Here is a 141783-nt window from a genome sequence, read left to right as displayed (position 1 = left end):
TTCCTGTTGCTTTACCTTGCTATTACTTAAGGAGGTAGCAAGTAGCCTCACAACGGTGAATCTCGCAAATTCCCTTGCAAGTCAAGAAGCCCATAAACATCATTAACCATCATTTCCCAGCCCACTTCGGTTACATGTGAAGCGTTCTTTACTGTGTAATGAGCCAAGAATCTGAAAAGATTGCCACTTCAAAGACCTTCTTGAAAGCTGTCGCCCATGCGGCCTGCTGACATGTCAAGCTGGGATTAAACGTCCCCCCCATAATCATCTCTTTGTTTTCAAATGAGCCCATTGTTTATCTGCACCTTGGGTGACAGTCATCAAGGGCGCACGGTGCTGTGGAGACTTGAGAAGTGATACAGATACTTTGTTGATGTTCGTTTGTCCTAGCACTTTTTTTGGATTAGTACTGTTGCAAGGATTTCCTGCCTAGAAAAGGCAATTTAGAAGATTTAGTAGAAGAGCATTTGGATGTGCAAATTATTTTGGCCTTAATGTGGCAGATGAGTTTCTGAACAAACCTATCAGTTTATTCTTTTACAGAGAATGAGGGGGGGGGGGGGTTCTCAATTGTTTTTTTTCTTCTTTAACAAACCATTATAGGCCCGATTTAGAGCACACAGAGTGACTAAGTCTCATTCATTTCTCGACCCAATTGTTATGCTGGGAGATGCTCCCTCTGTCTTGTCTTAGAAAAACAGGCCTTTGTCCAAGACCAGCCGTGTGTCATCAGCTCCGAGCCCCCAGTGAGCAGGGACATTGGGCCCCCGGCAGCAGGGGGACACCACTCAGGGCCTTTAAGAACTACAGTAAATCTTCAAACAACTCATCCAAACAATGGTTGGAGGGAGAAAAGACACAAGACGCAGATGAATAAGCAACATTACCAGGCACTGACCTTCAGAGCCCCAGACCCAGGTGCACATTTCACACAAAATGACTGCTGATTGGGGCCGACAAGCCTGGAGTGGAGAGGCGAGCCCTCACGAGGTTACCCAACATGCATTTCTTGGGGACCAGGGCAAGTAGGGGAGGAGCGGCAGGATGACACAGATGGAAGTAGGGGTGAGAGGTAAAAGATCAACATAATAGATGTTGGGATAGATGGGAGTTAGAAAAAATGGCCGTAATGAGCCACAAGAGAAACATGGAAGTGAACAAGACAATACATCTCTTGTAGGATCTGTATGACAGATGTTTAAAAGGTCAAATTGTTTTTCAGATTAAATTCTTGTTGCAATCCAATTTAGAGAACAATTGTAGAAATGTAAGGGTGGCAAAAAGGCGCCATGCCATTGTCATGATAGCTCAATGAAAGTAGAAGTATCTAAATTACATTACTGTCGCTATTTCTAAAGACGCAAGATATCTTTGCAGTTTTATTATGAACCAATGCAGCACAGACTAAAATAAACTGAGGCTGTGTGTTTCGTGTGAGACGTGGCGGTAACATCTTAACGAGATATTTTCCTGACAATGTATTCTTTCATGAGAGAAAAAGTAGGAGGCATTTAATAAAAAGGGTTTTTTTTCCATCCAGTGTGTCAAATGTCTATTCCACCTTTAGATCAATGACACATGATCATCTCACTCTTGGAAAAAGGCCACCATCCAGCTGTGTTTAACTACTGAAAGGGGATGACCTCTTGACCCCATAACGCCCTTTGTGACCACTGTACTAATTGTTTGCCTGACAACATACCCTGCATGATGACATCCAGTGGTTCAGAACAAAACCATAGATTCATGCTTTTTGAATACCAAACGCAGCACACAACTTTAATTCAATACGAGTAATCTCCAATTAGCCTGACTACAACTGAGAATAAGAGAAACCGACAGAATGAAGGTGCAGTGACGGATTAAGTTTGGATCATGAATATGAGCTTTGCTATGTTAATATCATCACTTACACTAAAATAGTCAGTAGATTTATCAAGCATCAATGCTAAACATTCACGAGATTTCTCAAATGTGAACAACTGCATCTTTTTTTCATTTTGCTGCACTTACCAGATGGATAGAAATGGTTAAAGATTAATTAATAATGTAAATAATTAACTCGAGCTCTTCTGACAAATTAGCAACCTTATGAGCCTTTTAATTAAGTAAAACAAAGATGAATTAATAGATTAACTCTGCCTTGGGGTATGCATAGCTGACCGGTCTCTGTATCGATTGTTTTTGAGGCATATGAGTAAAGCTCAATGAACATGTGAACTGCTAATACCTGAGCCGCTAAGCTTAAAGCTATTAAAGTCATTTTTCCCTCAGGAGTGAGGCACTGAACTGAATTAGTGCCCCCTTCAAGTACAAACGCCTTAAAGCAGAAGCCTGAATGTGACTTTTTTTATGCTCTGCAGACCCTCACTCACTTTGTGGAGGATAAATGAGTTGACAACCTGCCTGTTTCTGCATTTATTGTCACAACATTAGCAGAGTCCCCAGACTTTCTACAGCTGGAAGGGACCAAATTGTAAGGCATCACTCACCATAACACATATGCTATGATCACAGAGAACTTACTTAAAATTCAATCCACTTTGGCATCATTATCATGTATCAACATAATGAATGACTCCTTCAGAGTATGGTAATTATAATTTGATAAATCATCAGCAGAAAATTAACTAGATGTCAAAACATTCATTGGAAAGGGTGATGAATCGAAGATGATTGTGGTGATGAATTGTGTTAATCTGCGTGGTATGTATCCAGTGAAATGGCTAAACAGCTCAAGATGGATGAGGCATAGAAGCTGCAAGGTCAGACCATAAAGCTGCAGGATGGAGGAGAATAAAGTAAAAGATCAGCTTCTGGAGAACCTGCACATGTTTTACTCAGGCCATTTCCTTAAGTGTTTGCTTCATAAATCGGGTATACATCTATACATATATATAGAAAACATTGCCTTGATCATCCCCACCTTGCTCTACACAGAGAGTGGTTATTTCTTTGTAAAATTCTGCTTTCATCAATGCACTTTTCTCTGTGGCTGGGGGAGATATTAAAGCCACAAGCAGGAAAAAGAAGGGCGTTTCTGACACTTGCTCCCTCATTTATCAGAAGCCTTCATAGGAGCAGTCAGTGACAATGAAAAGATTTCACAATAGTGCTCGGCAGAGACTCATTCCACCGGTCATCAATCATGGTCAGCCCAGCGGCTGTTCCACTGACCTGATCGGTAATGCCTGACTGCGTGCTGGAGACTTCTTAAAGCCCCCACCTTCATTAGGCCTAGTTAGAATGAGGGTGTCATAGGGCTAAAAACCTGTCACTGGGCGGGACCTACATGTCATGCAACCCCAGTTCATGTCAACCAATTCATTGTTTTAAAAAGCCCAGAAGAGAGTGAAATATTCCATGCATATATCAAGACATTCTTTGACAGGCAATAATAATTTCATATTTGTTATGGCTAAAAGATTTATCGTCCATGTATTCTTGAGGAAAAAAAATAAAGGCTACAACAAACGGCTGGAAAATACACACCATTAACTATCCAATACACAAACGGCACATAAAACCACACCAACTGAAAAAACAGCAGTAAATATTTCATTATGCTCCCAACAGAGATAATTTGTGTTTCATTTCAAAGCTATGATTTTGCTGGGAGAAGGAAGGGGGAGTAGGAGGGTGGGGGTGAATATGCCTAAATCAGTCTCTCTCTGGCTCAGAGGACCTTCGCAGCAGTTTCCCACCTCCCACCGAGGGGCGGTAGGTAGAGGTTGAGCCAGGTCGGAGAGCTGCTGAGAGTTCGGCTCCCACTCCGTGGCTCTGCCAGCCCCAAGTTCACGCAGCACTCTGGTGAGCGTTAGTTAACACACAGGAAGGCCGCGGGGAGGGGGGGGTGTTCGGGAGTGCTCCCTGACCCAACACTGGCTATAATAGAGAGATTATTCCCTGACCCCCACAGCTGAATTTTCTGGCACATCTCCCTTATCTGCACCACTTCCATCTATCACGGCTGTCCGCTGTGACCCGCCTCGTTTGTAAGTCACTCAAGGAAAACTGTGTTCATCGTGCCAACATTTGGGTCAATTTTCAAGTTTCAACAAAGATCTTCTTTGTCTTATTTTTAGAGACAATGTAAAACCGACATTTATTTTTGCAACAACAGAAAGTATGAAGCACTTTGGGCAAAAGCACAACTTCACATCAACTTTGGCTTTTTCTTTTTTTACTCAAACTAATCCTGCTAAATGTTTTTTTTTAAATGAACTCTCAGGCCAGCTGAAGACGGGGGAATGAGAGGATTTTGGAATTGCTGTCAATTAGAAAGTAAGAAAAGCCAAAAAGCCAAAAATAAAAAAATAAAAACAGTGTTTTATCAACTGACTGCTGCACTTTGGAGGTTACAGTTGGCAACAAGTTGAAGATCAACTAAGAAATAATAAGAGAAAAATAACCTTTAACTTAGCGGTTGGGGGGGGGTGTATCATGCGCTGATCTGCCCTGTTCATAGCCTCAGGCGGAGCCGTTTGTGGATGCTGCTCGGCGGAGGTGTTGAGGCTGTGTGAAACCTGCCGATTGGCCGCAGCGTTCTTGCCTGATCCTTAATGATATTCAACATGACACGCAGGCAGATAGTGTGCATGACATACATTTTTACTAATACCCTGCATTTACGGACAACAATGTGATTATCCGGGGGTCGTCGTCTTTAAAGATTCTATCAACCACAAATTATGGGTCAGTTGTGCTACAACCAATCTGTTTTATTTATTAATTTCTTATGTCATGCATTTATCTCTCCATAGTTGTTTGAAAGCAGGGAATACATTGGGGGGTGGGAAGAGGCAACATGTATTACTTTTCTAATGTGCATATTTCATTATTGACTTTTAAAGACGAGGGCTCAAATCAGTAAAGGGCAGATCAAAAGCTAAACAGCACTAACGTTTCAGTGGTGTAATGAACGAATGTTGCAATACTCTGTTGATGCGATTGTGGTTTTAGGTCGATACGGTTAAATCATCTCGTTGCAAACAATGTCAACACTGAAATGATGTGGGAAAATAAGTTCTGGACGAAACAAATATTTCCTAAACCCTTTGGGGCTAGTAATGCTCATATCCTATTATTCTGCTAACTATCAGCAATTATCTCCCTGTCGAAGCTCCAGGTGACAAATTCTCCCCATATCCCGCTTGGCAGTATCATCAACCGGACATGAGCTTCATGTGATGGAAACTAAATCACTGGCTCTGCTCACAGTCCTGACAGACAAATGGGGTGCCTTGGAAAAGCTAGGCCCATCACTCTGGGCTGGGGAAGAAAAAAAGTATCCCTCCCAGCTGACCTTTTTTTTTTTTATTCGTTGAGAGAGGAGATTAAATACCACAGATTCTGTATGTATGGTCTGTTTCCAAAGTATGAGAATTATTAATGGCTTTTGCAGAGGGCCCGTTTAATCTTCTGCCAAGTTGCAGTCATCGTTTTTACCTTGGGCTGGTTTTTTCTTACAGATGGTCCCAGAAAAACAGGAACTGCGCTTTATCCTCACAGCAAAGGCAAAGGAAGTGTGTGGGCAGCGGCTCGGCGGTAATAATATGACAGAGTAATCATCCCTCTTGAGGCGATGGATAGCATTATGCCGCTAACAGTATTGAGAATATCTACAACTCTGTGCGAACCTTCCATAGACTCGCTAAAGACGGCAAGCACGTCTGAACAAATGAGCTGCTGGGGACGCTTAATTGTTTTGCACCCGCACCAGGGCTTTTCTCTTCGCTGCATGGCCATCTTCAGCAGCTGGGGATTAATATGTCGTGTTGTTATTAGCAGCGTGCTAGTCTTGACCAGAGATGCGATAAAGCACACCTCCGCTGAAGTGCGCATACCTACAGCCGCATGCCACTTTTCACACAGAGGCCACAAATCAAGTCCCACAGCCAGAATGACGACTCAATCACATGAGCATGACACAAGTAGTAAATTATTCCTCTGTCTTTTTGACCTCGTGGCCCATTGAACCTTGGCTGAACAAGAGAGCTGCTCGGATGAGTTCAAAAGATACAAGAATAGTGCATTTGCATTACTGTATTTGCATCTCACTGAAAAGAGCTCTGTTGGTTTAGTCAGCAACTCTACCCCCTTAGTTTACTCCTTCATTCTGCTTTCAAAGCCGATAACCAAGGACGTTAGCTTTGCCAGGAACATAATTCAGAGGTGACTCAATGCCAGTTAGATGATACGTCATTTGTTGAGAATTACCAAGAAACCTGCGTCTCCGTTTTTGTACATAAAACAACAGCTACTCTTAAAGGATAAAACACTAGCTAACTTTGAATTGGTTAGATGAATGACAATGCATTTATTCTATATATTAACTAGAAAAAAAACAGTTTGCATTAAAGATAGTGGCAGTGTGAGTAGAAAAGACAAATACTGAAGATTTGGGGCGTTTGGAGTTTCCAGAAATGAAAAGTGGGCTACCGAGGTCTGAAGAGCTCACTTTTACAACTCCACCTGACCACTCCTTCCATCCCCTCCAGTCACAATCAACCACACTTGAGGCAATTCAACAGAATTTCAAACAATTCCCTCTGGAGCCGCTAGAGACTCGACGTAAGCAGTAGAACTCGTCCAGATCATTAAACCGACTTTGATGTTTAAAGGTGACGGAGGGTCCGTGTGAGCTCTGGAGAGCGTAGGGACCGGTGACAACGATATCTGCACTGACCTGCAGCTGACCTGGGCTCTGGATGGATTTGCAGGACTGTCACATGGTCTGGACAAAGAACAACACATCTTGGGCTAGAGCCGAGTTAGATCCCTGAAAAAAATAGAAGAAAGAAAAAAGTTATTTCTGGTGTATCCGTGAAAAAGCATTTAGATATTGCCCACTTTCTGAGCACATCTGTGGCAATACTGAGGCTTTGTGCGAGTGTGTGAAAAAAGAATCAAGCTAAGTGCTATCAATTAACTGACCAACCAAATGACTGGGTCTGTGCTCTGGATCAAGTTGATAGAGAAAATGAATACATTGCTTTGTATTGTCCGATCAGGACAAGACTCGAATTTTTCTTGGAGGAATGACTAGGTAAATCCCACATCTGCACTGACCCTTCATGAAATGCTACATATGTCTCAGCCTTCAGATTTCCTTTGAAAGGGGATTGAGTTATTGATACAGAAAATCCATCCACCAGCTCTTCTGCGAGGGATCAAAGCCACCAGAAAGTGCACGTTACAAAATGGTCTCTTTGCCCTTGGCATTCAGTGGGCTCCGGTAAAGAATCTATACTCAGAGACATTCGGGTCTCTGTAGGATCCAAAATTTAATTAATACCTTCTTCTGCTCCTCCTATTTTTAACAATACATCACCTGGTAGCGTCCACACACACACACACACACACAGAACTTTTGTAGCCTTTTCTCTCTGACCTTGGCATTTCTTCTCAGACGCCAATTATTGATAATCTTCTGGCTGTGGTGCCTCTCCCCATTTGTCATGATTATTGCTGAATTTTAAGCTGTCATCCATGAGCATGGATCAATGGTTGTCGACTTCCCCTTTGTCATATTGGCAGCACAAACAGCCCTTCCTCTCTAAATGAGGCTGCTCTTGCCTCTCTATCTATTAGCTGTCCGTCTTACCCGGCACTTGATCCTTTGTTAGGTCAGTCTATACATCATCCCTCCAATCAAAGCGTGACACTTTTATATCATGCACGGGCAGTGACAAAGCAGAGGAATGAGCTGTGTATAGCCAGTGTTTTTCTTTATCTATATTCACTAATAGTGCATATATTTAAGCATAGAGAAGTAATGCTTGCCTCCCAAGGTCAGTGCAGGACTCCTTAAAGATAATAGGCTTCTCTGAAATACAAGAGAGCCAGAATTCACTTTGGATTGCATTTATAATAGGACGCAGTTGACAATCCAATTGCTCAAGTGTCAAATATTCCATGTAATAAGGCCAGATGTGTCAAACTGATTAATGAATTGTCACAGCAAAAAGGAACCAGTTGTAACTTGTAGCAGCCACTAGCGGCTGACGCTCCGTCTCCTTCGACTGCACGATTTGTACCTGTAGCCAGGCCAGTGGCACGCCGGCTTCACCCAGCTCTACCCCGTCTGCACCTATCCCACCATATTCCTTCTTCCTCCCTCGACTGGCTGAACAGGTCTGACAGGCGGATTCCTTTTCATTTCAATGTATTAAAGGCACTTTCCTGCTTTGACAGCGTGCTCTGTTCTGCCACCTTCTAGCTGGGGCTTCACACTACTCTGGGCAGCCACTACGTCTTGACAGACCACTGTCACTTCCCATCATCCTCTCTGTAGATCCTGCTCTCCCGCCTCCGAGCACGCAGACCCACTTTCCCACCAGTGCAATTATTTTTTTTGACAAGCCATCCATCAGCTTTAACTTTAAAGCACTTTCCACTGATACCCATTGTTACAGATCTGTGCCTTTTTTATGCGGGCGGCAGGAGAGAATATGATGCCAAACATTCAGCCTACCCGACCATGTAAATCTACCTTGTTCTGTACTTTATTCCCAATTTTCTGGTCCATTTTTTCCTAATTATGCATATTTGTTGTGCATAATATGCCCCTGTCAAATCCAATTAACATGTCCTAGTTAGCACTGTGAGAAAAGGTTAGAATTTGGCTTTTTTTTTTGAGAAGCAGGGGCTAAAGTCAGACCTAACTGAGCAACTCTCACGGATGTCACACTGGGATAGACTGTGTGCTATAGTCCATGAACTGTGACATAGAGCTAATTACGGTTAAACACAAAAGATTAGGTGATTTCAGAGAATCCCCATCTAGACCACAAACTTATTCTTTGTACCGTCAGATGGACACAGTAGAACGCCTTGTAGCTTGGGGCAGAGTCACCGTCATTAACTGACATCAACACTAACACCCGACCAAGTTTATCCATCCTGGGCCGGCCTATATAATTAGAATGACAGCTTAGAAGATGTGGTCTGATGCAGAATCTGTCTTGTGCCGCGAGGAGCCCTAATTACTATCTCAGTCTAAGAGTTAATGATGAGAGGTGGGAGCAGCATCTGGGGGACTTAAGGGGACGCTCTGCCTGTGACATTTACCACGTCCTAACAACTGGGCCACCTATGGCCCTCAGTGGTCCGTCCGGCTGACACAATGTTTGATTCCAGTCCAGGTTGTTGTCCCCTGCTTGTACTTTGATTGTTGACCACTTAGGCCAGTATTCTTACTGAAGGATTTATGCAAATAGTGCGAGTAGAATTATATCTAAACATGGCATTTATGACATGGGATATAAACATTTTTTTTTAATTCAGATCTTATGTGATCTGAAACGGTTTGGTTACAAACTCGTACATCTGCAGGATTTGAGGTAAACGGAAACAGATGATCATTTTTAGCTTTAGTGAGACTATCAAGGATGTGTACATAACATGGTGATCAGCTACTTGGATCTGAATCAGCGAAAAAACAAACTGTTTACCTGAACCCGTGTAATGTGTGAACATGTGGCTCTGAATGACCCAGATGGTCCGATCACACCTACAGCCTGTTTACTCATCTCCATCAGGAGATTTCTGATGGGGCTTCAACAAGTAAGCAGGTGTTGATAAGATTTAACGCCAAAATCATCATTCAGTCCTTGATTTGCTGTTTATTGGTTATTATGAGCATTAAGACCAGTGTGTAATCTCGCTGTGCAGGAGCCGACATGTTGGGTCTGAGCGTCTGTATAATCAGCCAGGGAGCTAATAACACGCAGGTTGTCACAGCTGTTAAAGCCGGAGAGACACGGTGCCCTAAGTGACAATATGTCAGTGATTGTCTAGCAGATGAAACCGGAGGTATTAATAAATCCCAGCGACCCCTACCTGAAGCCAAAACAGATGCAACACCTGGACATGTAAATTCTTGAGTAATAGATGCCATAAATTTGGATCAGCAGACCTCCAATTTAATAACAGAGCAGACAGCTGCAAGTGGGAGCGACCATTTTGGTTTAATGTGAAAGACAGTTTTGGAATATCAAGTGTTTTCTACACCCATCAATCAGCTGGAGAGTGTACAGTGCCGGGCAAGCAACTCCAATCCCGCACACAGTCATTTCTTTGATTATACACGGTATGGATTAAAGTGCAGTCTTGTAGTTAGGTATGTAAGGTGAGTAGTGCGTGTTTGTCAGTAATAGTAGCTGGCTGGCAGCAGGGGGTTAACCTCCTGGCTGCTGTCAGTGTATTAATCACCACTGATGTGTGTTGTAAAAGGATTGCTGCAGGAAATAAAGACACCATGGTGTCAGCTGCAGTGCCCTGATGTGACTCCATCAGACAAGAGGATGCTTATTGACAGGCTGAGAATAGGCGACGGACAGAGAGAGAGAGTGAGGGAGAGAGGGAGGGCAAGAGGGAGCAATCAGTCCTCGAGTCAGTCACCTTGGCACTGACGCAATGTCATGAAAGTCCACACCATTATTTCTCCGGCCACACATGAGCATTATTTAAACTCAAACGTCTACCAGGGGGTGAATGTCAGTAGAAGGGCACCCTACATCTGCACAAACACACGCGCATGTTCCGTTTGTAGACTTACTGCACCTCCGTCCACATTAGGAACACAATCACCTCCTTAACAGGAAATTGATAAATCAACCCTTTGCAGTCATTTCTCATGTTATAATGCAAAATATTCACTAGTCTCAAATGCGAGCTGTAGCTTGTAATACTAAATCAATTAGTTAACAATCGTATTAAGTTAAATTACAGAAAATGAAGAAAAAAAGCATTTTTATTGATAGTCTACTGATAATATGCTTGTCCTGATATTTACTGCTATTATGGCATATTTGATAGTGAACTAATTATATTTGGTTGACCGATTACCTCAACGACATCACCCTCAAGCTGTGGGAAAAATGTAATCTAATACTATTTTGCTGATATTTCACAAACAAAACTATGCCAAAATAAATTAAACACGGCTCTTGAAGCCCCATTTTATCTATTTTTGTACAACTAACCCGTGTTTTGTGTTTTAAATTCCTTTTATTCATGGGTATGCTGAAAGGGTCACAACATAGAAGAAAGTTATCCAAATGACCTATAAGAAGCCACTATTAGGGACTTTTACTTTTCAAAAACAGTGTTTAGGAAACAAAGTCCATGTTAGAAAACATTTTTTCCAGACTTAGGCTAAATGGCTAAGAAAAAAAGAAAAGAAAATAATTGCACACACTTTCAGCCGACATGGGCACAAAGCCATAAACAGGCATGACCGCTGGCATTTAAGGCGGCACACGCAATTTAACTTAACTGCATATTCCCGTTAAATACTCTGGGCAATTTTACATTTCATGCTAGACGATGCCCACTGCTCAAACAAATACAAATTAAGTTCCTGGGCCAGATTCACATTCGTTTTAATAGTTGGTTGTACTTAAATGAGCAATCGCTCATGACTGTCTGAATATTAATTACATGCTCCTCAGAGGCATGATCGCTATTACATGCCTCAAAAGTTGAAGTAATTTATTCCATTTGATGTTATTTGGTCACCACAAAAAGCTGTTGCAGGGAAATATTATACAATAGGGGGGCATTTAAAGGATGTTTTCTAACAGCAGTTAAACAGAGCTGGCATGTGATTTTAAAGAACAGAATGGACAGGGAAGTTATTAAAATGAATGCTTAATTTATAAATGAAGCTGGCTTTTGTCCATATTTCATACTGCTGCAACTATTAATGACTTAATTAAAAATCATAATCATTTCTTTTAAGGATCAATGTATTCAAATTAAGCTTAAATTAGTCAATCACTTCAGTGATGATTGAAAGTGATAGATTAAAGATAGCTTTGATAAATAAGTATCTCCAAGTATAAAGTACTGTATATCTAGTATATTAAGTGTGTATGTATTGATATAATTAATGAACATTTAGATATTGTATGATGGTTTTCCCATCTCACTTACCACTAGATTATTTTTGACAAATTTGGTTTATATTCACAATTTTTCATACTGTAATTCACGCATGGAGAAAAAGAGGGGAGAGCTGGTTCTCTATACAGTTATCTTTGAGAGGCCGAGGCTCGGACTCCTTCGACCCCCCCCCCCTCCTTGGTAGACTACCTTTCCAAGCTGCCTCCAAAAGGAGGGTTATTTAAGAAACAATTAGGAGCATACACAAAGCAATTTGCAGGCAGTCCAACTCCTCAGACTCAGCCAGTGAAGGGCCTTTCAGCGCTGATTTATCACGCTGTCGCCTTCACAAGGCAACATAATTAATAGGAGCATGGACTTCTAATTCCACCCGCTTCCACGGCCAGTGGATTCCATTTGATTTATGATGGCCGAGGACTTTGCATTTTATCAGTTCATTCGCTCGTTATTTATGCTGATGACCAATTTCAATGGGTCGCCGTCATCTAACTCGCTACTAATCAAAGAGAATTAAGGTTCACTGCATTATTTAGAAGCCGCTAATTTATCTCTGGAACGAGGGGGAGAAACGTTGGCTGTAAAGTTCAACTTGCAGAAACCACACAGCTCTTCTTTCAGCAGCCACCTAAAAGTAAGCGTCTCTGCAATTTCTCTACTCAGAATGTGGGCGTCGTCTCGCTGAAATTAAGAAATTATGACTAAATTCAGTTGAATCCCTCATTTAAATGGATCGCAGACTACATACCAGCTGTTGGTATTTGAAACTGTCTTGTCTCTGGTGTGAGGTCATTTAGCGTTGATTATTTAGAGTGCCTACGGTGGTAGGTCAGGATCAGGAATCAAAGATAACTTCTGTTTTCCCCCCCAGAAGAGCCTCAAACACAAATCACTGAGATCAATCAAGCCAGGAAATTCACGTTTCAAAGCGGGTGTATCTCGAGAGGCCATTTCACCTCCCATAACAATTGATGTTCCATGGAGTCTCGTGCAAAGCAGCAACAAAGGGAAACTCCCACGGATCCCTCACAACAGCTGGAAAACTGAAGCACGACTGGATTAGAACGAGCTTCTTGCGTATCGAGACTGAACAATAAGAGGGAATTATTGCCCTGCTGGAATAATGGGTCATGAATGGCCCACAGATTAATACAATACATTATAAGGAACAGAGATAAATTGGGGTCACATCTGCAGCTCTCTTTCTTAGAAGAATTATACCTGTTCCAAGTGTTATGAACCTGCAAATGCTATTCTCAAGGTTAAATTGTGTATTACTTTAAAACAAATTGACATGGAGAAAACGGTTGGCAGTGGGACATTTTTTTAACGTCCTCGCAGGCATTGCTACAAAAGGGTAGGATTAAGATGCAATAAACCTTACAGAGTCAAAGAAAAATAGCCCTTGTAAGCAAAGTGGTAAAGAAATGAGTTGCTTCACAGCACATGCAGTAAGGCTAAGGCTTTACATAAGTCATTTTAATGAAACCGCAAACTTTCCAGACAGGAATATTAGAGTAAAAAAAAACATCAGATTAATATTTGACCTTCCTACAATAGCTGCAGCACAAAGCTGAATTGAATGCTCTGTAGTTATTACTTTTTACACTGCATGCTTTGCAGAGGGACAATATCTACTGTCACTTTCATTATGTTCAATTATTCAGCACCATGACTGATAAGGTGTTTTGTGACTAAGTGAATCACGCTGTTCAGAAGTGACACGCGCAATTGTTGGAGATGCTCAGACACTCTTATCGACCAAGCTACAACCTCCCTGCTCACAAGGTGTATCATTTATCCGGTTGGGGGTGGGGGGGGGGGGGTAATAAGATGCAGGATTTACACAGGCCTGTCAATAGGCATGTCGATAGAAGGACACTTAGCATCTATCATCCGGAGAATCAATGTCATTTTTCAGCGATGAGTCCCGGGAAATGATAGCTTTCAAATAAACGGTGGAAAGAGAAACACGACCCTCCTCTGGGACAGACGGATGACGAGGTGCTCCGTTTCCCTCGTAGTTTCGCTCCTCACAGCTCTCAGACCAGCTTTCCAGTTCAATGCAAAAGGTCAGAGGAAATGACACGGGATGATCTCAAAAACAAAACAAAGAGTCTCTGGTGGATCTGCAGAACAAGACGCGCAACTAACTTGTGAGGAGAGATGGATGTTTCTATCAATATTTGTGATTTAACGAATAGAAGTGGGAATTAAAAAGCAAGGAGGCACCTAGCTACACACATCACGTCAAGAGATGCATTCGACCTCCTGTTCCTTCAAAATACAATATGAGTAAGCTCTGCCCAGCAAAACAGCTTGGGGAAAATCATTCTTTCGGCAATACCTGTTATTACTTTGTGATGAAAGAATATAAGCAGCTGGCTAGGACTGAGGGTTGGGGAGCTCCAATCTAGCTTCAGATGTCTTTGCCTACACATTTTTCGTTACTGAGTTTTTTGTGGCAGCAAGTTTTAGGAGGTGGAACAAGTTATTTTAGTATTAAATGTTAACGATAAGCAGTATCAGATCCCCACAGGGTGATTGGCAACCTGCTAAATCAAGAGACGAGCTACAGGACATTAATGACACGATGACACAACTGATTTTTATCTTTTGTACCATCAGTCTAGACATGGTTTAAACCCATCCTCCTCTTAGTGACAGTTGGGAATGCTGTGGCAGCTCATTAATCACCAGGACAGCCTGGAGGAGCTATACTTAATCCCATGATGGTATTCTCGCCATCCTCCACCGCTACTGATGCTCATAAAAGAGAGGGAGAGAGCAAAAAAGAAAATGATTTACACAAATCAATCACAGCAGAGTCTGCGCTCGTCGCCTGTAACACCGGCAGCCTGTCTTTACAGCTCCATTTTAAAGGGCGCCGTGCTGACAGCTCCACTTGATTAAGGGCTGTGGCTCCCTAACCTTTCATCTTAAGAAAGATTGTCACTGACTTGACACTAACTTTATTTTTCCCTCAGCTTTTTCAGGTCGGTTCCAGGCGAAGGTATTGGCATTTGACTGCTACTGTGAGCAGATGTAATGGCGCCGGCAGGAGGGACAGCCTCAACAAGTGAGCGCTTTACGAGACCGGTCCTCCACTCGGTTTCTCCCCCTTCTCCGCAATTATCATCAAAGAACATCTGTTTGTTGTTCCTCAGGCGCCCCTCCCCTCACAAGTGTGCTGGCCTCACCTTGACCCCGTAGTTTCAATTGTAGTGGATGTTATGACTAAAAATAAACAGCGCAAAAAGAGCGAGTGAGGCCACCCTTTGTGTGAGGAGGGCGTTCTGCCTCGCCGCCACCGAGAGGAAGGATATCACCGACCAACACGGCCACTTCCTCCCCCCTGCTCACGGCTCCTGACAGGTACGCGGACAGATTTGAAGTGGAGTCGGCGGACGCACTTTGTTTCCCCCGGCTTTCAAGTTGGTCCCACCGTCCTTTCGATGCCGTCAGTCAGAATGACCTGTCGGAGAGAGGTTCAATGGTTCTTGGCGAGCGAACCTGACGCGCAGCGGCGTTGTGGTCTGTCCGGCTTCTGTTCCTCGACTGCGAATCTATGACAAAGGCCGTAGGTGTCACCCATGTAATGACCGAAGATGCCAACTCGACGGCAAAATGCATCGTTGCAGGTAAATCCATTGCTGTAAAAAAGGTCCTTATTTTTTTCAATATGTTCACAGTATTAAGAGATTCCTTGCACTGCTATGCAACAACTGAACACTTCTAGATTAGTCATAACTCACTCCCGTTCACATCGACCACTCAGGTCAATTAGCAGAAATATGTGAAAGATGGCGCCTCTTTGCGACGGGGACCATCCAAAGTGCAGTGTCAATCGACTGAATGCGACATACAGATCGCGCAGAAACAAAGTGCAAGAAACGCCTCATCCTAAATCATTAGTTCGAGTATAGAGTATTTGGTATGTAGTATGTGTATGCTTTTGGTCTGAGGTGCTTGGTCCTGTTATGCGATTGTTACCTAAAAAGGAACATCTGCAGTGGTTTTGTTCTTTCCCCCTCTGTGCATTCTCTTCTGCCAAATAGCTCCACCTGGTAGTGCACAACAATAAAGCTTTTTTATGGAGTAGTTTCATTCTTGTAGTTTCACCAAGGCATGCGTGTCTGAATGCCTATTTTGCAAGCGTAAAAGCACGTACAGGCCAGTTGAATTTTAAAATGTAATTCATAAGGACTTTTCGTAATGTCTGATGACACTGGCATGTGTCCCGAGGGAGGGCCCCAGCTGTGATGCCCAGAAGTCATCCACGACCTGTAAGGCAGACGTGACGACGGGAAATGCATCAAACCACGCGGAGCGCCTCGGTGATTATCTGTCCCAACAGTTCTACAGTTACATCCCATCAAATGGGCAATAACAGCGCTACTTCCGCGATCACACTCCGTTTACGTGTATACGTCCCAGATTTACGCCCACGCGCCTTTTGAGTGGAGCCACAGTGACAGCTTTACAGATGACTGCAATTAAATAACGCGTAAGGCTATTGTGCTTTGTGCCGTTTGTTCGGAAACAGGACAGTCTCCAAACCATCTGTGTTTACAGAACTGTGATGGGTTGCTAATGTGTGAAAACAAATACAGATATCCTGAACACTAGAAATGCTTGCGTTATGGCTCTTTGTTTGGATATTCATTGGAGAAATTGGATTATTCCACCGACACACCGTGGGGCGGATGCATGTCCGAGGCAGCACAAAAACACAGAGTTAGTCATGCAGTTTTATCTGTCAATCATGGAGCTAGGAACGGAGAGCTACAGTCGGTCATCGTGTGTATTATTGGCTGCTTCACTCTCAAAAAGTTGGCTTTGAGGGGTCCCAATACCACTAAAATCCACATCCTGATTAATGAGATTAATATCCAATATGAGATTCAACTGCTTGCTACAGTGTACAAAAAAAACAAGATGGGGGAAAGTTGAGGGAGGGAGGCGCTCATATAGAAGATGGTCGGCCTGCTAGTATGTGGTCTGTGATGTCCCATAAATCTTCCTCTATCTTCTCTGTGGTGATGGCAGAAAGGGATGAGCCACTCACCAACCCCCTCCCCCCCACCCTCTCCATCTCATTCACATGTCTATCTGCCTGTTATCCATGCCCTTGAGCAAAGATTACTGATGCCCTGCCTTTGATATATGACACATCATGTGCCACGACGTTTCATCCAATGAATTAACTCTGAGAAGAAAAACAACCCTGCTGCCCTCAGTCCACCGAATTGCTCACAATTCCCTTTTTTCCCCCAGTTTGCCCTTGTTGATATTGTGGCTGTGAGTATTATGGCTCGCCTGGTTCACCGATGAAGTGTTATCTGACCTGTGCAGGACATTGCGTCGCGTTATCTGGTGTGTGTCACCTCACATGTCACCACACAAGAAATGTTTAATTTGACTGCAGACCGTGGGTGGTTTTACAATCCAGCAGATGTCACAATCTGTTACTTCAAAATGAATCGCAAAGCAATTTCCTCTATTCACATCCAATCCCCCTCTGAGGTGGATATTTTTAAATTTGTATTCTTTTAATATAAATCTGATTCTAAAAAATGAGCCTATCAATTGTCTATTGTTATTTGCTAAAGCATATCAACTACGAAGCACTGTACTAATGACCGAATGCATCATGGTCTCCAACACACCATTCAACACTGCTAAATTCTTACTTTTATTATAGATGTAAAAACTAAAGAGGGTGCTCAATTTTAATAATAATTATTATTATAAAACAACAAAGGCCTCAATATTCGGACAGCGATGCTACAGGAATGCACACATCGTCTGGCTATAAACTAGAACTGAGTGGTCGGGTCTCTCTTCGTTCATAATGGCGGCCCATTACCAAGAGTTGAGAGTGATGAACCAATCATACTCTGCCCTCTACCAATAACCTGACACATATACTATGAGATGTTCTGTGTGACGGCGGACAATTGCCATTGAAATCTGTCTGCTGTTTAATCTCATAAACAAGAATACGTGGATGCCCGGGTGGAGAAAATCATTATTTTTATTATAGCAGACAGATTCATGCATAAACACTGTTGTGCATCCATAATATTTGAGAAAAACAAACTAATGACTTAACCAGAAACCACTTTACTTAATTAGACTGTAAAGACATTTTTGGCTTCACTTAACATAACTTTTAATTTTTGTTTGTGTGTATTCGGTCCATCATTTATTTCCAGGCTTATTTCTCCACTTGCAGACATTTCAACTTTTGACAAACCTTGACTCCAACAACTAACTTTTAATACTAATCAGTTTTGCCGGAAGCAAATATAACCTAGATCATACCAACTGAAAAACAAAAATGAAAAATGCATTGTGTCAAACATTTAATCATATTTTAGTTGCTAAATGTGGATATAAGCGGACAACAAAGTAGATGAGTTGTCCGAGAACATTTACCAGGATATTTGAGTGACACATCACCCCCAATGTCACTCAAATCACATTATATATTCTACAAGTGAGGCAAGTACACAGGGGAAATTTTCAAATGTACCTATTGAAATTAAGTTCAGGAAGATTAGATTATTAAACTTAACACAAAATGACTTTTTATTACAATTATACAGAAAAGTATGAGAATCTGTTAAAATATATAAAATAAGGTCAGAGCAGAAGAAGCTGTATGACAACAGCTCGTGGCAATCGCAGGAAATGACACGAGCTAGGGAGCTTCATCATAAACACGGCCAGAAAGCTGGTTTAGAAAATATGTGGCAAACCCAACAGCACACGCACTGCAGCAGTCAAGTGCCTCTTCGCAAACACAAATCTCTCATCAGAACGCTTTGTATCCCACAGAGTTATTCTTTTTACAGTCGAGTCACCTGCCTTGTACCCTTCAGCCGGTTTCCTCAGACGCTGTCACACACGCCAGCTATAATATATGGCTGCACCAATGAGAACAGCTGTAGCCAATCTCCATCCACTCTCTCCTGGAGCCAGCACTGCCTGTCCAGCATAGAATAATACGTCAGGATTAATTGATTCCCTGTCAGTCTCGCGAAAAATAAAATAAATTCCCATGTAGTCGGTTTCCTGCAGCATTATAATTTTGTACATGGAAAGTAATTTAAGTTTTTTAATTATGCATGAGAATGAAAAAACATGACAAAGTGTGCTGTCGCCTTGCCCCAAGGCCACAGCTCTGGCCTTTGTATGTGCTGAGACAACAATAGCAGTAAGTCAAGCACATAAATAATATATTTATGTATTAAGACAGCAGCTACACACCTCTAAAACCTAGTACAAGATTCTAAGCGTCAAGGTCGAGGGCTGATCATTTGTCTTAAAGTAATAAAATTCATTTCAAGCATGCACTCCGATGCCAAAACCTCAAGAGCAGGAAAATCACGACGGCTACGATTCCCAGTCTGTGAACAGGAAAACGGATAGCGTGCAAAAGAAACTCTGAAAGACTGGAAGTAATATTGTGTTCCCTGTGAGCATAGCTGCATTAGGGAGCAAAGATATATTTCAAAATCCGTCTATGGCAAAAGCCCTGCCCCTCGTGAAACAAAGACGTGAAAAGTGAAAAGTTCCACATTATAAGCTCTTCGCTCCTCGGTGTTTGTGCTCCACTCCTCTCATTGTTCGCTGGATTAATGAGCAGCGGAGAGAATGAGCAAGCATTTCCCGGTCAAGCTAAACGAGAGCTCAGAGATAGAGAGCAGCAAACAGGGTCATCAGCGGGCCAGAGTCTTAAATCAGACCAGAGGCCGGCCCTGGTGTCAGCTCAGGACCAGAGGGGGGAGGAAACGCCTCACAACAATGAGGAGGGGCCGGAGCGGGGGCCGGAGAGGGGGGGCCTTATTTGTTGTGGATTTTTCCCCGCTGGGCTCCAAAAAGCAGCTGGACAGAAAGAAGCAACCGTAGGGAAAAAGCCTGAGCACTTGCCTCTGGGTTCATGGGGGAACTGGGAGTTACTCACCAACTCATACGAATGGCATGAGTTTAACGAGGCAACGCATTGGAAATGATTACAGGCTTTGTTCATTGAAGAAAAGCTGTGCAGGGGTGATTTATTTGATAGCTCTTGTTTCCTCACCCCCAGATCCGCCTCAGATCTGCCAACTGTCCCACTCTGAAAACTGTCCCGTGGTTAAAATTACGACGCGCTAAATTGCATCATGAAAGATTGAACTGTTCCGACATTAGGAGGCATTCACGGGATAATTTCGGTGGTATTTCATCACAGATAAATGCGGCGTATCTCTCGCCTTTCGGTCCTCAAACCATCCTTTCTGTGCTTAGACACACTTCGCCATCTCTTCTCCATGGTTATCGCTCGGATTTGATCTGTTTGTTAACCGGCGACAATTTGCATGCAGTGAAAAATGCGAGCATGTATCCCGAGTGCGCCTTCCACAGGATGAGGAGGATACGGTTGCACAAACAATCCGATATCCAAGGTTAAGAACACAAAGATAAATCGCTCGAGTGTCATGTTCAATTTTCAGGACGGCGTTACCCGATAATATCCATAACAGGATTTAAATTGTTATCAGGACACCGAACAATCCACTTTGCGTCCGTCCGGCGCCGTGCCTCAAGTGATTCATAGGGAGGAAACAACTATCACATTTTCCAGTGTCCCACTGCGCCAAAAGAAAACACCGGCGCACTTCATGTGCTTGGATGATTGGTTGAATAAATTGCTTCCATCCTGGCTGATGTTGACACTCATGTGGACGAGCGCCATCAGTTTTAATTGTCTTTCTTCCTTCACTCGGGCTGAATTTGCAGCTCCTTCCTGCCTCTTAAAAAAACGGGGGGCCAAAATAAATTAGGTTTAGTTGATGATCTGGCCGTGAAAGCTGTAATGTGATATTTCAAATATCAAATATGTGTTGTAGATATTTCAAGTGTGGGAGTTCATTAGGTATGTCGGCAGTTACTTCATTTAGCTGACGAAATAGATGAAGGCAGTGTACAAAAAGTATTGAGGTTTGCACATAACTCTTAAAGAAAAACAAACATTCATAGTACTGCATATGAGTTCATATAAAAATATAGCTTATTCAGCCAATTTCATATCGCACCAAATACATTTATACAAGATTCTTTTACTTTACATGCCTTATATCAATACTAGATGTACCTTATGTCTGTAAACTACTAGTAGTGATACATTCATATTTAGGAAACAAACTGATCTTTGCAGCTGAGCAAATATATTTCCGAAAATGTAAAACTTTGCTGATATGTGACATGTTTGTCACTATTGGGATGAAAAAACTACTCTGTGCAACATGAATTAATCTTAAAAACATGCTTATATGCACTACTAATACTTATATATAGTAAAACTTGCTGATAAAAATTAGCAGAATTATAGGGTACAGGGTTGATAGTAAGTTTTACATTTAAACAGTGAAGACGCAGAAACAGACAGTATGTTATTAAAATATTGTTTCAATGAATTGATTTGAATATGAAAATCCACAACTTGTTTGTCAGACATTTTTCTTTTCTTCCTTTAAAGAGCTATACGTTTGTATTAATACAGCCTGCTAATGTTTGTTGACATTAGAATAACATACGTATTTGGCACAAATGCATGTATGAATGCACTGTATTGATTAAGTCAGAGTGATACCTTCCTTTGTCCCCTGACTTAGTGATATATACAATCCATCCAACTTTTTCAGAAAACCTGAAAACCATCAAAGTGCAGAGCGGCACAATGCCAGGGCATTAATCACGAAAGGCGGCACTTGATTTCACACGACCACAGGATTGTTGCAACAGCTGCTAAGCATTCTGGTAAAGCAAATTATCTATGGCCGTGTAGCAGTAACGATGAGAGAGAGTCATTACCATATCGACAGGCTCCGAGATGGATTATCCTCATTGATTACTTCGAAGGAGGAAGAGAAATGTGCTTGATGTTCCCAGTCGGCAGCCGCCTTAGTGGGAACAATCAGATATATTTATAACCCTCTTTGACCTTTTTTGCCCCCCCCCCCGACAAACTGATAACGCGTTTGAGGTTATTTCAGCTTTTTCTGAAAGCGAAAGTGGCCAGATTAAAAGAGAGCAAATGGGGCGTCCTCATGTGTAAGATTTCAGTCAATCACAAGATGCCGTGTTGCACCTCCCTCCACTTGCACGTACATCACACGTTTTTTTTTTTCTTCGCTTCCGCCACTTGGGCCTCGCATCCTGCTCCGTCGCCAAGGTCAGCTGAATGAAATGATCGCGCTGCAGCACAAGATTTACGAGAGATTCACTCCCGTTTTCTCCCTGTTTACAAAACACGTCGACTCCCACAGAGGAGACGCCTCCGTCCCCGGTGGTTTACAAAGCAGGGGCCCATCTATTTGGTGTCACAGGAGCAAACGCCCAGCAGCTTGTCTCCTGTGACAGGTGCTAATTGAGAACCAAAGGCAGGCTTCATCCGGTCTAAACCTCAAGGCCCCTCTTTGGCCTTCTGTTACCGCACTGGCATAGATAACCTTGGGCACTGACGCAAAGACAAGAATCACCGAAATGATAGAATGCCATCTCTGGTCCACACACACACACACACACACACACACACACACACACGTCTATTACCCCAACTTACAAGCTGTAAACTCCTTACAGACTGTAAAGGACCCACTTCATCGTGCGCACCCAATGGATATTGGCATTGGGAGTGCCGCAGAATTTGCTGGACATCCTCGTTTAACTAAGGAGATTCAAAAAAACGACTCGGCACAACCAATAATGCACAACAGTTGTTTGAAGAAGAGGTCTAGTGAGACAAAAGTAATTTAACGGTACAGTAATAGAGTTTCTTCTTTTGGTCTCATAATCAAAATATTTTTATGAAACAGGTGGAACATGTGGGATGAAACTAGTTTTATCACCCAATGAAAACATCTTCAGTGGTCAGCTTAAATGGAAGTGAAGATCAAGGGGGTGACTGGCCTTCACGAGTCCTTGGCGGCCTTAATGAAGGGCTAGCGGATGGGTGAGAGTGCGTCGCCCGCCTCCCCCCCTCCTTGTCAATGACAGGGTGCTGCCCTGCCCCGTGCTCAGAGAGGACCGGGGCTTTAAATTGCTTCCATCGTTGAGACTCTGATTAATGAGAAGGGTTCTAATCGGAGTTCCTGGGGCCAACGGCATTAGTCTTAATCTTCTCGGCCCCATCCAGCAGCAACACTGACATTTAATGTAGTGCTAGTGCAACATAATGAGAATTCATTCCCCAACAAGGAAGCAAACTCCTCAAGCTCCCACAAAGGTCCTGGATTTGGGAAGGTTATTGGCCCCGAGATTCAGGGGTTATTAGTTCTCTTCAAGCCATGAGGTACCTAAAATATATTGTGTTTTACTGTCTACTTTCCGGCAGGGTGAATTAAACCGTGGTTGAGCACACAGACGATTTAAAGCTCCTTTACACAGCTTACATGCAGCGTGGAGTTAGCGCTGAAGCAAAAAATTGATTGACAGAAAATAAATTGGGAACAATTGTGATCATATGAATGCCGAACATGGTTCTGAACTTCAGATGTGGGGGATTTTTTAAATAGACTGCGAAAAACAAGACATTAAACCCATATGCTATTAATTAAAAAAAACATTTGATTAAAAGGAGAAAAAAAATCAACTGATGGTGGTGAGGTTATGGAAGTCGCTGCCCTGTAGTCTGGTTGTATGTTCAGGTAAGAGTGTTTGTGTGTGTGTATGTGTGTAAGCAGCTTCACGTGAGAGCTTGTATCTGCACTTAATGAATCTGACTATATTGAGAAAACAATGGTGAAAAATCAGGCAACCTCTTTCAACTGAATGAAAAGCCATTCTTGCAGGTCAGCCACACTGGTGCACAGTCCTCCTGTGCTCAGTTAGCAGTAAGTAAATTGCTCTGGGATTTGTATTGCCGGAATGCTTTAGCAGGTAATTCCTCTCTGTCTTTCATTTTGTTTGTCTGTGTTAAGTTCCCACTCTGGCCCCATCCATTCTCACATCCAGTTCCCGGCTTTGTCCATCCATCAATGGGCGCACTTTGTCAGTGCTGACTTCATCCTGGCGGCTGCAATCACATCCGAGCAGGGCCCGACTGCCACTGGGGAGCTTTTTCACCTCCCATCTGCATCTCCCCAATCTGCTGACGGGGCCCCTGACGTGCAGCGTTTTCTATTGCACAGGCAAGCAAAAAAAAAAAAACCTAATGCTGCACCTCATTTCTCCAGACCACTCCTGGCCTCGCATGGCAAAGAGCGAGAAAGGGGAGTGGGAGTGTGGGGAGGGGGGGAGGGGGGGGTTGAGAAAGGCGGGGAGGTAAAGAGGGGGGAACGTTTCATGAGGAATCGGGTCAGGTTACAGCTCAATTGGCCTTTTCTCAAACACATCAATAGACATCACAGGTAGAAGATGTATCCCTAATTAAGGCTTGATAAGCAGCCGGTCAACCGTACTTTAAAGTTAGCAGAACGAAAAGATGAAAATGTCATATTAGAGAGCATATATCATGAACAAATTAGCCAAATTGACAGACAAATGCACCACAGCAGATTAGGGCTAACCTAATCCATGATCTACAGCTATTTTAAAGAAACATGGAAGACACCAACAATGATCCTCACAGGAGAAATTCTCAGAACTCCATGATTCAGACTCGTTTACATCAGGCAGCACTAATTAGACTGTGTTGGAGTGTTATTAATAGGCTGGACTTTCCAGAATGATCTTGTTATAAATGGGCCCTGTCAAGACTTTCCTCAGCCTCCAAATGAGTATTCTCACTTCACTGCCCCCATCCCAGGAATCGGCACCAGCGCTGAATAACAAATGATTGCCATTAACTGTATTGTTAGAAATGATGCCCGAGAACAAACAAAAGTACATAAATAACAATTTGCTGAGGAAAAATGAGCCTTTAAAAAAGACCGATACCAAGCTGAGTTGCGGTAAATTACATCCGAGGGCCTGAAGAGAAAGGGCAGCGGCTTGTATTTTGTGAGAAAAAAAAAAAAGAAAAAGAAGAATGATTGATTCAAAGTCAGATCTAGGGAATGAAAACAGCTACCTGGTGCTTCCCATGCTGGGGTGTAATGTTATTCACAGATTACAGTTTACTCCACAACACACACACAGACACACACACACACACACTCAGCTGAGTGGGCTTAAACAACCTGCTCAAGTCGTTTAGCCGGACACAAAGGCAATTCCTCATATTAATTAAGCGCTGTCACCAACGCGCTCGCTCCCCCTCGCCAAGCACATGTCCGCAGCTCTGATATGTGGGCTAAGTGTTTTCCCTGATGCCTCAGTCCACTCGCAGCCTGCTTTTCACATAAAGCCTCTAGTGGGAGCCGCTGTTTACGGAGTCAGTTCCACTTACGCAAATCCCCCCCCGCCCCCCCCGCCGTGTAAACAATATCCATGGCGACTAAACGGAATCCGGCGCCGTGTGTGTACGCCATGAAAAATGTTTATCCAATTAAGTGACATTTCAATAACATAATCCCAAAAACCATGAAGGCATTTTAACGAGATAACATGACCTACAGAGAGGCAAGAGTCACCCATCCTGTGAGATGCGGCTCAATAAAATTAAAACAGCTGTGAATCGCACAGCGCTCCCAGCGGCTGGTGTTGGTGAACACCCCGTTTCTGGAACTATGAAATATGATAATACAAAAAAGGCTTGAAAGAAAATAAGCCATTTTATCAAGAAAATGTCTGGCACCAAACAAACATGAGGAAAAAGCAGCTTTCGTTCCCTTGGAAAAGCCATAGTTTTACAATGTAAAGTCCAAGCTGGTGCATCAAATTAATGGGGCACATAAAACCAAGGCCCTGTGTTACGTGCAGAAAACAAATACGGAGAAGAAGGTATCAAAATAATGAAAGATTGTTTATGTATCGTGGCATGAAATAAGAGGGTGCGGGAGAGGCGGCAGCGGGGAGAGCTGATGGTGACGGATGGACAGAACTGACAGTGCGGTATTCATCCGGCACGCTAGAGCGCACGTCCTGCTAGTGGCGGTCGACAGAGCAATAAATCACAGGCCCTCCATCCTGTATCTACAGCTTATTACATCCACCATGACAAATAAATAATAATCCCTGTCAGCACAGTCCTTTGCTCAAGGATTGAGTCTGAAAGCGTTTGCTCATCACTCCTGTTCCTGAATGAAAACACCTGAGCGGGGGGGATTGAAAGCCATGGTTTACTGGCCCCCTGAAACTCTGAAAGACTGGAGAAAAAAAGCACACAGCTGCCATGGGGGTGAAAAATATGAGGGGGCACTGCGGTGTACAATAGAAACACAAGATGTTCTGCTGCTCAACAATCATCTTGGTTACAAGCATTGTAATATTATCTGATGTATTTATAACGGCTCCATCGGGATTTTCCAGCGGTGGAAAAAAGTATCTTGATTCAAGTTAAAGTAGTAATACCACAATGTAGAAATACGCAATCAAACAAAAGAAATCTGTAATCAATAATCAAAAACATTTTATCAAAGGTAATGGGATCATCTTGTGGAATTAACTTTTTCAGAGAAGCATTAATTGTTGGGCCAAGAGAAGCAGAATAGAATAGATAATAATGAGTAGAATACTCATTACATCTTATAAAATAATCATGTATTTGAAAAGAATTGCAGAATACAAATTGGTTGTAGGAACTAGGCCACTTAAAACTCATTAAAATCACAACGTACAGCGTCTGTTGGTTCTAAGTATTTATTAGGGTTTACATTCCAATTTCAAAAGCTACGATATATTTTTGACACAGTACCTTTATATTTAACTATAATTTTTCAGCCAAACAGTATAATTTCCCCGCTTCCGGCTGTTAACTAAGTGACACCCCACAGTAAACTATTACTTGGCCATTTCACTTAATAATTCCACTGTGGTGGAGTATAAAATTGCATAAATTGCAAATCCCTGCAATCATGCCCCCTACAATAATCAAATAAATGGTGTCTGGATGGATCAAATGTAAACAAAGTAGAAGTACCACAAAACCATCTGCACGTACATGGAATTCAATGATAAATGACTGCATAGAGGTGTATGACAACAAACGGGGCAGAGGACATCAAAGCAGGAACGCATGTGATGTTCAAGCTAAATAAAATCTAATTTTCTATTTGGATAGATCGAGCAGTTATCTAATTGTTTGATCAATGGATGTGCAGAGCCGCTGGCCGTTTTGTTTGGATCAATACAAATTGATTTACATGTGTCTGCAGAGAAACACATCCTCCTCGCCGCTCGTCTCCGCACCTCCCTTCACATTATTTAGAGGACGTGTGGCGTAAATCTAATTTCGGGCCTTTGTCCCTCATGCCCTCGTGTTTCTGTAAATTGTACGAGAGCATTTAATCTTCCTTAGATGAGGAACCGTTTACTTTGCGCTGTCCTTCAGTAAAAATTAAAAGCTCCCATAAAAACGGGAGGCAGTGGAACTCCCTCGATTAAATCAAAGAGTGGCGTTTCTTCAAAAGAAGAGCCGGGGCGCTTCATAGGCCTGTTGTATTATGACATTTGTAGATGACTCGAAGTGCTTAAAAAGAATATAAAAGGGAGATAACGAGATGAGAGGCTTCCATTATAAAGATTAGCAAAGTGTAAATGGAGCTCTGTCTGCCCTGCATGATAGGTGTAAAATTGTAAACATGCTCAAGGATGCGAGAGTATGTCCTGCTGCTCCTTTAGGGAATATGTAAACATTAATCATAGAATCACTCGGTCATGGTTAATCATGAGCATTTGATCACACTGATCTGTGTGTGAGAATAAGGAGCTCATAAAGCACTTGAGACAAACACTGCACTCAGAGAATCCAACTGCATTTACACCAGGGTGCGTAATTATGTGATGGTTGATGTTATTGACGCGAGTCTGCCATAGTGCCGCCCCAAGGATTATCTCCTTTCCCTTTCCCTTTGTGAGGGATAGTCCACAGCATCCTACGCTTAAAGAGATAAGGACATATTGAAGCACATTTCCTTAGAGAATTCGACCAGCTCCCAGAATAACTTTCATGCCATTTTACCCATTGAGGAATCTTACCAGACAACAATCCATTTATTTGCTCATCATTATTAAGCGTAGCATGCTGCCTGTTGGGTGAAAGACGTGACATTTCCACGGTGCTTCTTGACAAATAAACTCATTATATGCCGTACTTTTTTTTAACGCTCTCCATTATCTAAATATGTGCTGAAACTATTAGTCAATTAGTCAACATGAAAGGTTTAATGAAATTTTTTTTTTTTAATGAAAGTACTCTCTCTACCTAGGCAGCAGTTTGAGATAAATGCTAACATTAGCATGCTAAGACACTGATGAGGCACTTTATGGTATATTACATTACTTTACAAAGAACCACTTGGCTTCAAATGAAACTTGCTTTTCTGTGATTTTCATTACAAATGTAACATTAAAATGGTAATTCTTGACATTGGAAATACCTATTTGTTTATTCATTCTCAACTTTTTGTTTGTATTCAACAGCAATTTCGAGACGTGACCGCGGGTTCTCGGAACTTGCGATAGTGGGTATACCGTAAAAAATAAATGAATCTAAAAATAATCTAATCTTAGAAAGATTAGATGGATACGAAATGAAGGATAAGAAAGTGTGGTTGACAAAATCCCCCTGTCATGTTTTGGATTGTTTTGTGTTCTGCTTGAGTTAAAACAATAAATCACCTTGCGAATGACAGCAACCAATTAACATCTTTTTGGGAAACACTAAATCTTTGCAAACCAAATACAGCTCCTAAACTCATGGGAAAGGCAGAAATTCCACACGTTAAGAGTTTGTACAGTGAGCCACGTGTCAGGCCTTTAGCTTGTGCTCAGCACCTACGAGTCAGCTGCTTTTCAATCTGTTTTTCATGCTGCACATGAATAAATGATCTCAGATGGTACACTTTGATTTGAGACATTTTAGGAGTTCTGGAGTCACATTGCAAACAACACTGGGAATCATGCAAGCACCTGGGTGGGAGAAGCTCAAAAATAAGTGGTTTTCAACTACTTGCCCAGTTACATCAAGGAGGTCGTGGGTTCACGCCCCACTCCTCAACTCTTCAGGCTGGGTTTTGAACTTCTGACCCAGAGTGAGGGGAGGGAGGCCCTCCTTGCACAGTAGCTGCATTTACAAATGCATTCTGACTCCATGCCAGCAAAGCATAATCGAGAGGAGGCTGATAACATCTCGCTTTAGAAGGAGCCGCTCAGCCAGCCCTTTGTATTTATGGGCAAGTCTCATGGTTACCCCCGACCATAAATCATGTTAATTGGTTTACTGATAAAATGTCTGTCAGGCCCCATTCACATAGTGCTGTGGCACTGCCAGTTACTGTTTAATCTTGGTCCTGCAATAGTTCATCTGTTTAACTAACTGGAGGTGAGAGGGAGTGGAAAAGGGAGTTATTCTCTATCACAGCACTGCACAGTGTGATGCTAATTCCACTGCTCGGTTGACCTGAATGATAAATGACATGACTTTCGCTGAAAAACAAAAATCAACAACCAGGTTTGATTCCCCTTTGCAGGTCATAAGATGTAATTCATCCAATTAAAATCAATTTCTTGAAACAAAAACGATCTTCTAATTGCAATTCATCATGCACGTCTCATCAGCACGCCGAGTGGTTGCTCTGATTTGTGTCGAAAGAGGGCAATTTCTCATTGTGCAGGCTAGTGGTGACAATTAAAACTAGTCTGAAAAGATGCCCGGGTGAGTAAATTGTATCGACTTACTGGCAAAGTATTAAACTCTTCCTCGTCAACAGATAGACCAGACCACACAGATTCCCCTTTACCTGCCAGATTAACATTAGCAGCAAAGAAACCAGAAACTGTATTTGAAGAAATAACCAATTGTCTGCAAAAAATCAATGCACATTAATTCACAAAAATCAAGACGCATACACAAGCAAAAGCGTACAAAGACTGTTTATCTTGAATAAAAATAATCTGTTGTTACAGTGGAGAACAATTTATTTTCGCCTGTGAAAGTTGTCTTAACTGCAAATAAGCAAACTACCTGATCGGAAAGTTCATAGAGGAAGATAATTATATATAAGTAACTCTCCCAGACCAAGAGCTGAAGGAATGCAATTGCAATCTACTCTTGTTTGGCTGGCGTTGATCTTTGCATGATTAATGGTTTGAAAGGATCCAGAAAAAAGGTCAAATGCGTAGTTGGGGATGGAGCAGCTAGGCCGGGTAATTAAGACAAACATGATTAATAACCCCAAGCTGCCACTGTGGTCTGTAAACAAGATGCAGCCAGATGGGATGCATATTGTGAATATTATACATTAGATTTCCAAAACATAAGGTCACACTGCTATTCAACACACTTTTAAATAAGCCCAATACTCTTGTTAAAAAAAACAGTATGTAATAGCTTGGAATGTATGGTGAGAAACTTTATACCTCGTTAACGCTCCATCCAGAAATAGCAGTAAATCAATGACTAAAGTAATGGAATTGAACAGTCATTGGACTTAATTGCTCCTAGGCGTCATTGTCTCCAGAATATGAGCCGTAGGTAACAAAAGTACAGTACAATAGCTCCATCACAGAAACTCTCAGGACAAGCTGTGATTACGGCACTGACTGAGCGGGGCAAAGTCTCCCACTCTTACTCAATCCATTATCCTGCCCACTCTCCTCCCGCTCCACCCACCAGTGTGACTGACAGTACAGAGGGATCAGGTCCAGCTTCCAGGGAAGGCAGGGAGACAGGTGTCAAAATGGTCCAGCAAGCAAATCTAACCCTGGCTAATCAGCCCTGTTGTTCCTCTACAATCCATGTCTAGTCCGCAGCTCTCATTCCGTATGAAAAACAATTACGCCGGTTTGAAGTCGAACACGCACTAACTCACCTGTCTCTTCCGATAAGTGTAAAGATGGAGCAGAGGGAACGAAAAAGAGGGAATGGATGGAGAGAGTTTCCCAGGCGTCACAGAACAAAAAAGGGGAACCAAGATATGCTGGATACCTCGTTTACACTTCAACGAATGACAACATAAAAAATGTTTAATTGCAGTTATGAAAAACAATGTGTGGATTACAGCAAATGTCTGAGCTCATTAGCTAAAAAGAGGCATGTTTTTAGTCCCATTTGTTCTCCAGTTAGTTACTAAAGAGTTAGTAAATTATCATTAACAATTGAACTTTCGTGAATAAATGAAATCAGATACATGAATAATTTGCCAGTAAGCTGTTGAAACAGCAGTTAAAAATGACTTGATATTTGAGAATTGTCCACCCTTTCAACTAAAATTAGCTTAGTCTGACTACAGTCTCGCTAATCATCATATCAATGCATATTGGGTCAACTGTCCTTCACAATGTGTATTTCAATACAGACCGATCCCAATTAAAAAGATCCATCAGGTGCATTATTATCCATAATTAAACTTAAACATATTAGACTGCAGTCTTGGCAGACGCTCACTCAGAGAACATTACACCTTTATAAAATCCAAAATTAAATTGCAAGGTTAATTAACTTTTGATATTTGAGTGCTGGTCCGTTTACTTGAAAAGGCAAATTGTTTCAAACTGGGAGGATATGTGAGCTTCAGAGAAACTGGGATGGACAAGGAGCCACACACTTGAAATAATAGCTGACAAAGATCCTCAGCTCTCGTGTCAGTGTAATGCTCAGTGGCACCGAAAGCAGCGCCACTACCGGAGCCTCTGGTTTAATTCGTGGTGATGGGCCGGGGACTCTCTGTGGGCCGAGGAGGCCCCACTGATGCGGGTCTGCAGTCGGCCCTAATGCTCCTGCTTGATTTGGGGGGGGGGGGGGGGGGGGGGGAAGCGACCGGGCACTTGCTGAAGTAAGACCACAGTGACAGTCAGCAGCTGTGAGAACTTTCATTCTCTCCCAACGGGGGAGTCGGCACAAAGTAAAGAACGAGTTGAGCGGTTTGACAGAGGAGTGTCGCGGCCTCGCGATTAAATGACAACTATGTGCAAACCTCTGCGAGGGGCTGCGGGGGGCGGGGGGGGGGGCGCTGTGGGGATGTAATTTAAAGGACTCTTTGATCCACCATGCGCGCGTTCAGTTGGTGTCCTTTAAAAGTTCATCAGTGCTGTTCAACCCTTCTGACTGGAAACACCTCACCTGCTACTTAGGGAATGTGCCGATGAAGTAACTTTTAAAACAAATATATGGCATTTACAGAGTTATAAAAAAAGTTATAAAAGCTTGGTTTCATAGATTGAATGAATGACTTGAATGCTAAAGTGATTTGAATCAAATGTGTATTAAACTGCTTGACTTTATAAACTATGTTTTACAAAGAATGTGGCTCTTCATATCTTAAAAGACTGTAGACCACTGACTTTAATATTTGATTTCAGGTTTTAATTCCTCAGCTTGTGAATCATTTGCTTTGACAACAGAATGATACCATTGATAATATTTAACCATCTCCCAGCCCTATTCAGCAATACTTTCAGTATGGCGTTAAAAAATCGAAAACAAATTGCAGTTGACACTTAACCCTAACCCCCCCTACATCATAAAGACCAATAAAAAAAGCCACAACTCCCTCCGTGGGATCGCTTCACTTTCAGGGTCAGTAGACTTTCCAAAGTAACAAGCCGAGCATACGCCGCAGCGGTTCCCCTTATGTCCCAAGAAAGTCCCAATTAATTCATCAATCTGCACACCTCTGTCACTTCCTAGTGCATAGTAGCCCTTTGCCAGAGGAGCCCCATCTATTACCGGCCAGGTTGTTCAGCTACCACTCCCCCCCACCCCCAACCTGCCTGCCAAACCGCCAGGGTGGCTGCTGGGTAATTACACATTGCCTCGACAATGCACATGATTTGTTTTCCTTGCAGTGTATTACTTCATTAGTACTTCCCAATATGCCGTTTTTTTTTTTTTTAAATGTCACTTTTTTTTTTTTCAAACCCAACTCAGTCCAATCTCGACTCGTCTGTATATCACAACAATCATTAATAACTGTCAGTTGCCGGCATCAGTTCAGCACTCGGGCTGCCTCATTAGCGTGGCCCAGCATTTGTTCTGCGGAGGGGCTGATTATTTTCCACAACAGGCCAGGCCAATTACTTTAGTGAAATGGTATCACATAAATCAAAACTTAACAAGGTGGCAAATTTGAAGTTATCAGATCCCAAGACACTGTAACTAATATGTCACTGTCGTAAGAGCTCTCTGCAGGTATGCCTCCTACACAGCAAATATATCATCCCACAGGATCTCGGAGGCTTTCTCCCTGGGAAATTACCATATTAAGAAAAGTGGGAGCACAAGTAATACGAAATTGTAAACGCTAAGGTTCAAACAGGCGAGCTTTGGACAGTGGAGAGCGTGGAGATCGGACCCTCTGTAATGTCTTTTCAGGCCATCCATGGACAATACAATACCTCCCGCAGCTCGGACCTCTCCTTTAACTCTTTGTACGATGATGTTCATCCATCACGTTGTGACAGCGACATCAAACCAACAACATGCAAACCCCAGCAATCTAAAATATGCCGACGCCACGCGACGGCACATAAACACAGACCACTTTAGCTCTGCTCCGAGTGGCTTTTTCTCTGTTTAAACTAGATTTTGCATTTTCTACAGGGACTTTAAGCAACCCAGAATGTGTGATAAAGTAAAGTACACTTCTGTCCGTTAGCCACTGACACGAGAGCCATTGCAGGAGCTGTGTAAATGGGTTTCTGTTTGTTGGCCCTGGTTTTCTTCTACCTCCACTTAGATGGGCTACAGTATGTGCTGCACAATGGTCGGCATTTAATGGCCGTTAGTTAAGAGAGGGATCACCTCTCACTAAAACATTCACCTCATCTTGATATCTTTGCTCTATTTGTTTCCCATTGTTGGTCGGCACCGCCTCGGCTCATTCCTCGTTTTTAAGTGAGGATTGAGGACAGATGGACACAAAACTCAAAGTTTCTGATTTTTAGCAGAAGTTATGGAGGGTTATCTTTGGCTGTGTATCCCTGCTCTGGCTGTGGTTCCCTTGGCGATGAAGGATTAACCACCGCAGCTGTCTCTTCCCCAGTATGATGCAGTGCACTGCTCCCCTACACGACAGCATCACTTAATCTTAATGTCCGCTTCTCCGGAGTGGCCGCACAGGACAAAGCCAATCAGCATCACATGCCACGGGGATGGACCTACAGCTTGGCCCTGGAGTTTCTCACCCTCGCAGGCCTATTCATCAACTTCAGCCACACCAATCCCAGAGTTCTCCTCCTGCAAACCACAGCTGAGCCGGCCAGTGATGTATAGGACGATGAAGGGGGGGGGGGGGCACTGGCACGCGCAAGAGAACACTTATCAGATTGCACATTATGCACTGCTTTGTGTTCCTAAGGAAAGGAGGAGGGGAGAGAAGTAATGAATGCACTCAGCCCAGACCACCTATTTGCTGTGTTTAAAGAGATATCTGCTCAATAGCGCTCTAGCATTAGGGATAGGGGAGATCTAGAATAATGATCACTGTTCATTTAGATAAATTGCACTCAGGAAATCCATTTGTAAAGATCTGAATTCAGCTTGAAGCAGAGGAGGGGATACCTCATTTGTTCAGTAGCCATTAGCGAGTGTACAGGACGTGCATGCATAGCTATACAGGGAAAGTTATTCCATAATCCCCAACAGATTGCCGTCTTATACGATACAAAAACTCACAAAAGCACACATGGGACACATTACTCATAACTCATAACTTGAAAGCAAGAACACGCTTCCTCTCTGGTCATATGATGTTAAACATGTAATACTTTGAAAACCGGAATATAAATCAAGATTCCCAAAGAGAAGGAGATTTAAATCATCCAGAGCAGATCATTCAGAAGACGTATTTATGCAATATCAAAGAACAAAGTAAAAACAGATACAGCTAATCCTTTAAAGTTTGATCGGGAGATGATAAAATGAGCCATATCTCCGGCGTGTCGTGACCCAGCCTCGTAATGTAAAATTATGCAAAACAATATCATGATGATAGCCTTCCTGTAGCAATGCGAGTACTTTGGCAACACCAGCCATCAACCCCTGTTCTGAACCCGATAATAAAGAGATGACACTTTTATGATACCATAATTAACAGCGCTCTAGGATGAAATTAAATCAATATGCCCATCTAATATCATTTTCTCTAGTTATGCAAATCAAACATTCAAAGCCCTTGGAAAGTGATATGAATTGCTTTCACATTTCAGTTCACACAAATTATCATATCAGACCTCTTGGGTTTGATGACATGGAGGACGAGGGAGAGACTTAACGATGTGAAGACCGCGCTAGAGAAAAGAGGGGGAACTATGACTGCTGATTAGCTCGCGGGGAGACAAGAGGATGATAATGTGAACGCTGGGATTAAAACAATTCCCCTTATTTCTAAGATTAACTAGTGAATCACATCATAATTGTGGATCGGTATGGGAATAAAAAGCCTGCAGAAGGATAACATTTAAAATGATGTACCTCTGCACAAGACTACCAAAGTGTCATAATGAAATAAAATATAACTTTAATTCAACAGAACACAAGCTAGCACCCTTGTTCAGTATCCCTGTATCTTTGCAATGGGAGGCGAAGTATACGGCCTTTCCCTTTATGGATATGAGACAAAAGGGAGGCTGTGATGGCTGGGCGCGCGGACAGGGCGAGCAGCGGTGGGGGGGGGGGGGGTCTAATGGCCGTGATTAATGACAATAGGCCAGAGGAGAGCTGGGACACAGGCGCTACATACATCATCCCTTCTCATCAGTCTGTGCAGCTCTGTGGCCTCTCTGCAAACCAGCACACCACAGTGAGACAAAGAAAAAATATATACAACAATCACCTCGTCCGTTCTCAGTCAGCATATTACAGAGAAGCTTCACGTACGATTCGTTACGGCCCTCTCAGATTATAGCAGAGAAATGACAGAAGATAAAATTACTAAAGGGGAGATGGCCGTGTGTGTGTGAGAGATCACTCTTGTTTTTCATGAACCAACTACTTCCTGTGCTTAAGTCACATTTCCAAGGTCTAATCTTTCACACGGAAAGAGATGAGTTATTGGCTATTTATGAATAGAGGTGATGATGAATGGTGCTGCATTTATCTGCATAAGTAACTTCAAGTGCTGGCACAGAGGTTCAGGAGCTATAATAAACAGAGTTTGGACTCCGGGGCAGCTCTTTATTTATGGTGCTCTGTGAATAGACAGTATGTGGCCATCATCAGTCCCTCTCATTCCCTTGAGGAGAAGACAGGAAATAGCTCCTATATCTATTAAATATTTTTCAGTTTAAACTAGTCAGACCAGGCTTACCGCGATTACTGTAATCAACTCTACACAGGGTTTAGTTACGACCAATTAATGGACTATTCTTATGGGAGTTACAACAGTCCCAGGGACTTAGGGTTTTAATTAGGGGGCACCTTGTTGGATCCTTGTTAAGGCGTTTAACTTAGTGAGAACGTGGCAAAATTAATCCCCAATTAACACTACTAGGAGATTTACTCATTATGAAACCACTTTCTGCATAAAAGAAATGAAAACATCTCATGTAAAATATTTAAGCTTTATTCTGTGATGGAAACCTTGTATCCATATCTTGCAAAGACCAAACAAGTTGGGATTGCTCATGACCTCTAATTTTCTCTTTTTTTCACAGAGCAAGCTGAAAACTGCTTTATGTGGTTGATCTATGACTAAATTACTTGAAATATGTACCTGTACACCTGAGCTGTCCTTTTATCACTTTTAACTTACACACATGTTGTGAGATTGTCCATTCCCTCAGACACAGCAGCGACATGTCGAAAAAAGGCATCGTTCAGGTTAGTGTGCATTTTCCTGAATTTCATACTCTGAAGATCTTCCCTCTGTTGGACAATATTATGAAACATTATGATGAATTTGTATTTCTGCACCAAAGCACACCCAGGAGGAATTCATTCAGCATTTTTTTCTCTTTTTTTCCTGAGAACAATTTGCTTTAAAAAAAAAAGAAGAAAAAGCTGCCATAGAACTATTCTCCACAGGAATTGTTTCCTATTCTCACATGAATTTTAGATTGATTTTGCAATGCAAGCCGCTGGTTAGGGATTTCTCAAGTCTTTGTTTCAGGGATGTTTGCTACAGGGAATAGTTTGGATTTATTTTTCCTTAACTATATCTTTGTTTCTGATTAAATGCCGGCGGATGCACAAACAAGGCGTCTCGAGAGGCAACACTGCGTCCTCCGTCTCACCGACTGTTTTGTCTTATTTTCCACGGGGTTGCATATAATTAATATCTCAGCAGTGCTGGCGGTTGTCATTTTTCAAGTGGTTTCCCTGGAAATGTTCTACACCTTCTTAATGGCCCTGCTAATGCTGTAGCTGTCATGTCTTGGACAGCTGCACTTTTACAAGACAAACTCGGCTGTGCCACGGGCCTCTCTGTGGACTCACTCACTCAAAGGCTCAGAGGCTGGTGCTGCCAGCTGGTGATAGTACACATAACATTTGATTAATCTTTACCTTGTACACATGACTGCAGAGTCACCTTCCGATAGTGTCCCTGGTGTGCCCAATAGTTTTGCCGTTTTGTGATGGATGACAGATCGGGCCAAATGGCCCGAGACAGAAATGAAACCAGATGACCACTTACGTGTAGCCTCCAGTGTGTCAAGTCAGTGGGAAGAGAATATTTAGATGAAGCAGATTATGCTAAAACCAGAATATGACAACCCTAACGTGGGCATTTTTAATCACAGCAGATTGTACTAAAAATATCTTTCTGCTCAACTTGACTTGCTGAGGGATGGATAAGAACATTTAGAACAATTTCAACGTGTGTACGTTAAATCTAAAGCTTGAGTCAGCAGGTGATGAGCTTAATTTAGAAACCCATAAAGAAGCAGAGGGAAACTTTTCGCCTCTGCTCTTCCAAAGGAAACACAATCCTCCTCTAGCACACCGTAAATCATTTTACATGCATGTTATATCTTTATTTGGACCAGGTTGGAGAAGGCCCAGTCCTAGCTGTAACAAAATGGTTGTAGCACTGCTTTGGTATAAATATAGACTATTAATTCATTGTTAATACATTTTCAAAGATTTCAAACACATTTAACTTGGCTAAATTAAAAAAAGGAACATAATTATTTTTTAATTTTATTTTTTAAGTTTTGAATTGCTTACTTTATCAAAATAAAAACAAATAGGAAAAGCTATAGTTTAAGAGGTTGTAAAAGTGTGAGAAATTATTCCAATGTAGATTTGTCACCATTTTACACTTGAACCCAGTAGTCTTTAAACTGTCATTGATTTGGCATTAACGGATGTATTTGCCCTTTTCACATGCAACCGTGAAGAAGATTCAGCTCACATTCCTCCATTAACACAACACAAAAACAAAAGATCCACTGAAGTCAAGATATGCCCGTCACAACAATTAAATCAATGATGTGTGATATGATCACTGGAGAAGCACAAGTGCAGATTTTCTTCATTTCAAACAGTATCTCTCTATTCCTTTCCTGAAAGCAGATATTGTTGACTTTAAGATGGTTATCATAATTCATGAGGGTTCAACTCGAGTTCACGGCAAACACTTCCCCATCAGACGACGCGGCGCAGATAAAGCTACTGTTTGGACATGTGGGTCGTACATGCTGTGTGGGTAGGGCTGGTGGCGAGATGATGGATGTAAAGAATTCGTTGCAACGCCCAGGACTTGCTTGAGGTTAGAAGACGGTAACCGCGATCGACCCGGAGCAATGAGCGAGAACGAAGTTTACATCAAGGGAAGCGGACCTTAAAAACCTTTAAAATGTCCCTCTTGGGGTGTAATCTAACCCTCCCAAACTGAACGGCAGTTATTCCACGTCTCCATCTTTGTTTGAAGCACAGCATGATGGTGGCCCTTCAACCCCCCATTTTCCAGAAGCTTAGACCTTGTTGTTTGATGAGGGCTTATCCCTCAGCTGACATATTATCGCCGGACAGGCCTCTGACTGCGCCGAAAAGAACAAGCCACGCAAAAGGATTAGCCTGCACACTCGCGCTAATGCAGTCAAACTGTCAGAGAGATCAAAGCCACTCACTCCAGATTAAGACCAATTAAAAAAGGTGGCCCTCCGCAAATTAATAGCCGGAGCACTCACCTGTTAAGAGGAAAAACAGCAAGAGGCTTTGTTCTGGGCTCAAGTGAGAAAATGTCTGGCGTTTATTGTTGTCAGTTATGTGTTATGGCAAGCAGTCAGCAAACAAAATCATTTGTCTCATGGAGGGTTTATGTAAATCGCCATGCGTTTATTACACTGCAGTTACACCCACGTGAACCCCAACCACGAGAAGTGAGCAGTGTGTCCAACAGCTAACGCGACAGTTGTGATCGCTGACTTTAATGGAGCAATTTAAAATAATTGGCACTTTGCTTGAAGGCCACCTTCCCATTATTAGAGTTTGATTTGGCTTTCACGGGGCTGTACATTCTGTGGCAGAGTGCACGCACCCTGCAGAGTTTGGAGCTGCTGCCAAAACCACTAAAATGTATGCTGAGGTTCTCTTCAAAAAGGTTTTGTTCCCCAAAAAGACCAAAAACATGTCACATACACTAGTGGTATGTAGCCATGTTGAAAAGCTTAGTGGGTTTATTTTAACAGAATAGTTCCAATTGCAAAACAGTCCACAGTGGCATTTCTGAATCTTCCAGATGCTTCTTTATAATTTTGCAAAAACATTGCGGCAGATGTGTCCAAACTACACTAATGGCAAAGGCTCGATTCAACTAGGGCTAAAACTGGAATAATCCAGAGACAAAGAGATGACCTCATGTTGGGCCTGTTGAGTGCAGAAGGGGTTAATGGTCTCAGTTATTACAGTAATGTGAACATTTCAGACCGAGGCATCTGAACCACAGCTGGTCAGATGGGCCGTGGGTCATCTGAGGGCCAACAGAGGCTTCGCTGATCAAGGCCTCAGCTCTCGACAGGCGGATGAATGATGACCGCAGAGTAAATGCCAAAACTATAAATTTCATCCCACACTGACCCAAAGCTCCTCTAAAGTTTATTTGCATTTTCACATAGCATCTACCCTCGAACGTCAATGTCAAAGGAACTCAGGGCAGGATGAATTAGTGATTGCAGTGTGTGTGCGCGCTGTAAAACACACATTGCCGGGAAAGTTCACTTCACTCCGACATGTCTGTTGTGAGCTCCGCTGAGGAGAAAACCGAAACGACCTCTCATCAACGTGTCTTTTCTTGTTACTCGTTCTGAAGCGCTCTGTTGACTGGATCCAGAGTAGAGTACAACCGGGTGCCATGTCATATACAGTCTCTTCAAATACAGCCTAGTGCCGTCAGTTTCAAACACCAATGGATGAATTTTGCATATATATATATTTACACATTTCAAATGTCTAAAGCAAGACACATCTTTATACGAGGAAAACAAATAAATAAGCTCAGCGCCCTGTGGTTATCTTCGCGGAGACGTCCGTTTGATGTGGACGCCTAGAGTCAACGGTGTTTGGACAGTCATGAGGCGGAGCTGCCAGGCTTTCAACTGCTCCAGAGAACACAACCCACCACAGCGCAGCACATAGGAGTCCCTCTGTCCTGAGGCTGGACACAAACTATCTACTGAGAGAAAGAGAGAAGAAGCACAGTGGGATTTACTCCTGCACAGGCTGGGAGGCTAACATAACAAAGCGGCTAAAACCGCCCTGAAGACATCCGAAGCGGGATTCTCCGAAAGATTGTCTAAGTCTACAATGCAACGTTTGAAGAGAAAAATATTTCATATTTTATTCAGAACACTTGTCAACAGCAGGTTTTAAGGCCAACAAAAGCAGATTTTGTGAGCTAAAAGGTGATTTTAGATATATGTTCAGGTGAGATGGAAAGAACGCATCGTTCCTCCTCTCGAGAGAACGAATGTGCTTAAGATATTACTGCAGGAAGGCAATCTGTCAGATCAGGCCGTTTTGGCATGTCGCTGCTGAGATCATAGTCAGATTCGGCTTGCATCACTGCTGAAGGACCTTGAATGTAGTCAGGCAAACATTAATCCTCCTTTTGGCCATGGACGCTTTGACCATTCAGAATTCAAACCGTCCTCTGTGCCACGGCTCTGGGAAAATGTGGGAAACAGTGGCTAAACCACACTAAACCGCAGTACATTATGACTCCTTTTGTACTTAAATGTATGGGAATTTACCCGGGAAAGGAGTTTATTAAGTTGGTACTGAAAGTTTATGGAAATGATGTGATTTTAACCAGCTTTAAGTAAAAGTTGCAGTGCCATGATGTTAAAAGTACCCTTAGCATAACATTCATATTTTTCCATAGTAAGACTATTTAACTTTACAAAGGATCCGATCTGCTGGTTACTAATGAAATTTCATAAGCAATACAAACCCCCGTCATGATCAGTTTATTTTAATTTGAGTTTTGCAGCCTCAGATAGTCTACAAGGACCAGTAGCTTATGTTGTCTAATGCTAGGAAGATTTAGCTGTGTAACCGATTCAGTGGGCTTGTGTACTTTTGAGTCTTCCTAACCTGCTCTTATGCTATGGTTTTGCTTTTAGCATTAAACCTCTATTTAGAAAACATCAAAACAAAGTAGAACGAGCAGTATGCCTAAATGTGTGGCTTATGTTTTATAAACTGATGATAAAGTAAATAAATGTGAGATATATATATATATATATATATGTGTATTAGGTACTCAAGTACTGCAGTTCAAAAAGGTCCTTGGGTAAATATAACCTTTTCTCCACTGCAGCAGACCACTTTATAAACGATGTAAGTAAATAGGACTGCTCAGTGTATTCAGTGTCCTTCAAGTTGACACCCATATGCGCAGTCACAATAGACTCTTAAAAACACGCTTTGTTCTCCTCACAAAACCGCCTTGTTTACCATACAAAGAGTGTGGTTTCATCTGAGTGAAAGCAGCACAGCCAGGATGAAAAGAAAAAAGGGCTTCAAAAGGAGGAGATTCATCATCATATGTCGCCCCTCCTACCCACGCCACACCTACACATCGCTGTGATCAGGTCATTTAGCAGCTTAATGTGGCACGGTATCTTATCCCCCACCTTAAACATCCCAAAGCAGTGTGTCATGCAAGTAGTAACTTCAGTGTCAGCAAATACATCAGAGTTTATTTAACCCTGTGAGGTTTAGTTGGAGAAGAAACCGCAGATGTTGCTAGAATCTGCAAATATTCTAACAAAAAAATAGTTATTTGCTGAAGAACACAAATTAACCTGTAGAAAACTCTTGCACGTTAGAATCCACTTGACATGCCATGAAATGTGGCTCTAAACATTTTGTCACATGTCCAAATATCAGCATAAAGCCTCATGTTATGCCCAAGCATCCGTGTCCGATCTGAATAACTAGCATGACTCCTGTGCAGATGGTCACAGGATGTGACCACCTCGAATCGCCTGTTCCCATCCATCTACCAGTAAATAGCACCTTTGACACTCTGTGCACGCCGTGCCTCACATGACTGCGGCAATTTTGAACACAACACAAGGAATAGGAGAAGAGTAGGGGCCATTTTTGTACCAAAGTTTCAAAACATCACACCAAATGTGGACGGTATGTTGCACAAGGACTTTTAACCCAAGTTTGTCACGAGTTGGTCCTCTTCATATCACTCCTTTGAAATCTTAATGTCCACGTGCCCTTCTTCGTGGCCCCTGCTCAACAGCTAAATCAGATTTATAACTACTGTCAAAGCCGGGGATGACAGATAAATTAATCTTCCCTTCACATCTTGGGCATCTGGACTGCTGATCTTGCCCTAACAAGCGCAGAGGTCTCAGAGAGACGTCTTTTAATGTCGATGTGTTCGTGGCTGGAGATGAATGGCTGTGTCGTGGGAATCTATTTATACAGCGGTTATATGGCAGTGCCACGAGATCCAGGACATTACACTTCCCCGAGACGAGCACCAGCGTCTGGTAGAGGAAGCCAGCAAATGACACGCCTTTGGATTTGGAGCACTGTTCAATGTAAAGTGAGTCACTCGGAGGTTGGAAAAACAAAAACACCTAGTAATTATTTCTTGTCCTTATACTGTGTTAGAGCACTAAGATTCACATTTCTCATTTGTTTTTGGTTGCATTTAGCCGTTACCACATAAGCCACTTACTGCACTCCTTCAATGAGCGTATGGATCATAGTTGATTTAGAAAAGGTGAGTATTTTGGTAAGCATTGGTTGAGATGGGGGTCTTGAGGTGGAAGTTATCATTTTTTAATGGTAATGTTAATTGTAAGTTTATTACATGACATATCATTATAACCCATGCACCACATTTTGCCTGGGGAGCATTTAGGGGTTAGGTGTCCTACTCACACTTTGACATGGCACATGGGGCAGCTGGGTTTCGAACCACCAACCTTGCGGCTTCCAGCTCATCACATTACTCCATGCACCACCATCGCCCAGTAGAAGTGCAGTTGATCAAAGATTTGAGCTATCCAAGACTACAGTAACAAGCAGACACGTCTACTTTTAGAGTTATTACAGCTAACAGCTGATAGACGGGACCACCAGGACTGCAGAACTCAAGCTAGTCATTGTCGGCCCAGCCTCCTCAGTGCCTACCACCAACTACTCACCCCATCACAATATATCACAGCCACCACCCTCCACTGCCTCGGCAACAAAAGATGCTTTGGAGGTCATGCTCCTCTTCTTTGTGCCCACCACGGCGCATGATCAGAGAGAGAACACAACCGCTCGAGACAAGGGGCGACTTAAGAGCGGCTTATGATGAAAGAATGTCCATCATAAAACGAAAACACATGCCGTTATTAAAAAGAACCATTATGGTGATGTTCAAATAAATGATCTATTGAAGGGATGCAGTATTGTAAGCAATTCTTTCAGGTCTTTAAATTACTCGCTGAGGTGCATAAAAATCCATTCAATCGACTGTCCTCAGAGTGGGTAAAGGTCTTCATTGACGATAATATGCCCGCGCTTTAAGCTGCATCTCGTTTTATATTCATCGCCCCGAGAATCCTGTGTGAGGGTTTAAAACTTCAAACACCACCTCATGAAAAAGTCAGGAGGTGTCAGACATGTGTTTCCCCTCCTCGCCCCCAAACCCCGCTGGCTTGCCGACACCAAAGGCCAGAATTGATTTTATGTGAAGCAGGACCAGCTCCACCCCCGTCAGGGATCACCCGCCTCAGCCCGCCTGTGGCCCTGATGCACCGCGAACAATTAGACAGACAGCGGCATTATAAAAGAGGGATCTGTGCATCACCAGCAAGTATATGGAGCGCGTTTCAAAAACATCTGAAGAAAGTTAAATTGTCACGGATTCTTTTCTTTAATTCCCCGCGGATGTTCCTAATGTATGAACTAATAAAGTGAGGTTTATGAGAGACTCAGGACAGATTATCTTAGGTAAGAGCACTGTCCTGCGGTTTAGGAGGCTTTAAAGTTAGTCCAGCTGTACATAAAAATATGCAGCATGAAAGGTCATACAAGAGCCAACAGGGATAACATTTTGGAGGTGGTTTCTTGTATAGTGATCCATTTAATACCCCCTTTAAATTAAACATTCCTTCCTGTTTGTGTTCATTCCACCAGACGGGTAAATTTGATCTTTTCATCTCATGAATCATTCAGGGATTAACTTAATACATCAAAATCAAAGGTGAAAATAAAATCCTAATGATGTAGGACTACAGTTTATGCCCTATAATAAAGCAACCGTAAAGTTTAATGTAGATGATGCCACACAGATTTAATGCACATTCATGGATTGGACTTTATTCTTCCTTGTACTGCTGAAACTAATATTTGTCTGTAGGAGATGACTTCATAACTGCCGTTGAAGGATAGGGGCCGTAAGTGAAGAGAGGAAAAACAGGCAGCCAGGAATGTGTTTTGGAGCGGAGGTTTTCGGAGCCTTGTGTCTGTGTGTGAGACATGACTTCCTCATATTTAACAGAGGGTATATCAACCACTGGCTCGATGTCAACCTCTCGTTCTAATGGACAGCCACAAAGCGGACTGGCTGTAAATCAGAGCGACTACAGAAAGCCATTAGTTCAGGGATACACAATAAAAAGCGGTAATGGTCTCATAAAGCCTGCAACACCACAGCCGACATTCTGATTCTGTCTATTAAGGGCTGCACGGCGCCTCGGATGAGTGAGAATAAGGAAGACATTTTTCTTTTGTGTATTGTAGCCTGGGGTCTCGTGCACATGATCAATGTGCAGTAAGATACACTGAACCAAGAGCAATTTATTTGCACTGTACTCCTGAATGAATATTAAAAGAGAACATTATGATTAAGGAGTTATTTTATTGAGCTACATGTTACAAACGCCTCATTTATTTACTATGGGCTGGTTATGAATGCCAGATGTGCTCAGAGTGCTGGTTATGAGAACAGATAACATTAGTCGTCATTGTGAATGCAATAAATGTTTTGGGTTTACGATATCGTCCTTTGACCTTTGACTTAAACCACAACATAGAGGTGAATAGATTCACAGTATTAAAAAAAGGTCTGTCTACAACCATAATAGCAGCTCTATGAAAACATACTTAAGCACTAAGGTGTTTTGAGCTACAGTAAAAGCTAAGCATTAGCATGCTAAGACGCGCACAGAGATGACGCCAAACATTAATGCTGAGAAGGTGGAAGGTTCTCCATCGGCTCTACTGGGTTACGGGTTAGTACTGGGTTGAAACTGACATTTTCTAATGTGCACATGCCAGGACGGGTGCTAGATTAAAAAAAATGTAAAAAAAATCATTGGATAAAAGGATTTTATAATTCAGTCAGGGGACCATGAATGTTTTGTTAAGATGGAAAATTTCAAACCAACGTTGATGTCCCTGGATCCATGCAGCAAGCATAAGCCAAGGGGAAAAGATCTGAAACAGTGCAAACTTTTTTTTTTGCCATTCAAAATCCAGCCGGCAGAGGTCTAAATAATTTAAGCTAAAATTTCACCAAAATTCACTCAAAAATATTATATATATATATATAAGAAAGTCTGCCGACTGACATTTCAACAGGCTGCTCCTAACTTACAGCGAGATTGAACTAGCCCGAGGACAATGACAAGCTCTTCTCTGTCTGATGTCACTTCCCATTTCCAGGCCGACTGCTCTCTGCTACTGGCTTCTGCCAATAATAGCTCATCAAAACAACACAACCCTTCTTGGCACCGAAATAAAGGCAGCGGTCCACGTCTGTGCCACTCAGTTGTCAATTAAGACTCCTCTTCACACTGACACTTGTGACTTAAAAGAAACAGTCGAGAACATGATGAATTTGAGTCGACAGATGAGGCAGTACGCTGCGTTGCAGTACCATAATGCGCACGAGATATGGATAACAACTGACACCACTGGCAGGTCTTATGATGTTTGATTTCATTTGTCAGACCTCTTCTACTTTGTCTTTTAGCTCGCACGCTCCTTTACTCTTCAATCGTGGCGGCAATAGCTCATTCTGATGGCCTGAAGACACTCACACTGCCATTTAAAATTGCAAAGCCACAAATATAGCAGGTGCTGCTGTGAGCTACACATCAAGATGGCTGCATGTGTTGTAACTAATGCTTTATTGTGTTGTAAATGTATACATTCCGCTTAATTAAACATTGTGTTTTTATCAAAATGAACTCAAATGAACCTGGATCTCTCAAATTCTCCCAATTTACGCATACAAATGAACATATATCACATAAACCACAAACGACAGAGAAATAACCATCAACCTGGGTATTTGATCACTAAGTAGACAAATGGAGCAGTAAGTGTCCAAGCCTGTCTCGGCGAATGCCTTGCATGCTCGTCTCCAGCCGACCACATGACGCTAATTCCCAACTGAAGCGCTCCTCCCGCGTATCCCTAATCCTGCCTGTGAAATGTGACAAGATCATTCTTTAGGCCTACTTTAGTCTGAATAATCTGCCCATCACAGACATTCATCCCGACCCGCACAGTGCTTCCAGTGTCATAACACGCTACCTGTACATTTTCACCCCGGCTTAGGCTCCATAAATTAAATCTAGACAAGTAAATGTGAGGAATCAGCATCTAGTGCTGCATGTGTCGACGTGGAGAATGTTGATTCGACACCCACTGCCAAACAGATGCGCTGTGAGTGTGTGAGGGTCCCTTTAACTCATTTGAGATTGGGTAGTGGAATGAACAACAGTTATAGCTAATATGTTAAGAAATGTCATTTGCTTTTTCTGTTCAACATCCCTTAACCATTTTGAAGGAAGTTTAGAATTGTTTGTTAAACCAATGACATTTTAAGTCAAATTGGCATTAAAACAGGAACTAAGATTATTTTTCCACCATTTTATAAACAACCGAAAACACAATCAACATATTTATCCATGATGAAAATCATTATCATCATCGAAAGCCTTAATTAGAATTCACATTTGCCATACAACTTCACAGTCAGTGCTTTGATGTCATTGCATTAAGTCAGATTGCACTAGACAAGACAGCTAGTAGACAAGCAGATCCAGTACAGTCAGTTTTACAGGCGCTTTGTGAAGTTTCAACAAAGTTCTGAACCAGTAATATGGCAGCTGTCGGGTTGAATTGAGCCATTGGTTCCAGTGCTAACAGGGAAAGTAGGTGAAGTTAACTCTTCTCTACAGCATGACTACAACCCGCCAGGATCCTCACCTACCCGATGGCAAGTGGACGACAGCATATAATCTCCACAGGCTTTACTTCCTACTCCTGACCAGCTTTAACTAATTGAGGAGACACGGTGAAAAAGACCCTTCACCGCCACCGATCTTGGCAGCCCCTCAACTTTTCCAACTGCACAGTCATGCTGCGCCACCGCCGCCTGACTTCCGGCGAGATAGTGCAAGTTCTTCACGTCGGCTCCGAGTTGAGCTCTTGCAAATGAAGTCAACGCTACAGTGGTTGACAAACGGAGGGGGGGGGGGATATTGGATTTAATCAAAGAGAAAGGATATGACTTTGTAGTATCTGAAATGTCCCGTCTTAAACACATGAAATCTGTAATATTTCCTGACACTTTTTACTATAACTTCTTATTCTGAGTCTGTGGGGCCTTTTCTTCCCCTCTCTGGGCACAGAAGAAGTCGATTTTCTTGTCATATTTGGTTGAAAGGCAACTCTTACCTTGGAGTCTAATTTCCTGCACTTTAAAAGACTGTCCACATGCAAGGTGCATTACAATGCTATCGAGGTGATGGGAGCAATTTCAAACTGTCCCGTCAGTCATGGAAATATCAGAATTAATGTCTACTGCGACCTGTCAAAGGATCCTGTGAAGTGGTGGAGAGCGTAATCTGAGTCTTATTCACTCACCGCCATTTACTTGTCAGCGTAGTTCTGTTTTACTGTGGCTGGTAGTCCATGAAACTATTTATATGCGTGCCGTAAAAGGCAGGTTTTAAAATGTTGAATATATAAAACAACAGCTGCTGGATTTCTACAGGGAGCATTTACATTGTGAATATCAAAAAACTGCATGCCTTATTAGCCCACAGTTCTTGCGTCACAGGCAGCAGTTAAGTTAGGGCTGCTAATTTCCAGATAGACACACCACTCTGGGTGACACTCTGGGGCTGTACTTAACCATTATTAATGTGACAGGCCTCAGTGCAAAGCAAATCAATTAAACAGGAGCAATCACCCCAGTCTGGATAACGGCCTTTTAAGACTGTTTTCATGTGACAAGGAAGTCCTCGATACAGGCCTCTGCGCCGGGACCTGACAGGTCAGGAAAGTGGCATGAAACAATAGCACCTTCTAACCATCATCTCCCCTTTTTACCTGTCAGATCCAGTCGGCATGTCTGGCTGCTGACGCGGCGCGCCCTGAGCCGGCTGACACAAGGTGAATTTTCACGTCGGGTCGAGGGAATTTTTTATTCCATTTCCTAGACATTATAATGCAGCCTTTATCTAGTTTCTCCCCCTCCCAAGGGCTTCTGCGCCAGAGTTTGTCATTTTTCCAGTTATAGGTCCTTTTGTGATGTTTTTGATGTGCACGTGCGAGTCTGGAGAGCAGAATTATCCTCGGACTAGAGCAGTGACTTACTTTCATTCCCTTCATTGATACCTGGGACCTCCAAACGGCCTGAAAAAGCACAGAAATACCACTTTTATATTTCATCATTATCCAGTTCTCATTTCATAGAAGAAAACCCTTAAATGTAGTAATAAAAGAAAAAAGACTGAACTAAAGTTACATTTGCTCCATCAACCCTGCAGTAACCAGTCTACTTGCAGAGCTAAATTATACAACACAGTCATAAAGGCAGCTCCTGTCACCGTGACTCTTATTGCAATTATCAGCCGTTTAACGTTGTCAACATTTATGGTGCACTTTAAAGCACTAAGTTAAAGCAGGAGAATAAAATCAATCACCAACTTTGCTCATATTTGATATGAACCTGAACTTTTAAAGAGAACAAAAAAAACATATCTGTCCTTAAAATTAAATCAAGATTCTAAAAAATAAAATCAGGGGCCATTACGTACAATATGTCAAATGAACACATTTCCATACATAGATGTCACTTTGTGGGGCTGAAATGTTATATTTTGGATATTGGTAACCAAGTGCCCAGAATGAGCTTACGTACAGTGCATGTTGTAAAAAGGATTTAGTGAACCTAAACTCCGTTTACTCAGCTTTAATTTGATGTAATTTTTTCTGAATTCTTGACTAAACTTGAGCACTGAGGGACTTTAACAAAAAAACATGACTAAACCCATGAATTAAAATGTTAATCCTTGATCTTAAAATGCAAAGCCCAGAATAGAGGCTTGTTTTATAATCACCTACATGAGGTATACCCGAACCCTGCTTGTAAATGGTTGTGTTTGCACAGACTCTTGGTGATTCATAAACGTGTACTTGTGTAAAACACTACCAGGAGGTTTTAAGCTTTCCGTTTTAAAGTAATGAATTACGGTGGCTAAAAAATGTGCAGCCATTTACGGATAAAGCCGAGAATTTGGTGTCTGCCGCAGCGAGCCATCCATCACGTCCGCAATAAAAGGAGTTTTTGCCTGACGGTCGAAATTTATGGTCGCCCTTCTCTGCCCTAATAACTCAAAGCGTTGTGTCAGAGCTTGACAGCCGTTGCCGAAAACAGCACCCCTGTTATCAATCAAAAAACACTTGCATATGTTTAACTTTCGCCTGATCAGCAAGACATTTATAGGCTATTGAGTAATAAGATAAGTGGGTCTATTTCGATGAGAAGTGTGGAAGCTTTAAGTTATTAATGGCAGCTACAAAAAGGTTTGTTTTGTTTTTCAGCGTTCTTGGAATCAAAATCATTTTTGGCTGGAATGTGGAGGAATATTTTTAATCCAAAGACAACAAAAAAAGACTTTGAAAATGACATGCTGTTAAATAGATGTCTGTAGCAGAATTAGAGCTCTGCGAAAATGCCCCAGAGCTTATCTCCAATTAAACAAATCACAGTTGTGAGTTGAACCAAACCAAGCAGACTAACATGGCCGAATCATGACTGAGCAGTGAGGGAGAGACACTCCACGTCTCATGGATTCACTCCACAGTGGTTGACCTGAATACGACTGAGAAGAGGCAAACACAGAAAAACTGCAGACAGCTGACAGATATCTGCCGCGCAGGACGAGAAACTGACAGATGACAGGCGGCCTGATTGAGAGGAGAAAGTTGAAATGTGAAACATGCCGATGGTTATCAGTGGACGTTTGAGTCAATGTCTGTTCACAAAGGCCATTTATTATTATTTTGGGGTAGCAGAAGTTCTACTTCACGTATCAGTCACTATGGTGCAAAGATGGCCTGCTCCGTATAAAGGAATTTGCAAAAGAATGAGGCATGAATTTCAGTTTTCAAATATTTTCTCAAAATGACTTGAAAGGGGAGTTCATGCACAATATTTTGGTTTAGTGCAGTCAGTCTTCCCAGTATCCCTACAATAAAAGCATTTCAGACTGTCTGGAATACATTGTGTGAATTGCCATGCATCTTGTCGTCACTTGGAATGAAACAAAAAAAAAAAGGTGTTGGTCGTTTTGATCCCCATGTCAAGCTGGTCCACTTTCCCCCAAAACCACACAGGCTGCAAGAGCGGCGCGTGCGATGAAGCGCCAATCACGAAAAAACACTCCTGCGAAAACTCGAAATTAAAAGCGCTCGCGTGAGAGGGAGGAAAGTCACATTTCACCCGAGCCTTCGGTCACACCCGGGATCTCGCTTTTTTGATTGGAAGGCGGCCACGGCTGTGATGTGCGGACTTTATTCCGACGCTGCTCGAGAGGAGGCGGAGTGATCTGTCCCGCCCGCAGCACTACGTAAACCGAGTCCGCTCTCGGACCCCCAGCCACACGAGTCACAGCGACGCCTGGGATGAAGCAACGCGGCCGCACGGATTCTGCTCTCACACTGCGCGTCTCTTTGGAGGAGTTAACGCCGTTTATTTTATCCCTGGCAACGACTTTGACCGTCTGACGACTTTTCAGTGTAATTGGCTTTATTTACCCCCACCACCACATGTATTTCTCAGCCACTTCCGCGAGAATTGGGTCATGATCGCATCGCCCACGGTCTCTGTCCTGAGAAATAGCACGAATCCAGCGTGGGAGAGCGACTCCTCGGGGGAGAAGGGCGCAGTGAAGATCAGCCAGCTATTCCGCCACAACTCCGTCTCTCCTGCACACCCTTCTCGCCAAGCCAGTCGTCTCCCCATCAAGGTTTTGAAAATGCTTACCGCTCGGGCAGGACACATTTTACACCCGGAGTACCTTCAGCCTTTGCCGTCCACTCCCATCAGTCCCATCGAGGTAAGAACTAAACACGATTTTTTAGAACGTTTGCGCACAGGGGCTCCAATCGGAACGTGTTTCACTTCCAAAGCCTCAAATCGGTTCTAGTTATATTTTTCAGAAGAGATTGGTTAAACACGATGTTACCTATAACCCTAACCAGGTGAGGAATAGCGCTCCTAATTAGATTTTTTTAAGACCAAATATCCGAGTTGATGTCGGATTTTTTTGGAGTGCGGGTCGAATTTGGACTCTAGAGCGCGTTTTAGCAAATGTCCATGTTTGTAATATCATGTTCGACGCGTCTTATCTTCGATATCGTGTAAATCTGCTCCGTGTGCGCGCTCCCTATTTAGTTTTTTTAGTTTCATCCAGAGAAGTTCATGCGCAATGCGTAAACTACGCGGAATAGTCCTGTGTGCGTATTTGCCACAAAACACAACATGCACACGGGTCTTTTATGGTTTGTATTAAGTGTGCTGTGTCTTATTTTACAGCTGGATGCCAAGAAAAGTCCACTTGCTCTTTTGGCACAGACGTGCTCTCAGATCGGAAAGCCGGACCCGCCGTCCTCCTCCAAGCTGTCCTCCGTGACCTCCAATGGATCTAGTGACAAGGACATCAAATCCGGTCCGCTGAAAATGAGCGACATCGGAGCCGACGACAAATCCAGCTTCAAACCTTACTCCAAATCGTCGGAAAAGAAGGACTCGAGCAGCAGCCTCAGTGGAGATAAAACCAGTTTCCGGGTGCCTAGCGCCACCTGCCAGCCATTCAGCCCAAGGACAGGCAGCCCCAGCTCCTGCACATCGGTCTCTCCTCTGCCGGCTGACGGCAAGGCGGGGGACAAGGAGGAAAAGAAGGAGTCTGATAGCAATAAAAGCAGTACTGCAGATAATAACGGCAGCCACAGGTTAAGTGGAATTACCTCTGATGGCAGCCATCACCAGGAGAGCACATCTGGATCCAAGACTCGTACATCAGACTCTCCATCTGTAACCTCGTCGTCCTCAGTTCTCAGCTCTGGACTGGTGGCCCCCGTGTCCCCATACAAGCCCGGTCACACAGTTTTCCCCATGTCCCCCGCTGGTATTTCCTATCCTGGGAGTTTGGCGGGTGCCTACGCGGGTTACCCCCAGTCGTTCCTGCCTCATGGAATGAACCTTGACCCCACGAAATCCAGCAGTCAGCTGTTAAGTGCACAGTTCGCTGCCGCCAGCTCGATGGGCTGCAGCAAAGCCGGAACGAGTCCCTTGGCTGGGTCCTCGCCCCCGTCTCTAATGTCCGCCAGCCTGTGTCGGGACCCCTACTGCCTGAGCTACCATTGCACGAGCCACCTGTCCGGCGCGTCCAGCGCCAACTGCGCGCACGACTCCGCGGCGGCTGCCGCACTCAAATCTGGATACCCGCTCATGTACCAGACGCACCCGTTACACGGCGTGCACTCCTCGGCCCCGTCTTTCAGCGGACACCCGTTGTATCCGTACGGGTTTATACTTCCAAATGATCCCCTGCCGCACATATGTAACTGGGTGTCTGCTAACGGACCTTGCGACAAGCGCTTCTCCTCCTCCGAGGAGCTGCTCGGTCACTTGCGGACTCACACGGCCTTTGCCGGCACGGACAAGTTGATATCCGGGTACCCGGGGTCGTCTTCGCTCGCCAACGCCGCTGCGGCCGCCGCGATGGCGTGTCACATGCACATGCCTCCTAATGGCAGCCCGGGAAGCCCCGGAGCGCTGGCCCTCAGGGGCCCCCATCATCACCTCGGACTGAGCAGCCGCTATCACCCGTATTCAAAGAGCCCCATGCACACACCCGGAGCCCCGGTGCCGGTGCCCGCGGCAACGGGGGCGTATTATTCCCCGTACGCCTTTTATGGACAAAGACTGACAACAGCCTCGGCCTTAGGATACCAGTAGAATCAAAGAATTATACATTTATAAAAAAAAGGAGATTTAGGCCCAATGAGTTTTATATTGTACTTCATGCAGGGACTGGATCCATGTGGGGATCAGTGTATTTATTTGCGATAGCTTCAAGCGTGACTAAAATAAAAAAATAATATAACTTTGAAGACTCAATGTGCATTATTTTACATTATTTGTTTACCTGCTGTGCATTGACTCCTTTTTGTATGGGACTTTAAAAAATATGGATTTGATTTCGTGCTGAAATAACCTTGACATTTTTATTTGAATCCTAATCAGATGATAGACGCTCTTAATTCCTGAGTGCTTTGACAGAATGATGGACGTGGAAAAAATATCAGCAGCTTCTTCAGAACTGTCATCCATTTATTTTGTGGGGTAGCGAAAGCTTTTATGAAGCCCGATTTTACATTGAAAGCACTTTTAAAGTTCTAAACCGCTCTGCCACAGCTTAATTTTTAGGGTCTAAACTCAACATGTGTACAATATTAGAATAATTTATTAACTTGTCTGATTTGACATAACTATCAGGAATGTATAATTTATATTTAGTTTTTAGGGTAATAGTTTGACTGCAATTATATTAACTAGTTTTAATCAAATATATACTTATTAATGTAATTAGTGTACGGGAAACATTTAATTAGTAAAAATCATGGAAAGAATTCTCAACTAATTTAAATCATAACCTTGGATGTCCTTTATATCTATTTGTGTTGCATGAATATGACAAGGACTTACAAAGGACGTACAGGTGGAGAAGTTGTATCATTGCAAATCTTTTAGACATTTTTATATAAACACAATTCTGTAGGAATGCATGCTTCTTTTAACCTCATGGTGCTATGAGGTTAAAAGAGTGAGTGTACTGTGTGTGCAGATACATTATCTCTTAGGATCATCAAAACTTGAGTCTTTTCAATTACAAGATCATGGATTATTGGTTCATTAAAGACAATCAGTGAGGAGCTTGCTAATTAAAAGATTTATGACACCAGATGTGGGACGTTTACAGGTTTGGGGTTCCATATGAAGCAATATAGCACGGCCTAAGTATCTAATCAAATCTACAGTATTGTTAATCCTCAGTAAATCAGGCTGTTCTCCAGCAACAAAGTCATCAATAACGGTCAAATGTATTTTTCAAACCCACCCAACCCTAATGAATGCAACAAATTATAAACAAGTGAAAAAAAATGTATTAACAGAAAAGATAAATTTAAACTATTGCAAATTCCAAGAGTTTGGGTTTTAAATGAGTCTCCAGAGTTGAAATGTGTAGCTAATCTAACAGTAAAAGGTTTAATCCCTTATAAATAAAACAATATATCGCGTGGTAAATCTCTGATACTGAACAGAGCTTCTAATTTTCAAAAAAAATACATCAAGTGCAAAAGTTGTACAACATACGCTTTGCTGTCTAACCAGTATTCATAATACTGAACAGTATCAGATACATTAACATTTTGCAATGGACAATGTCGTGTTTACCCTTTGTGTTTAAAAGAAGTACATTTCCTTAAGGAGGTCATCCGGGGCAGATGCTGAAGGGATTAAAGGCTCATTGGTTCTTTACTATGTAAACTAGCTCATATATCCATACTACTATACTATATATGTTAAAATCTTCAAAAAAGAGGATCTCTTTCCCACATGGTTGTGTGGTTCAGTCAGGAGAAGAGACACTGCGCGGCTTTGTGACTCCTAGTGGAATCCTGGTGGGGGCCCCACCTGTTCCGCTTTGAACTGCAGCATGTGTAAAGCTCATGCCCTTTCACCTCAGGGGGAACAGATCAACCTAACGCGCTCCGTCCAACGCAGACACGTTGATTTGAAAAAAAATGGTCACTTTCGCACAGCTGCACACCATGTGCTACCCAGTCTGCTGTGGTCACCGTATCGCTGCTGCTCCTCCTCACAGCCATGTACAAAACCTTACTTTTTAAGAAGTTGCCTCATGCATCCAATACATCCACATCCGCCGAACCCTTATTAGAGATGTTATGGTCATGTAATGAATTTAGCACTTTTCTGTCAGCAAAATTAATGATCTAATCAAGAGATTTCCTCAATGCATAAACCTTTGTCGCTTTGAATGAATCTCTCTGCGTGCTTGTGTGCTCTGGGAAGGCAGCAGATCTGTTTACAGAAGCAAAAGGGAAAAAAACAGGGACTTTTTGCACGTTCAAATCAGCTGAGAAGTGCGTCTTTCATCAACCTGAAAAAAATGGTGGTTTATGTTTGCAGGAACGAGGCGTTTGCCTTTCCAAACAAGCCCGATATTTATCATCACCTCATAATTTCCTCCCTTTTAACAAGAAAAGGAAACTATAGGAATGGAAAGTTAAAGCTGGGGTTTTACGGAGCCTTTGACCTTTGAAGCTTGTTGTCTTGTATTAACTAAGAAAGTGGGCATGGCACAGTGAGGTTATCCCAACATGGAGAGGATGTGTGCGCACGGATTCTGTATACTCACAATAAAGTTAGTCTTTCCGAGCGACCAGCCAGACTATGGGGAATGGAGAAAGGAGCGATTTTCCCCTCAAAGAGTCTGTCAACACACAAAGCAAAGAGCAACAGCGAGTTAAACAGTGGGCCCTTGTCTTTCAGAACTCAACACACCCTATAATTTACAAAGCACTGACAGGGGGCATTTTGAAGTCTGTCATAGGCGGGAAACTTGTGGTCTCAAATACGTCTTACTTCCAGCGAGTGGACTTCTACTCTGGTCCGGGTGATTAATGACTTATTGCCTTATTGTGTTGGAGGTGGCTAATTACCTACAGGCTGACGGAAGAAACCCTCCTCTGATAACCCTAACTTTTTCTCCCTCCTTGCCTTGGCATGTGGAAGCTCTTACTGACAAATTTGCAAGAAGCAGACTAACGTTGAGTAAGACGAATGGGCTCCGAAAACGGTAAACAGCCTTTAATTTAACAGTGTTTAAATGTATGACACGCTGGCATTGTGCTTCCGAGCGGTTCGTGCTCTCTGGTTGGGAAATGCAGCTCCCCCCGCTGTCGGTTTTAAAATAAGGCTTGGCACATTCATGGAGGGAGTTTCTGGATGCTCGAGCTGGCAAACATGTGTTCATTACCGCTTTAGGTTTTTTGGCAGTCCCTTCCCACTGACATTCTCAGACAAAAGATGATCAGTTTCTTTGGCAAACGAGTACTAAATGCACCAAGTGGGGCGGCCACAAAGAATATCTGGGAAAGTCATACACAAATTTGAAAAATGTGACTTTTATAGAGAGGCCTGCCGAGGCAGAAGACAAAGAAACATTATATTGCACACTAACCCAACAATAAACCAAAGCCACATGAGCTCACAACGAACACACGACCGGCAAGAAAGTGTGCAGCTATCTGCTCCGCTTTGTCTCACCCTTCGTATCGTTAGGTCCGTGAACATTAAGTGCATCGCCGTGTTTGCAGTCGAGGGCTCACTTAATCAAGGTGCTATTGAACTTGTTGGCTTCGCCCAGCGCGAGAGTTTTAGTGTCAAAATTATTGGCCTGACCTAAAGAGGAAATTAGCTGTTGACACAAATTACTTTTCTTCCTGTTGTAAAATAAATATATATATATATTTACATTTTCAGTGACGATGGAAAATGGCGGGAAACATTTTCCTTCAATAACGTTGCCACAATGCCACGTGGGCCCAAAGTGGTCCAAACTGCATGATGCCAGCTGGCAGACCATTACAGGTGATGGACGTTTCACTTACCTAAGTCAAATATAACAGACTGCTCTTCATTAATATACAGGAGGGCCTTCAGAATCTAGCCCGCCATCTGGTTAAATCGACGGAGTAATCTACAGCTCGTGATTAGGGATGAGGAGCAGAGTTTCTCTTTAATCTCTCAGCTTTCAAAAAAAAAAAAAAAGGAATTCCATCTGCACCATGTGGCACATCATTTTTCTTTAAGACAAATGGACTGTTTTCGTATGATCCAAAATTAGATCACCGGAAAACAATCCATCTTATAACGACCCTGGGAAAAGACTCGAGAATCGGATACAATTTCTCCTTCTCTCGTCTTCGGGGTCTCACCTCTCACTTTTTATTGCGTGACTGGTTTTGCAGCCATCAGCTCTCTTCTCCTCTCTTCTCCGTGCCATCACACCGTGCACACCGCCGCCCTGGACTAATGACGGATACGAAGATGTGCCTTAATATAGCTATTCCCCTTTCAGCTTGGCTCCCTGTGGGGTCCACCACAGATGGTGACCTGTGAGAATCAGAGAGACCCGAAGCAACAAAAAAAAATCCACATCGACACGAAAGAGGAAAATACTTTTAAGTCATCCTGACTGCAAATTAGTGAGATGACACAACTGTCAGGTGCCAGCCTCCTGTGACAGTTGCGCCCCCACCTCCCATTACGGGAGCGGCGATGCTTCCCGGCACGACAAAAGGGAAATGGGTGCATGTTTTTTTTATTTTTTTTATAGGAGACCTGTCTGTCAGCTGGCTCTCAAGTCATAACAAATCACCAGCACTCAGCTGAGGCTGAACATTCAGGGCGTCGGGAGGAAGACTGATGACCTGCAGGCCTTTGAAGTGCTCTGGCAGTTCAGATGGCTCAGCGGCGCCGACAGAGAAATACACACAACAGAGCAACCAATAATGAGAACATTAAACATTCCAGCCACCTGACAGGCTGACAAAAACAGCCTGGCCTCGCATCAATCATCCGCCTGGGACGTAACCTTGACAATTAGTCCCCTCTGATACTCGCCGCAACCCTTGGGTCTGCACTGCAGTGTGACTCCACTTAAGAGTGGAGAAAAGCAAAGAGCTTAATCTAATTCCTTAATTCTGATTGATAAAGACACCGCAGCGACAGAGACCGCGGCATAGATCGGTTCAACGAATGATGGATTCAAAATCAGTTGGCAAGCTCTATGTAAAATAATGACTCGCCAACGATAGATGTGAAAATGGAAAATGTACAAACTGTTTTTCAATTACTTGCCTGGCAAGACGTTTCGGCCAACAACACAAAAAGGCATCGAGCATTCGTTTATGGTTTTGGCTGCTCAAATATGCGTTTTAAATGATGCCCCACGGTCAAATGTAAGCTATGGAAACACATGGAGCAGAGCCAACGTGTACGTTTCAATACAACCGAAGACATAGATCAGCATTCAAAACGAATAGGTCTTTAATATGTACCTAATGAGGTTATATATCTCTCACTTTAACATGTGCGAAACTTCAAAGTCTGCTATATAAAAATTCTCACTGAAAGACGTAATTGTTGATGTAAAAAAGAATAACTTCAGTCCTTTCTCTTGAGCCATGGACACAATATTCTTTAGTCACACACTCTGATCCAGACCCTCCACACACAAAGAAAAAGCAAGGGGCCATGATGTCATCACTCTATTCACTAACCATGTAGTTACCAGATGACAAATGAGCCATGTGAAATGACATTTCCCTTTTGACTTCACACCTGTAGAGAAACAGCAAAGCATCTGACAGATGGATGGATGGCAGAACCCCAAAACCACTGCATCTCCCTCTCATTTGGTGAAAATGGAAAGAGCCGGGCCAATGACTGTTTACAAAAAAAAAAAAAAAAAACTACCTGAGACGGAGCTGCAGAGTTCCAGGCCCCGAGGATGATAAATGGCTTCGCTAACCCTGTGGGACCGTACACCCAAATGAGGACGGAGCTAATTGCCGTGCGAAATACTTTGGCACGAACGGAAAGAAAACGCAGCCGTGCTGCGGCCAAAAAAAGAAGAAAAAAGGGGTCCACTTGCTGCTCTGAACTCTTAGTTAGCTTTTGCTTACAAAAGTTCACTCTGCGTCCATAAATCATGGACCGCTTACAGCTGAAACTGCCCTCAGTCATCAACATGCAATAGACTGAATGACAGATTCCATCCTGACTACATTAGTCCCCAGTTCAAACGAGGTTCCTTTTTTTTAAACTCACGACCATCTTGAACCTCGCAGGAAATGAAGAACAGATGGCCGAGGAGCGTTGTGTAAAACATAAAACTGGGAGCAAAAGACAAAGATTAAAATATACATTTATATATGCACGGATATATAGTTTAGGGAAATGACAGGGGGCAATTTGAGGTATCCTGGGTTTTTGCTATCCTTCAAATACTGCTTCAGAAATGACTTCATCCTGAGGCTATGGTCTGCAGCACATTACTCATTTTCAACTGACAGATTTAAAATGTGGTTTCAGCCTGTGTTCCTCCCACACAGGTGGCACAAGTGCAAATTCACAAGCATTCTTTTACGTTCATGGTTTCTGAACTCATCCTGAGCCAGACAGCATTCGGAGAGAACATGCACCCCCAAGGTCCAAATAATTCATTTTTATGCATTATAATTTCAGATTTTAATGAGATTTATTTTTGTATCGTAGCGGAATCTAGATTTTTCCAAAAAATATTATTGAGACAGTAATGGGTGCCCTGATGGTTTCTATTCAAGTAAGTGGAAGCTGGAAGAGGAAGTGAATGAGTAGGTGTAAATGTTTAAAGGTGCCCCCATCTCAAAGTTTCTCAAACAATTCCTCGATGTGCACCAAAAACAAAAATCATGTCTTCCTCTGGCCATGGTCAAACCTCAAAGGATTGCTTTCCACAAATAACCATATATACATGGAAGCACTTTTCTAAAAACGGGATAAGAACCCTATAAAAACTTTACGGTTTCTGAAGAAATAGTGTTTCTGGCCATGCTAGCTGCTTTGCTCGAGGGATAAAATTATTGGTCTGTTGTGATGAGCAACTTTCCATTGTAATTATACTGATGTTTTTTTATACAAAAAGAATATTTAAAACATGAATATGGGCAAATACAAACAAAACTGTAAAGATTTATGCATTTTTGGTTGTATGAGTCTACAAGAGAGATTTTGTAAACTGATTGTTGAAAGACATATTATAGTTCCAGAAGGGCAAAACCCCAATTTAGTACAAATCAGTCATTTCTTGCATAATTGCATTTATTCATCAAGGGTTTTGTGTTGGATTCAGTCATCCTCTCAGCGCCTCCTGGGGGTTCTCCTAATCAATACGCTTTCAAATATACTAATTTACTAATAGCAGAGCTTATAGCTGGTAAATGTTTTCTCATGACTACACCGGGCGCCATGATTAGACCATTAAAGTGTTCCTTTTGTAACATTTGATGTGAAGGCCGGAGCGTCGGGCTGAGCTGGTTGAACATCCAAGTAGAGCTTCATCACCACACAAACAAATGGATGCCATAATCTGGAAAGCATAGCGCAAAGCACGTCTTTGTTTTAATAGGAGGTAATTCCTATTTATCTGGGGAATCTTTTCCCTCACAATGGATTCCTCATGTGAGCTGCCTGCAATCAATTATGTTTTCAGGTTTTCTTGCCACCATCAAGCAGACCCATCAAAAAATACCCACCTGCCCTTTATGCCGTAACGTTATTTGTGATGTTATTTCAGAAAAGCTGGGGGTGACTCATTTTAATTCAATTGCATGAACCAGAGGCACAATCTGTTTCTCATGTTCTCTGGCTACAGTTGAAAATCACCTGCCCTGTTCTCACAGCTAATACATTAAGTGGTAAGTGCCTGAGCAGATGTTGAGGGGGTCAGCGGGGACTCCGGGGCCTGTGCAGCTCGCGATATTTATTGGACTGGATCAGAAGGCAGTGACATAAGCGGCCCTCTCTCTTGGTAAATCACATTCTGCAAACAGGTAGAGGACAGAGCACGCTTCACCTTGCTGAAGAAACAGCTTCTCCAATTTGCTCGCCTCTAAATCACCGGCCTTATACCAAGCAGGAACTACCAACTCTAAACCGTAACCTCTCCTCTCGCACTTCAACTTCCTCACTGGAAACTGTAACACACTGGAATCCTTTATTTGTGTTTGCTTTGCAATCCTTCACAGAGATGAAAGCCCGTGCTTAAGGCCTCGGTATCAGCGCGAGACGTGAGCGACATCTTCCATTCACGCCGCGTCTTCTCCTCACATCTCACATGCACTCAGTCGTCACATCCCACAACAAAGAGACGCCCCGAGTTATCATCCATCAAACGGAGCCTTTTATGGCCCATCAAAAGACAATGAACTGCCTGAGTGAAAGCAGTGTTTGCAACATGAGGTGACAGCGAATACTCCAGACGCAGATTAAAAAGCGCTGGAAATAAGAGAACTACATAATGTTTGGGCAATTTGTGAGAATTAGACGTTTTGATTCATTGTTGTGAAGGACGAAAGCTCAGCTATAAGCACAGCACGAGGCCCACGCTGTGATAGTTCAGGCATCTCAGTTTACTTTGGTTTTGAAGTATACGATTCATATGGTTAGAGTGGCAACACTTTATTTTAAAACCGCTTCAAACGTCTTCAACGCCTCAGTTATGAAAGGTACGTGTTGAGATATAAAACAAACCCTCTAGACTTATTTTCCCCCCAGAGGCATTCAATTTATTCCATCTATATCAAAGCAGGGGCAGTTTAAGACTAAAGTGGGCCACTGGCAACACAGTCCATCATTGTGTACAGTGGAAGCGTTGCATTCGTTACCTCCCGTGGATACAACCATCAAGCTCAGTAGGCGCGGCAACGTATGGAGTCGCAGTGCGCCTCCGCCTGGTGCAGCGGCCTGAGAGACACGCACACGATTATACTGGAGCCTGTTCAAGTTATTGTGACAGCAGAAGCTCCCTGCAGAACCATGTCGTCAGGTGCCAGGACTTGTTCTGTGCGAGACACTTGATAGGCATTTGGGCTTTTAGTCAGGACCTTGTGAGTCTCCAGTGATGCCGCCGAGGACTCAAAACAATCCTCATCACTAAATATCCAACCGCAAATCGAAAAAAGAAAGCAAGAGAAAGCAGCTGTGAAATTATTTTTAAAGCTGCAATCCTTAGAGTAATGTCCCTAATAGAGAATGTCCCTATATTTACCCCCTTTTTGTTTGCTACTAAGACAGGGAACAGATTTCAATGGCATTTAGTGAATGATCCAGAAGTTTAAATGATTGCACTTTATCAGCTGGTAGACGTTTCAACATTGTTGGTCTCCTGGACATGTTTGTTTACTTGGCGTGCATCTTATGTACATCGTTAATGTGTATTTCAGATGCATATCTGGGTGCATTTTATACTGACCCAGTGCCAGAAGAATATTGCCCTGTTTAGATTTTCCTTCTCTTAATCAAGGAGTTGTGGCAGTCAGATACATCGGTCTGCAGTGATTGGCTGCCGTCAGTCTTCAGTCAAGTGAGGAGGCGTCGCCTTTGAAAATCTGTCAAATCAGCAGCACATCTGGACACTGAGCGGCTTCTCGCTGCTAACAGGCAGTTTGGGGCGACTGAGCCTGGCCGGTTCGTTTGTATTTTTAGCCTCAGAAGGTGCAGATGCACAGCTGTCCGTGACACTTCTGCAGTCCGAACAGAGATTACGTCGCACCGAGACCCCTTAGTCATCGTGTGTTGGTCCGGTGTCTCACACCATTTCTAATCGGTGCCATTTCAGGGACACCAGAACCTGTCTGCATGAGTTACTCCTCTTGCTTTGCATTTATCAGCTCACTGCTACAAACATTAAAATACTTCTAATTAGATCCTCGGCTGTACATTATTCACAATGCTATCTTGGCCTGTGATCACCTCAAGGAATAATTGAAAATATACTTAATTAACGCTTCCATTAAAAAGCTACCCTGAATAATGTGCAATTGTTGCTTTTCTTCTGTCAGCCATTACATCTAATTGTTGTAATATATGTTTGTCACGGAGGAAGGAACTAAAAAAAAAAGATGCAGTTCATAGCGGTATCACCTGAACACAGCACCAGGAGCATGAAGGGAGGCATTATTCAGAATAAATGGATTATCAGGGAAACCAGCACAAATGACTCAATAAAACTGTTAAGCAGCCAGGCAGCCAGTGGTGGCCAACGTGATTAATAGCAGGTGTTCCAAGATTGGATTTATTTTGTCTTTTATTTCCCCTTTAATGACTGCCCGCGAACACCACGCTTAATATATCGCCCATGTTTCTAGATTACCGGTGACTAATGAGGGTTCAAAATGGCCGTTATCTACATTAATGTCTTTTTATTTGAAAAGTCAATACTGCCCATGTGTGTGTGAGGAATATATTCTAGTGAGAGCGAGAAGCGATCCGTTATAGGCCTCCCAATTAAAAAGGTTTTCGAAAGCATTGCTGGCATTTAAGCGTGTCCACTGCTGTATCGTATTTATTATTTTCTACCACTCCATTACTCATTTCAAATAAACTACAAGATTTCACCTCTACGTTCAACCAGATCCACTTATCTTTATATTTACAATCCTTCCACATCAGAATTTTTTAAATGGCTCCAAGAGCAGGTTTCTCACCTATTTCCTCGTGTTGTGCAGTTGTGAGATAAATGGAGCTATACTTTACATATTGCCATTTTCAGAGTGACTTTACCCCATGGAGTATATTCTTGTTGGAGGGCTCTCCAAAGGCCCGGGGTCGACGCAGGAGATATAGCTCAATTTAATGAAAGAGTCTGGCTCAGTAATGACCCCAGTGATTCATATACTCGTAAAGGAAATCAATCCAACATCAGCAGTGCAGAAACAGGATCTTCTGCAGCCCCTAAATCCCGGGACTGGATAATATACGCTAAACTGTACGTCGCATTAAACTGGAACATGTCATTGATGTGCGGAACAAGACAGACGACGTTCATTAAAGAGCTTGAAAACCCGTATGAAGACAAAAACATTGACTCCAATAACGTGCCGGAGAGGGAATGTAAAACGAAGGCCCAAGGCAGTGCTTCGTCAGACTGGACCGTTGTTGCCACCAGACTGTTGTTCTTTCCATCTATGATTTAACACAGCGGAGCTCGGCTAGATGGCACCCGGGAGAGGACTTGATTTTCATGTTTGCCAATCTTCCTCCATACCTGCCTGTGGTGACCATAAATACACTTTAATGCCTCCCGGAGAAATGCTTAAAGAAGCAGTTTGTTCAAGTCCTGCGTGGACTCGCGCGGCAATATTCTTGATTGATAACCACGGCAAAGTTTAGAAGACGCCCCGGAGAGTTTTCCAATCTTGCTTGTTTAGGAGTTTTACATTTGAGCATAATTTCCTCTGCTGTATTTACATGGGATCGGACTCTAGTCAGAGTCTTTTGTTCCCACAGTTCACTAATGAGGCACAGCACAACCAGTGGCCATGAGCAACTCAAAAGGGCATTTTGTGGAGGTCTGAGATGAGGCCACCCCGGAACACACGAGTATTTACAGAGAATTTATAAAGATCTGCAGGAAACCTTTAACACGCTTGGCCTGCTGACAATAGAAAAATAAATTGCTCTCGGTCAGTTAACCCCTCTCAGAAGCATTGATGGATTTGGGGAAAACCCAACAAGGGATGCAATTATCATATGTTATCTACTTTGTTTCTAGTTAGTTTAGGTACATTCTACCAGTAACTTGTATGGTAATGAATGATACATGGGAATGGGAATCTAGGCAGGAAATGGTTTCAGGTTTCAAGATTCCGAGCATTAATATAGCAGCTTACAACCGTTTGCTTTGTAAACACATAGCGTCTCCCTCGGTGTGTTGTAGCCAGAGTGTCTCGTTGCTCTCCGGAGCGACTAGTAGCCCCTGCGTGCCCGTTTTTTAGTGCAAGCATATTCTCAAAAGAAGGGAAAGGAATAGCGCTGCTTCCACCTGCTTAACCCCTCTCCAGCAGCCACTTCACCCTGACTGACCATCTGGGAGGTCTGTGTACAAAATGGAATGACCCTAACCCGCCAAAATAAAACCCAGCTGGCCTATACATAGAGAAGTGTCCCTTTAGCTCTCTGTGGGATTGATATATGGGAGCAGCATGTGGCTCTTGTGCCATAAATGCAGAGCAGGCTGGGTCAGTGCTGCCGGGATTGCTAGATAATATTTTTATGTAACCAACGTTTCACTAAATGTTGTCAACTGACTCGCAGTGGAACTGTATTGGTATGATAAGTTAATTATTTCACCAAATTGAAGTTTATTTTGGGGGCGACTGTTAGTTTTGTTGGCATTGCAAACATTACTTTGTGTGATGTCACTTTTTCCATGGTTTGATGTGTAATGACATTGGCCAAAGACAGCAATTTATTTGAAAGATGTTGATCGGGTATGGACGCAAAAAGTTCCATTAGGATACACGTGATTAAATGAATCACTGACGTCACCGTATTACAAGGCCAAGCTAAAGGAGATCACAGGCGGACAGAATTAATAAATACGGTATGAACGTGGTCATATAGAAAACAAGAAAGCACAGTTGCTTATGAGTTAATGACCCAAAAATAAAAACAAAGACAAATGGGGCAATGGATGAATTTGAGTATTGGTGCAAGTCAATCTTTCAACGCATGCTGATGTTTCCAAGACTGGGAGATAATTAACATAATTAACCGTCCGCACTAAAAATACATATACAGCTCATAACAAACCAGGAAAGGTGGCTGGAGACACAACTTCATTAACCTGACCCACATGTTTCTGAACGCAGTGGGATGCCAACTATTCGGGATTGCTGATATTAAACTGTGTCCAGGAGGGGAAGAAACTAAACCGGCTGTGTGTTTTTATTCATTTTCCTTCTGTCATAGACCAACACAGCGTGTTTGGCGGAGCTACAGTGGAGTAAAGAGGAAGGGGCCCTCTGCTGCAAAACCAAGGAAATTCCCCAACCACTTGAGATCAGAGAAGCCTCTCAAAACCCGTAGCCAGGTTTCCATCGTTAATGAAAAGTAGAGAGACATTATCAGCGACCTTGCACAACGCGGGAGGGGGGGGGGAGGGGAACGAACAAGACTGAAACAACCGGAACACGCGGTCACCCAGACGGACACACTAACGCGGCATCTAGAGTCACATCACAGCGCTTTTCCCAGTCAATAACAAAATGATTGGCTGGCAGCGGCATGCCTAGTTAACGGGATATTGTTGCGCTTGACATTTATCATGGCTTCGGGGTCGTGAACTCGAGGCTAAACACCGATTGAATCATTAAACGGGAACGTCTGCCGCTTGGCCATCGCAGAGGCACATAAGTGTTTTCATGCTGAAACGAGCGACTAACTTCCGCTAAGATAAACACGTCTTTGTCCAAACTGGGACACTACGCGTTGGGAGGGACGAATACTGCAGGGTTGGAGAAACAGTGGCTGCTTGAGAGGAGGTTATCTGCTGCACTTGATGTTAATACCAATTACTATTGCAGATGGACGTCGTCCTGTTAAGTCATGTGTTCTGACTGGAGAGGAACAATCTTTCCTGTTTAGACGGCCTACTCAGTTCTTGTGACCAATTTATAACAGCATCATTTGGCATAGAATTCCAATTTTCTTAGACTATTAAAATATTTCCACGCTGCAGATCTACAAAAGCAAAATCCTGTCACGCGACTCTAAGCTTGACAACATTTCCACTGAATAGAAATTTAACAAGAAGGCGCCGCTATCAGGTAAATTAATTCACAGGGCACAATCTGTAGCTCAATAAAGCAATCCAAATGGCTCAATTTCCACTCTCAAGCTTAAAGCAAATAGGATGCTCGATAAAAACATTGCATACAGCCTCTCTGTTGAAATAATCAATAGCTAGAGGACAAAGAACCTATAGGCATCACTTAATTCTCTTATCTGTGTGATTTAGGGTACAAGGATGATGTTAAATAACTGTAAATCCTTATCTTTGTCTTTGTGGGTGGTTTATGGCAGTTTCAACAGCAGTTCAGAGACAGAAAGTCCATGCCTTCTGCCGGTTACACGATTTATAGCTTTATTACTCTGTCTAAAAAAAAAAGGGGGGGGGAGAAACATAATTGAAAGGAAGAGATAGCAGCTAGCCGATGGGAGAGCCAGAGAGGGGCCACGCAGGAAATAAAAATCATCATGACCAAAGTCGCATCGCAGCATCTTTCTGTATTTGAGGTTTTTTTTTTTAACCAAACAAGCGAGATTCAATTTTCTGATTCATTCGCAAACCGGTCCGGGTTGAGTTTAGTGTTCCGACACCTGGCTTCAGACTGGCCCACGTGAGCGTAGAGGTCATCGAGAGGGCTCGGGGAGGTGAAGTCATGAGTTTATGCTCACGCCGTCACAGACCCGCTCATATTTTTGCCCTCGGTGACAACAAGCCCATTGTTCTCCCCGATAAGGCTGCAGTGTGCACAGTAATGGGAATTAAGCAGCGCATAAGTCACGTAGAAATTGGGTGACAGCAGATCAATAGATAGTGGGAGAGCCTCGGGGACCATTAGTGAAGAGGACCCCTTTGTTTGTCCACTGGGGGGGGGGGGGGTGTTCGGTTCTGAATTAACTGTAGAAACTAGGAACACACTGAGCTCCAAATATGGACAATGTACAGTTACAGGCTACAATGCAACCAATTAAAGCTGCAACGAAGGTCATTTCCTTTAAGGATTAGTCCTTAAGTGCATTTGCAAATTAGAAAGCGTATGTTTATTGTTGTCTGTCCAGCAGCCATGCGAACTCACCAAGTTATCTTTGTGACACATTTGAACGTAATGGCAAAGTATAAAATATAAATCTACCGTGACATTAAAACTCAAAACTACATTCATGGCTGGATATAGAAAGTATGCTGTATTGCGATTTGGGTGAACAGACCCACATTGTTAGCAATAATGTACCAAGTCTGTTTTCCTTTGTCCGAGTTGTGTGTAGCACACGTTGCGTTGACTGGGGTAAAACGCATACAGCAGGATCGGAGACGCCCTGCAGCCCTTCGCGGGAGCTAAAGGATGTAAATGCATTAGCCTTAATCTTAATACTGTTCAAAATGATTAACCAGGTCATGACAACGCCGATGAAATGGATTCCCCAATTAAGTTCTTCAGGCAAATGCATATTGTGGCCATCACGCAGAGACATTCCCACTTAAACGCACCCATAATTTGTTGTTGCGTTGCATTATTCCTGCTCCATAACCCCAGCCGAGGGAGGAATGTGCCACCGACAACTAAAGATATTAATTAGTATATCGCGATGCCGGCACATGCCTTTTCACTATTAATAAATTCCAATTCATCGGGTTGTGATTTAATTATGAATTATGTAAATGGTTGCCATGAATCATTTGCGTCTATGCATTTTACTATCTGAATGGGAGAGCAGAATGTTGGCATATCACAGTGCTGAGGATTTACACATTTGAGTGATGACCTCACGTGCAAGAAAAACAATATTTACTTGATCACAACTTCATGTAGGCCCCCTGTTCATGGCACAAAACATTCCACATTGATGAATAATTGACTAAAAATCATGTTTAATGGCTAAAGGGTCATGTTTACCAAGAGGTCTTGGGTTTGAAAAAAAATATTTGATAAAGTGCTGAACTATGAAGAAAAACAATTCAAATATTTTAACTATTTAAGTTCCAACTAGTGCAATGTGCCTCTATTTCGCCAGCAAGAAAGGGAGGGATTTTTTTCTTTTGATTAAAATGCTTTTGAAATGTAACATTACCAAAAGTGGTCGTTATTTAAGATGTTTACAAGAAGTATTATCACAAACAAATGAAATATTCTGCCATTTTGCCGAAAAATTGAATTGAAGTAGTTGCTGAACTGGTTGCAATAATCATCTAATCACATCGTCTCTAATCTGATCGGCCGCACACATTTCTAATATGTTCAGCGATTCAAACAAGTCTGCTGCATAGATGATTGACGGCTCTTCCTTGGTTGGGGAAAACAATATACCAATTATTATTATGTATGTGGAATAAACAATGACGCCATCTTCCTGTGAGAGCCAGAAAAACGGCAACAGAAATACGTACGGGATCCATGTAGCACCACAGGTTGTCAATTTATAAAACCATGAAAGTGCATATTTCTATGCTCATCAACAAAACAAAATAATCCTCTTTCCCAAATAGAAATGTGCTGTATTGAAGAGGATTCTGGCTGAATCGATTAACAGCAATTAATTGTAATGATCAGGGTTCTTCTAAACAGACAAGACAATTGATTTAAACTGTTAGATTAAATCAATAATCAGGGGGGTGGTTGCAGCACCAGAACAATAAAGAATATCTCAATAGTACGCTGGGAAATCACAACGACTGCAACCGCTAAAAGAACAAAGGAAAGATTGGGCAGTTTAACATTGATGACAATGTACATGGAAACAACCATTATTATTTCATAGGGAAATCTATATCAGAGTAAAGATCTCTACATCTTTTCTGCCAGTTTTCTTCTTGTCAAGTTGATGTAGTGCCAGGAACAAGTAGTATATTTGGTTCCAAGAAGGCTGTCAAATTGAACTGTCAGGCTGCACTTTTTGATGGCGTCGTATCGCTCGCCCACCCGTCAGTCAAAGAGAAAGACCGCTGCCAAAGTCAAACTCGAAGGGGTTGAGAGGAGCGGACTCGAATGCCATTCCATTGTCCGGGAGAGCAGAGGAGTCCTGAGGACCACGGTGATGATGTGCAGTAGCGAGTAACGTGGTTTGATGGTTGATACAGTGGGTCGTTTAAAGCTCAACAAATGGAGAGATAATACTCAAATGTTCTCTGTAGTCTGTGATAAAAACAGAATATGGCCTCATCAACACATACAAAGACGGCCTACACATCCCAGAGCCCATTAATCATCTCGGCATGTGACATCATGCAACCCTTCTGCTAGGCAGTGGACTCGAGTCAGGCCGGCCCATAAAATTCCATCACCACAACAGTGCAGGACATTGTTCCGGCAAGAGCCAAAAAGTCCCCGACCCGGGGAGAGCGCCTTTCCGCTGGATCGTCACGGTGTTTACTCACACGAGCGCTCCACCCGGAGGGCGACTCCACACCTCAGCCCCCCCCCCCCCGAGATTGCAGGCCCAACCGCCACGACAACAACATCTCTTCATCCAGATCACACACTAATGTCTGCACCCGGTAGCCATCAACCCGTGGACCTGATAATACTCTCATTCATTCGCTGGACTTCTTCCAATCCTCTTGGATATAATATTTGTATCATTGTTTTAAAATATTAATGCATTATTATGTTTCCCCCTGACGTGGGTAAACTATTCAGCTCCCTGCATTCACTTCAACTGGTGAAATACATTTAAAAAATATATATTTAAAAAAAGTAGATCAAGTACGAAGTCATTTTTTGCCACAATGCCAAACCTGCACTTGGAGTGGGCACTGAAACTCATTAATTAAAAGCCTTAACTGTTTATGTTTGGATTCAAATGAAATGTGCATAAAATGTATCCAAGGAGTCATTGATGGTCAGACTTCGATCGCCAAACCGGACAAAGCTGTTAAGTTTTCACCCCCCACTAACTTATGGACTCAATGGGTGACTCCTGACTCATAAGCTGCAATTGTTAACATTTGCTTTATAAGTCATGATACTAAATAAAAGCTTGAATGTATAAGTTTCTTTTTATCAATAGAAGTCCTCTTATGAAACAGGAAAGAAAGCAGCAATGGTCTGCTTGCTTAATACTGCCCTTAAAGTGAGTTATCTACAGTACTGTAGTAGGCCTGATAATATTATCTGCCTCTGCACACAGAGCACATTGGTCTAAAGACGTGACCTTCTGTGGGCAGTTGGAACACACCTTCGTATTAAAAACACAACAGATACAAAACTAACCAGACTTAATGCCATGCAGACTTTTCTTTTGCCACATGGATACTGCGTATGTCTTTGATGCTAAATGTATCTCACCAGAGCCATCTTTTATTAGAAAAAAGTCCACATGTGATTACACCAAATATAATTATTTGAATTATATTTATTGAAAATGGACCCAAAAGCTGGATCAGAAATAACTTCCATCAAAACATTGTTGCCTCTTTCAGTTAAATACCAAACTTTCTTTTTGCTGGAGTTATTTACTGGAGACAAAATGTGGCAGAATGTTGCATGAGGGAGCTTCATGGCCTCGACAACACTGCCCCCCTGCGTATAAAAACATGCATTACATGTACTGACCTATTTATTTGCTCATAAACATGCAAGCCACAATGTTGTATTTTTAAAGCACTTTAACAGCTCGGTTATCCTAATAAAGTAAAAAGAAACTTGTCTATTCCCTGCTCAACTGTCTTATTTCTGCATATACAACTCAAATATAGTATCGTCAAATAAATAGTTGAAGATAAATATGTAGGAGTCAGTCCGATTTTTTTTTTGAGGATTTTATTGCATGTACTGATGGGAAGGAGGAATACTTCGACCACTACAGTTGCACACGACGTCGCATTACCACGGTGAGTTGCGCCGCGGCGTGGGCGTCTGTTGGACAAACCTATCATGAGGGCAGCAGCCGGTCATATGACTGTCATCGCTTCATGCCTGACCGATCCATTTATGCAGGAATTCATTTTGGCGCACAGTCAGACCGAAGGACCAGTGTTCTCACGCAACTTGGTGAGTTGTTGGTTGTTTTATTTTAACTTTCCTTCATAAAATCAGTTTGCAGCTACGGGTGTCAGAGCTAAAGCCTTACCTCTGCACGTCACATGTTTTTATTCACGATTAGGGAATTTGTCGAGTTAACAAAGATCGATCAAATACGCATTTGTGCAATTGGTTTTTAGTTTGAGTCGCCAAACATGATGGCGGTACATTTATACAACACGCAGAGACGCAACAGAACAATACGTGCCGGTTGAAGCGATTTTCATCGCAAAGGCGCTGCTGCTAACGACGCTTTGCCTCTATTCGCGGCACTACGGTAACGGCGCATTGCCTCTATTCGCGGTATTACGGTCACGGCGCTTTACCTCTATTTGCGGTATTACGGTCACGGCGCTAAACCAACGCGGAAGCGCTGCGGCCGGCCGCGATCACGTTGTATCGGGAGGTAAACGCCGTTGTCGTCACTCGTCATGTCGTTTCGTAACATTTCTAAAGAGGCAATGGCCGGAACCGTCACGCTGGGAGTCGTTTTGCTGGTCGGGTATTTATTTGGTAAGCGAGAAGAAGCCGTTTCCCACTTTAAAGCTCGGTAGCGTCGCTGCCGCACAGTGGCGTGTACCGGGCGGTTTAAACCAATAGAGGGCAGTGCTGAGGTCTTCAATCTCAATCCGATTTATATAGCGGAATGGGAAGTACACAGATTAGTAGTAAATTAGTATTTGAGGCCATTTTAATAATAATAATAATAACGCCCCGCAGTGGGTTTCTCTGTTGATCCTAGTTTATGTGGTCTGGACCGAGTAGAATCAAGTGGGATTTTAAAATCTTCGATGTAAAGATACTACTTTATACTCCGAATTTTCGATCTGCCGGTGGAGGTCAATGTCAATGTAATCTTAAAATACTATATAGCGTTTTAATACATTCATATTACTTGTTGGTAGAAAAATTATAAAAGTATGCTAGATCATGTCAATCCAATTTTTGCACCTCATACAGTATGCATCTTATAGTGTAATATATCATACAGAAACAGCAGTGTGTGCAGGACTATTACCCAAGAAAGGTATACAGAGCCTACAAATAAAAGCCACAAACAGAGCCGCCCAGTTCAAAGTCCCCTTCTACTATTGATTTCCCCTTCCAGCCTGTTTTGACCATGACCATTTGTAATGGCAAAATGCAAAGAATGGAATATCCAGTAATGTACAAACAGAGGAAATGTAAGGATAAACACTAGAATGCATAAAATGCTAGACGCCCAATTAGTTGTATTTTGCACATGGTGTCAGTATATTGTCTTACAATTGCCAGTCTTCATTTCTTTATCTGGATCTGTTCCTTTTTAATGCAATAATTGCATTTCCCCCCCTAGGATCACTCAAGTTTAATCTTATTATTAACTGCTGTACATTAAGACTTGACTTCAGTTCCCCGAAAGATGTATAAACTGGACGGTCAAATGGTATCACCGTGCTCTTAAGATCCTTATAATTGTCTTACGGTTCACATTTTGTCCTCAGGGAAAAAGAAATCTTCCAGAATGAGCATCTCCAAAAGTCACTGCGGGGGAAAAGACGACCCACTGATGCAATACGTCCTCAATAACTCCTTGAGGGAGCATCCGGTCCTGAAAAAACTCAGACTGGTAAGCACTCCTTAGTGTCCGGAATACAGATGTGCTCTGGCACAGCTCAGCGCTGGATGTCATCAGATGTAATCACGTTTCACAGAGCAAATTGAGAAATCTAATGCAACCGGTTTTCTGCTCATTGCTTTCAGAGGACAATGGACCACTGCTGGAACATCATGATGGTCGCCTGTGAGCAGTCGCAGTTAATGGCCAATCTGGCAAAACTAATCAAAACCAAGAAAGCCTTAGAGATCGGTAAGGGCCTTCGGACTGAACGTCACATCTGGTCTCTGGATCGTGTACGCCTGAAATCCTTGAGATTCATCAATCGTAAACCATTCAGTGCACAGCAGACCTCTCCCTGTAGAGATCCAACGTTTAATCTTCATGCTTTTTGTACATTTTTAATCCTCTGGATCTGATGTTTCATTTTCAACTTGAAATCAAACTACACTGATGCTTCACTGTGTAAAGACCAGTCATTTCATCGCGCTGCAGTGCCGTCACAGCTGCACACAAGCACACATCTCAAAAGCCAAAGACTACACTTACATGCGGCCATCACACAAGAGATCTAGCAAAGCCAAGTTTCCCAAACCCCCGTCACAACTACTTTCTCTCTGCATCTCTGTGTTCTCATCCATTGCTCTCATTTTAGTGGCCTCTCATTGCAGGAGTGTACACAGGCTACAACACGCTGAGCATCGCTCTGACTTTGCCTGACGATGGCGTCCTGGTGGCGTGCGACATCAGTGAGGAGTACACCAACATCGGCAAACCCTTCTGGGCAGAGGTACCGTTCTCATCCAACATGCTCTGAACCGTTTTAATATTCATATTACTAATTCTCAAATTATTTGCATCAATGCTTCCTTCAGCACTTCATGTCATGACTCCAGTATATTCTTATTGGTCACAGTCTGAAGACTTCTTTCTAAGAATACAGCATTTTGGAATAGCTGCTCATTAGTGGCTAGTTTCTTTATCCCAAGTAATTTAAGATGCTTAATACATTCCATGGGATTTATAACCAATTGGAATTTTGTAGACTGTACAGTGTGTAAATTGAGTCACACATCCAGGCAAAAATGGGGTTATTGAAAAGTATTTTTTCCAAAACAAAACCAAATATTATACATGTAACTCAAATAACATGATATGCTTTAATGCAGGACTACTCATCCATCATACGTTAAACTTTCCTTTTTTTAAAAGGTGTCTTTCTGTTAACAGGCTGGAGTAGAGGACAAGATTGATCTACGCATACAGCCAGCACTGAAAACTCTAGGTGCAGTAATGCAATTCTTTTCATAACTTTGTGTTCTACAATTGAGTCGTGTACAATTTTCTGATCCAAAAGTTACTTTTCATTCAAACGGGTTTGTGTTGGCATGAAAAGAACACATTTTTCCATATGTCCCAAAAGATTAAATGCATCATCCCACAAAGACCATAGTCAGAAGTGTCAAAATGATCACATTTAAAAAAGGTGTCATTTATTTGGGATGCCTGAAAGAGGTTAAATGTGAAGTTCTATAGAAATCAAACCAGTCCGTGCTCATCTTTTAAGTCAATCTTTCTTGAAAAAACTGAACAACCCGCATTGAAAAACCCTTCCGGTGGGTGATGCCATTAATGAGCCCATTACAGCGTGGCTATTAGGCAAAGGAGAAGCTCCAATGTTACTAGAAGACATTTAAAAAATACAAAAACAATCCTTTTTACAAGTCAGATTTATGCTTTCTTAAAAATATATACATTTTTTGATTATTAAAAGTTGATTTGTGCAACAGCTGATCCATTTCCCTTTAATTAGCCACCACGTGGTACCACAATCAGGTCCGACTTAACATGCTGTGTCTTAGCTACATTTATTAAGCCAAGCGTCCCGTGCTAATGGCGACCCAGCTGACTGGCACATGCTGCATGGTTACCTGAAGCATGGCTAAATAAAAGAGGATGATAACTTCTGAAGTTTCGGCAACTTACCAGGATGTCACGTCTCCTTGAGCAGCGTGTATATATTTCGGGGCTGTGGAGGAGTTCCATCCGAATCAAGTCAAATCGGACTCGTTTGTCATCCGAAGCGACCGTGACAACGTGTTAGTGACGTTGCGTAATCAGGATCACGTGACTTTGCATGTGCGGTTACTTCGCGAACTACCGCGAGTGCGCGGAATTAGCGATCCCACTCGTTACGGTGGCGGCTGACCAATAGAGGGCAAAGGGGCGTCGCCCCCACCTGCAGCAACCCCCCCTAAAAGAAAAGATTGTTATTGAACGTACCAGTAATTTTTGTAAAATATAATATATGCGCCAAGTAAATGCTTTTCCTGCACTTACTGCCTAAAAGATTTTGAAATGAAAATGTTTTGATTGGACAATTTCTTTGTAAAACTATTAAGCTGGGTTTGTTTTTTTGTACCCTCAGATCTACAAAATAAGCCAGAGAATAATCTTTTTCAACATTTGACAACATTTTCTTTTATGCACAGACCGGTTTTATTTAGTATTTCTTTTTTAGTCAGTTTCACATTATTCAAAATATTTCAAATATGACATAGATTTTTTTACGATGTATGTTTTATCCAGCAGTGGGAATACAGTGGACCTGAGTGACAAAGTGTGTTATAATATAGATGTTTAATATAACCCAAAGTACATTTTACCTTAATTTCTTTCAGATGATCTCCTGTCTGACGGCCAGGCGGAAACATTCGACTTTGTCTTCATTGATGCAGACAAAGTCAACTACGACAACTACTACGAGAAGTCTCTGCAGTTGTTGAGGAAAGGGGGAATCATTGCCGTGGACAACGTAAGGGCTCATGCATACATATTTACATCTGATCTTTAAACAAGCTACTCATCCAAACCTTGTGTTTTTTGGTCCCGTAGGTGCTGTGGGGGGGGAAGGTGTTGAATCCGGCCCCTGGGGATGAAGACACCGTGGCCATCGACAAGCTGAACAAGAAGCTGCACAGAGACGCTCGAGTCAACCTGAGCATGCTCACCGTGGGGGACGGGCTCACGCTAGCCATCAAATTGTAGGACAGATGCATAGTGCCATGATTCACAGGCTTTTAAAGTTTACTGTGGTTTTAAGTCTTTTTAAATTAGTCCAACTTTTATATAGAAAATGTGATCACTAGCTGAAAAATGTATTCAAAAAGTTTGAATAAAATAGTGAAGAAATTGGATTGAAAAAGAAACTGTCCATGTATTGTTTTTGTGTTGGATTATTATTTAAAATTGGAAGTGAAATGGAATTTTCATCTTTCTATGTGGGGTGCAACAATAATGTTGACTTTCAGCAGAGGATTTAGGTTGATTTCAAGACTTTATTGCAAAGGGTTAGACACACGCCGACATATTGATCGCTTCCTGATTAGTGTGACAAGCATCAGAAATGGGAAGAAGAGTGGATGGTTCACTCTGATATCAATTGACTCGAGTCACACTGAGAAAAATAATAATCCATTTCGCAATGTCTTGCAGCTTAGAGGAAGGTCTTCAAGGTAGCTGAGGTCTCAGGGGAAGACGAGCCACTAAATCGATTAGCATAACTTGGAGTAAACCGTCCAACGGGTAGAACTTCATCACTAGAATAAAAATATTATGTGCAAATAAAACAGGAGAAAGAGCTTAAAGAGATATAATCTACTGTGCAAATTAACAGCTCAGATTTACATTCTATGTTATCACACTGCAGCAAAGTGACAAAGGTTTTGTTTTTCGAATCCATTCCACGTTGCTTTCACAAGAGGGTCGATCCTATCACGATTGAGGATGAACTGGTAGAAGTAGTAACTGATAAATACACATGATTGAAACATGACTAGTTACAAAGGGGGCTGGTAGAACGGTTTCCATTTTAACAGTCCACGAGAACTGCGCTTCTTTTTTATTTTGGTTTCACTTCTTTCAAACATCTGTTGCGGAACTAGACGGGAACACAAAGGATCAGATTGAGCTGACGTTTCTCTTCTTTCCATTGAAAAGGTCTAGAGCAGATCCTCATGCCTCCAACTCCAGACCCAGGCCAAGTTTGTGGCCTCCAGCATTGATGTTCTTCCCATCCACCAGTGCAGAAAGGGTTAGTTTCATACCTGAAATACAAAAAATAAACTTTTTTTCTTCTATTAAAAAAGCAAGTGCGTTTTTAATTGGATATTAGGTCAGGTGGTTCATACCAGGCCGGAGGGTCTGGGTGTATCCTACTCCTACCAAGCTGGAATTATTCACCTTAGCCTGGAGAATAAACATTAAATCAGTCAACTTCAAAGACACACATTTAGAGACTTAAATTACACCAAAAGGGAAAAAGCATGAAATATATATGAATATATTATGTTGTATTTGCTTGTAATGGTTTACGGTTTAAATACCTCGTTCCTGAGGTGGAAACAGCTTAAATTCTGATGGTTTAAGTTTAAACACTGGATGGACTTAAAATCTGGGCAAGCCTCTCAAAATGTTTCTTTAAAATAAGTTTTTATAGAACTATGACATTTGGACACCTCAAAAAAAAGAGAAGAGAGAAAAGTGAGGGGAAAAAATAGAAGACATTTACTGATATGGCGGCACTGGAGTCTAACTGGTATTTTGCAGCAATTCCAAAGCGAGTTCCGTTGCTGCCTGCAGTCCAGGCAAGATTCACCGCTGTCTCCAGTTGGTCGTTGACCTTCTGGTAAATAGAGCCACCAAACTCCGAACCATCATTTCTGTTAGAGGAAAAAAACAAAAAGAGCACCGTTGCACGACATAAATATCAGATGAAGAAGCTAATTGTGTTACTCTACAAACTCTACAAACGGAGCGTACATATTGGTGTGGAGCTGGAAGTCTCCTGTCTTGTAACCAACTGAAAAGTTGCTCCGAGTCATCCTCGATTTGGCCGAGTCGAAGGTCATCTGGTAGCCGGCCAGCCAGCCCTCGTAGCCGGCTACGGCCGCCCCGTGGATCGTAGGACCGGCAAAATCCAAATCCACATCAACACCTGCATTCAGGTATTCCCTTTTGTAAGCAGTCTTGACCTTCCCGCTCTTCTTGCTGTTCAAATAAATAAAAAATAAATAAATAAAATGAAGGAAGGATGAACTTCGTACAATGACAGCATGTGGGGATTTCATAATAATACATAAAGTGCAACTCACCCTGTATTTGGCGAAAATGTAGTGTCGAAAGTGAGTTTCAGCCCTTTGGTGATCTGAAGAAAACCATTCCATCAGTCACACTTAATTGAGAGCTGTTGCATTGCAAGTTGGATTACAAGGAACATGGTCAAGTTTTCAATTTACCTGATCCTCAACACAGATTTCTGTTCCAAGTGTGTTTTCCGTGGTCCACTTCTCAGTGAACGTGAGCCCATACTCAGCCCACTTGTACTTGGTCTCCAGTGTTCCGTTGACCTTGCTGGTGTCTACGTTGGATGAGCCGGATGTTTTAAACTCCTGAAAAGGTTAAACGAGAGGAAATTGATACTGGAGAGAAGTATTGAATGATGGAGTAGTTCTTCCACATGCGAGGGACTTAAACAGTGGACCGCTGAATCAGAACAAATAATAATCACAGAGAGATGTTTTTGAAGGTCACATCTAAAAACGGCTGATTCAGTTTAAAACAGAAATAACTAGCCAATAAAATCACTAGTTTAGCATCTTTAGCTGCAGACTGGCCTAATAAAAGAAGCACATTACACTTTGATGATGTTTGGATCAATTTACACGAGTGAGGCGGCTTTCCCTCCTGTGAACAATAACTAAAACCATGTACCATTTTGGTTCACCAATGAATACTTACACCCATTAATAAAAAGAAAATAATCTACTCAAAGCTCTGGAAGGCATCTTTAACTTCTTTTGTTTTAGGAAGATGTTTTTCTTTTAATTGAATTATAGGACTTAAATTCATTCTGCTAGAACCAATAGTATTTCTTACAAAGAGGGATTGATTGTTTGTTTGATGTGTCTGGTGTAAAAAAAATAGACTTATATATTTTTATAATGATATTAGAACCTTAAATCACCTGACAATACCTGCAGTGCACTATAATGTAACTATACTCACCACTCCACTTGATGACTTTGTCTTCACATCAAGCTTAACCAGCCCAAAACCTGTAAAGAATAGGAAAAAGAGGAACTACTTAATGGCCTTTGAAATGCGTCAGCAGCTGGCCTATCCTATAAAGGTTAGATAAATACACACTAATTAAACTGGATTTTAATCTTTCTTCAAGTTACCATATCCCTTATTGAATATGTCCTTTGCCGATTTTCCAAGGTCTGCATAAGTTGGAGGAACCGCCATTTTTCCTGTAAAAAAATTTCAGAGTTAAAAACTAAAACATGTGTACAGAAAAAACTTCTAAAACGAGGACAGAAATCAAAATGTATCTTTTCTGGGAACATGTACAATATCAAATATTTATTGAGCCAATTTTTGCTTCAACATAGAAAAAATATTCGAGCGAATTTCCCTTGAAAGATTTCCAATCGAACTTTGACCTCAATGTTGGAAAATAAAGCAAACAATAAAACAGAATTGCCATTAAACAACTTGAAATCAGTAAATCCGTTAAGTTCTACGGTATGGGTCACTACTTTTTACTTAACCCATTTTGCTTCAATGTTCAACTCCCATTATCAGCTGTCACACCTAATAACGTTTGTATTATGAAACACTGACGCTTGACTCGTGCGATCTGCACGCGCCACCTTTCTGGTCAAGGTTAGACAACGAGGACGGTTCTCTCACAGGAACCACAAGGGGGGACTAAACGTGTGACGGCATACGTGACAAAAACATCATCCAATATCTCTTTCGAGTGAACGTTACCATTACATATCGGCATCATCATTATTATTAAAGCAGCCCGGTGTAGAACTTGTAGAACTTGGCATTTTGCGGGATTTGCTGCGAGTTAGCTTAGATACATACGCCGTTAAGGATAGCTCACTAATTTATTATTAGCTAAATGGTAAATGAAACCACTTTTTACAGCGTTACCGGTGCCTCCTTGAGTATTTTACAGGGGTTTGAACACACGAGGGTGGTAGGGGGCCATTTCTTGCTAGCAAATGGGACGTTTGATAACCTTCTTCGACATCTAGACAAAGTACAACTTGAGCAGGAGGAGTAATTGTGTGGCCCTTACAGTACTTACAGAGTATTACTGGTGTCGAGTGTGTAGCTGTCGAGTTGTGAAAGTGGGAAAGCGGCTGAAATAGCGACAGAACCCGGTGTAGGACGATATGGAGGAGACACCGCAACAAACACCTTCCTGACCTCGACGCTGAAGGACCCAAAATATAGTCGTTTATCTCGAGCCTGTCGGAAATAGGACCGACGTGAGGATTTTGTTTTGAAGTCAGTCAGTTCATTTCTCTGGGGTTTGACAGACGTAAAAGCGTTGGTATTTTTTCGTGCCAAATGGGAGCTGCCAGAACACCGGCGAGTGATAGACACCTATATAACCATGGTAACCAATATGCTAATCTTCGATACGGTATATGTCGTAAAATGAGCTGTTATACTCTTTGGTATTACCTCATTACCTTCCCTATGCCAGGACAATATACACATATACAACAATGAACAATAATTCATTATATATATTCATTATATATAATACACAGCTGTGTAACACTGTTTTATATTATCAATGTCATAATTCATTCATTCATAGTTTATTTGACTATTGACTACGTAATAATACGAACATATATTCCAATACTTAAAATGTGATGCAATCTACATAGTTATAGATACATGTTTTCCATTCAAGTGTCCTGGCAGGTGGAGACTGCATTGAGACTTCCCATAGACAAAACAACCTACAAAAATGCTGTTTACTATGTACAGTCACAAGATGCAGTTAGATATTTTTTATCATAATTGATTGAGGTTCAAAATGATCCTAACCAGTTACTGTCAAACCTACCCAAAGGTTAGGTGTGGTGTCATTCCACAGATCTTATGTAGCAAACTTAAATTATGGCAGCCGACCCCAGTAAACAAAACCAAACCTTAGTCCATACGTATTGGTTGCTCAGAGTTTGTCCTTATATAATTCTTTTGTAACAATAGTTTTTGTAAACAAAAAGAATGTCAGAAAGGGATCTTTGTTTTCAGCTCTTTAATGATTAAATGAAACATGAAGCGAATGATGTGGCTTTGCCTGAACATCATAATCATTCCTCAATAAAATAATTAGTTGTAGTGTCAACTCTATGTAGGATAATCACTAACACGCTGTAATTATAGCAGCTATCTTACTACAGTGGTAGGTTAGACACAATGAAATGTAGAGGCCACTCTGAAATCAAAATTACACTTAAAAAGCACAATGTGTTGCAAATAAATACATAGTCATGAGCAACTGTAAACATATTTCTTCATGTGCATGTTGCTGGAACATCGTATATTAAATATAAAAATACCTATTGACCGTTACAAAATGAAATAAATTAATATAAACAAATACATACAAATTTTGAATCCTTTTAAAGAATTGTTTCTACAAGTTAATGTCAAAGAATTATTATCATTTACACTTTAAGCTGTGTTTTCTTTTTTTAACACCATACGGCAATCAAACAGTAAATATGAAATATTTGGGACATTTCTACACAGAGAAACCTCTCATAACACTCAAGGTAATTGGCAATTGGAATCATACTTAAGACAAGTGGAAATCAATCTTTGTATGTTTTGGCTGATAATGACATTATTATTATTAGAGCAATTAATCACTTTGTCTATATCAAGTAATATTATTCCTATTTTAAGGAATGAAAGACTTAGGGCGGCAGAGAAGTAGCGTAGGTTACTCGTAGTTATGAACACAACGAAACAGAAAAACAGCGTAATTTAGATCTTTACATATTGCTTTAACAGTGGTCCTTAGAGTAATGTTTTGATAACAGTGGTCCTTAGAGTTTACAAAACGGGACGAAAGACAAAGCTTTCAGTGAACAATCCAGATCTAAACTTGGAAGTGAGCGGGTATTTTAATTGCACACAAGACGGCGTACTGCTGTGAAGGATTAGGGAACCTGCTGCCTGAGAATGTTTTTATGTGGCTTCCTGTGATCGTGTGCTCTACTCAAAAAGGGGCTTACGATTCTTAAGGATCAGAGCTACTAAAAGGAAAGCAGTTCTGCTACATAAAATGATATCCCTTTAGAGACATAGGCAACACATTTCCACCGTGCTCACTTTTCAAAGTCAAGCAGTGTGTGTGGGGGGGGGGCTTTAAGAAAGTCTGGGTGGTTTTGGAGGATTTTGTTAAATTGGTCTAAAAGCGCGGCCGGTGGGGAGGGGGAGCAGGTTTGAAGACAAATCACAGAATATAAGGTATGGCTCTGTGTATCCTATCACGCCTCGGTACCAACAGGATCTCAGCGGTGGCTCTACGTCGAGGACGACATCACACGGCGGCTCCGTTGGCAGCTGGACAAAGCACAATACACCCGGCGCAGGCTGAGGAGCGTCTGACAGCACGCCGCCCGTCATCCAATAAGCCTCCTTATCACAGCCGGCCTGGAGAAAGGCCAGCAGTACTCGTTGGGCACGGGGACGTTAATGTTGCACTCGAAGAAGGAGAACATGGGGAACCAGATGCGAGCACGTCGACTTTGCTGGTAGGCCCGGGTGTTGGCGAGTGTGTGGTAGTAGAGGAAGAGTCTGGTCGTGATGTAGAACGCTATGAACACGTCGATGGAGTAGTGTTCGTGGGCGGCCAAGATAAAGAAGATGCCGAAGAGGTTCAAGACCCAGGACAGCGTGTGAATGAAGTTCCAGCTGCGCGGGGTGTCTGTTTGTGAAAATTAGAAGAAAGAACCATTGAGGATACATTTAAGAAATTAGCTATGTTGTTGTCGAGAGTTTAAAAGCTTTGCAGAAGTCGGTCACATTCTGAGATTCAGACTACTTCCGTCAAGGGGAGACGGAGGAAGGCTACATTTTATTTTCAGTTGCAATACAGCTGAAGGACACTGGATGGCAACAAAGAGACAATGGTCCCAGATATGGTTACAGTATTTCTTGTGATTTACTACTTTAACCATCTGATGTCAAGGCTGTTAATAACAGCTCATAAATTGCTAGAATTGTCATGAGTGAATGTGGACGAAATCTAGTAGCTATGGCGCCGAAAGGGATGCGTACGCAAGGCACACTCCAATTTCAAAGACTAAATTAAGATTTTAGGATTTTAAAAAGGCTGCACACTGTTCAGAATGTTAACTTTACAATACAATCCACAACAGACAAGCAGCTACTAAAAAGCACTTGGTCTTTTAACAACATAGTTCACTCTTACAATGTATACATTTAATTTGTTCTGTCCCCCCACAGAGTAGAACGTAAAATAATCAAATAAAATCTGCTCAGACTTAGAAGCTACTCACACTCTGTGACAAAGAAGTTGAGCAAGGTAATGACCACAGTGTGGCCACTGAACATGTAGTCTCCACAGGTATGCACTCCCGTCAGGGTCATCCCGAAGCCGGTCCAGATGGCCACAGCGCGCTGCAGCTTGGCCCACATGTCCCCATACATCTAGACAAAGACAACAAGGGAAACTGTCAACAGCTGTTGCCCTTTTTTGCTTTTAACAGAGCCGCAGAGCCGTGTTTACGAATCGTAGAAGAATTCACCAGGCGTTACCTTTCCCGAGCACTGCAGGTGCTGTCCTGGCACGGACAGCGAGGTTACAAACATGGTGATGCAGCGCAGCATGAACACCGTCCCCATGAGGCTGCACATGCGCCGCAAGAGGATGGACCTGCAAGTCGGGACCAACGGTTTAAGGCACACATGCGATTTTCTTGGTAGATTGCGACACGCCAATATTGATACCAATAATCCCAATAATAATTTGTCAGGTCCTTTACCTGTGCTTATGGAGCAGCAGGACCAACAACCAGATGTTACAGAGGATCACTCCGCATGCTTCAGCCATGGCAAAGGCCCACGGTATTCTGGGCACGCTGTGGGAAGCAGACGAAAGGAGCGATTAGTACTGAAATGACGAGTCCACAGCACATTCATAAGTACTCTGGTGATCTTGAGTGAGAGGATTTGCAGCATTTATCGGTTTTACTTCTGTGTTTGTGGGTTGAACAAATTTGGGTAGTGGACCGTTAAAAGAAGCAATGTTAAAACCCTCCTGTTACTTTTGGAGTCAATTTGACCCTATTCAATGTTTAACATCTATAAAAAAAGATTTTTGCTTCATATTTGATCACTTCTAATTTAATGGGGACAACTGGGTAAACATAAAATTAACATGGTAATATGTCTTCAATGTCCTGTACAGTTGCTGTACACATCGGTGCTCAATTTGGCCCCAGCTGTTTTAGCTGTATAAAAAAGGTCATCCACAGGTCAGACACAAAATCTGCACCCGCAAGCCCAATAACTTGCACCTGCAGTATATTATCAAATAATTTACAAAGTAAAACATTTGAATCAATTTGGGTTTGGTGTGTCTGAGACAGAGGATGATGTTGAGGAGGACCCTGATTATGAGGCATTCTCCAAAAAAAAAATATTTAATGCGCTACAAGCACACAGTTCCAATACATAAACTTATGGAAAATATGGAATTATTATAATATAATAATTATCTGTTTGAATTGCTGGGGTCAAATTGACTCCAATGATAAAAGATAGTAGTAATCTTGAAGGTAACAGGAGGGTTGAGATTAATCAGTAATGACATCATTGATTAAATCTTGAATTAAACATTAGACTCAGCCCTAAAAATAACCTTTTGGTTTAGTTAGGCTGAACTATTTCACATATGTTCTCATTTCGATGTTTAAAGTTTCATGACTAATATTAAATAAGAGCATTTGTGGTTCACTGTAATATGCTTCTACATTTTTTTAATCGTGCCTAACATCACTGAAATTGACACTACAAAGTAGGTCACTTCAAAATAATAAAAAAACACTCAAAAGGTCTCTTCGAACCAAAGCTAGCCCATTAGGAATACGGGAGGATAATAATAGAAACATGCTACAAGGAAGTAGGGTGGTTATAATATCCACCATCTGGACAGTTAGATATACGTAAGTGTATTTTTACACTCACTCTCTTTGGCATTTCACAGTTGACAAATGCTTTTTTTTGCTATCCCGTGCACCAGTTTAGAGCAATAACACACCCACCTGTCTAGGAAGATATCGGGCAGTGGAGGATAGGTGCGCATGTCAGGCACCCTCTCGTGCACTATGACCATGACGAAGGACGTGAAGCCAAAAACAAAGACCACATAGATGGAGCTCAGCACCGTCTTCCAGTACTCTGGATCTAGGCGTCTCGCCTGCTGCTTGTACTTCCCGTTGGTGTACTGGTGATATTCCTCCCCCACCGGCGCCGTGTCAGTGCTGTCACAGTCTCGGCCCGGGTCTCCATTACACAGCCAGTCCAGACTGCCTCCGGAGCCGTTGGGAGAGTGCCCGTCAAAGGGGAGACCCAGCTCCTCCAGCACGTCAATGTTCTGCTTCTGCAGTTTGCGGATGGACACCATCAGCCGCTTGATGTCCCCGAGCACCTTGAGCTCCAGGGGCGGCGAGCGGAGGTCATACTCGCTGAGGGCCAGCAGACTGGTGCCGTCCAGTCGGTGCTTGTTGCACAGGAGGTCCACGTAGTCACAGAAGCCCTCTTCCCTCAGCCACTTGGCGACGTGCTTGGGCGTCCAGCGACGGACACTCGGGTGGCTCATTTCCTCCTCGCTCTGAAGAAAAAGTACAGTCAATCAAACAAGACAGAACAGCTGACCTGCCTCTTAGCTGTCAGGTGTCAGGTCCTCATTGGCTTCCTTGCCAACAAAGAAATCTTAAGAAGTAAGCTTTACCAGCTCGTGTTTCCACTGAATCAGCAATACTAATTGCAGACAAACCGATCAACGCTGCCAGTGGACAGAAAATAGCTTCACTTTGTCAGAAAACTGACAACTGCGTTACAGGGGCAAGCCGGGCACTCACAACTTGAGCAAATACGTGACGCAAAAGCTGTCAAGGATTTGATTAGATAAATATGCACTGACTCCAGACATGGAACTTAGATAACAAACAGGGACTTTAAGACTTGTAGAATAGTGGTAAATGGATGATGACTCTAATCTTATTGTGAGACGATCCATCCTAGACACTAATCCGAAGGATCCTCGTTTAAACTTCAGTGTAACGAACCTTGTCTCTAAATCTGGTCCCAATGTGACCAACATATTCATTGTATGTTGACATAAACATGACACAAGGGTACTCTTTGTGGTTTACTGAGCAGTGATAAATCAGCTGAGTATGGCTACTTTGCCTAGAAAAAGAACCAAAAAAAAACACCTGCAATATCCCACATCAACTGGCTTTCAATGAGGTGCGGCCAGAAGCTAATTTTTTTCTTTAACTTTTACTCAATATCCTGTCACGGGAAGATAACTAGTCCACCTGGTGGACGTAACCACAGGCGTGCCTGATTCAGGTCGAACAAGAAACCAAGCGAACGCATATTTTCACGTATCCCTACAACTCTTCACCAAGCAGGCTAATTCAGCTCTAATGCTAGCTACCGCTACGCTAGCATGCTACGAGCTAGTTAGCTTGATCAATAAGTGTACCCCAACGCCCACTCACCCGGGCTGAGACGTCACAGAAGACGATACCGAAACGTAATTATTCAGCTAGCTCGCTAAACGGCATCTTACAAGCATCTGAGTAGCTCGTTTCAGCGGTGGCTGCGGTATGAGTGGCTTGTTGGAAATCATTTCGCCTCCCTTGTTTCGCGCTGGTTAGCATAGCGTTGACAACACCAGGCCGTAATGCACAGAGAAGCTGCGCACGTAAAATCCGCTACACGGGGCCCGCTGCCGGCTTCGCAGCAGCGACACCTGCTGGTGAAAAGAGAGTACTGCCGAGTCTTTTGTTCTGCAGAATTGGCATTGTTACGAATACACAAAATAAATCTTTGTGTAATTAACTGCATCTAGGTAGCATGAAGTGTGTATATTCAACATATAGAGGCGTGAGGTTGAGCAACAATTCGATATTAGGTCACTGATTTAATTATAGACAAGTGACACCAGACCTTGTCAGTACCAACGAGATATATTGCACAGCCTCAACATAGTTTGAAGGTAAAAGTTAGGAGAAGAAATCAAACAAATGAGATTCACAAAGTCGACTATGAACACTCTGCAGCAAAGTAATGCAGCTTCTTCCGCCACTCCGTCAGTAAAAGACTTGGTGAGGCTTTTATATGGTGGAAAACGTTTTGGAAATCATGTGGATGAAGTTTGGCCCAACTTATTCATTGGTGACATGTGAGTTTTTGACATTAAAATGAATGCACGATTGCTTCCCTTGAATGTGTTTCCTGTTAAGATTCCTGTTTCCTTTGTCCTCAGGTCAGTGGCCAATGATCGCTACAGTCTGTGGAAGCTGGGTGTCACTCATGTACTGAACGTAGCTCACGGGAGGATGAACTGCCAGGGGAGCCATGACTTCTACGGCTCCACAGTGGATTATTATGGCGTGCCTGCAGATGACTCACCGTCCTTTGACCTCTCCCGCTATTTCTTTCCCTCTGCAGAGTATATTCAGAGTGCACTTGAAACGGCTGGTGGTAAGTACACATTGTTTTTTTTTTATTGTCCCTCAGTCTTATCTCTGAGCGAGTCACTCATCTTATCCAGAGTGAACTCCCGGTATCAACTCATGCTTCAGGATCACTGCTTTCTTCCTCTGCCACCAGCTCGGGTGTTTGTCCACTGTGCAGTCGGCGTGAGCAGGTCTGCCTCCCTCGTCCTGGCCTACCTAATGATCCAACACCACTACACCCTGCTAGAGGCCATCAATAAGGTCAAAGAGCGAAGATGGATTTTCCCAAACGGAGGATTCCTCAGACAGCTCTGTGCTTTGGACAGGAAACTACGCGAGACATCATGAGTAATCCGTTGCACCTTATAAACGTATTGATTTTATAATTACAGAACCCCAAACGCCTGTTTTCCTCGAGACAAATTAAGAATTGAGTGTCCACCAGTGGAGGGATGTACTGTACTTTGACTTTAATCATTTTGTTTCAAGAAGGGTATTGAATCTATTGACCCTGCAGCTGTGTTAGATGTGAGTCATGCTGCGGATTCACGGGATATTAAACCATATATTAGAGGGAGATCAATGTAATCAACCCACCCCTAAGCGGAATCCATTTTAGGACTGAATATGAGACAAAATGACTCATTTAACCTTTATGTTATGATGAAAAAACATCCTGTTGTGTTTTCTATTCTGTGTAAATCATCATGGTCAATAAATATACCATTTATAACACAGTATAATTCTAGTTGCAAGCATAGTTAATTACATTTAAAGGGATTAGCATTAGCAACACATCTACTCCTGATTTGAAGGATAAATTAAAGGCAGATTGCCATATTCTATTACGTCTTGATTTCAAATTAATTAAATATTTCTAAACTACATTCACTGTTTCTTATAAATACCCGGGTAACAGTATCTCTAAGAAAAAATAATTATTCTCGGGTATCAACTGAGCCCTGGATCACAGCCGGATCAAACCTTCACCAACAGGTATGGATTTTATTTAATGTACACATGAGGTGAGCTATGGTCCTGCCACCCACACACACACAGTATGAATCAATAAGCAGAAGCAGCATTTTAAATAATCAGTCAATAACTGTCTGAAAGGTCAAAATGACCCGGAGACATTTATTGACTGCCTTTTTTTCCCTCTTTTTTTTACAACATCAGTAACTGACTTTTTACAACACGCCATCACGCCCACATTTTACCTACCCGTTCACGACCCTGAATGAAGAGAGGTCGTTACATTTTATGGAGGTTAATTGTGTTTTTCTTCCATTTTAAAGCTGGAATCGGTGAAATTGACCTGCTGCTTAGCAGGACGGTTAGAAGAGACCCTCGCAGCAGCGTGTGGGCTGTTTGATGTCATGTGCAGCCAGGGGGCAAAACCAAATATTTCTTTCCCTTTTCAGCTGGTTTGCTTTCACAAATATTCATGTCGGAGCAGTGAACTAGCTGCACCAAGCTGTTGCGGTATACAGTATCTATTCCATAAAGGCTGCATTAATAAAGTGGATAAAGCTGTCCTCCAGTATAAACGTTGCACTTTGTTCATAATGGCTTCAAATGATGGTTTATTAAATTAGAGTCCCGCGGCGGTGTGAAACGCAGAGCTCGGGCCGCTCTGTTTGTTGTTCTGCCCTCTGCACGAGTAAGACTACACGCTAGGTTAAGCACTAAATTGGGTAACTGTCCAGTGACGGCAGATAAACACCTGCTCGTACAGATCACCCTCGGCCGAGTTGACGGCAACTGAGTTTCATACAGCAAACATTTGGGATAGTCATCGATTCAAGACCCGTGGACCTAAAATGACAGACTCGAAAGGCAAGAGAAAGGAATATCTAAGTGTGAAGGATCTGCAGAAGCTTTTGGACTCGTGCAAACTACATCTCAGACAAGTTGATGAGGTCTGGCCAAACATTTACATAGGGAACGTGTAAGTATCCTCTTTATTCTGGACTAAAATAGTTTGCCTTGCAGGGACATGAAAAGCCTGTTACTTGTAATGTTATTGATCAAACAACTCAGATGTTTATTTTTCTAGTATAGAGATATTGTGCTGTGATGCTTACCCTTTACATACGCCTTGATACTCTTTCTGTCTCTTTGTCTTGCTAGGGCAGTAGCCCAAAACAAGACTACCTTGCTGAAATTAGGTATAACTCATGTATTAAACGCTGCTCACTCCAAGCGAGGCAGCATAGGGAACCAAAGCTTTTATGGCAACGGCTTTGTGTATTGTGGCATTCCAGCAGATGACTCGACACACTTTGACCTGGATGTTTACTTCCAGACTGCAGCTGATTTCATTCATAAAGCTTTGAAGTCACCTGATGGTAAGACTCCTTGGCTTTTTGTCATTTTTCTGCACAGTGAGTTTTAATTAACTGCAAAAATATAGTTGTTTTTTGTGGGGTTTTTTCCTGCACTTTGCATGTTTTATTTCACTCTGTAGATCCTTAATAAACTCTACTAAAAAATCTACTAAAATTCTACCATCACGCTGTCCTTTGAGTGATTTCTGTCACTAGAATGTAACACAACTTAAAGGTATGTCAGTGTATTTTTAACCAGGAGAAATCTAAAATGACTATGGCTCCCTTCAAAGAAGCTATCAAGCGCAGGACGAGCCGGGATCAGAGAAACAGTCGGGCCGAGCCTGAGAAGGGACCTTAAACAAACATGAGACGATGGATGTTAGGCGCTATTCATAGCTCACAGCGTGAAAAAGGAGAGAACGCGGCGTGAGACGAGCAGTCAGGTACGATACTAAGAAAACCGAGGCCTCTCACTAATCCGGCCGTCCCGCCCCTTGATCTTGTCTGTTCTTCAGGGAAAGTTCTGGTGCACTGCATCATGGGAATGAGCCGGTCATCGACCCTGGTGTTAGCCTACCTCATGATCCACCGCCATCTCCCGCTCAAACTGGCTTTGCAGAAATTGATCCAGAAGAGAGCGATCTACCCCAACAGGAATTTCCTGGCTTTGCTGTTGGATCTGGACCTGCAGCTGAAGAGAAAAAAGGAAACGTGTCAGATCCTGTAATCCGAAGGAAGTTTACACTTTTTCAGCCACCAAGAACGCGTGGTGTGTGAAGACGGTCCGTTGGTCCAACAGTCCAGACCGAAAATACACCAATGCACTGTCATGACATTTGGTTCAACTTATGACTGAGTTTCGGGAACGGGAAAGCCGCACGCACGTTTTTTTATAGTTAATTGCTACGTTAGTGCAAATTAAAGAATTCATATTTCAGCACATATCGTCAAGATATTTGGAATGTTACACAAACATGTTAGCATGCCAACATACAAAACATCCTGCTTAATATTAGCAAATAAAAATAGTGGTGTTATGATAATGGAAGAATTTGTAATTGTAAAAGTAATACATTTATTTCAACAATAGGAATTTCATAAATATTTATGTCTTTTCAGTTACATCTTTCTGTTTTTCTGCAGCACCTCATTAATTACAGCAGAATGGACCAAATGTCTTACGGGAAATGCTTTTACAAAACATAATTTTCTTTTCTTAGAAAAGATAAAACATGTTTCTGCATGACAACATTCAAACTTAAAACGTGAGCTAATCCTCATCATCAGTCTTCAGCAAGATCACTGTTCAATTCCTTTGGGCTGTTCATCAAGCTAGTTGAGCTGATCATTACTGAACATCCAAAGGTTTCAGATATTTAGTCTGTCAGTAGAATCATCTTCAGAGTTTCACAGCAATGCAATGCTTTATGGATGTAATTATAATTATATCTCAGCCTCACTTTATCACACAATTCTATGCCATGATTGGTTGTCCTGAAGCCAAAGTTCAATTGAATTATATGTTATTTGTATTTGTTACATTTCCTTTCGTTACAAGAAAAAAAACCTGTAGGAATTCCGGCAAATGAACTAATGAAAAGAAATGCTGCATTGTTTTAACATATGTTCCCCTTTCTTGTGTATTTGTTTGACATCCTATGTGTGTTTTAGTGTTTGAGTATTTCTATAGTGCAGTTGTGTCAGCGTTTCTGTTTTATTTATTATGTGATCGACATATAAAGTAAAAGAGAAAGTCCTGACTTGGCCAAATATCCAGTTGTTGATTTAAACACACTTCAATGTGGAGGAGAATCTCAGTAGACACTTTAAACTCAGCAGCGCTGATATATTTCTCTTGCGAGTGAAAAAGCCTCCTGTGCTGGTAGCTCGGGTAACCCTTAAGGAATGCAGAAGATGATGCCAGAATTATTTTAGGCTGAGATTCAGATGTTAAAATAGCAAAAAAGGTTGCAGGGTAGATTGCCACGGAGAACGTAGACGGTTGTGCTGTCGACCTACATGTAGCTCTTTTGCAGAGAGACCTTGAAAAACAACGTTCCCAGCCAAGGCAAGTGCTAACTATTGTTTTTGTGTTAGAAATGTTTATTTTATTTTCTTTACACTGTACAGTGTGTGGATTTACAGTACTGTACACCTCTGTTTTGCATACAGTCAACGTATTCATGAAGCGCTTCATACAAATAAACGAGGATGTTCTGTGATGACGCTGCGCAACCTGATTGATTACCACCCTTTTTTTTCTGTTATTAATTTGCACGCGAATCCAGACAAGCCACATCCGAAAGGCCAAAGAGGGGAGTATAACTCCCAAACTACCAAGAAGAGGCCCGAAGAAGGTAAAAAAAAAAAGCCATTTTCATTTGCCCTCCGTGTTAACCGCGGGCACTTTCCCAAACATAGCATCTTTAATTACACAGAAGTGGAGCAGGAAGGACAGGTTAGCCTGAGGGGGGAAGATATGAAAGCAGCTCTGCAGCTCAACATGTGCACCGGGGAAATCAGTTCTCTGCCCCCACTGTGGGAGGCAAGGAAGGGTTGTACTTCTGGATGAACGAGGAGAAAGGAGAGCCTCCAGGTTCTCTCAGGCACATGTTGCGCTTGTGCAAAGACACACTTCACCTCCAACAATCACAAACTCATATTCAGGGAGCATGTGCTGGGTCAGATGGAGCTATTTCTTGCACGTACGACACACATGCAACCATGCACACATAGGGTTGCATGAAGCTGTCATCATGTTTGAGTACACCTCCATATGCCGGGGCAGCTTAACAAAAGGTCACTGAGACAGATTTGGTCCCAGTGACGCGTCCCTGTGGACACAGCAATAAGTCTCCAAACCCCGAGTGTCACATTATGTCCCCACACACCAGCAGAATGCAAATAAGAAGCAGAGCGGCCATCGGTTTCTTCGCTTTAACAATGCACACACATAGTTTGTACATCCTTAGCTTGCAGCAGCTGCCTCAATGGATGCTAATGTGTACAGCGTGCATGCTAGTTCCTCACAAGCCCGATGTGTCATTTGTAAATGCACAGGTTTGACTTTCCTGCAGGAAATGAATAAGCTGATCTCCATTTACCTTGAATTCCATTTTTTTCTATCTCTGGGGATAAATAAACCTACCTAAGTGCTACTGAACTGTGGATAAAATGATGAGAGCCTCATAAGGTCATCTTGCAATTATGTGTTCTTGTGGTCCTTTGCTGCTGTGGAGTGCATTTATCGGCATAATTATAGTCTGTATTTATAGGCGATGGGCTTCTATACGTGATGCTATTTTCACAGATCTTTGCTGTAATTCCCCATTGTAATTCTCTTGTCTCAGTGCTACCTCTCTTTTAAGTAATAAAGCCTATTAGAAACCATCAGTGGAGTTGTTAAGAATTGAATGGAAAATCAAATGGTGTATGAAACTGTTTCTGCATGTTTCTGTGTTTAACTGTAGATGAGCAAGGCTAAGAGAAAAACACATTTCCATGGCTTTTGATGCCTAAAATTTCCTAGCGGGCACCAGTTCTGCTCAGACTGCGGGTTAATCTCTGTCATAGCGTATCGTATGTGGCACCTCAAAGTGACAGGCAATAAAAGCACAAGTTGAGCATCGAGACATGCCCCGAGGGGGAAGACGGCAGGTACGAGACCCCCGCGGCTTCTGAGCTCCAGGGGCTGATGTGGACAACGAAAGGGACCAGCAGCCATCTGGAGGAGGTTCAGCCCAGGAGCATATTGGAGACACGCGAGACCAGGCATGCTAATTAAATACACACAAATGGTCACTAATGAAAGGCTCACAAAACTGAAGGTTACTTGTCAGTGTTCTAATTGGCTTTAGCTTCTCAAACCTTAGTAAATGTTTTTACACACACCAGAGGAGTGGACGTTTTTTCACAACCTGTCCTTGAGTCCCTTCTTTTACCCAGCGGCCAATTTTATCAAGAGCGCTTCGAGCTCGCCCTCCAGGTGAGGAGCTGCCTGTATTTTAAGAAAAAAAATGTAACTTCCAGAACGTGGGAGCAGAGACGTTTGTCAGTCGATTCCCATTACAGCACCCCCCACCCCCCAGTTGTTTTAGCCATAAAAAGTACAAATCAAACACTAAACATAATATCAAGCGACGGTAATCTCCTCACAAGCTCAAACCTCGGCCACGAAAATTGGTTTTAAATGGATTGCCCTGGTAATTTGTAAGCAACACTTTTATTGGACATGGAAATTACCCAATTATGTTTGTGGCCTCCGCCTGCCTGGCCCGTTATGCAAAGTGAAGCCGGTATCTGACGCGACAGTAATGAGACGAGGCCTCCTCGTGCCCACGCCGGCTGGTTCGGGGGCTCCAGCGTGTGGCGGGGCCCGCAGTAATCCCCAGCCGAAATACACGGACGCCAAGACAGTTCAATTACGCGCCCTGTGCGCCCGATAAGGAACCAGGGATTACTGTGTGTAGAAACATTTGTTGCAACTGTAACCGGTGGGTTGTCTGTCCCTAATGAGCCGCCGTAGAGGGAATTCCCCCCCAAGCCGGTACGTAGACTTCCGCATTCCATTACATTAGCACTCGTATATAAACACACAGCAGACACCCGTACTGACGCTACATCCCTGTGCCACTTGCGCCAATCGTGGTCCCTGGGGCGGGTATTCCTCTCACTGCTGAAGGCCTGGTAGGTGTGTTTGTGCTCCTCATTTTTTAGTGAATTCTCAGTTCTCCTTTTTGTGTTTTAGACGCTGGCTCAGACTGCTGCGTGTGTAAAGGAGGCGGTCTGCTATGACGTAGCCGCTCTCTTGTAGTCATACTAGGTAATGCCAGTTTACAAGTAGAGAAGGAATATTTATTACATGTGTTAACTCTTTTCTTGTCCTTACAGGCGCTGAGTGCCTTGCAGTTTTTTTATTTGGGTCTAATTGGCATTTAATTTCGTTTTTTGTTGTTTCTTTACTTAATTTACTTATTTACTATTTACTGTGTTTGTTTGGTGCTTAGTTGATTTTAATATATTGAACCCTGTGATTGGGTACTTGTGCTCATTGTGTCTTTTCCTGCTCAGGGTCTGGTCCGGGCGTGGCTTCTCATGGTGGGGGGATTTGGTGATAGAGTTGCTCACTGCTGCGCCATCACTCCTTTTGAATGCCGTGGTATTTTGCACTTCCCTTCACCACTTGTACAGTTTTAGTTTGCCTCTTTTTCTTGATTTGGTGTGTATGAATGTGTGGCACGGAGCGTAGTGAGTGCTCTATTCCAGCCCCTTAGTCCTCCATCGTTGTTGTGGCCGCTACTGGCCAGCCCTGAGTATGGCTCTCTCTCTTTCTGGTTCGCATTGGAGCACATAGATTATAATTGGTATTTTTAAATGATTATATTCAATACAATGAAATAAATATATATATATATATATATATATATATATATATATATATATATATATATATATTCCGATTTTTTAAGTCTCATTACGCCAAATAAATTGCTCAAAATTGTATAATTTGTGTCTAGTCAATTACTTGTTGCATGCCACCATCATTGTCAGGATCGCGCGCGGTCACAATTGGCGTTGCTGGCAGGATGGCTGGGATGCAATAGTGATTGTACTGACTTGGGCGATTATTCTGTATGTTTTGTATTTTTTTTTGTTTTTGTCCAATTAGACCCAAATAAAAAAAAACTGCATTGGTCATCGAGGAAGCCAGCTGGACCTCCACAACGGCAACGGCTCCTACTGTCTCCTGTACTTTCCTCACCCCTCAACAATCATGGCCACGGAACAAGAGCTCAGAGACTTGGTCCAGCAGCTCCAGTCTGAAAATGAACGGCTGTTAGCCGCTTCCAAAATGAACTCTGGAGCAGCTGCCCCGAGTTGCTCCAATGACTGTCCAGCCCCCCTATCTAATGTCCATTCCAGCAATGGGGAGTCTATGGAACGCCTGCTGTATATTCCCAGAGAACGCAAGTGCCCGCTCTTCAGGGGGACTTCTGGGATACCCATAGAGGACTGGATAGAAGAAATGAGGGCCACACTGAGGACTAGACGACTGACTACTGTAGATCAAGCATATTTTGTATTTGACCATTTGGAGGGTGAGGCTAAAGATGAGATCAGGTACAGAACAAGAACAGAGAGGGAAGATCCAGAAAGAATTATGTCTATTCTGCGGGAGTTGTATGGCTGCGTACGTTCCTATGTGTCCTTGCAAGAATGTTTTTTTTCCAGAAAGCAACAGGAAGGAGAGTCACTGCATGAGTTTTCGCATGCCTTATGTTGTCTTATGGAGAAAGTCGAGCGTTGTGCTCCCAGGAAAATGGCAGACTCCCACATCCTCTTACGCGACCAGTTTGTTGAGCACGTCCTAGATCCTAACCTGCGCAGGGAACTAAAAAGGTTAGTGAGGGAGAAGCCTGAGTGCACGCTGTTGGAGGTTAGAGCTGAGGCCATGAGGTGGGAACGAGAGGGTAGACCAGATGAGCCACGGGGTAGGAGCTTTTCAGTCCCATCCTTCAGCGCTGTTCATTATTCCAGGGCCCGCCCACCTAGCCTAACGGCAAACTCGGAGTTCACAGAGCTGCGACAGCTTCTAGAAAAGCAACAGGAACAGTTAAATCAACTGACCCAGGGGTTGTTGGCATTGCAGACAGCCCCCCGACCTCCAGTCAGGCGACCTAACACCTTACTGTGCCTTCGCTGTCAAAAACCCGGCCATTTTGCTCGGGAGTGTGATAATGAGCGGTTCATTCCACAGGCTCGGCCTCAGCATGTGGCCGCTACCTCTGCTCTTCAGGAGGCGGGAAACTTCAACCCTCTGGTGTAAGGAGCCAAACATCAGAAGGGGAAGGTAACGGCTCACAGATACAAAGGCCAGGCCCACATCGCCCAATTGACCGCCTTATAGCAGCATGTCCGGAGGTAACTGTTAGCTTAGGGGGAGTAACTGCTAAGCTGCTCCTAGACACTGGCTCAATGGTTACCACCTTGCCAGAGAGTTTCTTTAGGCAGAACTTTAAAGGCACCCCTAAATCCTGTAACTGGCTGGAGCTGACTGCAGCTAATGGCCTTGACATCCCTTATGTAGGCTTTATTGAGATGGACGTGACTGTATTTGGCCAGGTTGTACCGAACCGGGGTATTCTGGTTGTTAAGGACCCCCCAGGGACAGGTGAGGTAAGAGGAGTGTTGGGAATGAACATAATAAAAAAATGTTATCAAGTGTTGTTCAGTGGGCATGGCCCTAACCTCTTTGACCTCCCTGAAGTACAGCAGGCATCTGTAGCGTTGCAGCAGGCCTTGTATCATTGCCACTACACTGAGACCACAGATTTGCCACCTACGAGCAGTGTGGCTCGAGTGCGAGGTAGACGTCCTGTCATTATTCCTGGGGGCTCAATGAAATTGATTGCTGCCACATGCTCTGCTCACTTTAGTCAGTCTACAGGTACAGTCCTGATCGAACCGGTGGATATTGGCCAACCCCTACCTGAAGGCTTGTTGGTCTCACCTGCAATGGTCACGGTCGAGAAAGGTACAGTTTACATTCCGGTTGTCAATGTAGGGCAAAGAGGGACTGCACTATACCCTCATCACCCGATAGCAACACTAAGCCGAGCAGATGTTATTAGCATGCCAGATGGAATCTCATTCACACAGCCACATAGTATAGGGGCCACAGTCTATTCCCAGGCCGCTTTATCTGACTCTGTTAGGGGCCAGATTGCATCACTAGACCTCGCGTCACTAACTGATACCGACCGGCAACGTGTATTCTCCCTCTTGCTTGAACATGAAAAGGTCTTTGCGTCATCTGATTTGGACCTGGGCTGCACCTCCTTAATTACCCATGACATTCCACTAAACGACGATGCCCCAATCAGGCAGAGATACAGGCGCATACCCCCATCTGATTATGATGAAGTTAGGGCACACATTCGTCAATTGTTGGACAACAAAGTCATTCGGGAGAGTTGTAGCCCCTATGCTTCGCCGATCGTGCTTGTCCGAAAAAAAGAGGGCAGCTTAAGACTATGTGTGGACTATAGACTCTTGAACAACAAAACTAGGAAAGATGCTTTCCCACTTCCTAGAATTGAAGAGTCCTTAGATGCCCTCTCGGGCGCAAAATGGTTTTCCACCTTAGATTTAGCTAGCGGCTATCATCAAGTGGCAGTAACTGAGGCAGACAAAGCTAAGACCGCCTTCTGCACCCCATTTGGACTGTTTGAGTTCCAGAGGATGCCATTTGGTCTCTGCAATGCCCCTAGTACCTTTCAACGGCTAATGGAGAGGCTGCTAGGGGACCAGAACTGCCAGTCCCTGCTGCTATATTTAGATGACATCATTGTGTTTTCATCCACTGTGGAGGAGCATCTTGACCGCTTGAGGCTGGTTCTCAGTCGCCTCCAAAAAGAGTCACTCAAGGTGAAACTGGGCAAATGTAGTTTCTTCCAGAACAAAGTGGGGTACTTGGGACATGTCGTGTCGGCAGCTGGGGTATCTACGGACCCAAAGAAAATTTCTGCTGTGGAGAAATGGCCTACCCCAAGCACAGTAGCCGAACTCCGCTCGTTTCTGGGGTTTGCGAGTTATTATAGGCGTTTTGTAGAAGGCTTTGCCAGGCTCGCGGCCCCCCTGCACCGGGCTGTAGCACAACTGGCTGGCAAGAAAAACCGCAGAGGTCGAGGTGTGTCCCTGAATGATGCATGGACCCCACAGTGTGACTCCAGCTTTGGAGAGCTTAAAGCCAGGTTGGTGTCCTCTCCGGTGCTAGCATATGCAAATTTTAACCTTCCTTTTATTTTAGAAGTGGATGCCAGCCATGAAGGCCTAGGAGCTGTTCTGTCCCAGGAACAAGATGGCAAGACCCGTCCCATTGCATATGCCAGCCGCAGCCTACTCCCAGCCGAAAAGAACTACAGCTCTATGAAACTGGAGTTTCTTGGCATGAAGTGGGCGATGTCAGAGAAATTCCGTGAATACCTGCTGAGTAACAAATGTGTAGTGTGGACTGACAATAATCCCCTCAGTCATCTGGGAACGGCCAAGCTGGGGGCTACGGAGCAGCGCTGGGTGGCAGAGCTGGCCGTTTTTGACTATGTGGTGAAGTATCGCCCTGGCCGCACCAACCAGAACGCAGATGCCCTCTCCAGGCTACCTCTAACACACCCCCCAGTTTCATCTCGTCCAGGTACACTAATCCCAGTGGAAATCGACAAGGCAGTACGGCCAGAAAGGGTGGCTGTTCAATCCGCCATCTCTGCCTTGCCGGAACGAACTCCCGGTGACTTGGTAATCATACAGCAAGCAGATCCTCTTATCTCTTTTGTGCTTCCCTATGTTCAGCAGCAACGGATGCCAAGCCTGACCGAGCGACAAGACAAGGGTCCTGCGTTGAAAGAGTTACTACGCCAGTGGGACCGGCTGCGCACCCGAGACGGACTATTGTACCGGGCTTATCAACGATCAGATGGAGGGGAGGAGGTCCTACAGCTGGTGTTGCCAGAGAGCCTTCGCGCAGAAGTCTTGGAGCAGTTGCATACACATCACGGTCACCAGGGTATTGAGCGCACAACTGAACTGGTACGGCAGAGATGTTACTGGCCTGGTATGCGGTCAACAATCCGTGACTGGTGCCTGCAGTGTGAACGATGCTGTCTGGCCAAGAGCACAGTGCCACGGGTACGCGCTCCAATGGGTCATTTATTGGCCTCTAGCCCAAATGAAGTCCTGGCAATTGATTTTTCGTTTTTAGAACCAGCTCAGGATGGCAGAGAACAGGTGCTAGTGATGACAGACATTTTCTCAAAGTTTACCCAGGTTGTTCCTACCCGGGACCAGCGTGCCGCCACCGTTGCTGGTGTTCTAGTCAATCACTGGTTTTACAAATTTGGAGTCCCAGCGAGGTTGCATTCAGACCAAGGCCGCAGTTTTGAGAATGCCATCATATATCAACTTTGTGATTTGTATGGCATTAAAAAGACCAGGACTACGCCCTACCACCCGCAGGGGAACGGGCAGTGCGAACGTTTTAACCGGACTTTGCATGATCTTCTTCGAACCCTTTCGGCTGATCAGAAGCGCCACTGGCCGCAATACCTTTCCCAACTCTTGTTTAATTACAATACTACTCCGCATCAGTCAACAGGCTATTCCCCTCACCACCTTATGTTTGGCAGAGAGCCCCTGCTCCCCGTGGACTTCATGTTGGGTAAATTCAAGGACCCAATCCCCGGGGAATCCAGCCAGTGGATCAGGGAGCACCAACGACGGATGCAGGTGGTTACAGAGAGTGCTAGGGAGCACATGCGGGCGGCTGCTGAACGACGGAAAGGGAGAGCTGACAGGCAAGCGCAGGAGGAAATCTTGCCGGTTGGACAGCATGTTTACCTACGGGACCACTCCCACCGAGGAAGATCAAAAATCCAGGACGCATGGGCCCCAGAAGTATTCCTGGTAGTCAAGCCCCCTGAGCCCGGTGGGGTGGTATATGCTGTGGCCCCGCAAGAGAGACAAACTGAGGTACGCCACGTCCATAGAACCATGCTTAAACCTGTGCTTGCTAGGTGGCAATCTCCTAAAACGAGAAGAGGAACATCCCCTGCGACCACCAACAGCGAACCTGAGGAGGAGGGCCTCTGGCTAGCCAGCGACGCTCCAGGCAGACCACTCGCAAAGGAACCTTGCATCGGAACTCCGGTGGAAGCAGAGGTGGATCCACCAGTTCAAGAGAACCAGAGTTGCCCAGTGAACTCTGACCCCCCGTCACTTAGGAGGTCCAGTCGAAGGACCGCTGGCCTGCATTCAAATCCATATAATCTGCCAGCTAGATGTAGGGGCAGAGGCAGGGCAGGGGCTATAACCTCCTAGATACAGTGCTGTCCAACCACCTTCACACATTGCCGATAAGATTGTGGTATTGTCGGGCCGCCAATTCAAGAGCCCCGGGGTGAATGTAACCGGTGGGTTGTCTGTCCCTAATGAGCCGCCGTAGAGGGAATTCCCCCCCAAGCCGGTACGTAGACTTCCGCATTCCATTACATTAGCACTCGTATATAAACACACAGCAGACACCCGTACTGACGCTACATCCCTGTGCCACTTGCGCCAATCGTGGTCCCTGGGGCGGGTATTCCTCTCACTGCTGAAGGCCTGGTAGGTGTGTTTGTGCTCCTCATTTTTTAGTGAATTCTCAGTTCTCCTTTTTGTGTTTTAGACGCTGGCTCAGACTGCTGCGTGTGTAAAGGAGGCGGTCTGCTATGACGTAGCCGCTCTCTTGTAGTCATACTAGGTAATGCCAGTTTACAAGTAGAGAAGGAATATTTATTACATGTGTTAACTCTTTTCTTGTCCTTACAGGCGCTGAGTGCCTTGCAGTTTTTTTATTTGGGTCTAATTGGCATTTAATTTCGTTTTTTGTTGTTTCTTTACTTAATTTACTTATTTACTATTTACTGTGTTTGTTTGGTGCTTAGTTGATTTTAATATATTGAACCCTGTGATTGGGTACTTGTGCTCATTGTGTCTTTTCCTGCTCAGGGTCTGGTCCGGGCGTGGCTTCTCATGGTGGGGGGATTTGGTGATAGAGTTGCTCACTGCTGCGCCATCACTCCTTTTGAATGCCGTGGTATTTTGCACTTCCCTTCACCACTTGTACAGTTTTAGTTTGCCTCTTTTTCTTGATTTGGTGTGTATGAATGTGTGGCACGGAGCGTAGTGAGTGCTCTATTCCAGCCCCTTAGTCCTCCATCGTTGTTGTGGCCGCTACTGGCCAGCCCTGAGTATGGCTCTCTCTCTTTCTGGTTCGCATTGGAGCACATAGATTATAATTGGTATTTTTAAATGATTATAATCAATACAATGAAATAAATATATATATATATATATATATATATATATATATATATTCCGATTTTTTAAGTCTCATTACGCCAAATAAATTGCTCAAAATTGTATAATTTGTGTCTAGTCAATTACTTGTTGCATGCCACCATCATTGTCAGGATCGCGCGCGGTCACACAACATTGTTAAAAAACTTTTAGTCAGGAGTTAGAAGTGCTCCTCTCTGTGATGTGCACGTTTTTTTTTAATCCACAGAAGGAGAAGTTCACAAATTAGACAGAACGACGTTCACTGCAATAATCCCGTGGTTGCATGCTTGTTAATACATTGAGCTCGGCAATGATCCACACAAAGTGGAAGTGTTTTTTGTCAAACACAGAAAATAAAGTTACTATTTAAGGATATTTATTGTAATAAAGAAATACTGACAAAACCAACAACCCATTCATCACAAACATGGTTAGATACGACTCCGTTATATTCCCAAAACAAATATATGAGCCATGTAAGTTGGGTTACAGACTACTTCTTTAGGATAAAAGGGTATAAAGAAATGTTCTCAACCGTTGTTTCCTAATAGTGAACCTGAATATTTAGGTCTTAATGACTCAGAAGCCCTCTGAAGAAGAGTTCAACATCGATGAGAAGAGTGATGCCACTAGAGCCAGGAAAGCACTTCTAAACCTCTGACTGACACGGTTTGTCACGAGCAACTCATTTGTTTCACCTTGAGAAATAAACGTGGTGCTGCTCTTCTCACTAACTCTTGGAGAGAAAGCCAATGCATATTTTCATTGCTAAATTGAGGTATTCCTTTTAAGGCAAACTCCATCTGTTGGTGAAAATGATTTAGTATGACGGAAAGCCCCAAAACAGTCAGATTGTCACCAACCCCTGGTGCTCGTTTGAGATACTCGACAAATGTCTCAGAATAAATATTTGACAAAATCCTAAAATTCACAAGTGAACGTATGAAATAACAGCAGGACTTTTTAAATGATTGAAAATCAAGGACACATGAATGCAGCGCGGCCCGACCCGATGGGCACGTTTCACAACACCAATACATCTACAACCGCCCTTATGGTTCGGCAGCTGAAACGGTCTCAACACAAGCAGCCCGGCTTCTGTCGTGGTCGTGTGTGGAACAAATAGTTCACGCCGCTCCCGCCCAGACTCTGGCATCTTCAGCTGTCTCGTTCCTGCGGGGGGGGGGGGGGGCTCTCAAACGACACTCTGCTCGGATGGAAAACAGAGCGAGCTGTGCAGCAATAAGGTTAGAGTTTAGAGTAGTGGTTCCTCTCCAAATGCCTACAGGAAGTCAAAAGCTAGCAGGACGGCAGCAACAACTTCTCACATTTTCCAAAATCTGGAGCATCAAGAGGGGGATGTTATCTCGCTGTTTAAGCAAGTGTTGAGGCTGAATGTAATTTGTGATAATTTACTCGACAACACTGAAGCAAAAGATGCAGATATGAGCCCAGAGGAGGAGCCAGAGTATCAGACACCGCCCACCTGCGATCTGCTCGGCCTTCTGCTGAAGAACAGACGCCCCACTGGAGCTGTCAACGAGGTTTGGCCCAACCTCTACATCGGAAATGCGTAAGTGACATTCTCACTTCGGGGGGGCCCCTGCTGCAATATGGTGATCTGATTGTGAAACCGTTCTCCGGGAAAACAAGAGTCCTGTATTTGGCCAGCTCATGGGAGGAATGTGAAATCTGTACATTTGAGTCACCCCAGTGATGCATTTGCAGGCATACGCTTACAGGGCTGGCTCTGCAGGCGAGACAAATCTCCATCCCCCTGCATCATCGCTTGTGTTGTTCACAGGGCAACGGCTCAGGATAAATCCCTGCTCGTGGATCTGGGCATAACGCACGTGGTGAATGCTGCAGATGGCCCCCAGCGCATCAGCACCGGGCCCCGTTTCTACGAAGACACCAGCATACGGTATCACGGAGTGGAGGCGCCGGACTGTAAAGATTTTGACTTGAGCCCATTCTTCACTGAGACGGCTGATTTCATTCATGCGGCTCTCAAGCAGAAAGGTACATCAGGTCCATTTGAGTTACAGCAAACAAAAATAACACTTTGGGTTGGATTACACTGTGGGTCCTTTTACAACATAATAAAAATACAAATGTGATAAGATGCAACATCTGCTAATTGTATTTCAAAATGGTTTACCAACAATGCAGAAAAGATGAGCGCTCATTGGTCAAAGCCCAACTGCTGCTTGACAATGTGAACGAGTCAGGAATATGTCCTTCTCTAAGAACATCTAGAAAAACTTTAAAAATTAGTTTGAAGGTGCAACCAAGAAATGATCCTCCATGCAACCAGACAGCCGCATTAGAATAATTATATAACAGAAGTGAACTGCCCTTTGCTATTGCATCTTGGTATATTGTGTTCATGAATTACACTTTGCATGCCCCGTACAGACAAAGCTAACATTTGAAGGGTTTCTGCCTCATGTCCGTGCAGGCAAGGTGCTGGTCCACTGTGCACGAGGAATCAGCCGCTCAGCGACTCTGGCACTGGCCTTCCTCATGATCAGAGAAAGACTCACCCTGGTAGAAGCTGTGGAGGCTGTTCGCAGGCACAGAAACATTCTTCCCAATGTTGGATTTCTGAGTCAACTCAGTCGCTTGGACTCTTCTTTGGCCCTGCAGAGGAAAACAACAAAACGTCAAGAATTGGAGGAATGTGGGAAAGTGGGAATTTCTCCATAAGGATTTTTTTTCTTTATTACTTTTGACCTATTATTTACAGTTCATCTAAACATGGCTGCTAGATGTATTTAATTGCAATGTTTCTACCTTCAGTTGGCACATTTTGTGTTATCCATCACAACTTTTATTATGCTGTCATCCAGTTAAGCACAGATCCAACTCTGAGGTCTGCAGTGTATTAACAAACAATAGCTGATGGACTTGATATTCATTGTGGATTAATAAACTCAAGTAAGTTTAGAGAGACTGCAAAAGAGTTGTTGATTTGCCCTTTAGGCTCGACTGAACTCATTTTAAAAAGTCATCAAAATACTTAAACGGTTGTTTTTTAAACTTTTTTTTCAAATGACATTTTTCAATCTAACCTAGACTTAATTTTCTAAACGTTTTTTGGGCTAACATATTTTGCCTTTTACTCAGTTCTTTTATCGGCAGAACATATTTAGACTTTTTTTCAATGACATTTTGACTGACATATTTCAACTTATTTTTCTATTAAAAAAAACAATGGATGAAAGACGGTATGGTCACACAGCACAATCCATTACAAATAACAAAAGCCCTGCAATTCTTGAACAACAACAAAAAACAGTGTAAACTGTGCTCCACTTAAATTCTCACAATCCCTCAAAATATAGTTTCTAACTGCTGCAATCCAGCATGGTACAGTTAAAACTGCAATCTCTAACGAGGCTTGATACAAGATGATAAAAATATGCCGGCACAACTCTGAGTGTGTGTGCAGATTGAGGTCAGACTTTGAAAAGAGATGAAACGCTGAAGCCATCTTAATAAGAGATGCTCTACAGAGCACACTGGGAGAAAAGAGAGATAGAGAGAGATGCTGTCAAAATAAAAGGAATTGGATATCACAGGTTTAATGATTCCACTGTCAGAATGAATGATTGCAGAGCATGGAGACATGAGGGGGGAAATAACGGAGTCTGATGGTGTGAAAACTCTAACGTGTTAGCAGCTTCATCCACTCTGCAATACAGTCATCATCACACCCTCACTTTGGGGGGCTCGCATTTAGATCACTGAATGGGCCGTGCACATCATACACCGGGGGGGGGGAATCAAAGACACGCGCCATCCTGTGAGAAAAACCTTGTCTGCCTAACAGTCTGACACGTTGCGGATCTCTTCTCGGCCCCCCCGAAAGGCTCCAGAAAAGGCAGAACATGGTTAACGGGTGTTGTGAGGCGGCGCTTGAGCGTCTGAAGATATGCAGAAAGGCTAAAAGAGACTGACACAATTTCAAGGAGCCGCTCGTGCGGCCCGAGGAAAAGGCTCAAAGTGCCCTGTTCACTCCAGTGAATGTGGGTGTCCTGTGGCAAGTGCAAAGTTTGGGTTAAGCTCAGCTTCCTGCCAGCAGCGGAGATTATAGTTGTGTATTTAGACAGGGGGGAGCAGGGGGGGATGGCAGGGACTGGCTTGGTGGATGTTTTCCCCCCGCAGGCAGGGAAAAGTGGCAGCTAAGGTCAGGGGCCCGCCACATCACAGCCCTAAAAATATCCTCTGCATTTGATTCCCGTCACAGAGCGGTTATACAATCTGTGCCCTCACTCGAGTCTGCCAGAATTAAACCCTCGCCATGTTCTGCCTTTAAGGACCGCTTCACAACAAGCCGCCACAATGACGAAAGCCAAATTGACCAGCAGGAAAACCAAGGATTTCAATCTCTTGGTGAGTGGTTCTGGAGATGCATGTGGAATAAAATGAGGAAAAAGGGAAAAGTAAGTGTGGTATTTCTTTTCCCTCCTTTAAGCTAATAAATCATGTGTGAAAGGAAGCCACAGCAAGAAAATGGCTTCTCACAAGTCAAAGACTGGAACCAAGATAAAGGTTACAAAGGCAGCGAAGGCATCCAGTCCAGTGGATGAATATTTCACACCTGGGGGCTATGAGCTGGAGAAAATCCTAAACCGTGGGAGTGTGGTTTACACTCATGTCAACGAGGTTTGGCCCAATGTCTACATCGGGGACGAGTAAGTCAAAAAGTATAAAAATAACTAAACCGAATATAATAATGAATTCAAATAACATTCATTCTGCCGTCTTGCAGGCAGACTGCGAAGGACAAGTGTAATTTGAAGAGGTTGGGGATTACACACATCTTGAACGCAGCAGAGGGGACGTGGAACAACGTGGACACCGGAGCTGGTTACTACGGCGACATGGACGTGGTCTACTACGGCGTGGTGGCAGAAGACGTCACGACCTTTAACCTCAGCCAGTATTTCTTCTCTGCTGCTCAGTTCATAGAAGAAACACTGAGCATTCCGCAGAGTAAGACGACAGTTTGCCACTTCAGCGGGATGAAATGGTGGTGTCTAGGATTAACTATTTGGGTTTTATTGACATGGTTTTAAAGTTTCGGAGTTTGTAGGGTAGTGAACGAACCCCCACACGGTGTTGACCCACGCTGGGTCCAGTGTTTTCTATCGAGCCCGCATGTGATACAGAGCGAGGAACCAAGTCTGATGAGTTTGTTGAGTTCCGTAAAAACACAGAGTGGAATTCTGTGATCTACAAGTGGCTTATACGCAGAAAGCTTCTGTTTACCCAATTTAATTTGAGTTCCTTATAGAAATGGAAGCTAGAGTTCTCACCTAGATGTTAATTTTCAATATTCCTTAAAATGACCCTTTAGCCCTTCTCTGATAATGTGATTTACTTGTGGACAGATAAACTGCTGGTGCACTGCGTGATGGGAAGGAGTCGATCTGCCACACTTTTTCTGGCCTACCTGATGATCCATGAAAACATGACGGTGGTCGACGCCGTCGAGCACGTGAAGACTCGCAGGAGGATCATCCCCAACTGGGGCTTCCTGAAACAGCTGAGAGAGCTGGATGTGCAGCTTCTGGAGAAAAGAGGAGTGGGCCCAGTGCAGAGCTGAGGGGAGCTTCAGGTCAACGGAGACAGAGTCAAGTCATTGTGGACAAATAAAACAGGTTGTTGGTCAAGTCGGTCTCTGGTATACAAGAGCAGATCTACGTCTAGGTTATAAGTCATTTGTCACTTCAAGAAACGTGAGACGAACCCCATGTGAATCTCCTGGAGTTACGTAACAATTTGCAAGACATCCGCTCTGAATGGCTTCCATGAAAAGGACATTCTCTTTGACATTGTAAGTTGCTTTGGATAGAAGCATCAGCTAAATGACATGTAATGTAATGAATAACGTATTTTCATATTAGGTGAGACCAATTTATTTTACTACAAAAGGTCTGATAATTATCAATCTCTGAGACATGACTTGTTTTGCTTGCAAGTTTTTGTGAAAGGTCTGGTGTTCGGTGGAGGGGATAAAGATCTAGTTTGAATAAAGTCAATTAATCTTTTTTACCTATTTTAATATTTAAATACTTCTTCAGAGAATGACAAACTCAAAATCGATCATGCCTCAGGCTCGTAAATATTTCAAATTAAAAGGAGCACAATCAAGTACATGGTCAATCATAATTTATTCTTATGCTAAAATGTACAGCACTGTGACTGACAAAAGGAGACAAGTCATAAATACAAGAAGGTCATTCTGTCCGATTTCTGTGCACATAGCCAGGTATTTCCCTCCTGTTCTTACCAGCAACTCTGTACAGGTACAAAGGCTACAAAAGAGCAATATAAACATAAACACAAGTAGCGTTTTACATGCAAACCATTAGCTTAGTTTGGTCTATTCACAGGCTCTATTCTTCTACACTTCGGTAAAATATAAATCCAACATTTTATAAAGATAGAAAACAAATCTACAGATGGAATGAAAACGTAGCTTTAAAGGCATTATGTAAAATATCAACTTTGGACTAAATTTATATTTTCTTTGTTATCATTATAATCATTTAGTTTTTTGAAAAATTCTGCCACACTTCTGAACCTTTTTGAAATGTTTTAGAATTTTCAGGGTACAAACACTGAGATATGCTTTGTTATTTTGACAGAAATCAGTCTGCTTTATTAAACAGAAAGCTGCCTCAAGGAGATCTGTTACAAAAGACTTCAGAATTATACATACATACATAGCAATAAAACCTCTGAAACCGAACATAAAACAGGACTAAGTTTACATTTTTTTTACATTAGAATTAACAAAATATAGTTTTATCTTTCTCCCCGTGGAGGGAAACCTAATAAAAGGCCAGATATCTTTAAAATGGCTTGCTATTAAGCACAACACTTGTACAGTACTACTCAATGCACTGTCACTAACAGAGACTGAAGCATGCTAGTTGTCACTTTACAAAATAAGTACAATAATTTAAATATACAAAGGCATGAGTATAGTACAAACTAATTGTCAGCACTGTTAGACAGGTACACTGAACAGGTTCAAACGGCCACCAACTCCACTTGTAGCAGGCACATTAAATGGCTTCATTTGAGGCTGCTACACAACTGCAAGACCACTGATGAAATCTCTACCGCTGATCTCTGAACCCGCCTGCTCTAAAGACACATCAGAGACACTAACACTAATTAAATAGATTTTCATCATAATGATGTAAGGCTTCCCGTCTGGAGAAACAAAAATACTTTTTAACATTAGCTTCAAATCTACTCATTGATGAACAATTTTTGCATTCTTTCCAAGTGCTGCTGCTGGTTTTTAAGTAATAAACAACAAAAGAGACCAAAAAAAGAAAAAAAAGAAGAAAAAAAAAGAAAGAAAAAAGGCCAGATCAGTGCATCTTTAAACCGCTAAATGCACGCGAGACGGACCAGCTGAGCCCTGCGGAAAGTTACCGCCCGATGAACGGCCCTTTCAGGGACTGCTTGGACACGCCTGTGTTCATGTAACCATGGTGACTAGCTGGAGTGTACACCATGTTGCCATGTGGTGGAGCCTGCATGGGCTGCTGGGGGTATGGCTGTGTTCCCATCATGCCCATCTGCATAGAGTACTGGGGTGACTGGTTCATATAGGCATGATTGCTATGGTAGCCGCTGTTCATCATGGGCTGGCTCATGCCATAGCCATTCATGGCGTTGAGGGAGGACATGTTCATGGTGTTGACATTGTAGCCCGGTGCCGGCATTATGTTCACGCTCATCCGCGGCATGGCTGCCAGCGTCCTGGACGGCGCCTGCATGGGCACAGTCTGCGGCGGCCGGGCGTACATCTGCCGCTGGTGGTGAGACAGCGGGGTGGACTTGGAGCGCGCGGAGATGTGACTCTTGGAGGCCATTTGGGGCTGGATTCGCTGCGAGGGCGGGATGCCCATGTTGCGCTGCAGCATCATGGTCGGCGTAGAGCCGAGATTCGTGGGCGGGGTCATGGTGGCTTGCACCTGTGGGTTGGGGACTCGATGCGGGGTCTGGGACAAGGACACCAGGCTGGAGTGCTGAGATGACAGGGACTGGGTGTTTGCATAAGATGTGATGGTGTGCGAGGCCGAGTGGTTGAAAGGCAGCGGGTGAGGGTGGTCTATAAACGTGTTGGTGAACTGCTGCAGTTTGGCGAGACTGAGGCCGGACGACTGGGAATAATGCCCGTTGCCGTAGTCCCCCTGATGGTTGATCCTCTCGTAAATGGCAAAATTCGGGTTGCCAGATTCAGGAATATCTGCCAGTTGCATGGTGGTGGTGAAGTTGGTGGGTATGGCACACTGCGCCATGGGCTGCTGCTGGCTGTGCTGACCGTGTTGATTGTGAAGGCTATGCTGAGCGTGCTGATTGTGCTGGCTGAGCTGATTGTGCTGCAGGTGGTGATTGTGGTGGTGACTATGCTGGTTGAGGGGATTGTGTTGACTATGCTGGCTTAGCTGATTGTGTGGACCGTGCTGATTGTGTTGGCTGTGCTGATTGTGAGGGCCGTGCCTGCTGTGGGAGTTGTGTTGACTGTGTTGGCTGCGCTGGCTGTGTTGACTGTGCTGGCTGTTGCTGGGGGGCCTCTCCACCACGACGCAGCCCTGCGGCGACTTGACGTTGCAGTGAGGCGGCGAGCTCAGGCTGTTCTGCTGAATCATCCCGCAGCTGCCCGGGTTGACGCCAGCCATTTGCTGGCTCACGGCGCAGCTGCTCTGGGCCAAGCCGCTCGGAGGGATGCTTCCATAGGAGCAGCTGTTCTGGGAGGGGCCCGCCCCACAGATGCTGCCCCCCATGGTCGAGTCGTAGCTGCTGGGGTTCTCGTAGTTCTCGGTGGTGCTCTCGATGCTGCCCAGATCGCTGAAGCCACTGTCCACCACCTGCTGCGAGTGATCCGACACCGACGGCACGTCCATCATGGGGCTCGTCTCCATGTTATGGAGCGAGGGCACAGAGATGGCGCTGTGGTCGGGGCTGATCTGAGTGTAGCCGCTCTCCAGGAGGGAGACCGCCGGGCTGTTAACGGAGCGCACCGACTGGCTGGGGTGCGACTGGGCCGAGGACAGGGGGCTGCTGTGGTCCGACTGGGGGCAGTCATCCAGCGAGGTGAGCTGGGGGCTTTGGGCCACGTGGGCATACGTCCGCAGGGTCCTGCAGGGGTCCTGGCTCTCCACACAGAAAACGCCTTCCCTCTCAGTCTCCCGCGCCAGGGACTGAACAGCCTGGGCCGTCTCCGAGTCGATCTCCGTGCAGATCGGCGGCTCGTCCCTCAGCACGGGGCTGAGGGCCGCTCGCTCCGCGTGCCGAGAGGTCAGGTGGTTCGGACAAGGACTGGAAGGGCTCTCTATCTCTGACTCGGAGTCTGCGGGATTATCAGAGTCCGCGGCTGCTACTGAAGCGATTGCTGCGGCTTCAGGCGGGGGAACAGTTATTGTCGTTTCGGGCGCTGCCTCGTGGAGGCTTTCCACAGCTGTAGCTGGTTCCTCTTCATTGCGCGGCACTGTCGACACCTGCTGACCGAACTCTGAGGCATCGTCTTCTTTTGGATCAAAAAAAGGTGGGGCGCATTCGGGTATTTCTTTGGAACACTGTTCCAGGTCCGCTTTGCTGCTCTCAGCCGCCGCTGTCTTGCTGTGACTGTCATCTTCGTCGTCCGCATCCTGATCCTCTATGAGAGTTCTTTGCTCAGCTTCCTCATCGTCCTCCTCCCCTGCGTTGGCGTGTGCCAATGACTCTACAGCCGCTGCGCCGTGCTGCCCATCTTTGGCTGGGGAGTCCCGCCCGGGTTCACTCTCCTGCTGGACGTCCTCAGGAGGTTCCGGCGAATCGCTTCTGCCCTCGGGCCTGGGGGACGCAGCGCCCGGGGAGCACATCGGAGAAGCCACCGGCGATCCTTCAGGGGAGCTGGACTTGCGGGAGCCATGGTCAAGGGGACTTGGGGGCTCAGAGAGGAGCCTGTGCAGCGTCATGTCAGGACTAGCCGAGCCTCGGCTGACTTTGCTCCCCTCGTCAGCACTGACCATATCCTGGTCCGCCTCCTCTTTCGCTTCCTCTGTGTGAATATGGTGCTGCTCGGCTTCCATCGGGGTTTCAGGGGGTGTGTAGAGGTTGAGCTTGAAGCCCATCTTTCGTTCGTTCTTGAGCCTCCATTTCGGGGGCCCACGTTTTACTCCTTTCGGCCAGCCTTTCTTCCGTTTTACTGGACGAGGTCTGATTGGTCTCTTTAAGATGACGTCAGCCCCTAAAGGTTACAAAAGAAAAAGAAACACCTTAATTTCCTGCTAGAGAAGTGGAGCAATCTACTATGAAAAAACAAAAACAATTATGAGACAATGTGGTAGTTTTATGTAAATACCTTCATTCCAGTGTTCAAGATTGTCTTTCCAGGCATTTTTCTCCAGCCTCGGACGACCTCTCCGCCGTTTCATTGGTGTAATTGGTGTCTTCTCCTCTTGTTCCTCCTCCTCTTCTTCTGGCCCCATCTCGCCCATTCTGCAGGTGCGCTTCAGCAGGGGCATAGGCCGCTCATCCTCAGAGTTGTCAAACGGCTCATTCAGCACTTCAGTCGTCTCAGAGATGGTTTCTGTTGTCACGCTGCTGTTTATTCTCTTCCTTTTACGCCCTCTCTTTTTGAGCACAATGGTTCTCTGGAAAAACAAATAAAAGAGGAACCAATGAAAACAGAAGAAAGGCTCCATTAGAGCAGTTGTGTAAAGGGGTGAACAACCTCCATGAGGATTGAGCAGAAATTCATTCAAGCTTCTGTGCTAAATGTAAAATGTTGAAACCACAATGCGAGACTAAATGTTTGAGCGATGCAGCCACAAACGAGACGGGCAGGGTAAGCAGAAACCACGGTGTCTGATTTACATTCTCCAGTTGTATCTCACTGGCAGCCTGCATCTCAAAAGTTTTCATATCCGAAATCCTTCACAAGAAGGCTGTCAAAACAATACTGGAATTATTGCACTGAAGAAACTCCAACAGCCAGTGTTCTGGTCTCCATACTGTCCTTGTGGAAAAGTTCCTCCTGACATTCATGACACCCGCTGTAATATTATCTCCAGCACAAGGGGGCAGTGCCAAATAGAAATGACAGACGTAAGAAGTACAGAGGAGGGCAGTAAATTAACCATGACCATTGACAATAGTGCAAGGTTTAGCCTGCACAGTCTCGACAACAGCAACGAAAACACAATCTATTATCTACAGCTGCAGGCACACAGGGAGGCTCCAGACGACAGGAGGAAGCCACTGAACCCACCACTGAATTCATGAATATTTATCAAACCTTTTTCGTCTCACCAGAGCACACAACATGGTCTCTAATGAAGGAAAATATCCACTTTGTCTTTGAATATAACTCTAGATAATTAATGGGATAATCCCACAAGAGGATGATAAGTGACCTGTGGTAATGCAAAAGAAGCCTGATACAACAGAGAAATAATAGTCACCTTTCTCTTGGCTGCAAGCATCGCATGGGCTTTTGTCAGGATGGGTGGGGAGCCATCTGATTCGGATTCGTCGTCGTCATCATCATCATCATCATCATCATCAGCTTCATCATCACTCACTCCCTCCAACTGCTGGACGCGCTTGGTCCAAGACAGTGCAGGGCGGCGCTCGTAGGTTCTGTAGGGAACCTTACAGTGGACCTTCGTGAGAGGTTGCCTGCCGCCGTGAGTCATCGAGAAGCCCTCCCGCTCCTCCTTCTCCCAGCAACCGGGCTGATCTCTCAGCCGCTTAGGCTGGTAATTAAACAGACAAGACACATTATTTCTGGGAGAGGCGCATGCACGGCTTCAGCATCTGAGCAATGAGGCTAATGGAAAAACAAGAGATTAGAATTAACATCATGACAAATGAATCATTGCAGGTTCCTCCTGATAATAAAAGCGGCGTCCTGATTGGACACGAGTCCGTCACGGGGGGAAACAGTTCCGTTAAGCAACCGGGGAAAGATTGCATTTCATGGAATATTCAGAACCATTAATTATGTAGTAACTGATTTAGGGCAATTTTGCACAACATTAGATGCCTGCTGACAGCGATAATGCTTTTCCCATTAATGGCCTCTATTTGAACTCTCCAGCTAATCAAACAAACATCCAATAACAGCATTGCAGGCGAGTGTAAACAGCCAACTAGTGCCTCTTGATTGAACAAGGAAACTCACATCCATCTCGGCCTCCCTCTCCTCTTCCTCCTCCTCGTCTTCCTCCTCCTCCGACAGGACGGCGCTGAGAGCCGTAGAAGGTGTCCAGTGCAGGGCATCAGGGTCCACCTCATTGCGCCGTGGGTTGGGCCTCAGCCTCTCCGTGTGCCTCCGAATCAATCGTTCTCTTCTGATCAGCACGATCCTGGGTCGTAGTGACAAAAAAACAATAAAAAAATGAGTTTACGTCGACAGAAAGTAAGCGCTATCCCGGACGGAAGGTAACGTGTGGTTTCAACGCAAGCACAAAAGACGAGCTCTTTGGGACAGCAGATGCTCCGTGTCCTTGGGGGTGCTTAACCTGACTTACTTCTGTCAATATTCAGCTAAATTAATGGATACGCTGTTAAAAATACCCGCTGGCCTGGATAAGTCAGACAGCGTACAGAAGCGGGAGCGCGGGCCTGAAGGACACTGCGGCTCGGAAACTGACCTGCCATCCTGTCTGTCAATCATGCCCAGCTGCTGGAGAGTAGCGGCGATGTCATGTGGACACATCCCAGTGGCCCTGCTTATTCCTTTAACACTGATGTGTTTATCCGGGTGCTTATAAAGGTACTCCAGTATGACACTTTTCCAATATGCCAGGTAGGATAAGCGACCCAGATCTGACAGCGGCTTCTCCGGGGAGCCGGCTTGTCCTTCTTGCCTGGTGAGAAGGTAACCTAAAAAGACATTCAAACAAAAACAAAATGCTTTAGTCAAGCTATAGGCTGCTGCCGGGTGATTTCAGATAGCAATTCATTCAAGACACCTCCTCCCTTATGGATTACATATTCAAGTAAGGATGTGACACCAAACCCTGGTTGGGATTTCACCTTCAAATAGTAATAAATATTAAGTATTGAGGGTGAGGCAATCAGTTTTATTCTCCTTCAACCTCTGTCAGAAGCTATGATACATGCTGGCGAGGGCAACAAAGGAGGTTTAAAGGGGGGAGTTAAGAGGAAACAAAGCGACAGAGCGAAACAGAGAAGCAGCTGGATGTCATTGCTCACAAGAGACTGCACTTAGGAGAGATAATGAACAAGAAGAAAAAAAATATGTATCTGTGTGTAATTAGTTTTATAGCGGCCCTGTCAAGGGTCATCCATTACGAGCCGCCGGAAATTAATTAATGCCTTTTAATGTGCACCCACTACCGAGAAGCAAACAAGCAAATCTAATCACCAAACAGTGAACACATAATATTGTAGTAATCATGACAATATTAATTATTTAAGCCAAGAAACAATGAATATTCAATTTAATTGAAAAAAGGGTCACTTTAAAAGCATATTGTCATCAATAAACCAAAAAAGCTGCTTTGAGTTCTTTGAATAATGATTTGAAAACGTTTCTCACACAAGCGCCCACTAATGCTTTGCTCTCAGAGCTACCTGAGACAAAGTGTTCCTCTAATACAATACAACAGAAAATCTTAATCTAAACAACTTCCAGCTCCAAAGCTACGTTTTCCAATAAAGCCTTCAAAGAGCTCAGAACTCAGCTGTGTTCAATCTCCCTTAATCCCCGTCTTTGTTATCAGCACACTCTCAATATCACAGATCCTCTTGCATCTCCATGTCTCAATGGCTCCCAAAGTGAACAGGAAATCAAATGCTCCATTACCACCCAGCCTCCTCGCGCTCATTTTTTCGTCTCTTCATCACACGCGCAAACTCGGCAAAGAGACAACTCTTCAAAAACAATAAAACGTCTATAATGACAAAAGGAAAAAGAAATGCCTGCCTAAACACAGAAATCCACTCAAGGCAGCAACTGTTTTAAAAAGTGGACCACAAGGCTTTAAATATTGTATGTGCTGCATTTACTAGGCTGAAACATCAAAGCAGTATCCACACCTCATCACCAGTCAAGGAGAGTGAGTGGGGGGCATTTTCTATGAAAAAAAAACTCGTCAGGCTTGGAAATACTCTTGGCTATCATATAATAAAAACAGCCAGAACGTTAGATTTCTCACTTGTAATCTTCTGTGATTGCTTAAGTACGGTTCATGAATGCTCTTGATTAGGCTACTTCACAGCCTTAACCAAATAACAGCATCTTGACACAAGCTACAAATTGACCCCTTAATCAGATATCGTTTGTTAAAAAAGAAGGAATACATTTTTTTTTTTAAAAATCTAACCGAATCAGTTCAGTGGTCTAAAAAAGCATTAGGCAACTTACTGAAATCAATAAGGAACCTTCCAAATCCTTGCCTTTGGTACTGAGGCATGATCATTATGCAGGAGACATTGTACTTCTGCTGGCAAAGCTTTTCCTGAGGGAAGGAGAAACAGATCAAGTATGTCAGAGCTTTGCTGAAGCTGGCAATTTACTGCGCTTGCCATTGTCCTTGTCTAAAGCCACACACACACACACACTCTCTGAAACGGTACCTCATGGTTCTATATTGTTGCTATGAAAGGATGATTATGTGAATTTGCCATCAAAACCTCATGTTCTAATGACTTTTAAAATGTTTTTTCTCATTTCTTACATTCGTAATCAATAAACAATGATATAACAAAGACAAAAAGAACCCACAATTTAGAAACTGATACTGAATGTTTTGATTTTGTCTCAGCTAATAATCTACTCATTATTCAAACCACTTCAGTGATTAAACATATCAAGAATGATTCGCGGCGTTCCTTCATTATCCATGTAATGACTCAGCAACTCTTACCTTGGAGAAGTAGCCCACAAGATGACAGCCTTTCTCGTCGTTCTTTGTAAGTATGTAGAAGAGGAAAGGCTCCACATCGTAATACAAGGTCTTGTGATCCAGGAAAAGCTTGGCTAGCAGGCAGAGGTTTTGGCAGAATAGTTTGCTGACATTTCCATCAACCTAAACATGGAATAAAAAGACCAAGAGGACACTGTTCAAACAGTTCCCATTTTCTCCCTCCTCCTCCTCCTCCTCCTCCTCCTCTTCCCAGAACCCATTTGGTGGAATCTCATGCAGCATACAGTTATTGCTTTATTGCTGTAAAGGGATGCTGACCTCAAATACGGAAAGGTCGTTCTTTCTGTAGATTTCATTGGCTGGCGGGTGGAACCAGCCACACTTTTTTGTATGTCTCTGGAGAATGTTTTTGCTCCTCATGTACTTCAGACAGAACTCGCACAGATAAAGCTTTTGTAATCTGACAAAAGACAAAAAGACAGATGCGGTTTGTACTTCAGCATTAGCATTTTTTTAAATAAAAAAATATGCAACTTACAACAAAAGAAACTGGGATTATCTTGAGTAAAAGCAGCATTAACCTTGAGTATTCAGGAGGGTAAGGCGATGAGTACCAGGTCTGAATCTCATACTTCCCAAATTCAATGAGGGCAGGGCATCGCACGGAGTCCGTGTTCATCAGAGATCCTGTCCTCTGTAAAAACAAAGAATAAATGTGGTGGCCCAGATAATCCAATCTAACAGTGTTTGCAACAACCAGTTCATACATATGGTGTTCAGACTGCATTCTCAAATGCAAAACTTCCCAACTCAAGAATGCATAAGCCTCTCTTGTGAGTGGTGATGAATAGCACTACAGGTAGGTGGAAAATATGATTTATACATTATTCTTGCTCAACTGTCCCTCGAAAAGTACATGCTGTAAATCAAGATCTGGAATACCTTATTTGTAGTATTTGTACACACTCATATAGGCATCATATATGATGTTTTGTGCTGCCCCTTTTGACTTTAACATGTTAATGTTTTGACTTTAACATGTTAATGTTCTCCGTTGAATCTGAAACTCCGGGTGATGTTTCCGGTGTTTAACCTCTCCACAAGTGTCCTCACCTGCATGGCGACTTCCTGAACATGAGTGAACGTCTCAATGTCCTCCTCCATCACGTGATCTCTGGACATGGCCGCAAAGTCGGCTTGGGCCTCCTGCTTGACACGCAGCTCCCCGTTGTGGCCGCCTGTTACAGGTAAAATAACCCGTCAACACCTCAGCTAGCACATTGACACCGAGCTGTCTAACGCAGCCGTGGCTGAATAATCTTATAAATGCATTCTATGCAAATGTGCTTCTACTGCGAGCACGGCTGCTGAGCCTATTTGAGGCTGTGTCTCTGAGGAATTTCATAATGTATCATCTTTGCATGTTTATATGAAAATCCCTAATGTAATGAAGTGAAAGTAATTCACTCTAATTGCGTAACCGCTTTCATGTGCTTAGTCATCCACCAAGACAGTTTCCCATGAATGAAGAAGCAGATGCAGTGAAGGGAGCAAGTGTCGACATGAAAAGCAACTGATGTTGGAAAGCAGGCAGTAATTTTATGAAAGACATCAACACCATGACATAACCACCAAAACAAAAACCCATTATAAGTGGACGTGATGTGTCATTAACATATTTATGAAAATGTGCTGCTGGGGTAAGTAGTGTTTGTGCAGTATATTGTTTAGAACTGCTTGAAAGATGTATCCATTTTTCTGTGTTTTTTCAAACTGTGACTTCACTCCTTAAGACAGAGAAATGTAAGGGTTACTGCACTTCTGGCTATAATCATCATGTCATCTCTGAGGCAACTTGGGTGGGTGAATCACTGGGTTGCATGGGACTAATGACCGCTGGAAGTGTGGTTGAGTGGAGACAGTGATTTCAAGAGTGAAGGTGGGATGATGAAGACCGCTGATGTGACTACAGCCTCTGCGAGGTAGTGATCACGACGTGCGCACTACCGCAGAGGGTCAAGGACAGAGCAAGGAGCAACATGAGGGAGTTAGTGGGCCATGCACTATGACAAAAGCCGACGGGCGAGAGGATGGAAGCCACGTGAACGCCGCAGCCAAGTCAAAACGCAACGAAGCTGGGTTAACAAACTAAAAGAATTCAAAATTAGGCAGAAGATTAGTAGTCTGTTAGAGTGTTGAGGGTGTCTTCCCAAATAAAAGATTAGCTCTAGTCAGGGAAAATAAATAAATAACTGCTAGTGTGTCAAGCTTTAAAAAATAAAAAAAATAATAATGAAGAAGAAGCTTAAAGGTGTGGAGACGCAGGTCTTTGCTGGAGTTTCAAGCCTTGCTTACCATGATTATTCTCAGGCTTAATTCTTCCATCTGTCAAGTCTCTCTTTCCTGTTGAGGGGGCTCCCTTCTGAGGGCTCACTTTATACCTCAGCCTGCCTAGCGTCCTGTGCTTTTTAAGGAAGGGATTACGTTTGAAATGACTGACCATCTTAAACGGGTGTCCTCGGGGTCGGCCCGGCCCAGCCGACGTGGAGTGTAGCCTATTTTTATTAAACTCATTCTTTCCAAGGCGCTGGGGCCCCGTTTTGGATGCTTGGGAGGAATCCTGCTTTAGGTGCGTGCGCTTAGGCGGCGCGTAGCAAGGTAGTCTCTTTTTCCGCGACTGTCCCTGAGTGGTGTAAATATGAGAGAGTCCGTCAAACAGTCCCTTCAGTTGGCTGCTATTGTAGAGGCTACTCAGGGAAGGAACACTAGACTGGCTGGAGGAGCTCTGGGGTGAGTTAGCCGAGGTGGAGCTGCTGGACACCTGCGATGGGGGGCTAAGTCCCGGCAAAGTGGGAGCGGGAAGAGCAGAGGAAGAGGGGGTTATCTTTTGAGCAGCGTCAGCGGCGAAGGCAAACGGCTGTGGTGGCTCGGCCGGTCGGGGCAGACCCTCGTCTCTAGAGCTTAACTGCGTGGCGGGCGACTCTATAGCTACAGCTCGCGAGCGACGGCCCACCGGGGAAGGGGTAAAGAATTTGGAAAGCCCATCGATAAGCCCTTTGGTTTTCTTGTTAACGGTGAGTGTAGCTCGGGTGGAGGTGGGCGTGAGGGGGGGAGTGGTGGTGGAAGTGGTGAATTGGGTGGCGTCGACCACACAACAGGGGTCTGCAACAGCCAATCTGTCTCTGGCGTCCTTCACAGATGCAGCATGACCAGATGAAGGTGTGGAACAGACGGTAATCTTTTGAACCCTACCAGGTGACCCCCTTCCTCCAAGTGCTACCATGGAGCCGTCACCACTGGTTACAGACCTATGGAGACAAGACATTGTTGTAGTAGGTCACAGCTCACTCTCGGACGGGCAAGTACTGTAGCCAGGTACAATTCTGAGGTACACGCGTTTCCTTTTCATTAGGACATTTTATTCCAGTGCATGGACTGTATCTGACATGTACGGTTAATCGTCACTTTGCAACATTACAAACTCTAAAAGCGGAAATAGTCAATACAAAAAAAATACAAATTGTTCTTTGGGAGCAATCAAAACGTTTTGGCCGCCAACCAACAAACGTGCAACTTCTAACATCGCACTCAATGTTCTCCAGTGCTTCAGGCAGGGTCGCTGTGTTCCCGGAAAATCATAATCACCACTAGGAATATTCCTGTAACCGAGTTAAATATTATTCAGATTGGTGCACACTCACATTCTTTGTTTGAGCTTATTTCTGGGCCTTCCGATTGGCTTTGCATATCGACGTTTGATCTGATCGGCTTTCTTGTGCAGCAGTTTCTTCCCGTTCTCCTTCGGCCTGCAGACTTGGCAGATCCAGGTGCCTGGATGGTGTCCAAACACAGAGAGTACCGTTTGAGTGGGTTCATCAATTCAGAGGACATACAGTAGATTCATTTGAAACGTTTCCTTTAATGCCGAGAATCTAGCAGGTTCACAATGACAATCAATTACTCAGCACAAAGCAAAAATCCATAAAGAAAAACTCTGGGTCAATTCTGTCTGGTGGAATAGCCTTTGTGTCAGCTTGTTGAGCAAAGCTATGTGACTTGTATGAATTGTCTGAAAATTGTCCTTCTGGGGTACCTGGCCGTCATTACAAGCCTTGCTGTAGGGTCTACTGTAATCCAGAGATAGCAAATCTCCCCCAGGGGATGCTAGAATCATGTTGTATGCATGCAAAGCTTCTAATAAGCTATCGCTGCCTCGCCGCGTGTGTGGAGTGACGGCCTCAAACGGCCGTCTGTGGAGAGGAGCCTTTGAATTGACAGCCGAGAGGGAAACAGAGAAGCCAGACTGTGTAAACGCCTCACCTTTTGGCATTCTTGAAAGCGGCGGGTCGCAGCATTCCATGTGAAAGCCCCGATCACATGAGTCGCAGAATAGCATCTCATCCTGAAAGGCAACAGCAGGCATGTGTAAGGGAGTCCCTGTTGCATGCATGTAACACCCCCCACCGTGTCATTTAAAGTCTTTTGGAAAAAAAATAAGCCCAATTGTGCAGTGGAGAAGCTTTACAAATCTGAAAAACCAACAAATCCTCGGGAGTGCAAAAAAAAGGATCAATCTCCCTGCCAACCACACAGATAATGGTGTGTTAGGATGTAAACAACGTTATACTTACAGCATTTTTGCCCTGTCTTCGACAGGAGCTGCAGGTTTTGCATTCAATACACTGCCATCGTAATCTCTTCACATGTGAGGTTAATTCCTGGGAAAACGTCAGACATGATGGATGCCCTTCAGAAGCAAGAGCAAATGGACATTAGCATAACACATTTTTTACTGTGTCACAGAGGCCGTTATTTATTCATGTGGTATGGTTAAACATTAACCTATTAGATCATCAAAAATACAATGGTGTGCCTGTACTCTATGTCCACGCCCCAAGTTGTGTCTAAAAACAGTATGATAAAACATCTGAGCCACTAATTACAGATAATCTGATCTTAATGAGGCAGAAACAGTTGCAGCCCTCATTCTAATGGAAGTCGATCCATGAAAGTCATGTAAAAGCTTGCCTTCTCGCTCACCCGGCTCCCTCTCATGGTAGTAAAACAGCTGTTTTACAGTGAGAGCACAATTTGTGTACACTACCAGCAGTTAATGAAAACCACCGCGACGCTACTTAAGTCAAATTTCAGCTATAAAAATGTCACCAGGAGAACAATTCCTCACGGCATTTAAAATAATTGTTCAAACATAAACGACTCCTTGGCAGAGGTAATTTTACGGGTGGAGACAGGGGGGCGGGTTGCAGTTTTGTCGGGAACAAAAGAACGGTAAAGGAAATGCCACCAATCTGCAGAGGAAAAAAGAGCTGATCTTTGATCCGCTGTGCTTGGTGCGCTCTATAAGAAGATCCTGAATTGAGTGAAATTGACTTGGGTGATTTCAGATTCTAATGGCCACTTATAGAGCATCTGCCCTTCTTTAGTCCACCGAGGGTTGCAAGCAATTTGGATCCCTTCAGCCACTCAATTTGAACATTGTTCTACCAATAAATCCGTTAAAAGGACAGTGAAAAATGTGGAGCAAGAATGTGACATCTGCCCAACCGATGTGGAGAACTACTGCAGCCAGGGGTTTGATGGTACAATAACATCCATTATATTATGTGATTGTAGAATCTTCTTCAACAAGGAGATTTATCTACAAGCTTTATACCAAGGTAGATGTGATGTCTCAGGTTGTATAAGGTCATTTGCAAACAAATGAGTAGCAATCCATTGTAGAAATATTGCATTTGCAGGATTTTTACATTGTTACTGGGTAAATTGATTTGTTTTTTGGCTAAACAAACCTTTTCATCTAGTTCTGTAAACATTTGGCCAGCTGAAATGAACTCTAACAATACATATATAACTACTGTATTAATTAATATATAGTCATGAATTAAATATTGATTGATTAGAATAGTAGCAAGTAGGACATGAACAAAGTTTCTCATTAGTAGAGGGCAATACTTTGATGATATTGTAACCATCATAGTATTACAATGCTATGATTTAATATAAGTGGTCGCAGGCTAATTTTGAGTTGAAAACTAGCAAGATTTTGTTTTCAAAGAGTTTGAAGAGATTTTACTGCGGAGAAGCAGAACCGGTTCAATGCATTTCCTGTTGGAGATGAGATTTTGCATAAATGCCAGAAACTCAGGAATCAGGAATCAGCTTCTACTCCTACCATGCATTCCCACCGCTGCTCGTGAACCTTTGCAAACACACCAACGGTTCTGTCCAGACTACGTGCAGTACGTTCTGGCTCTAGGAACAGCCAGAGGCGACTTACCGCTGCTCCCACAGTCGGCACAGGACAGCAGCTCTTCTGGCCGTTTGTCCCGATTTGACTCTTTCGTTCCAAGACAGAAACTGCATATTGGGATGGGGTCAACCCGGAGCTGGGTGGGAACACAAACAGAGAAACTGTTTAAGAAATAGAAATGGCCGCAGGCTGTGTATGAAGTGCTTGGAAGCCGGTTTGCTTTTGGACACTTCATCTTTCCAGGATATTATGAGATCACTGTGGAATTTATGATCGTTAATGCAAGACAATAAAAACAGTGTTTGATTAGGAAATGGCCACAGAAAATGTGAAGGACAAAGCTCATGCTATGAAAAAGGAGCTCCCGCTGACTAGAAAATAAATAATAAATGTATCTCCTCCTCAAGAGATATTGAGATCCACCTCTTTTATCCATTACATGAATGGGTAAAGCGATCTTAGTAATCATAGTTTAAGGGCTTAATCCAATTCTTGAAGCTTGCACTCCAGTCTGAAAGGATTAACCAGCATGTAATCAAATTACCTCAATAATAAAACATGCTCTCATTGTTACCGCCATGATCCACTGTAAATGTTGCAAGTCTCAGAACAAATACTCATTTAAGGGCTTACGGTAAAGTTCAGAAGAAGTGAAATACGAGCTGAGGGTTTTTAGAGGATATAACCCCCCCATTGATAACGCAGATTGAGAACAGGCCGACATCACAGAGCAAACCTGGGAAGACTTTGTGTCAGCTCTTCATAAAACAGACGCTCCAAACCGGATCAATCTTTGGCTGGAATCACGACCAGACTGAACCCCCAACGACGTAATGCTGCTTTCATAAGGCGTTCCTATGGATGAGATAATTCTACTTAAGACTCCAGAGGAGCATCGGACAAACTGCTGCCTCCTCCTTTGCTTGAGAGGAGGTTCTGTACGGAAAATAATACATGGTGTGACCATAAATAACCCACCTCATCACTTTACACTACCTAGTCAACTCACTGGAGCTTTGAAGGGCACTCTGGGGATGCCCATAATTAGTTCCTGATTTCCATGGCGCAGATCCTCACCTCAACAAAATCTGCGACTCCAGTTGTCCCCCTAACCTACGGTTAAATCAAGCAACATCTTGTTTTTCCTGTCTCTTTTTGTTACCGCATCGGTCGACCAACACAAGACAGGAGCATCTATTCCACCTGTCACAGCATCCACATGAACTCCAAGGAAAGGCTGCAAGGACGCAGTGGGGATTTGGTCATTGCTCCTGGCTGTTGTATCAATTAGCTGTTATAGTGAGGGGAAGTAGTTTACTGCCACGTCCATGATTACTCTATTTTCCAACCTGCCAGGTCAATATTTGAAAGCAGCCACTGCCATTAGATGCTGAATGCTGCGCTCTCAGCTGTGATTATGGACATAAAAACACTAAAACGCTTCGGTGTGATGAGGCTACACCTGTAGAGCAAAAAACTGGGCAATCTGGAGTTTTGGTATCGTCTCGTGTTATGTAAGACACATACAATACATTTAGTACAGATTAAAGTCGGGCAGATCTGCAACTGCAAACAATTCAGTAATTTACCATGTCAAAATGCCTCTTTGGTTTCAGCTCCTCATATCTAACTATTTCTCTGTTGTGTTTTTTTTGGTGTAAATTGCATGTCTCAGAATGCTGATTGGACAACAGAACCCAAGCCAGTTTTATTCTTGCTATTTTCAGACGTGGCAGAGGCTAAAAAACATGTTGGTTGCAGGCCTACATATAACCCCGGTGTTGTGTTAACTGGACTGCACAGACTTTCTATTTAGAGTTTATCAAGGTTCAAATCACATTCACCCAGAGCCGAGATTAATGGCGAAACATTCTTATTTTGTCCTTGATAATAAAACCAGGTTATCACCACTAAAAGATGCAGCTCTGAAAACAAGGTTGTGGTTACATCAATTACTAGTAATGCCGCTCCCAAGAGATTTTGGGGTAACAAACATCCCAAATATATTTTATATAAAAGAATAACAGACACAAGCAAGAACATTACTGTAAAGAGCTTGAAATTAATATGACAACCGTGCTAATATGCAACCTGTGCATACTGTTGATGAAATGCTCAGACCTGATGGGGAAGCTTTTTTTTTAATAAGTATTCACTTCATAAAATAGTCTCTGCTGACTGAGCTATAAAGTCTCAGGAGCTAGAGAATTTAATTTCCATAAGGAATATTCTCAGGCCTGGTGATCTGCACAGCGTGAGAAAAATGTGAAAAAGAGAGAAACAAACACAGCTGAAGAGATGCTGATGATTTACTTGGGGATTCTAAATTAAGTACATTACACAAAATTATGCTGCTTCAAAAGAGCAGGCTGTCCTTAGTGAGGGGGTGGGGTCCTATTAGAAAACTGCTGGTAGAGAGAGAGAGAGAAAGAGAGAAAGAGCACACAAGTGGTTGCATAACACAGAAAAAAACCAACTCATTCCTTGCCTTTGTTCCTGCCAGAGTCTCTCCAGAATCTAATAAACTCTAAACCAAGACTGCTCCCCCCACCCCCCTTTTTACTTTTTACCTCAAAGTATCTCTTATTCTCAACACACACACACACACTTGCCCCCTGAAAACTGAACAGGCAGAGACGTCTCATCCTTTGAAGGGAACGGTAAACCTGGACTGGGCTTGGTGATGTCATCAGGCCGGGAGCAATAGGTTGAAATGTTCCAAATGGAAAACAGCAGGCCTTCCTCGGTTATGAGAACCATCGCAGGACACCGTGTCTCTAAACAGTTCTCGGTTTCACTTTTGGCCTGACCACAGACACAGTCGCAGTTGTGGCTGCAGTATCAAGGTGTCGCTTCCTGATTATTTACTGTGAAACTGGCGGGGAGCAGGGTGACATCTCTATAGCCTGATACGGCCAGCCACTTCAGCTGCATAACTTGTGCATAAACTATTAGACCGCACTTCATCTCGACACACGATCTGCAGAAAGCCCTCATAGGAAAATACCCGGATGACTGCTGTGCACTTTGGGGCCACACAATGACAAATTATTTCCATATCCTGCGCTGGACAGTGTCTTCAAATAGCATAGTACAAAAGTGCTGTCATTTGGCAGACTTGTCTGTAGTGTGGTACAGCTTAGCACAATAGGAGAGACACACAATCGCTGCTAACTCTAAACCACCTTTGAGGTGACAAAAGTAACGGAAGCATTGCAACCTAGCAGTTTGTTGATATGGTTGTATTTCCTCTATATGGGGCATCTCATAGCACAAACGACAGCTGCATTCGGACTGAGAATATTCTTTCCTGCTACACATTCTTCAGCTGCCATTTCGAAGCCCTGTTTCGGACAACTAGTTAATGCTTAAATAATATCCAAAATTGGCACGCAATTGCTTCGGTAAAAAACACAACCAGACAATTCCCTTAAGGTCATTAGGTGGGAGTTACATAACCTGTGCAGACTGCGTAGCACACACCGTGAGCATGACTTTCTGATTATCCAAGCTCTCATATTGTGGAGATAAACAACACCACAACCCCACAGGGGACGCACTCTAGATAGGCCCTTGTTTCTGACCCGCAAAGCCAGCGTCCCAACGATTAACACAAAGATCATAAAAGGTCGCAGCAAGCTAATGCCGCTCAGTGGTGGCTTAGACTTTCAAACTTCCTCCTTGGTAATGACATCATGGAAATATCATTGTTTTGAGTCACACAAAAAAAGTCCTCAGTTTTCGCCAAACATAGCTGGTTAAGAAGGTTTAAAGCAATAACAATAACAATTTGAGGTTGCAGAAAGTTTACTATAATGAAGGCCATCCCTTTCACGATAACAGCAGCATGGGACAGACCAACCCCTCAGAGGTAACTTGGGGACAAGCGTGTGGTGAAGCGTAGTGAGAATGCAGGGGCCACGAGGTGTGTACCTGGTCTCGCTCATGGGGCAGGAGTGTCACTGATGACAGGACCAAGGTGGAAGCGAGTGGACACCTGGAGCCCCTTCCCTCCACGCTGCCACGGCTGAGCTTATACCGCGGGCCGTTTTTCGACAACCTGCTGTTGTTGACCGACCGCTTGGCCGCCAGCCGTAACCTCTGCCGGAAAGCAGGGTTATCAACGACGTTAGAGAGGTCACGCTGATTCCTCAGGTACCTCTCAATGTTCTTCAGCGAGGAGCCGTGGGTATCATCCAGACCCTCAATGGCCCTCTTGAGTATTTTATTCCAATCAATGTAGCGCAGATCACTTGAATTCGATATAGATTCCTTTGAGGGCACGGACACGTTTGCAGGCGTGATTGGTCCAACTCTTGCAAGACTTCCCGGGTCCTTGTAGGAGGCGCTCCCCTTATTTGTAACCTTGAGAATAGAGCCATCGTGAACACTTAATTCCAACTGCTCCAGGACGGTCTTCTTGTCCAGTCCGTGCGAGGTGGCCACCGCATGGCAGATTCTATCCTCTGAAGGCCTCTGCTTTTGCCTTTTGATTTTCTGTATTGCTTCAAGAATCCACTCCGTGTACAGAGGGTTGGCCAGTTTTACCATGGTTGAACAATTAGACTCAAAAAAGTGCGATCCATGCAAATCCCCCCTTTCTGCGGCGGAACACGGGATACATCCACATCCTTGGCAAGGTCAAAAAAGTTACGCTCCACGCCAGCATCCACGCACGTCTGCTCAATCCTGGGTGTCTGACATTGGCCTCGAGGAAAAGTTGGCACGAGTATATTCCACAGTGTAGTAGTGACCGATCTGAGGCGTTATTCGTTTATCTCCAGGTCAAACCTAAACAATAAAAAAAAAGGTAAAAAACAGAACTGGTCAGATACATTTGTAAAAATACAATTGGCTGCTTAGTTTTTCACTTTCTATAGACGAGCTAGCGTGTAGCATATTGTTCATAAAGGCTAGGCCAGAGGAATGCAGGGCGTTTAAGATGTGTTAAAACACGAGAAACAGATGCACGAAAACGGATGCAGGAGCTGTCATGGATGCTGAAGAAATTCGAGTGACTTAATCCAGTCTGACACTACAATCCACACACCAAACCAGATGCCCTTCCTCAAATAAGGAGACTATTTTTGCCAAAGCAGTGTGTTTAAACACTGACAGGTTGCTAGAAACTTCGATCGAGTTGTGAAAAAGTATAAACAGTCTCCTCAACACAGGAATATCTTGGATTTCAGATAGCTCGTCGACATGGAAGAAAAAAAAAAAACAAGTTCACATTTATTTATTTCAGCACGTAATCTTCCAAAATGTCACCGTAACATTTCTCCGTCCAATCGATTAAAAAAAACAGACAACAAACGTCCATACGCAAAGTTTAACCGTTACTCGTCCGCACACGACGAAACTGGCCGGCGCGAGCTTTTTTCCTTCTTTTAATGACAGATCATAATCGATGCTCAACTTCCTGACAGCTGCCGGACACCCGAGTCACGTCCGCACCGAACCGTTTAACAGGAAAACCCGGTAACAACTTACGTAACGAAGCCCTACGAGTTGCGTTCCGCGCGGAGTTGATCCGATAAATGACAGCGTTACTGATGTCACCTAAACAGTCGCCATTTTGTTACAATGTTGTAGTTTACGCGAATCCGACATGACGCTGATTACAATCCAATGGGAGTCTCATTAAACCTCACCTACACTAATGCGCCCTCCCACAGCAACTTCAATATTGGCTGTAAAGGCGAGATCCGATTTCTGGTTTGATAAAGCACATGTCAATCTTTATGCATGAGCTCACTGCGCGAGGCACGGCACTGGCTGCGCGATCTGTCACTTCGCTCGATTGACCCGCCTCTTAAGGTGCCTTCGGTGATGAATGGCTCGTCGCTCACCTCAAAAACACCCGTAACATCCGAACCACACGGCCCCGAACCGCAGCGACGCGACATTATCAAGTCATAAATAAAGTATTAAAAAAGAAAGGGGCATACGCTTGCCGAGTAACGATGGAGTGAGATATACGTTTAACCTCATTTGCAAAGCGTTTAACGCCGGCCCACCTTTACTTGGGTTCCTCCTTGAAACAGTTGGTTACACTTGAAAGTGATTTGGAACATTATAGACTTTAATTGGCCGTTTGTTAAAAATATCGTTTGTTTGCATTACAAAAGAAAACTGCGAAGGCTCCGGCGACGATTTAAAGTGGCACTCATTTATTTTTAAATAAAAACAAATATAATATGCCAGGTAGCATATTCAAGACTCCCGCAGGCTAAGCGTGTCTAAGCTATCGCCCCCCCCCCCCTCCTCTCTATCTTTATCTTCCTCCCTTTTCATTATTTCCCCGAGAGGAGCCGTAATTCTCCTGATATTTAACAATTTCAACAACGTGACGTAAAATTAGCGGTGATAAATAAACCGAGAGGAGAAAAAAAAGTAGCTCGCTCCCACGTCTGCAAGCGAAATAATAATAAACGTCCTCTGATGATGGCATGTCCCCTTTTATCGCCCATTAACTATCAAATATCTCCCAATGAGTAAAAAATGGTGAGCCCCGGAGGGAAACGAGATGTTCAGGGGGGAATACAAGTTAACACGACTGCCGGGAGAGTAGCTCCTTCATCACTGCTTTTCAATTATGTATCGCTGGTTTCTTTTAGCTCCCATTTCTCAGCTCGTGCTCTCCTTTTTCTCTCTCCCCCATATTTGTATTATTAGGAAACGATACACCACCTCGTTTGGTAAAAACGATACGCAAAAAAAAAACAACAAAAAAAGAAACGACCCATGTTAACCCGCCGTGGGCGAGAAGATACACAAACAAATTAACGCCAAGTTTCACGCGAGGATGGAAGATAACTAGCAGCATATGAAAGGAAGAAGAAGAAGAAAAAACAACCAGTGCACAGTCTGCACGTAAATATTTTGCTGGTAGTTTTTTCTTTTCTTCTTTTTTTTTACCTCTTCAAGTTTTTTCCCCCCCTCGGATAGTCCTCTTCATTACCGGGCAAACGTCGAAGGAAACATGTGCAGCGACATAAACCGAGCGATTTCCTGGGATTTGATCTCTCCAAACGAAGGCTGAGGAGCTCGCGCCGAGACATGGAGAGGACCTGATAACAACTAATTGAAAGGTTAATCTACATAGCAGCCTGTGACAAAGTGGTACCCTCCCCCTTCTTCTTCTTCTTCCACTGTAGACATCCCCACTTCAGTGTAGCGGAGCGGACCGTCGCCCCTTTAGTGCGCTCCTACAATGATATTGTCAATTTCACTCCCCCCCCTCTATCGACATGTCCAGTGATGAGCCAAGAGGAACATTTTAACACTTCATATTTTTGGAGGGATTATTCCCAGCAGGCAACATAGGCACACATGTTAACATGTATTCCATGTGGTCTTTTTTTGTTTTCTTTCATTGATGTGCAGAAGATATGAGATCAAATGTGACAAATTGTGACATAAACACAATACATTTTTATTTTAAACGGAGCTATTTCCCATGTTTTCCCCATGCATTGGCCAATATTGCCCCAGGGTGGTGTGGGATATCATACACTAACACCATAATCTGCTAATTAACTCCCCCAATGCCCGAGGACGAGCAATAGTTGTTGGCAATAATGTAGATCATTACATTTTCAGCCTTTAGATTTGCACTCCGCTCGTTTGCTCACCAACTCTTTGGCAGCATTAGTGATGCCGGAAAGCTCATTTTTCACGCAGTAATTCAAATGTAATTAGAGAGAGATAATTGGTAACTCCCCATCAGATTAGAAACATGTATAGAGGATTTAAAAAAAAGACCTCAAAATAAAAACTCTCAACCCGTATAAAAGACATTCTAGGAGTACTTTGATTTGTGTTTGCAGTCTTTGTCACTTTGTCATTACGATTATTAAGCATTAAATGCTCTTCTTAGCTCGACAGCCTTGTTGATGTTTTTTTATTCACCTGCCGTTTAACGATTTACCTGTGTTTCTATCACTCAGAGTTTTGTTGCTTTGTAGTCCTTGACTTTTACCTCAATCTACTTATACAATACGACGTTGTATAATTCCGGCACGGTGGTAGAATTGCGTGAAATGTGAGTAAAAGGGTTTTTCTGATGTGCGTTTAGGACTGGTGACACAATGCAGGCGCTGACCAAACCTGTCTGTGTCTGGTTATAATGAATGCCACCCCGGGCCCCAGCAGGTCCTCCACTGCTGCACGGGTCCAGGGATAATTTGAATTGGAGCATGTGCCATTGCAATCTACCCATCCCCCCTCCTCAATCCCTGCCAACTGCCACACTGGTGTTCACAAACACTGCTGCCCATCTGCGGGGCAAAAAACACTGGCCAGGGCCCCAGTTACTCCATTGCCTGCATTCACACAACAACAAAAAAAACCTGGTCGTGAAGTCACTTTTTTGAAAGCAAATACCACAAACACAAGTTTTCCCTCACCCCACTTCAAAGTCGTTCACAGCAGATTACACTCAGCGGAATGAGATTTTGTATATTGCTGCTACACAATAAAAACAGGCAGTAAACATTTACACAAATTGACTTGGACTCACTTGCGGACAAAAACAGCATAGAATAATAAAATGTAAATGAAATGCAAAGATTTTTATGACTGTTTTTCAACCTCTTGTGTTTCAATGAGTGGCGCAAAAACTTTACCAGGAAAAGTGAGAAAAGTGTTTGGTAGTCTCCTTATTGTGGCAGGCCGTCTCATTACTTGATCATGGCTCCCTCTTTTTGTGTTTGTGTTTTGCCATCTGTCATCTTGAGAAGCAAATGAACCAGCTGCCATGGAGTGTGATCTTGCCCAATCAGAAATTTGGTCCTTTTCAAAGCGCATCTGTGGGAAACCTTAAAAAATGCTGATGAAAAAGAAAGAAAGGAAGGAAGAAAAAAAAAAGTGTCTCAAAGTTGTTAATAACATTTTGGCTGGAGAATGTTTTCAGCGAGGTGGCCCCAATTAGCATAAATGCATAAACTATGCCTCATTATGGGAAGGACCGGTCTCGTCCAGAGAGGGTAAGAACTGGATTTCTCTCCTTCTGATCAGAGAAAATAAAAGAAGTTTGATGTAACAGGTGGTTTTAAGAAAAAAGAAAATGTTCTTCTCAATCACAAGTCTTTGTGCAACAGAGGAGCGTTGAACCGTTCCTCACAAAACCCTCGAGACTGGCCAACACTTCTGCTGGCCCACACTATGAGGGAAGGGGCCTCCTCTGATCCTCCAACCCCCACCGACAGCACAGCTGGGTACTGGGGGGGGGGGGCGAGGGGGAGGAGGATCAGCCTAATTTTCAGGTCCCCTCTAATGATTGCCACGAAGAGCAACCACTAATCCCTTCGCTGAGAAAAGTGATCTCCTGTAGCCCTGCAATGCAGCTCCAGACCCCAAGAGTCCCATCAGGACCAAACAAGCGTGAGCATGGGGTGGGGGGTGGGGGGGACACCAGGCCGGTCCTGGTCCACCACCCCCCCGGTTCAAGTCCCACCACAATAGAGGTATGTTGAGCTGGCCAAAAGTGATTAGCATGAGGGAGCCTCTGGCTGATTAAACAATGGGGAAATACACAATTCTTGTTGGTGCATTTTATTTTGGGGTTGTATATAAAAAAAAACTGATTATCTATTAAAACATACTTTTGGATTTGGCATCGAACTATCTTTGTAGCATGAGTGTGATATTGTTTTATTTGTATAACAAAACATCCCACAGCATAACAGCTGCATCCCATATTAAGGGCATTCTCAGCTGAAAATGTACTATATTATTAATAGTATGTAGTTTGACAATTTCATTCTTCAAATATTCAACATGAGGATCAATGCAGCAGCAAGGGTTTGAGAAGTTTGTCTTAGGTCACCATCATAGTCGATTGATACTTCTGGGAATTGAAGTTGACCACAGCTGCCGTCTTTCACAAGGAGCGAAACAAATAATAATAATAGGCACTTTTAATCAATTATGAAACCTTTCAAAACAGATCTTGGAGTATAATCAACTTCTGTATCCATTACTCAGGATCCTAACTACGGTCTTTTTTCACTTCATAAGTGTTTAGAGCTCAATGGGGAAGCGTTGTAAAAGGACAGCTTGGTTCTTTTTTATACTATTCAGGCCTACGGGCATTTACCTTTTGACGCTGAAACCAATAGATTTTCACCGGAACGCTCCTTTAAACATTTTATTCCAATACTTGACACCAGCACACTTGAATTGTATTCAAACATCGGCGTTGTAATTTTTAAACCTGCTAGTACATCCAAGCCGTAGAGGTTTGTCCCATGCAGTGAGTCACTTGTAAATAGAAAATAAAAAATATACATAAAAGCCTGAAGCATACATATACAAGTATCTCGTGGAACAGATATATATGTGCGGTGCCCGGACGCATCAGTGGAAGTCCGGCTTCTCCGGGAAGGTGCACCCGACCCGGCGGATGATGACGTTGGCGGCGTAGTGTCCGGCCCGGATGCACTCCTCCAGCGCCTGCTCTTGGACCAACAAGGAGAGGAATCCTGGGTGCACAGAGGAGCAAAGAGATCAACCTCTAACCCCTCCGTCGCCTTTTGAAAATGGCTCGGGCAGCAGTTATCATGTGATATGAGCCAGGTGTTAATGTTTTCTGGGTAACAGGACATTGCTGTTTCATCCTCAACGGGACCCAAGCGGTGACACTTTTTATGCTGTGCAGCGATCAGCTCATACGGAGTGAAAACAGCAGGCTTAATATCACGCTCATATAATCTGGAAGCATTACGGTGTTACATAGTTGGCCGGTATCAAAGGTTAATTGGGATTGGACACATGAATCAAGCTGTGCGGGGATGAATTTCATGGCTTACCTCCCACAAAGGCGTCTCCGGCTCCGTTCGTGTCCACGATATCATTCTGGTCGATGTCCAAAACGGGGAACATCGTCACCTCCTCGCCTGCGGTCAGGACACAAGAGAGCTCTTTAGTAAAGCTCAATATCAAAGTCTTATATGAGACCCGTTTGTTTCAATCTCAAACACACTAGTCCAAATAATCAAATGCATTATTTTAAGATAATAATGTGCTTGAAAAATGCATACTTCCAAAGATGAATCATAATCAGCTAACTTTATCATCAGCTAAACATCCATCATAAATATTTCAGTTTAAGAACATATGCCAGAAAATTCAACATTGCTGGTATTTTAGAAGATTTTAAGATTATGCTAATGTGATCATTTTAACAAATTGTTTCAGTCTACCAAACATGACAAACTGGGAATCATCAGCTTCACAAGTTCCTAGAACCCAGATTACTTTTCTAAATATTTTGTGTTGTTTAACCGGACCAAAACCAGTGAATATTTGGAATTTTGTTTAAAAGATTCAAAGAATGTTTTTTTTCTGTCGCTAAAAACTATATGCTTGACTACGAAACACTTAAACGTATGCAATTACTTGAGCTTTATGAATAAATAAATGATCAAATATTAATATTCTTAAAATCTCTATGCGAGTCATGTGATAAAATAAAAGCAATTGTTAGTTTTGAGAGCCGAATCCATTCAACGAGGTACTCTTTTTAGTCTTCAGTATACTACGTTGCTTCAATTATCAGTAGCATATGCACTTCATAGGGGCTTCCAGTTAAAAGAGGGGGGGGTTTGCAAAAATGTACCAGATGACAAAGTCCGGAGGTGTAGAGTGACATTGTATCAGCAGCTTACGTCAGAACAATCTAAACCACACACACAATCTTCAAACAATCTGAGGGCTCCGGTGGAACCTTCAAAAAGGTGCAGGAGACAAAAGACTGACATGTAGATAAAAGGAACACAAGGAGGCTGACAGACCTCTTATTGAGCAAAAAAAAGAGGTTAGAAGTTAAAGGAGAACATGAGGGGGGAAAAAAACTACAAAAAGTCCTTTAATGAGGCTTCCTGCTAATCCAAAATGGCTCAAAGAATATCTGTGCTGCCGATAAGACCCCCTCCCCGCCTTATCCGTTTTTAATACATTCCTGTTCTCGACCCACAGGGCGAAAGATACACGACCTGCAGCTGAGCACATGCTCAACACCTGAAGTCAGGGGCATTTTAGTAATGCATCAACTGTGAGAGAAACGGCATCAAGGTTTGGCTGGAAATGACATCTTATGGAGCAGAATGGGGCTGTGTTACAGGTTCGGGTAGCCAAGATGTGTGAGTTAAATTGTAATGAGACACTTTCCTTATTAAAAAGGAGTGCAGGAGATTGCATTTTTGACAATAAATTACAATAAGACAAGAATCCTTTTAGGATCAGCTAATTAGTAGCATAACGACTTTGCTTAATTAATGCCACAGACGAAGCTTGAAAATCCTCCTCCCTCTTGAAACGATTAACCGCAATGGAAAATGTGCTGATAATAAATTATAGTTATGTCACTTACTCTACTGTGGTCGTGGTTATGCGACGCACTTTGCGGCTGTAAAAGCTGATTATTTAATCGTTGAAGATGACGCACAGTAAAGATTCTCCTGTTTATTAGCTCTTGAGGAGATAATATTAGGCGTAAATAATGCTGTCAATGTGTTTACGGCGGTTAAAATAAATGGTATCTCTCTCTCTCCAGTGTGGGTGGTACACGAGGAGTTGGGTCCCAGTTTGCAACCAGGTCAACTCGTGCACACGTGAACATATGGATTTGAATTTCAGCCCTTAAGAGGCAATGCTTTTCAACTTTTCTGACCAACTGCATGGCTGCTGTTGATCTCATTTCCCAAACTCTGTGGAAACGGTTTCTAAAAAACGCGGCAGACATCCAGTACTTCTCTTGCTTCAACAGTTAAAGTTTGTTCTCTGCTGCAAGGCTTAAAGTTCACATGAACTCTTGCAAATTATTTAATTTGACTGACACGTTAACTCGGGTTACACTCCAACAATTCCCCTGCGGCCGGTAACAAAGACCTCATTGGCAAAAATCTGTCATGGAAACGGCAATAACAGAAAAAACTCTTGCCAAAATAATCGCACTGTGTTGTTACTGGCTTGTAAAACGTCTGAAAACATCACTCCGCTGAACTCATTTCCCTGTAATGACACCGGTATAACATTATTCCCAATCAATAAAACGCTGCTGTACTTTTTAACTCCAACATATTCCTGTTCCTAAAGTTTAGGTTGACAGAGTGAGCGGAGCAGCAGATTGGCAGTGAATACGTGGGAGTGTGGAATGCTTTGACAGGTAACCTGCTGCAGAGGGGAATAAGAATAAAAAAGGTGAAAAAAAAGCCTAGAAGGAATTCAAATAGTTTCTTCGAGTGAGCTATAATTGTGCTTTTGTTAATACGCTCATCATAATTCCCTCATTACAACTCTTGAATGATGGTGATTAAACTTAAGCAATTCTTTCAACGGGCGTCTCTTTGAAATGAATATCAATTAAGTCCTTTATTATTGGCTGTTCTTTTAAACAATGGCCATTCGTCGCTGACTGAGAAAAGGCCCTCCTGTTTAAAAAAAACAACAACTACCGTACAAGCAAACGAGACAACCTCCGCTTCATTGGAAAATGAGCACATGGAGGGTTGTTCTCACTCTTAAATCATTTACGTGCTCCACTTGGTTGCGTTCCAGCGCTCACTATTGTTGCTTTGACAGAAAGCAGGTAGATCAATTAGGTGGCGCATCATTAAAATGAACTTTGATCCTGTCGCACTTGATCATCTACACGAGTAAAAACAATCAATGCAGGATTTTGAATGCTACGCTGCCAAACGACTCATCACACATGACTGTTGAGCGGGAAGGCGCGATCTAATGTACTCAGAGGCTTAAGTACAACATCTTTATGTGAAAAACCGTCCCCGGGAATACTTCTTCTGGAATGTTTCCTGTTGCATTCCGGGCCAAACTGTGAGCCCCGCAGAGGGGGAAACAACGTTACCGCTTTCTTGGCAAAGGCGACAGGCTGCGGAGCAAGTCGACATTCAATCCGTTTCCCCTATCGTTACCAGCATCTTTGCTCACAATTGAGTTAGAAAGGAAAATTACATATGCCTGTAATTACTGTGACCACAGGCAAAAGATCATCGCCAACCAATATCCTTTCAGAAAGACATGAAAGAAAACACTTCAACTTTCAGATGCCAAGGGAGAAGCGAGCAGATCTTTCTCATGTTCATGTAGAACATAAACATCCCGCTTTTCAAACAGACTACCAAGATTTCCTGCGGTACTTCGTTTAATCATTCTGCAGCGTTTAATCTGCCGTAACTTTAGGGAGCATAAACCTTTTTAAAAAGAAGAAGAAAAAGAGCCTTTCGTCGTGTAGCCGGCATTCACTCCTCAGTCTGCACTGTGTGATTAACATGTATGGATCAGGTCTTTTTTTTTTTTTTTTGCCCCCTCGAGAGCTCTAAAACTCACGAAGAGCAGAGTCAGGCTTTATCAAGTCCTTATCAGCGATTACGGCGGCAACCCCCGCTGAATGATCGTTTATTAGATCTCCTCAGTGTTAAGGTTCAGTGCACAATGATCTTAATTACTGTTTAATGGGCGTATAAGCAAAAGCTCAGTGTAGTTCAGCTGTGTCAGTGGCAGCTAAATAAAAAGGGCCACCTCTCGGAATGAAGGGGAGTAAAAAACAAAAAGAACAATAACAAATCGACATCTTTTCTTTTTTTGGGGGGGGGAGAATTACACCACGGGGGGAGGCATTCTTCCATCCTTAATCACTATAAAATGGTTTAACATGACATGCAGAGGCTGGCAAATGAGCAAATCCTGACAGGAGGACAAATTGCAAACAAAATGAGAGATCAAGTTTATTAGAGCGCCGCCTCTGGGAAATGAAAATCTTTAATTCTCTTTTTACATTGACATTTATTTGGCAGGCGTGAACGGCGGTGTGAACACACAGGATTCTGATGCACCACGTACTGTAACCGCTCCAACGCAATGATAGCGCAGTCAATGACATTTATCATGTTTGCCTTTGTAGATGACATCTGAAACACATTGTCTTTCATCCCACCTGCATTCATCATGTATTTTATATGAAGTTCACAGCGGCGGCGCGCGGCTCTGTCTTTGTGCGGGAGGAATGAGGGAAGCAGGCAGGAATTATCCATCACCTCCAGCACAATGGATTGATTCCCTTTCTCTTTAAGTGTCGGGCTCCGGCATACAGATTTCATTTTAAACTCCCATAGAAAAAGGAAAAAGTGATTCCAGAAATTCTACTTTGAGAATGTAATATACTTGATAATGATAAATGCTTTTAATTACAGATCCAAAATATAATATTAGATAAATATCCAGATAAGTCACGATTGATCAATTCATCGCGCTGAAATTCTGTGCAAGAATCCAGATTACAAAAAAAAAACCTCTTGTCAGCAGTATCAATTGAGGCCAGTGGGCACGTGTGAAAACCGTGTCCCGTTGTGCTGACAGTCGCTGTGCGGCTCTGCCGTCCTTAGTGATGAGTGACGTGTTGGGAGTCTTTACTTCAGGCCATCTCTCCCTGGGCTTAACTACTCTCAACTGCAAGGGCAACGAGGAGAGAGCCCCCCCCCGCGGCTCCGCACAAAGGCAAAGGCTCCCGGCAGTAATCGGAAACCATCGCCTCTCCTCGTACCGCCTCGACCTGAAACCCCTGCCCAGTGATGATGACGCTGCCTTTTAACGTCGCCCAAATGTAAAAATGGCCCCCCGAATCAAAAGAGATTGAGGGATTGATTCGAGGACCGACGTTGTCAACCTCTCCCCAAAGCTCTCCTAGAGGCTCTGCCAGCGATTTGCTGGAAGGGCAGGATGTAAGAGTTAAAGTATTAAAGTTGCTGAGGACTGGCCTGGAGTCTGTCCAAGACAAAGTTAGAAGTACTTCACAAATCAATGCCTGCTCTCTGCATCCCCCACACTTCTTTTATGCTCCGAAATGTCAGAACGTAGTGCAAGCATTCTCTTTTTTTAACATGTGGTGTCAATACTTCAGGTTAACTTCAAAGAAATTACTGATAGCATTTTGCTCTCTTCACTCAGCTCTCTACCATCTATTTGAGGCTCTGTTCCTGCAGATGTGACATACGAGGTTTACGTTGAGGGTAAAGATGTCCAAAAGGGGCCAAAGCGCTGGGACGGCTTTGACTGAAGACGGGAAAACAGAAGTGGCCTACCGACGGTTGCGACCGTGTCCTCCTTGCCCTGCGTGAAGACCACCACTCGCTGCCTTTTGGTATTCTCCTTGGGTAGATTTTGGGTCTTCTTGGCAATCTCTGCGATGTCATCGGTCTGTAAAAAAACAAAAGAAAAAAGAATAAGAAAACACACCAAACCACTGGGTGACTGTGGGGAGTCGGGGGGAGGCATCGTAAAGAGCAATCTCTGAGAAGTTCATCGAAGATCACAACTGTGACTGAGAGGGGTCTGATTGTTTTTTATGGGGGTTTTTCCTTCTAATCCCGCCTGACGGATCAAGTGACAATAAAACCAGGTGGGCAATGAAAAGAAAAAGAAAATGCTTGAGAAAAGATCAACAGGAGCACTCTGGGAATTTGACATTCTAATATTTTAAAGCTCTCCTGTAACCGCATGGAAACATCCCTAAGTGAGTTGAAAATAAGCATGTGAAGATATGCCGTTGTCAGATAAAGGCACTTGTGAGCTGAAGGGACAGGCGGTGCGTGCACCGTGTATCGCTCTCTTCCTGAAACAGGCCATCTCTCTATCTCTCTCCACAGCATCTGCACAGAATGGATATTCTCGCCTGGAGACGACAGAACTCTCCGGAGTGCTTGCCTTTGATCATGAGAGGGATAAAAAAAAAAACCCACACCTGTCAGTGCTGCTTTATTATTAACTCATCATGATGTACTATGAGCAGGTGGTACGTCTGTATCGGCGTCTCGCAGTGGGGCGGACTCTGCTTCGGCTGAGGAGCTGGCATTGAGGGTCGTAGACGCCTCGAGCATCTTTGCCGAAGCTAACGCTCAAGCACCTTCGGGGCGATCAAACACTGTGGTTATGGGAGTAATCAGAGAGACCACACTGCGTCACTCAGACCAACGAGCTTCTACTCAAATGCCTCCCGAATGTCCTTTAATCAGCCCTGAGAGGTCCGGGGAGAGACCCCGGGCCGAGGGAAAATGGGGGGTAACACTCAAAGTAAGTGCTAATGGTGAGGTTAATACATTGGTTGTTAGCAAGGGTGTTAAAAAGAAAAAAAAAAAGAAAAAAGGAAAAAGAAAGGCTACTTGTCGCTGGGACTGAATGTAACCACAAGCGCTCCTGGAGACAATGAATGCACGAAAACCACACGAGGGTTCGGCACGTTGTCACCCTTTGGTTTTATGTTCACCGGCATTAAAAAGGCGCTCTACTCGAGTTTTGGAGTTAAAAGGTTCTCAGGGCTATTGTCGTTTGGTTAAGCTACTCACATATAACCACTCACAACACACACACACACACACACACACACACACACACACACACACACACACAATTACCTCCATTTGGCCTGGCAGACGCAGACACACACACACACACACACACACACATCTGACAAGTTCCTCTGGCTAAGGAGGCAGAACAATAACCTGAGTGCAAAACAAATGAATTCACAAATGATATGGTCAATTTAGTTTACTGCTGACAAATGGCAATATTGACCATTTTGCGGCAATTGATCAGACATAAATCAACAAAGCGTGAAAAAATAAAAGCTTCACAAGGGTGTTAAATCTTGTTTCTGTGTTGGAGCCAGTGGGAAAGTGATCATCTCCACTGAAGGCTGTTTGACAAACACTGCCAGCCAAAGATTCAATCAGAGCTGCCACGGAGATAGTTCTTTGCGCATTTAAAGGAAACAGATCACAATCAGGACACTGTTCTCAGATCTGCTGATTGCTGTTTGCGAAGGGAAAAGCTTTTTATCTCCCGTTTACACAGAGGAAGAGATGCTTCTTCTTTGTTAGCCGTACATAATGTAATGATAACAGTGCTTCAGAACACATTACACATGCCTCATGTCAGATACTGAAAACTGGAAATAAACTAATAACATTCAATTATAGTATAATTTAATAGTGCAACACAAACCAATTAAGT

General features: G+C 43.3%; 10 protein-coding genes across 18 annotated transcripts in view; 6 read left to right on the top strand and 4 right to left on the bottom strand.

Moving 5' to 3' along the window:
* Positions 1-51159: 51159 nt before the first annotated feature.
* Positions 51160-53789, top strand: LOC119213405 (zinc finger protein 503-like). Its single transcript, XM_037464673.2, has 2 exons — positions 51160-51762; positions 52242-53789. Exons 1-2 carry the CDS (start codon positions 51508-51510, stop codon positions 53664-53666), a joined length of 1680 nt encoding a protein of 559 aa, XP_037320570.2. The 5' UTR covers positions 51160-51507; the 3' UTR covers positions 53667-53789.
* An 18171-nt stretch (positions 53790-71960) lies between these two features.
* LOC119212862 (catechol O-methyltransferase domain-containing protein 1-like) lies at positions 71961-76954 on the top strand. 2 transcript variants are annotated; one of them, XM_037463694.2, is made up of 7 exons: positions 71961-72118; positions 73633-73757; positions 73892-73997; positions 74417-74535; positions 74976-75030; positions 76427-76560; positions 76641-76954. In XM_037463694.2, exons 1-7 carry the CDS (start codon positions 72040-72042, stop codon positions 76791-76793), a joined length of 771 nt encoding a protein of 256 aa, XP_037319591.2. In that variant the 5' UTR covers positions 71961-72039; the 3' UTR covers positions 76794-76954. The 2 variants fall into 2 exon arrangements, with proteins under 2 accessions (XP_037319591.2, XP_037319590.1); XM_037463693.2 differs by lacking the exon at positions 71961-72118 and adding an exon at positions 72495-72661.
* A 109-nt stretch (positions 76955-77063) lies between these two features.
* LOC119212861 (voltage-dependent anion-selective channel protein 2) lies at positions 77064-81081 on the bottom strand. 2 transcript variants are annotated; one of them, XM_037463692.2, is made up of 9 exons: positions 80911-81081; positions 79988-80059; positions 79812-79861; positions 79043-79195; positions 78899-78951; positions 78567-78794; positions 78316-78466; positions 77936-77993; positions 77064-77851 (listed from the first exon to the last, which is right to left on the bottom strand). In XM_037463692.2, the coding sequence occupies exons 2-9, from the start codon at positions 80052-80054 to the stop codon at positions 77760-77762; spliced, it is 852 nt and encodes a 283-aa protein (XP_037319589.1). In that variant the 5' UTR covers positions 80055-80059; positions 80911-81081; the 3' UTR covers positions 77064-77759. The 2 variants fall into 2 exon arrangements, with proteins under 2 accessions (XP_037319589.1, XP_037319588.1); XM_037463691.2 differs by lacking the exon at positions 80911-81081 and adding an exon at positions 80360-80378.
* A 768-nt stretch (positions 81082-81849) lies between these two features.
* Positions 81850-87591, bottom strand: LOC119212860 (sphingomyelin synthase-related protein 1-like). Of its 2 annotated transcripts, none has more exons than XM_037463689.2 (6): positions 87463-87591; positions 85925-86493; positions 84644-84739; positions 84417-84534; positions 84158-84308; positions 81850-83562 (listed from the first exon to the last, which is right to left on the bottom strand). In XM_037463689.2, exons 1-6 carry the CDS (start codon positions 87520-87522, stop codon positions 83258-83260), a joined length of 1299 nt encoding a protein of 432 aa, XP_037319586.2. In that variant the 5' UTR covers positions 87523-87591; the 3' UTR covers positions 81850-83257. The 2 variants fall into 2 exon arrangements, with proteins under 2 accessions (XP_037319586.2, XP_037319587.2); XM_037463690.2 differs by having other exon boundaries at positions 81851-83562; positions 87392-87569.
* A 99-nt stretch (positions 87592-87690) lies between these two features.
* Positions 87691-89863, top strand: si:ch211-223p8.8 (dual specificity protein phosphatase 13A family protein). The gene is made up of 3 exons (XM_037463698.2): positions 87691-88077; positions 88162-88379; positions 88509-89863. Exons 1-3 carry the CDS (start codon positions 87920-87922, stop codon positions 88700-88702), a joined length of 570 nt encoding a protein of 189 aa, XP_037319595.2. The 5' UTR covers positions 87691-87919; the 3' UTR covers positions 88703-89863.
* A 210-nt stretch (positions 89864-90073) lies between these two features.
* LOC119212867 (dual specificity protein phosphatase 13A-like) lies at positions 90074-92913 on the top strand. 2 transcript variants are annotated; one of them, XM_037463699.2, is made up of 3 exons: positions 90074-90305; positions 90488-90705; positions 91203-92913. In XM_037463699.2, exons 1-3 carry the CDS (start codon positions 90178-90180, stop codon positions 91412-91414), a joined length of 558 nt encoding a protein of 185 aa, XP_037319596.1. In that variant the 5' UTR covers positions 90074-90177; the 3' UTR covers positions 91415-92913. The 2 variants fall into 2 exon arrangements, 1 of the variants encoding a protein (XP_037319596.1); XR_009942870.1 differs by having other exon boundaries at positions 90166-90305; positions 90663-90705; positions 91203-91302.
* Positions 92914-103793: 10880 nt separating this feature from the next.
* Positions 103794-106123, top strand: dusp13a (dual specificity phosphatase 13a). Its single transcript, XM_037463695.2, has 3 exons — positions 103794-104134; positions 104366-104583; positions 105023-106123. The coding sequence occupies exons 1-3, from the start codon at positions 104007-104009 to the stop codon at positions 105268-105270; spliced, it is 594 nt and encodes a 197-aa protein (XP_037319592.2). The 5' UTR covers positions 103794-104006; the 3' UTR covers positions 105271-106123.
* Positions 106124-106839: 716 nt separating this feature from the next.
* Positions 106840-108727, top strand: LOC119212865 (dual specificity phosphatase 29-like). The gene is made up of 4 exons (XM_037463696.2): positions 106840-106959; positions 107042-107261; positions 107339-107562; positions 107961-108727. Exons 2-4 carry the CDS (start codon positions 107080-107082, stop codon positions 108173-108175), a joined length of 621 nt encoding a protein of 206 aa, XP_037319593.1. The 5' UTR covers positions 106840-106959; positions 107042-107079; the 3' UTR covers positions 108176-108727.
* Positions 108725-130977, bottom strand: kat6b (K(lysine) acetyltransferase 6B). Of its 4 annotated transcripts, none has more exons than XM_037463685.2 (17): positions 130669-130977; positions 127681-128538; positions 123775-123883; positions 122108-122223; positions 121797-121878; positions 121178-121307; positions 119832-120784; positions 118590-118714; positions 118058-118170; positions 117795-117936; positions 117477-117638; positions 116975-117068; positions 115236-115467; positions 114764-114947; positions 114042-114335; positions 112940-113231; positions 108725-112825 (listed from the first exon to the last, which is right to left on the bottom strand). In XM_037463685.2, exons 2-17 carry the CDS (start codon positions 128296-128298, stop codon positions 110019-110021), a joined length of 6453 nt encoding a protein of 2150 aa, XP_037319582.2. In that variant the 5' UTR covers positions 128299-128538; positions 130669-130977; the 3' UTR covers positions 108725-110018. The 4 variants fall into 4 exon arrangements, with proteins under 4 accessions (XP_037319582.2, XP_037319585.2, XP_037319583.2 ...); XM_037463688.2 differs by having other exon boundaries at positions 120729-120784; positions 130669-130976; XM_037463686.2 differs by lacking the exon at positions 130669-130977 and adding an exon at positions 129241-129395.
* Positions 130978-133886: 2909 nt separating this feature from the next.
* adkb (adenosine kinase b) overlaps positions 133887-141783 on the bottom strand; it is an 86346-nt gene continuing 78449 nt past the window's right edge. For both annotated transcript variants that reach the window (XM_037463021.2, XM_037463022.2), the window contains exons 9-11: positions 139854-139968; positions 134562-134648; positions 133887-134234 (exon numbers count right to left, since the gene is read on the bottom strand). In XM_037463021.2, the coding sequence (XP_037318918.2) occupies positions 134110-134234; positions 134562-134648; positions 139854-139968 (327 nt within the window). In that variant the 3' untranslated portion in view covers positions 133887-134109. The remainder of the gene's footprint in view (positions 134235-134561; positions 134649-139853; positions 139969-141783) is intronic.

The sequence above is a fragment of the Pungitius pungitius genome, chromosome 21, assembly GCF_949316345.1.
Source record: "Pungitius pungitius chromosome 21, fPunPun2.1, whole genome shotgun sequence".
In the NCBI taxonomy this organism is placed as follows: domain Eukaryota; kingdom Metazoa; phylum Chordata; class Actinopteri; order Perciformes; family Gasterosteidae; genus Pungitius; species Pungitius pungitius.
Note: the sequence above shows the minus strand (reverse complement) of the source record. Positions and strands in the feature narration are given on the sequence as shown.

Coding starts and splice junctions, on each gene's coding strand:
- LOC119213405 (XM_037464673.2), top strand. CDS start 51,508: ATGATCGCATCGCCCACGGTCTCTGTCCTGAGAAATAGCACGAATCCA. Junction 51,763..52,241: donor CTCCCATCAGTCCCATCGAG/GTAAGAACTAAA, acceptor CTTATTTTACAG/CTGGATGCCAAGAAAAGTCC.
- kat6b (XM_037463685.2), bottom strand. CDS start 128,298: ATGGTAAAACTGGCCAACCCTCTGTACACGGAGTGGATTCTTGAAGCA. Junction 117,639..117,794: donor ACGACCTTTCCGTATTTGAG/GTCAGCATCCCT, acceptor TTCCATGTTTAG/GTTGATGGAAATGTCAGCAA. Junction 114,948..115,235: donor ATTGACAGACAGGATGGCAG/GTCAGTTTCCGA, acceptor ACTACGACCCAG/GATCGTGCTGATCAGAAGAG.
- LOC119212862 (XM_037463693.2), top strand. CDS start 72,580: ATGTCGTTTCGTAACATTTCTAAAGAGGCAATGGCCGGAACCGTCACG. Junction 72,662..73,632: donor GCTGGTCGGGTATTTATTTG/GTAAGCGAGAAG, acceptor TTTTGTCCTCAG/GGAAAAAGAAATCTTCCAGA. Junction 73,758..73,891: donor TCCTGAAAAAACTCAGACTG/GTAAGCACTCCT, acceptor CATTGCTTTCAG/AGGACAATGGACCACTGCTG.
- LOC119212860 (XM_037463689.2), bottom strand. CDS start 87,522: ATGATTTCCAACAAGCCACTCATACCGCAGCCACCGCTGAAACGAGCT. Junction 86,494..87,462: donor AACGAGCTACTCAGATGCTT/GTAAGATGCCGT, acceptor CTTTTTCTTCAG/AGCGAGGAGGAAATGAGCCA. Junction 84,535..84,643: donor CTGCTGCTCCATAAGCACAG/GTAAAGGACCTG, acceptor CCCGACTTGCAG/GTCCATCCTCTTGCGGCGCA.
- LOC119212865 (XM_037463696.2), top strand. CDS start 107,080: ATGGCTTCTCACAAGTCAAAGACTGGAACCAAGATAAAGGTTACAAAG. Junction 107,262..107,338: donor AATGTCTACATCGGGGACGA/GTAAGTCAAAAA, acceptor GCCGTCTTGCAG/GCAGACTGCGAAGGACAAGT. Junction 107,563..107,960: donor AACACTGAGCATTCCGCAGA/GTAAGACGACAG, acceptor ACTTGTGGACAG/ATAAACTGCTGGTGCACTGC.
- dusp13a (XM_037463695.2), top strand. CDS start 104,007: ATGAGCCCAGAGGAGGAGCCAGAGTATCAGACACCGCCCACCTGCGAT. Junction 104,135..104,365: donor AACCTCTACATCGGAAATGC/GTAAGTGACATT, acceptor TGTTGTTCACAG/GGCAACGGCTCAGGATAAAT. Junction 104,584..105,022: donor TGCGGCTCTCAAGCAGAAAG/GTACATCAGGTC, acceptor ATGTCCGTGCAG/GCAAGGTGCTGGTCCACTGT.
- LOC119212867 (XM_037463699.2), top strand. CDS start 90,178: ATGACAGACTCGAAAGGCAAGAGAAAGGAATATCTAAGTGTGAAGGAT. Junction 90,306..90,487: donor AACATTTACATAGGGAACGT/GTAAGTATCCTC, acceptor TTGTCTTGCTAG/GGCAGTAGCCCAAAACAAGA. Junction 90,706..91,202: donor AGCTTTGAAGTCACCTGATG/GTAAGACTCCTT, acceptor TCTGTTCTTCAG/GGAAAGTTCTGGTGCACTGC.
- LOC119212861 (XM_037463691.2), bottom strand. Junction 79,196..79,811: donor CAAAGTCATCAAGTGGAGTG/GTGAGTATAGTT, acceptor TAACCTTTTCAG/GAGTTTAAAACATCCGGCTC. Junction 77,852..77,935: donor CACCCAGACCCTCCGGCCTG/GTATGAACCACC, acceptor TTTGTATTTCAG/GTATGAAACTAACCCTTTCT.
- si:ch211-223p8.8 (XM_037463698.2), top strand. CDS start 87,920: ATGAGATTCACAAAGTCGACTATGAACACTCTGCAGCAAAGTAATGCA. Junction 88,078..88,161: donor AACTTATTCATTGGTGACAT/GTGAGTTTTTGA, acceptor CTTTGTCCTCAG/GTCAGTGGCCAATGATCGCT. Junction 88,380..88,508: donor TGCACTTGAAACGGCTGGTG/GTAAGTACACAT, acceptor CTCTGCCACCAG/CTCGGGTGTTTGTCCACTGT.